We start from the raw sequence: 102,651 nt of genomic DNA, 5'->3' as shown, positions 1-102,651 counted from the left end.
TTTCTAACCCACGCTATCCTTGCCTTGTTCCAGGGCACTCTCTAGGGCAAAATGCCGCCCCTGACTACACTGGGGTGGGTGAGCCAAGATCTTTAAATGAAAATTCCCATCACTACCGCCCACTCTCTAATGTTTGAATTCAGAACACCCCAATACAGGCCAAAATACTCCATTTTTGTTTTTTTTGAGACAGAGTCTCACTCTGTTGCCCGGGCTAGAGTGAGTGCCGTGGCGTCAGCCTAGCTCACAGCAACCTCAAACTCCTGGGCTCGAGCAATCCTACTGCCTCAGCCTCCCGCGTAGCTGGGACTACAGGCATGTGCCACCATGCCCGGCTAATTTTTTCTGTATATATATTTTAGTTGTCCAGATAATTTGTATTTCTATTTTTAGTAGAGACGGGGTCTCGCTCAGGCTGGTCTCGAACTCCTGACCTCGAGCGATCCGCCCGCCTCGGCCTCCCAGAGTGCTAGGATTACAGGCGTGAGCCACCGCGCGGCCTAAAATACTCCATTTTTAATGCCTTGTCTGGCCCTTAAGGTATCAGGGAAGCACACAGCACCGTCTGAACAGCACTAGGTTAGAGGAATGATTTTTAGAACCTGGGAAGTCAGCTGCTCTCCCATTCTTCCCAGCTACCTCAGGGCGGGAGTGGCGGCCCACTCCGACACAGTTCGGCTAAGCCCCGACTACCAGTTGGCTTGTCCCGGGCGGGGAAAGATGGCCAGGCAGATGCCGCGGGCCAGTCAGGACAAGCCGCTGGCCCCAGAGATGGAATTACCGCTCTGGAGCTTAGAAAGCGAACTCTGCCGTGCTAAAGGACCCGGGACGAAAGCGACCCCGGGCAAGAACCCAGCGGAGACATAGGGGAAGACTGTTGGTGTAACGCAGCTCAGAGAGGGCCGGAAGTCGGCACCAAGGCCTCCTCAACTCTTTGAGCCGGAAGTGAGGAAGGTGGGGCTTGTCCTTTGCCCGCTGAAGCTAGGAGGCACGCGGGGAGTCGGCAAGGGGAAGAGTGTTTGTGTGACACTGCCGGCGGCGCGGAGAGGGTGGGATGGGGGCGGGTGTTGGTGTAGGGACACACGGAAGGGACGGATATCGCTGTGACACCTCAGGGACGCTCTGAGGGGACGGATGTGTGGTACGGGTGCACGCTGAAGGAGCCGGCGGAACCGGGTGGCCATGGGGATGTGGGCATCGCTGGACGCGATGTGGGAGATGCCGGCCGAGAAGCGCATCTTCGGGGCCGTGCTGCTTTTCTCCTGGACAGTGTATCTTTGGGAGACCTTCCTAGCGCAGCGGCAGGTGAGCCTAGGCAGGGCCCACCTGACCCCAACACCAGGCCAGCCCTAAGCGAACCTCGGCCTCGACCCTGAGTCCCTTGATGATTGATGCAGTTCCAGCACCAGTAGTCTCTACCCTGTGGTCCCTACTGAGTCTCCTAACTTGGCCCGATGGCGAGCTGTGGCTTTGAGCCGGTCTTGGTGCCTCAGGGAAGTTTCCTGTAACGTTATCATGGGACCCCAGCCGGTTAGGGCCTGAAGAAAGGGAAGGGCTGCTACCTTACCAGGCTTGAATTCTTGTGTCTGCCCTACGGTTTCCTTAGGATCCTTGGGGCCCAGGCTTAGCCTCCTTTATCTTTGGCATAATCCTTTAAGACGAAGTTGTTAAAAAAAAGAGAGACATCGCTAAAATTTTAGAAACAAACTTCCCCATGACATTTGTGTAATCATGCTTAACCACAGGATTTTGCGGTCTTTCCAAGCACCTGCACTCTTTTTTTTCCTCCTTAAAGTGCATATATTGGTTTTGCCCAAAAAATATCTCTTTTTAAAAAAACAATTCAGAATATTATGGGGGTACAAACGTTTTGGTTACATGAATTACCTTTGTACAGTTTGAGTCAAAGTTATAAGTATTTCTATCACCCAGATAGTTATGTACCCATTAGGTGTGAATTTACCCGTCCCCTCCACCCCCCTTTCACGTGCTTGATTTCCGTTGAATTTTACTACCATATGTACACATAAGTATTGATCATTTAGTTCCAGTTTAATAGTGAGTACACGTGGTGTTTGTTTTTCCATCCTTGCTATACTTAGGAGGATGGTCTCCAGTTCTATCCAGGTTGTTACAAAAGGTATTAGTTCACCATTTTTTATGGCTGAGTAATACTCCATGGTATACATATACCACATTTTATTAATCCATTAATGTATTGATGGGCACTTGGGTTGTTTTCGCATCTTTGTGATTGTGAATTGTGGTGCTATAAACATTCGAGTGCAAGTGTCTTTTTTGTAAAATCAAAAAATACTTGTTTTTCATAAAAGCATCTTCATTATTTTTGTTTAAAAACTTAAACAGTAAAGTAGAAAGTGAAAGTTACTTAATGACAATTTCCTAGAGATAACTATAACTAACAGCTTGATGGATTAGAGATCTGAACTTTTAAATGAGATTGACTTCAAGTTCAACTGACAGTTTCATTGCAGTCTCTCACTGCTGATTTGCTTTACCTACCTATACTCTTTTGTGTTGTCACTGAACTATGTTGTTGATGGTTATGAAAACCTTTCTCTTTTTAAGTGCTGCAACTCTTTTTCTTGAGCATTAGTCTTTATCTTCTGCAAATTTCTTCTCTTTTTTACATTCTACATGAATGTTTAAACTGCAAATTTAATTTTTTTCTGTATCTGTCAATGTTTGAATTATATCTCAATCTCTTCCTGTAGTCCAAGATATTTAAAGGTAGGTGTTAAGCTGTATAGCTAGGTACTCTGACATAGCTCTTTGGACAGCTTCATATAGAATCTTGCTGGCCTAGCAAAGACCTTTTTCATAAATTAAACAAGTGTTTGGTGTCTAAATTGGGGAGATGAGGTATTGAATTCCTTTAATAATAAGCCTAGTTATAGTAACTACTTTTTGGTAGTATCTTTACTGTGTTATGCTTTAATGTAATGCTCTCAGCTTTTAGTGGTATCCAAAAATATATACAGAAAGCATTTATTGTAAAACTGTTATAGAAGATGCAGTCCATATATTGTTTGGTTCCCTGCATTATGTTCTGAAATTACCTTTTAGAATTTGGCATAATGAGAAAGTTGGTCTTTCTTGGAGATCTGATGTGTTTCTATTTGGCATTCCCAAAATTTTCCTTAATTTGGCCTCTATGACCAGATTTAATGACCAGCCTCAATATCTATTAATATTTGTGGTTAACATGTTTGCTTCTTTTCTTGAATTTGTTTTCTGTATTATAGAACTTAGGTGATACTGTTACAAAGTTGTGATGTTACAACTTGGTTTTACATATACAAAGTGAAGTGTGATGACAACCTGATTTTAATTTTACTTAGCTTGTTCTCTTGTTCTGCTTTTACCTTCTGTACCAGTTGTTTCATTGGTCAGTATACTTGATCAAGTGCAATATTTGTGCACACATAAAACAAATTCAGCCGGCATAAGTGACAAGTTAATACTATAAATGATTCAATGTTTCATCTTAATTGACTATTGTAATAAATAATTGACCTTTTGTTAAAGTGTTTTCTTCAAAATATTTCAGAGAAGGATATATAAAACAACAACTCATGTACCACCGGAGTTAGGACAGATCATGGATTCCGAAACATTTGAGAAATCTCGACTATATCAACTGGATAAAAGTACTTTCAGCTTCTGGTCAGGACTTTATTCTGAAATTGAAGGCACTGTGAGTAATTTACTTCTTCAAGACAGTCTCAAATTGTTTAATACTTTGTAATGTTTGTTTTCATTTTTGTATTTTTGTGACACAAAAGAGAGTACCACATCTACAAGTCCCAGAATGCTTTGTTAACCTTTGTTAGTGTTAGTAATGGATGTGGAACAAAAGAGGCAGAAACATAACTGCTTAGTCAGTTGAAAATTGTAGAATATGATAACTGTCACCCAGGGAGAAAAAGATCCTGTTCCATTAGGATCCAGCTGAGATGTCATCTCTTCTAAACAACGATTTGAAATTCTCCCTGCCTGTCAAGTGTGGATAAGGAAGCATCCTATCATTATTCCTGTCAAAGTACTTATCACATTGTGTTGAATTTGCCTGTTTAGTTGGCAGACTGGCAGTTCTTAAAGAGTACTTTAAGGTCTTGTTCATCATTTTATACCTAGTTCCTGGCCTATAATAAGCACATAATTCCTTCTTATTGAATGAAACAATGAATACCAGGCCATTTTTACTTAGTAAAACAAAGGGCCAGTCTTACCCTCATGCTAAGAGAGGCTGTATAGTGTAGAGCAATATTTTTTAATCTTTTTTTTTTATAGTCTCCCTTCCCCTGCAGCCATTTTAGACATTTTTTTCCTAATCTCATCCTCCATGAAATTTTAACACTACAGATATATTGTGTATCTATTTCAGTACTATGTGTATTTATATCTGTGCTTTATACATAAAAAAGAGTAAGATTTTTTTCTACCCCCAAGAACAATTGAAAGTGCATGGTACAGAGGTTATGAGCAGATTCTAAGCCCAGGGAGCTTGAGTTTGGATCTCATCTTTACCACACCAGCTGTATGACTTCAAGCTAGTGACTCAACATTTATGTGTCTCAGTTTTCTCATCCATAAAAGTGGTATGGTAATAATAGTTCCTTATTCATAGTGTTGTTGAGAGGATTACATGAGTTAATATGCATAAGATGCTTAGAACAGTGCATGGTCCATTATAAGTGCTCCGTAAGTATTGGCTATTATTATTTTTTCATCCTCCTGCTTATCATCATCATTATTCCTCCAGAACTCTTTCATACCCACCAGTACCACTAAGAGAAAGATTCCCAAGTTGAAAATTAATTGTGATCGGCTACCATAATTGTTTCATGAGTTGTAGAAAAGAAACTGGCTCTATTAGCTTTTTTAAAATGATGACAAAATTGTCTAGCTAGTCACAAAATTTTCCTTGACAAATGTGGAATAGTAAGACTAGTGGGGTTTGATCCAGGTTGTTAGAAACTGCTCCCATTTCCTCAAGGTGATGGAAAATAGCAAAGCTTCTGGAAGAGTTAAAATATTGATATTTAGAAAAATTAATACATGATTTGGAAACTAAAATCACATTGTTTTTTGGGAGACACAGCTATTGCTAGTAGTTCTTCTTTTCAATATTTACTTTTTTGGCCAGGGCAGTGGCTCATGCCTGTAATTCTAGCACTCTGGGAGGCCGAGATGGGAGGATTGCTTGAGCTCAGGAGTTCGAGACCAGCCTGAACAAGAGTGAGATGCCATCTCTACTAAAGATAGAAAGACTTAGCTGGGCAACTAAAAATAGAAAAAATTAGCCAGGCATGGTGGTGTGCACCTGTAGTCCCAGCTACTTGGGAGGCTGAGGCAGGAAGATCGCTTGAGCCCAGGAGTTTGAGGTTGCTGTGAGCCAAGCTGATGCCATGGCACTCTAGCGTGGGTAACACAGAGAGACTCTGTCTCAAAAAAAAAATTTTTTTTATTATATTTTTACTAATCCAAGACTGGTTTAGTTATTGACATATTGAAGATTATTAGTATTAAAACTTGATGCCTTCCAATCAAGCCAGGAAAGGAAGCATTATTGTGAATTAAATTTGGCTTTAGTTAATTTATCTGAATATTTCTTCTGTTACGGACAGGGCTTAAGTAGGAAATCGGCCTTCAGAGAGACATAGAAGTAGAGGTGGTGAATTTAGACACTACCTTTCTGATGTTTGCTCCTTGAAAGCTCTTTGACTTATCCCTACAGGGCCATGATGACATGACAGGAAAAGCATTTTCAGTCTCCTTGGTTGTCACTAGTAAATATTAAATAATTCTAGGAAACGTGGGGGATAGCTTGGTAATTACGGTTGGTGACTATGGGAATGGCTGTTTGTTCTAGAAGGTGATAGGAAGAACACTTATATAAAGTGAGAGCTTTGTAATGCTCTGTGGCTCAAACTAGAAGCAGTACTGATGGGCTAAGACTGGGAACAGTAATAGTTAATAGTCATCATGATTTTCACTTTATACAAAGTTTTTATATTGTTTTGTTTGATGTTTATAACAGTGAAGTAAAAGGATAGGAATTATTATTCCCTTTTTATGGATAAGAAAGCAAAGGCTCAGAGAGATTAAAGGCTTGCCATTTAATGGTCAAGGGATGTGCTGATAAGTGGCAGAACTGGATTTCAAGCTCTGCTCTTCTGAGTCTTTAAAATTACATTGAAGAAACCATTCTTGAAACTCTAAGGACTGCAACATGAATGTGCTAAATTTATCTCTGGGAAATTAGTGGCTACGTTTACTAATGTATAGGAGACACATTTTGTGATACTCTGAAACCCTGTTCTGTTTGGAAACAAGTTCATTAACTTCTATTTTGTGTTGATTAAAATTAATAGGTTTGTATGTTTTGGTCACAAAGAACAAGTGAGAAGATTAACTTAGACTTTTTTGCCTTGATACTTTCTCCCTGAGGGAACCTAAACAGAGGCTTTGTATGATCAATTATGGGTACCACTGTTCACATAAATATGACAGAGCACCCAGCCTCTCTGAGACAGACTTTCCTTGATATGTCACAGATGTCAATAAAGAGTTCACTTAAGAAATGGAATGGTTGGGGAGTGGGGTAGACAGACCAGAAAAATTTAAATTGTTGCTTCTCCAATTTCTGCCTATTTCTATGTGAGCAGTTTTACCTTTTTGAGCCTGTTTTTCTCATCTTAAAAATGAGAAGTGGGTGTGGGGCGTGGTGGCTCACGCCTATAATCCTAGGGCTCTGGGAGGCCAAGGTGGGAAGACTGCTTGAGCTCTGGAGTTCCAGACCAGCCAGAGCAAGAGCAAGAGCAAGACCCCATCTCTACTAAAAATAGAAAAATTAGCCAGGAGTTGTGGCAGGCACCTGTTATCCCAGTTACTCAGGAGGCTGAGGCAGGAGGATCACTTGAGCCCAGGAGTTTGAGGTTGCTGTGAGCTGTGATGACACCATGGCACTCTACCTGGGGCAAAAGAGTGAGACTATGTCTGAAAAAAATAAATAAAAATAAAATGAGAAATGGGTATGGTTTATGGCATGGACTAAGTAGTAAGGTAATGTAAACAAAATAGTATAGTGTTCAACACATAGCAATTACTTAGTCATTGGGTTTCTTTGGGCAAGTTACTTTAACCTCTCTGAGTTACCTCATCTACAAAATAATGATACTATACTCTCTGCCCTGCCTACTTTTCAAAACTGTAGTGAAATAATAGAATATGTCAAAGCACTGGAATTGTTTTTATTGGAATCATTAAATCTTGCCATAGAACAACCCCAGAAGCATGCTCGATGAGATTATCAAGATAGAGAAATATCACAGTTTACTGTGCTTTGTTTTTCAGTTTCCAAAGGAAATTAAACAAGGTTTAGAACATCAGTTTCCAGATGCATTTATAGATCATTCAAAGTTCATATTAAAACTACCCTTGATACTTATTTAAAAGCTGGGTGTTTAATAATAGTTGTTCTAGCCTTTTACCAAAAGCATTACAAATCTTTAATTTTACATTATTTATTAGTATTGGGGGTAGAATGAAGGAAATGCCATCCCAGGTCAGTGAGCTCAACAACTAAGCATATGTCAAACAGTGGTGATAAAGCATGTCTTTCGGAAAAATAAGGTTGATGTCCAAGATTGACCTGGACATAGAGTTAGGGGAGCCTTTAAAAAAGCAATTTATTAAAACAGTGATTTTCTTTTCTTTATTCTTTTTTCTTTCTTTTTTTCTTTTTAACAGCTTTCTGACTAGTCATCTTTTTTTTTTTTTGAGACAGAGTCTCACTCTGTTGCCCAGGCTAGAGTGCCGTGGCTCAGCCTAGCTCACAGCAACCTCAAACTCCTGGGCTCAAGCGATCCTCCTGCCTCAGCCTCCCGAGTAGCTGGGACTACAGGCATGCGCCACTATGCCCAGCTAATTTTTTCTATATAGATTTTTAGTTGGCCAGATAATTTCTTTCTATTTTTAGTAGAGACAGGGGTCTCGCTCTTTCTCAGGCTGGTCTCGAACTCCTGACCTCAAGCAATCCACCCGCCTTGGACTCCCAGAGGGCTAGGATTATAGGCATGAGCCCGCGCCCGGCCAGAATTCACCTATATATTATATAAAGGAAAAAGCATTGTTTTAACAGTGTAAACTTTGTGTTCTTCTGAATGCATAGTTAATCCTGAATGAGATAGGTCTTTTTTTTTTTAAGAGAAAATTATTTTGTCCTTTTTTCTTTGTAACATATTCTCTCATATGATAGTTTGTAGTACTATTCAAATGTGACCAAAGTATGCTTTGTTTTATAGCTTATTCTTCTCTTTGGAGGAATACCTTATCTCTGGAGACTTTCTGGACGGTTCTGTGGTTATGCTGGCTTTGGATCTGAATATGAGGTATGTAATTCATTAGCATACATTTGTTAGAATTTTTCTTTTTGCTTGGCAGGCTTTATACTAAAGTTAATTTTTTGGCTTCTTCCATCATTAAATTTGCTTCTTTCTCCACAGTGCTTTGTTACTCATGCTGTATTAGGATAACTCTGGTTTTTGTAACAAAACCTAGACTTTCAATGGCTATCACAACAGTTTATTTCTCAATCACATAATGGCCTAGTTTGAATATTTTTAGTTAGCAGGTGACTTTCCTCCATGTGATAAGCCAGGGACCCAGTCTCTTTTCATCTTATGGATTTGTCATACAGTGCCTCAGAGACAGTGGAGAATGTATACCCTTTTCTTAACTTCTTTGGCTTCTAAGTGATACCTGTCTTTTGCATTCACATTTCATTGGTGAACCAGTCATTTGGTCTCACCCAGATGCAAGGGAGTTGGGAAATACAATCTCTGGTTAGGTAGCTACTTCTTAGGAACAATTGTATGCAGTGAAAGGGGAAGCATGAATTTTTTTGAACCCATGCTAAGCAGGTACTTCTGTGTCACATGCATTTAGCAGATACTTTAAACAAAAAGAATGTACCTCTTAGAATCTCCATTGAGCTGCTTGAGTTGACTATCCACTCTTGTAAGGAACTGTGCAAATCATTAAACCTGAGCCTACCCACCTATAATGCATGCTATAACACTGCTTCCTGACTTTTCCTTAGAAATTGCCCAGTCTTATTACCTCCTTCCCAATTGTTTGAAATCATGGATCTCTTCCAGGTATATAGTACCTTAGACTTTAACTCAGTTCGTCCTAAGTCCCTTTTCTGTATACCCTTTTGTAAAGCAGCCAAATTCCTTTTTTTTTTTTCTGAGACAGAGTCTCGCTCTGTTGTCTGGGCTAGAGTGAGTGCCGTGGCGTCAGCCTAGCTCACAGCAACCTCAAACTCCTGGGCTCAAGCGATCCTTCTGCCTCAGCCTCCTGAATAGCTGGGACTACAGGCATGAGCCACCATGCCTGGCTAATTTTTTCTATATATATTTTAGTTGTCCATATAATTTCTTTTTATATTTTTTTTAATAGAGATGGGGTCTCGCTCTTGCTCAGGCTGGTCTCGAACTCCTGAGCTCAAACAATCCGCCTGCCTCGGCCTCTCAGAGTGCTAGGATTACAGGCGTGAGCCGCCACACCCGGCCAGCAGCCAAATTCTCTTAAGACATCTTCCTGTGAAATCTCTGTATCTTCACTTTGATTTTGACTCTTGATTTTGACCTGCCATATGTACTATGGCAGTTTACTTACATATTCTCTGCATTGTTCCAGAAGAAATTGAAGGTGGTGTCTTATAAATACCATGGCCTACAATCATTTTGTTTTATTTATTTTTTTACTTTTCATCTATCTCTCTGACAAGAATTTTAAGCTCTAAGGAGACAGAGGCTTTATGCATTTTCTTCACTGCAGTGTCACCAGTGCCTAGAATGAGGCCAATCAGAGTAGGTATTCTATGAATGTTTGTTGAATGAATGAACACAATCCACATACATATGCATATAAAAAGTATTCTTTGTCTTAATGGGATCATATTTTATGTAATGTTCTGAGACATTATTTTTGCATTTAACAATGTTTTAGAGATCTTTTCCTGTCTGTTTATATAGGCCTTTGTTTTCTTTAAGGTGACATGGTACTAGGAGTCTTTGCTTAGTATGATGTACACAAATTTCAGTTACCATAGTTTACTTAAATAACAGCAGTCCAACAACACGGTTCAAATTTTAGTTACCATGGTATATTATGTGAATGGTTGCATAAAGTACAAACTTACCTGCTAGCTCTTCAGTCCACAAATCACTGTGCAAATGCTCATGATCATTAGTGACCAATTATGTCAATTTTTTTCAAAGTCTGTCAGTGATTGGTTATTCCACATCTGTTAATCAGTTGTTCAAAGTGTGTGGTATATAGCTCTCCCATCTATAAAACCCACATGACATTTTATAAAAATGGATGACTGAAAGGGGGAATTGGCCAGCAAAGGTGAAAGTGCAACAAAGAAATGAAAACTTGGCACCGGAAGTGAAATTCAAATCTAACGTAAATGGAATTATGGAAGAAATAGTTGACTCTGGGACTGCTGCCACTGTTACCATTAGACCACAGGTCAGTGTGCAGCCCGAGGAACTTTGTGAAGGTGACTTTATTGATATAAATGAGGAAAGCGGTTGTGATAAAAAGAATGGAGATGTCGCAGAGATAGTAATACTGGCAACAACTCTCACATTAAAGCACCTTTTGAAGATATTGGACCTTTTGAAGATATTTCAAATTGAAAGTTCAAAGGATAAAATGTTGGAAGCTGATCTAACCTTAGAGAAGAGTATGACAGTCCACCAAGGCAGAGACAAGATGCTCTAAGCATTGTTCAAACTATTTTTAAGTCTTTTTACAAAAGGAAAGGTTTTTTTTAGAAAAACCACTAATTCTCAATATTTCTAATGTTTTAAATTACAGTGTACTAAAAAACATTAGTTTTATTTTTCTATTTTCCTGTACATGTAGAGCTGACTGTGAGAGAGTTTTCAGTATTTTTTTTTTTCTTGAGACAGGGTCTTGCTCTGCATGTATCATTTATTTAATTATTTGCCTATTGATAGGTTGGTTTCAAATTTCTCTTGTTACAAATAAAGCTACAGTGCACATCTTTTACCTGAATCTTTATGCATATGTGTAAATATTTATGGAATTAACTAGGTCAAAAACAATCTGCAGTTAAAATTTTGATGCTGCCAAATTCCCTCCTAAAACAGCTTTTTTGGTTTATATTCTTTCATAGTGTATTACGTACTAAAAATGCCCTTTTCTTAGATCTTCACTAATACTTATTATATACATAATCTTCCAGTCTAACAGGGAAAAAATGTGCTGTTTCATAAAACTTATTGAATGGAAAAGGCAGGTTACAAAGTGACATGAGTAAATAAATGTGTGTGAATATTCATGCAGATTTTTAATGTAACTAGTGTTCTAGTGATGAGCATTTAGATTGGTTCAATTTTTCTCAATTATATACAGTGTTGTGCATTCTTGTACATATATTTTTGTGCACATATTCCACAGCTGGAAAAAGTCTGAAATAATGTATACCAAAATGCTAAAAATGGTTTTCTCCAGGGAGAATTTGGCAATTTTTATTTTTGCTTATCTCTTAAGAAAATCCAACAATGAGCATGAACTTCTTGTATATTAAAACTATTTTCTATGCAGTGGCTCATGCCTGTAATCCCAGCACTTTGGGAGGCCAAGGCAGGAGGATTGCTTGAGGCCAGGAGTTCGAGACCAGCCCGGGTAATATAGTGAGACCCCATCTCTATAAAAAATACAAAAAAATTTGCCAGGCATGGTGGCCTATGCCTGTAGTCCCATCTACTCAGAAGCTGAAGCAGAAGGATTGTTGGAGCCCAAGAATTCAAGGCTGCAGCAAGCTGTGATTGGCTACTGCACTCTAGCCTGGGCGACAGAGTGAGACCCTGGCAGGCCCGGCTAATTTTTAAAAATTTTTTGTAGAGATGGGGGCTTGCTGTGTTGCTTAGGCTGGTCTCAAACTCCTGGCCACAAGCAATCCTCCTGCCTTGGTCTCCTAAAGTGCTGGGATTATAGGCATGAGCCACTGCACCCAGCCAAGACTCCACCTCTTTAAAAAAATAAAGAAGAAGAAAAATAGGTGGTCCTCATCTTATTCTAGGCATAAGCAGTGCGTTTGGCAGGACTTTCTGCTTTTCAAAACTACCAACAGGGGTCTCATAATCAGTGTCCTTATTTTTGGGCAGTGAAATACTGCTTGGCCCTTCTCAGTAGGTAATGGACTTAATGACTCAGAATGCTCCAGAGTTCTGTTGCCACATCATGAATATGAGTTGGAATGAGTGGCCTCATTTCCAAAAAGGGATGAATTATTTCATTATTCAAGATATGTTGGTCTGAGTCACTCTGCGTTCATGTCGTAGGGCTTTGTAATGTTCTGTGTCCTGGAGCCTTGAGGTGTTCACCTACATAGACAGAGCCCAGATCTTGTTGCCTTTGAGAAGCAGTGGGTTAAACCCTTTCTTCTCAATGCCCAGTAGACCTTATTCCTAGGGTATTTTCTTCTTTCTAGGTTAGTTTAGAAATCTTCTGAGAAAAGGTCCTGAAGGTTGTATACTCTCATTTCCTCAAGGTGACTTTCCTGTCACACTTCCTTTTTTCAGCCAGAATATTTTCCTTAACTCAATCACCTTTCTAAACTTTAGGTCGTAGTTGTCTTTTAGGAGTAGAAGGGTCTTTTATAGAGGAGTTGTGGCAATTAGCATTTGGGGGTCAGGTTATGAAAATCTTTAAAACTGTACTAAGTTTGAAGTATTATATTAGAGAGCTATTTAAAGATTTTTAAGTAGTTAAGTGAGGTTTCAGAGTAATCTGGTATATATGCAGGATGGATTGGAATGGAAGCAACTGTGGGCAGAAAGACCACTTTAAAAGTCTGTTTTAGGCCAGGCGTGGTGGCTCACACCTGTAATCCTAGCCCTCTGGGAGGCCGAGGCGGGTGGATTCCTCGAGGTCAGGCGTTCGAGACCAGCCTGAGTGAGATCCCGTCTCTACTAAAAAAATAGAAATAAATTATCTGGACAACTAAAAATATATATAGAAAAAATTAGCCGGGCATGGTGGTGCATGCCTGTAGTCCCAGCTACTCGGGAGGCTGAGGCAGTAGGATCGCTTGAGCCCAGGAGTTTGAGGTTGCTGTGAGCTAGGCTGACGCCACGGCACTCACTCTAGCTCAGACAACAGAGCGAGACTCTGTCTCAAAAAAAAAAAAAAAAAAAAAGGGAATATTAGCCCATTGATTAGGGAAATAGGCAGACTTACTTTTCATCTTCTTTAAGCAAGTAAAATTTATTGATATGATTACCATTTTAAAGTGGTATTTATGCATAAGATAAGTGAGATATTAAGAAGGAATCAAGTTGTTCAGAATTAATTTAAGGTTCTAAATGATGATTTTCACAATATTGTGCAGAAGGAACTTGAGCTTGTGGCATATGATGATAAACTTGGGAGACTGGGGCATGTTTCAGAAGACTGCAGATGAGTGAATATCTAGATGTTTAAAAGGAGAAAATGGGCCAGGCATGGTGGCTCACACCATGTAATGGTGTAATCCTAGCACTTTGGGAGGCTGAGGCAGGAGTTGTTCTCACTTGAGGCCAGGAGTTCGAGACCAGCCTGAGCAAGAGTGAGACCTTGTCTCTACAAAAAATAGAAAAATTAGCTGGGTGTGGTGGCCTGCACCTGTAGTCCCAGCTACTTGGGAGGCTGAGGCAGGAGCCTCAGCTTGAGCCTAGGAGTTTGAGGTGCTAGATGATGACGCCATTGCACTGTAGCCCAGGGACAGAGAAAGACCCTGTCTCTAAATAGATAGATAGTAGATTCTTTGGTAGAATGGTAAACTTGATATCAAAATTATATAATGCATTATTAAAGAGATTTATGAACTTTTGAAAAAAGAATAGAACTCAATTATAATCCCAGAGCAATTTGTGATGGGCAACATGATAAAACATTTTATAGTTAATCTGAAAGGAAATAGCCAGAAAAAATTCTGAATAAGTAAAATAATGAGTGGTAACTTTTACTCTCAGATATTAAAATATATCATAATGCTTAACAGTGCATTGGTACAAGAAATAGGCAGTTGTTTACTAACAAGATGTAAGATCTTGGTAATATGATAAAGCTGGCATTTCAGATCAGTGAGAAAAGCATAAATTATAAAATTTCTTAGGACAACTGAGGATAAATTACTATTTTACATCCTCCAAGAAAAAGTTGTAGATGAACTGAATATTTAAATATTAGCAAACCTTGAATGTACTAAAACAAAAAAACTAAATTTTTAATATAACCTGGCTAATCTAGGTTTTTTTTTTAAAGCTCGATGATAAAGGTAGAAACCACGATGATAAAATATGGTAGATTTACATTAAAAATTTCTCTATGGAAAAGCTGGCATTAGCAAATTTAGAAGAAACACACTACAAACCAGGGGGAAATTGCTGCATGTGACTGATTAAGAATTAATAATGTAAGGGTGGAAGACTTAGTAGATGCTCACAGCATGCATGGAGAAAAATTTCTCACATAGAGATTAGGATGTATAAAAGTAAAAAAAGTTTATTTTTTCTTTTTAGAAGGAGGGAGATAGAGAGTGAACGAGTGGGAGAGAGAAAAAGGAAATAAAGGGAAAAAGAGAGAGGGGAATTGTGTGGCAAGGTGCCCAAAAGAGAAGGGAGATGCCTGTGCAGAGGCTGAGAGGATTGTTGGTTTTTATGGGGACAAAGAGAGAGGGAAAAAAATTAGTGATTGTGGTCAATTGATAACAGACAAACAATTGATAAGGGAAGCCCCTGTGGAGTAATTAGCAGGAGGCAGCTGCAAGAAGTCAGGTTGTTTTCTTTCCTGTTTTTTTCCATTCCTGAAGACTCGGTTATATCTGAAATGTAGTCAGTCTTATTGTTGGGGATGTGATCTGCCCCTGAGATATGGTTTTGGCCAGGAAACTCAGGAACTCCTTGAGGCCATAAAATAAATTCTAAAGGGCAGTGAGCTGATGAATGTAAGGAGAAAGATTTACACATCCTTTCTGTCTGTTTCTGTCTGTTCAGCTCTTTTCAGATATTGTAAAAACAGAACCCTGGAACTCTGCAAGGTGCCTGTCTTCCAGGGAGGGGACAGAGGGAGAGAAAGAGAGAGAGTACGTGCAGGAAGCATGCAAAGGAGAGCAAGCAGAGAGAGCTGCAGGGTGCCTGTCAGCTAGGGAGAGAAAGAGCAGAGAGAGCTCATAAGATTGATCTTTAGCTGTTGTTGGGGAAATTGTGGGATTAGATATTTTCCTGTTATTTTTTGCAAGGCCGCCCATTCAAATAATTTAACATAGGAAGAACTCTATAGAAACTACGCTTTAGAAAAGGTGAGTACCTCAGTAGAGAATTGGACAAAGGCAGAAATATACAAAGGCAGAAATTTGTATGGTCGTAAGTATATGAAAAATATAAATCCATACTGATAATGAAAAAAAAGTATTTTAAAACAACAATGAAGGCCAGTCGCGGTGGCTCATGCCTGTAATCCTAGCCCTCTGGGAGGCTGAGGCGGGTGGATCGCTCAATGTCAGGAGTTCCAGACCAGCCTGAGCAAGAGGGAGACCCCATCTCTACTAAAAATACAAAGAAATGATTTGGACAGCTAAAAATACATATATATAGAAAAAATTAGCTGGGCATGGTGGTGCATGCCTAAAGTCCCAGCTACTTGGGAGGCTGAGGCAAGAAGATCGCTTGAGCCCAGGAGTTTGAGGTTGCTGTGAGCTAGGCTGACGCCACAGCAGTCTAGCCTGGGTAACAGAGTGAGACTCTGTCTCAAAAAAAAAAAAAAAAACAACAATGAAGTTCTAGGATTTTTGTGTATATGTTTTTTTCCATCATATCAGATTGGGGAACAAAATTAAAAGAATGATAGGACTAGGACGAAATTGGTAAGGTATAGGGAAATAGTTTCATGCTCCTGGCAGATCAAAAATTAGTACAGTTTTTCTTGAGGACAACTTGGCAGTATGTATCAGAAACCTTTAAAAAGTTCATACCCTTTGACACCATACATTTTATTTCTATGAACTTGTAGGGAATGAATGCATGGGATAATATGTATAAAGAGGTTCATTGTAGCATTGGAATGAATGCTATAATGGAAATAGCCTAAGTGTCCATACAATGGAATACTCTAGAGCTGTGGTCCTCAACCCCTGGGCAGGAGCCCAGTACTGGTCATTGACCTTTTAGGAAAAAGGTTGTGCATCACTGCCTGATCTCCACACCACAACCCACCCCCTACCCCCAGTCCATGGAAAAATTGTCTTCCATGAAACTGGTCCCTGGTGCCAGAAAGGTTGGGGACTGCTGCTCTAGAGCCATTAACAGTAAAGATGTTAGATAGATCTATGTATATTGTTATGGAAAGATGTTTGTGATATATTGTTAAGTGAGAGAAGCAGATGTTCAAATAGTTGATATAACATGATTGCATTTGTAGAAGATGAGATTATGACTCAATAGGTTTGAGGAAGATCCTGGAGTTTGTTTTTAAAAATTATTACCATTTCTTGTTTGGGAACAAGTGCTGGAATAAACCACCCTGCATGTTGTAGCTAGACAAATCTTTCTTCCTTCCTCTTCCCCTCCCCCTTCCTCTTATGTTGAGAAGCTTATATTGGCTGCATCTTTGCTACTTTAGACCCAAAATAAGTGACTGAGGCAAAAATCTCAAGGAATGGAAGTTTATTAAGCCAAAGTTGAGGACATGCCTGGGAAAAGCATGAACCACAGAGAAACCTGTGGTGGTTTTTCCAAAGAGGAATTTTTGAGTTTCAATATTTAAAGGGGAATAGGGCATACAGAAAGAAGAAAAAGGCAGGGGTCGGTGGTTAGTGAGTTAAAATGGTTACATTCTTGTGAGACCCAGGAAAATCTACAATTTACACTACCAAATCAAATATGCTTTGGTGGTGCAAGGTGTACTCACATTTCCTTTAAGGAATTCAGTTTAACACTAGGGGGTGAGAGATAGTGACTGGACTGTGAGGGGGAAGAAAGAAAACTGTTTGCCTCATTGTCCTTTCCCCTCCCCCCACAGCTCTTTTCATATTAATTAAACTGTGCCCTCCACCTTCCCAGGAAAAGGTTTGCAAAGAGAAACTAGACAATTCTTGGGTATTGATCTTCTAAGGGCCCACTGGAAGGCAATTGAAGTAATTTTTGAGGGCAATTTTCTCTATTGGATGTTGGCTTTTCTTGAAAACTTTAGCATACCCACCGCATCTGTTCTGGTCTGGCTTTTTTGAGCCTCTGTAAGAGGCTTTCTTTGCCTAGTCCCAACCAGGCCTGTCATCTTGTCATCTTACACTTATAGGGTGCTCTTTTCTCTCTCCATATGTTCACAAATTGCATGAAATTCCTCCTCCTTTCCTCTTCTTTCTTGTTCCACTAATTACCTCTTTCTTGAGAGTGGCATCCCAAGTCTCCTCAACTTTGTAAGGCTTCCTTGAGTTCACCAGCATGTGTTGCTATCTCTCTTTTCTGAAATCTTTTAACTATTTCTTCTGTATGACTTAAGGTAACTTTCATATAGTACCTGTGGAATAAAAATGAATTGTTTATTCCTCTTTTACCCCTTCCCTCACAACTAAACTTTTGCCGAGGGCAGGGATGATGTTTCAGACCTTGTATTACCCATAGAATCAAGTATGTGGCTTGGGATATAGTAAGTACTTACTCAGCAAATACTTATTGATTTGTTCGGTAGTAGCTCATTTGAAGAATAAATTATATTACATTATAAATCTGCCATTTTTTTTTTCTTGTGCTTAGATCACTCAGTCCTTGGTGTTTCTGCTATTGGCTACACTTTTCAGTGCATTGACTGGTTTGCCGTGGAGTCTTTATAATACTTTTGTGATAGAAGAAAAGCATGGTTTCAATCAACAGGTATAATAGAGAATACAAATGTTGTCTTTTAATTGTGAAGCACTTCTGTGATTTTATCTTGCTCTAGTAATAATTTAAACATAATTTGCTATTTTAGAGTATGAATTAATTGAAAAAGAAAGGAACTGCAGATATGATAAAGATCACAGTTTAAGGTCTTGCTATAAACTCTTATGGTGTTTTTCAGCTAATAACACTTAAATGAACTTATTTTAAAATATAAAATGGAAGACATTTACTTATTGTCTTAGGTTGCCTAGTATCATAACATAGTTTCACTGCATGTTAATATTTAAAATTGCTTTAATAATGTATGCTTTGTATTCACTTATTAATTGTTTAAAAAGCAAAACAAATTTCTCAGTTTCTTATGGTGATGTTTTCTTTTTTCAGACCTTGGGATTCTTCATGAAAGATGCAATCAAGAAATTTATTGTGACTCAGTGTATTTTATTGCCGGTGTCTTCACTTCTACTTTACATTATTAAAATTGGGGGTGACTATTTTTTTATTTATGCCTGGCTGTTCACATTAGTTGTATCTCTGGTGAGTAAAATCTTTTATTTCATTTTATTTTACAAAAGTTCCTTGGTTAGGCCAGGCATGGTGGCTCGCACCTATAATCCTAGTGTACTCGGAGGCAGAGGCGGGAGGATCCCTTGAGGTCAGGATTTTGAGACCAGCCTGAGCGAGAGGGAGACCCCATCTCTACCAAAAATAGAAAAAATTGGCTGGGTATGGTGACATACGCCTGTAATCCCAGCTATTCGGAAGGCTGAGGCGGGAGGATCACTTAAGCCCAGGAGTTTGAGGTTGCAGTGAGCTGATGACACCACTATACTTTACCAGGGGAGACAGAGTGAGACTCTGTCTCAAAAAAAAAAAAAAAAAAAAACTGGCCGGGCGCGGTGGCTCACTCCTGTAATCCTAGCACTCTGGGAGGCCGAGGCGGGTGGATTGCTCGAGGTCAGGAGTTCGAGATCAGCCTCAGCAAGAGCGAGACCCCGTCTCTACTAAAAAATAGAAAGAAATTATCTGGCCAGTTAAAATATATATACAGAAAAAAATTAGCTGGGCATGGTGGCACATGCCTGTAGTCCCAGCTACTCGGGAGGCTGAGGCAGTAGGATCCCTTAAGCCCAGGAGTTTGACGTTGCTGTGAGCTAGGCTGACGCCACGGCACTCACTCTAGCCCAGGCAACACAGCGAGACTCTGTCTCAAAAAAAAAAACAAAAAAAAACCAAAGCAGCTCTTTTGCACCTTTCCTTTTGCTCTCCCTTTGCTGCGACAGTGGATCCAGTTGTCATCTGTGGTGTACATATCATGCTTTATAAACCTATATCTTGCTCTTGCCCTATAATCCTATCTTCCTCTCCTCAGTAAACCTCATTTTTGTGATTGCCTTAAAAAAAAAGTTCTTGGTGAGATTACTGTAATCTCCATTAGCATGTAAACAGTTCTTATGAAGCAGATGAAATATAAATAGATGCTTATATAAATTTCTTTGTTGTTTTCTGCTTTGGATATAGAAATAGGAGATTTGACTGACCATAAATTTTATTCTCTTTATGCTGACCTTTACAGATCATAGAAGCTAGTCATTAGTCACTTTTAATGATCCAATTGTCAGGCAGTTTTGTGCTGTGCATTTGTGATTTGCCACCAGGATGAATGACCAAATGTGATAATTTAATGACTCTCAGCTCACCTCCAGTGCTTAAAAATCGTGGATATTTTGAAGAAAGAATAGATTTAAGAGGGACAAGAGAAAGAAAGCATACAGTTACCTGGCTTTCTCCTACCCTCTTTGCCTTGCCTTTCCCTCCCCCTCCCTTCTTTACCCTTTCTGCTCTGTTCCCTTCGTCTTCCTCCTTTTATCCATTCTCTTTCTTTTCCTTCTCCCTTTTTTCTCTCCTTTTCTCCCTGACTGCCACCTATCCTTCCCTCTCTTCCTTCTCCTCTTCTCCTCTTACTCTTCCCCCACTCTTTCCCTCCCTCACATCTTCTATTCCTCTGCTCTTTCCCATATTCTAAACTGCTTCACAACACACTACATACAACTTAGATTATCTGTTCACAGCCCTGAGAAAATATCATCTATCAGCTCTCAACTCCACTGATGATGAGTTTTATTGTATTTTATTTTTTTAGAGATGGTGTTTCACTATGTTGTCCAGGCTAGAGTACAGTGGCTATTTCACAGGTGTGATCATAGTGCACTACAGCCTCAAACTCCTGGACTCAGGCAGTCTTCTTGCCGCAGCCTCCTGAGTAGCTGGGAGTATAGGCTGGCTGAGGTTTATTTTAATCTTAAATACATGATGCTCATTATTTCACTTCCACTGGTGAGATGAAGATCAGAAAATGGGCACTAACTGGATTTACAAGTATCTATCATATGACAAATTGAAGTAGGGGGAAAAAGAGCAGAGGAAATACTCCAAAAATGCTTAAGGAAGTGCTATTTGAACCAAAGTAGACAGGTATGAACTGCAGGGTAATTAATTTTAGCAGACCAACCAAGTAACAGCACGGAGATAAGCTCTAGTAATTATATTTTAGTAAAGACTTCAGATCTATCACAATTACTCTAAAAGGCAGAATTGCATGTTATGATTGGCTTATGGAGTGTCAGAAATTCCCAAGGTAGTTTTGAAAGGGTTATTTATTACCATCTAGTGATCTTAATCATTGTTAGCAGCATTATCTTCTAAAATAAAATTCACAGGTTTACTGTGTTATCAGATTACTCATTTTGATTTAATTCATCAGATACTATGCTGGTACTATCTGGCACTATTCTGGCCTGGGAATATCAGATCAAATAAGATAAGTTCCCTGTTTTCAAGTTTGGGGTCAACATAGTTGGGTTTTTTTGTTTTTTTCTAGAAACAGGGTCTTGCTTTGCTACCCAGGCTGGTGTGCAGTGGCACAATCATAGCTCACTGTAGTCTCAAACTCCTGGGCTCAGGTAATCCTCTCACCTCAGCTTCCCGAGTAGCTGGGGCTACATATGTGTGCCACTATTCATTCCCAGCTAACTTTTTTATTTTTTGTAGAGATGGGGTTTCACTATGTTGCCCAGGCTGGTCTTGAACTCCTGGCCTCAAGTGATCCTCCTGTCTTGTCCTCCCAAAGTGCTGGGATTACAGGTATGAGCCACCATACTTGGCGGTTGTTTTAATATATTAATAATTGAGTCTGTGTAATAATAAGTAGTTTTTCTTTAAGAGCGTATTTATAAGTTCTGACATTTACTTTTCAGGTTCTTGTCACAATCTATGCTGATTATATTGCCCCTTTATTTGACAAATTCACACCTCTGCCTGAGGGAAAGCTTAAACAAGAAATTGAAGTAATGGCAAAGAGTATTGACTTTCCTTTGACTAAGGTGTATGTTGTTGAAGGTAAGCCTACCTGGGGGTACGAAGGATTTATTCAAGTGGTCTCTTTTATTTGATACTTTATTCTTAAAACTTTAATAAAAGAACAAATAGGTTTTTTAAAAAGTTGTTATTTAAAGGTTAGAATTTACATCTTGGCCTTTTAATATTTATAGAAATTGTTGACATAGTTCTGGGATAGAAATTGGTGGCCTGATGTCAAATCTTGCTCTTGCCTACAGCTTTGTTTAGTTGGCTTTATAGTATTGTTTTTAATTTGTGGCCAAGTCCTCTTTCACTCCCTGTTATATTTGGTTGTATATTAGACTGATTTATTCACTTCTGTTACCTGCCTGGCTCCTCTAGGTAATTGAGTTGGCCTCTTAAATAGTCAGATTACAATTAGCATTAGCATGGCGTGCTCATAAACACAACCAATGTTACTGACTTTGTCTCCTCCAACAAAACACCCAGTATTCTGGAGGACTCACTTGCAAATTACTGAAGACTGAAGTATCACTGGGGTCTCTGATTAGTTATACTCTGCTTTTCTGATGATTGCTTTTGAGAGTTAAGCTGTTTATTAGCTCTCATAAGACTACTATAAAATCTTAGGGAAGCCCACAAAGATGTAGAGAAAAACTGTTGTAAGGTACCATTACTTTCAGAATTTAAAAATTAAAATGCATATAAATGAATATAATTGGTTCTGCCCCTGCCACTTATCAGGTATGGGATCTTGGACAAATCAGTTCATCCCTCTGGGTTTCAACTATGCTTCCTCTAAACTGCAGTTTCACAAATATTTTCTGTAAAAAGCTAGATAGTAAATATTTTAGGCTTTGCAGGCCACATGGTCTCTATTGCAGCTATTCAACTCTGCCATTGTAGTGCAAAAGCAGCCATAGACAATACTAAACAAATGAGCATGCCTGTGTTCCAATGAAACTTTATAAAAATAAATGGCGGGTTGGATTTGGCCTCCAAGCCATGGTTTGCTGATTCCTGCTCTAAACTAAACTATCACCATCGAGAAGCCTCCATGTTAGATGAAAGACATAGAAACTGAGAAGCAATTGCAGGGTTAGAGGACAACAGGTGGTCACAACTGAAAGAATGAATTAATAACGAGAAGAATATAGAAATTTCAGACATTTAGTGGCTTCTGAGGCTATACAGCACAACTAAAGGCAGAATTGGAATAGCTTAAGATTCTGTGGGGAAATGGTTGAATAATAAGCCAGTTTATACTTATTTAGCCTCTGAAATCATTACTTTTTTTTTTTTTTTTGGTAATGTTAAACTAGTAGCTCACTAGTTAGTATAGTAGAACAATCTCTGAGGGGCTTTTACTGAATGGGGCAACCCTAAGTTGCTGATCACTTAAGTTATAATCAGATAACATGAAACACTAGCTAATGCTATGGCAGTAGCGATGACCAATAGAATATATGATATATATCATTGATACAATTTTTATTTTATTTTGTTTTATTTATTTATGTATTTATTTTGAGACAGAGTCTCGCTCTGTTGCCTAGGTTAGAGTACCAGGACACCGGCCTAGCTGACAGCAACCTTAAACTCCTGGGCTTAAGCGATCCTCTTGCCTCAGCCTCCCAAGTAGCTGGGACTGCAGGTGTGCACCACCACACCTGGCTAATTTTTTCTATTTTTAGTAGAGATGGGGGGTCTCACACTTGCTCAGGCTGGTCTCGAACTCCTGACCTCAAGCGATCTTCCCACCTGAGCCTCCCAGAATGCTAGGATTATAGGCATGAGCCACCATGCCCAGCCTTAATTTTCATTTTAGATGGAATAGTCAAGGAAGGCTTTATGGAGGGTTGTGACCTGAGCTGGGTCTTAATGGGAAATCCAAGATTTGAGTAGGTTGCAGGGTAGCATTTCAGAGGTCAGGCTTCGGAATCAGTGGGCTTAGGTTGGATTCCTAGCTCTATCACAAATTACTTGGGCAACTTACCTTTACTAAATAGCAGTTTACTCATCTGTAATGAATGTATGTTTTTATTATTGTTAACAGTAGTAGGAATCCTCAAAACTATTTTGAATGAATGAATATTTTTACGGTAACAAGAAATGTTACAGATTTGCAAATTGGCCGAGATACTGTAGAGAAAAGCTAAGAATCCTGCTCTCAAAAAATTATCAGATAGCAAGTGCTGTGTAGAGAATTAAATTAGTGTGACATGGGTGAAGGATGACTGAGTTGATACTTCAGATTGGGTCATCGGAAAAGACCTCTGAACAAATGACTGTTAAGCCGATGAAGGGAGGAGCCATCCATATTGAGATCAATTGGAAGAACTTCTAGAGTTTTGTATTTTCAAGGAACATGAAGAAGCCCAGTGTGGCTGCATCATAGCAGGAGAGTGTTATGAGATGAAATCTGAAACATAGGCAAGAGTCAGAGCATGTAGGCCTTTGTAAATCAGGTTAAAAAGTTTGGATTTTAAGTTCAGTGGGAAAAGCCATTGAAGGCTTTAGGCAGGAAAGTGGTATGTATTTTGAAAATATCTTGGGCTACTGTATGGAGAATATATTGTGGGGAGAGGTAAGAGTGGAAGCAGGGAGAGCAGTTAGGAGGCTACTGCAGTGGTCCAGGTAAGATGTAATAATAGTGGCTTAGACTAGGACAATAGTCATTGATGGAGAGAACTGGATGCACCTGGGATAGGTTTTAGAGGTGGAGTTGATTGCATTTGCTAATAGATTGCATGTGGGGGAATAAGGGAGCAACATCAAGGATAACAGCCTGGATTTTTGACCTGAGCAATTGGATAAATGGTAGTTTATTGAGAGGGAAAAAACAGAGAAGAGCAGCTTTGTGGGGTATTAAGAGTTCTAATGGGGCCGGGCGCGGTGGCTCACGCCTGTAATCCTAGCACTCTGGGAGGCCAAGGCGGGTGGATCGCTCGAGGTCAGGAGTTTGAGGCCAGCTTGAGCAAGAGCGAGACCCCGTCTCTACTAAAAATAGAAAGAAATAATCTGGACAACTAAAAATATATAGAAAAAATTAGCTGGGCATGGTGGCACATGCCTGTAGTCCCAGCTACTTGGGAGGCTGAGGCAGAAGGATTGCTTGAGCCCAGGAGTTTGAGGTTGCTGTGAGCTAGGCTGACGCCACGGGACTCACTCTAGCCTGGGCAACAGAGTCAGACTCTGTCTCAAAAAAATAAATAAATAAATAAAAGAGTTTTCTAATGGATGTGTTACATGTTGAGGTACCTATTAATAAACATTGTATTCCTCAGAGTTCTGCAAGCAGTAGAAACCAACTGTGACTGATTTAAGCAAAAAAAAAAAAAAAATTGCTTATTGAAACAGTGTTTGATAGCTCACCAACTCTCCAGGAAAGTTAAGTTTGCCAACCTTTGGAAAATGGTCTGTTGCATAGGGAGGCCGGGAACTCAGAACTATACTGTAGAAGCAGTCTGGTGAGGACACTGCTCTTGCTACCTTAGAACACTGGATTCAGCAGTTTGTACCCCTAACATCTGTGCCCCAGCATCCGCAGAATTAATTCCTCACTGCCTTGCTTTTTTGTGTAATTAGCTAACTCTTCAGAGTCTTCAGTGGGTGTATCTGATTGACTAAGCCAGGGCGTGAGCTTAGCCACTAGGAGTGCTGGGGAGGCAAATATCTGGCTTTTTAGATTTCTCAGATGAGAAGCGTTCTCTCACATGGTGTGAAATTCTCTACAAGGAGATTCCAGTACTTGGCAGGAAAAAACCACACATACAAATATGAAGACCAAAATATGTTTATAAACATCCATGTGGCATGTCAAATAGGCAGCTGGATATATGAGTCCGGAGTTCTATGCAGAAGTCAGGGCAAAAATAAAGATTTGGAAGTATCTGGCACATAGATAATGTTTAATGCCATGGATGAGGGCTCTTAGAGAAGAGAAGAGGGCCAGAGTCAGAGTCAGCAGGGCAGGAATAGCCAGGAAGGAGGCTGACGAGGAGATACCATTGAGGAAGGAAGAAAATCAGCAGAAAGCAGTGTCTCAAAAGCCAGGAGAAGAAAGTGATTCAAGGAGAAAGAGGTCACCGGTGTTAAATGCTGCTAAGAGGCTGATTAAGATGAGACATCATAAACGAAGATGCAGATGGCAATGCCTTACATTTGTGTAGAATATTTTGATTTTCAGAGTTCTCAAATACATTACTTCATTCCTCAAGTGGTATCATCAATCTATTCAGTAAACAAGCATTATTGAATATACAGTCATGCATCACTTAACAACAAGGATACATTCTGAGAAATGTGTCATTAGGCAATTTCATCATCATGCAAACACCCTACAGTGTTACTTACACAAACCTAGATGGTATAGCCTACTATACACCTAGGTTATATGGAATAGCCTCTTGCTCCTAGGCTACAAACCTGTACAGCATGTTACTGTACTAAACACTGTAGGCAATTTTAATACAGTAGTAAGTATTAAAGATAATATGTTGTGCTGCAGTGTTACAATGGCTATGACATCACTAGGTGATGGGAATCTTTTAGCTGTATTATAATCTTATAGGACCACTATCATATATGTGGTCCATCATTGACCAAAACGTCATTATGCCGTACATGACTGTATACTACGTGCCAGGCACAGTGATCCAAAAAGGTTACGGTCTAGTACAGGGACTCTTAAACTTTAGTAAGTATAAGAATTCCCTGGAGAGTTTGTTAAAAGACAGATTCCTGGGCTCCATCCCCAGAGACTTGGTAGGTATTTCCAGTATCTACTTCTAACAAGCACCCCTAGGTGATTTTGGTGTAGGTATTCCTTGGGCCACACTTTGAGATACCTGAACCAGTGGGAGATATTAAGACATTAATTTTATTTATCTGCATACAATCTGCCTACTTTCCTAGATAACTTCAGACAGTTTCTAAGAAATGTTTTAAAATTAATTTAAAAATTAGGATCAGCAAAGATAGAGATGAGATGGAGGTGTGAGACCCCAAAAGGGTAACATAGCTTTCTAGGTTCTAAGGTCCTCTATTATGACAAAATTAGACCACATGTTTGGCTCTCCCTGGCAACCGAACCAAAAAGTAACATTAATACAATAAATCAATAATGGCTTCTGTTTATCAAGCTTCACTATTAAACATATTGCCAAGTATTTTACATTGGAAATATGACAGATACAAAATTCATGTTTTCTGTGAGATACCTCAAATTCTCAAGAGAAGCAAATTTTTAAATCATTTCTTCTTTTTGAAAGAAAGTGTAAAATAATAGTAGTAGTTTATATGGATCAGGCAGTATACTAATTGGTTTACTTATCTCATGTAATCCTTAATCCAACCCAGTGGGATAGATATTAGCCTCACTTCATAAACAGGAAACTAAAGCTTAAAGAAATTAAGAAAGTTTCCTAAATTTACACAACTAGTACATGTCAGAGCCAAGATTTGAACCCAGAGTCTATACCCTTAATCACTATATTCAACTCATTGTACATTGTAAAACATTTGGAAATTAAAGAAATATGTAAAGAAGAAAATAAAAATCAACCATAGTTCAGCTATGGGTAGCTAATAGCCACTATTAAAAATTTAGGTATGTCTTCTTCTAGTCTTTATAAAAATAGCTTTAATTTTTTTTCTGATTAGAGAAGTATGCTTATTTTAAAAGCCTTGAGAGAGAAAAGTAAAAAAGGAGGAAACAAAAATCCATAATTCTAGGCTTGTGTTTGTGCTTTTCTGTTTACATGTATATTTTTGCTTGACAATAATGGAACCATATACATGAAGCTTTGTATCCTTCGCAATAATATTGGTGAGCTGCTTCTTGTTAAAATTCTTTGAAAGTATAATTTTTTTCTGGCTGCTTAAAATCCCATTTCATAGGTTTATCATAATTTGATCATTCTCCAACTGTTGGATATTTAGGCTTTACTTATTTACTTACTGCTACAAAGCTGTGATGAACATAAATATTTGTCACCAAGAACACAGGGAAGCATACGCTCCACTGCTGGTGGTGATTTATGTTGATACAGTTTTTTTTCAGGCATTAAACAATTTGAAAATGTTAATGTCCTTTCCAGTAATTTAATTTTTAGGAGTCTCTCCAAAGGACCCCGGATTTTTTAATTATATTCCATGCTTTGAACTGTCTTTTCCTTAGGATCTAAACGCTCTTCCCACAGCAATGCTTATTTTTATGGCTTCTTCAAGAACAAGCGAATAGTTTTGTTTGACACTCTACTAGAAGAGTACTCTGTACTAAACAAAGACATCCAGGAAGATTCTGGCATGGAACCCCGCAGTGGTGAAGAAGGGGACAATGAAGAAATAAAACCTAAAGTTAAAGTGAGTTCTCCTTTTCCTAAGAGACTCTGCCTTAGTTTTTATACACAGTTCCTGTGACGACTCAAAATAACATCAATTTCTATGTAGCAAGTGTTGAATTCAGGGAAACTATCAACTAAAAACACCATGGTCCCTTTATAGTTCTGGTATTTAGGAGAGATCATCACTATTACTACATGCTAACTGCCTTGCAAGCTTTTACAGAAGGTAGATTTTAAAATTGGAAGCTCTCCTAAGGTAGGAAAATTCATATGATTATTAGCTGTCTTTAAAACAGGGACTTTATATATATATTTCTGATATGTTTGTGATCAAAGAATTCCCAGCATAAAGGGCAGGATAAAGAGAAAATTAACTTATAGCTTAAAACAATAATTACAGGCTTTGGCAACAGGGAGACTTGGATTCGAATCCTAGTCCTGTCATTTAGTAGCTGTGTGTCCTTGGGTACATTTTGTAATTTACTTAGTTTTATTTGTTTAACACATTTATGAAATGTATGCTCTGTGGTGAGATACTTTTTGTTTGTTTGTTTGTTTTTTGAGAAAGAGCCTTGCTCTGTCTCCTGGGCTAGAGTGTAGTGGTGTCATAGTTCACTACAACCTCAAACTCCTGGACTCAAGCGATCCTCCTGCCTCAGCCTCCTGAGTAGCTGGGACTACTGGTGCACACCACCACGCCTGGTTAATTTTTCTATTTTTTGTAGAGACAGGGTCTCGCTCTTGCTCAGGCTGGTCTCAAACTCCTGACCTCAAGCAATCTTCCTGCCTCAGCCTCCCAAAGTGCTAGGATACAGGTGTGAGCCACTGCTCCCAGTCTGAGATACTTTGCTTGGCACTAGGAATACAAAAATAAAGAAGCAAACCTTCCTCTTAAGCTTATAGTCTAAGGGGGAGACAGTCATACAATCGTGCTGCAATGTAATTGCTACTGTGAAGCTATAGATACTGGATATAGTGGGAGCACAAGAGAAAACATTTATTAAATCTGACCTGAGATTGAGAAAACTGCTTCTGAATCCTTTTCCTAGATGAGGTCAACTGATGCTGATTAGCAAAATCTAAGGTACCAAGACTTAAGGGGGTTAGGGGGAGGACAATGATAAGAAACAATACAAATTTCATCAGAAACAGTCACCAGTATTTGTGTGATGGAATGTGCCATTGGCTTTGGTGTCATACAGAAATAATTTTAGATCCCTGTTCATTTACCATCTGTGTAACTCCATGCAAGTAAGTTAAGCTCTCTAAATCTTTGATTTCTTAACTGAAAGATGAGGCCAGCAGGGTTTCTCAGCCTCGGCATTACTGACATTTTGGGCCAGATAATTTTTTTGTTGTGGGAGGTATCTTGTGCATCGTAGGATGTTGAGCAGCATCCCTGGCCTCTTCCCACTAGAGGCCAGTGACAACTCCTCCTGCTCCAGAAAATTGTGGCAACAAAAATATCTCCAAAGGTTGCCACATGTCCTGGGGAGGGGCTGGTGGTGGGGCAAGATAACTCCTGGTTGAGAAATACTGGACTAAAAATGCCTACCTTTTAGGGTTGTGAAGATTAAATGAAATAATATATGTGAAATACCTTGTATTTTTTATATTTAAGTACAAAAAAAAATTATCATTTGAGCGTCTGTTTTTACCCTAAAAATATGATCTATTAATAGTAAAGTCCTTGCCTGTATTAAATATGTAGATGAAACAAAATTCTGTGAAGGGATTAAGTAGCATTGGGAGAAGGTTAATCCTTTGATTGTATTTATTTTTGCCAGTAGAGTTATTCTGCCAATTAGGATATTAGAATAAAAGTCACTTTGGTCTGATCTAGAGCCACAGAATTTTAAGCTAGGAAGAGATCTTAAGGTCATCTTATAGATAGGAAAACTGAAGTCCAGAAAGGGTAACCCAGTGATAACACTGGGTAATCCTGCAAGTTCAGCAAGTCAATCTACTTAAGAGGCATCCACATACAGGGAGTGGATTACATTATAGCTAAACCTAGATGTTAGCTAGTGGTCCATTGATTACAAGCAAGTAATAAAATTACAGATCATTAATATCTATCTATGAGAATAGGTTTTTTTTTTTTTTGGCTACAAAAACAATTGAGTGGTCCTTTGAAGTATGTTAAATGGGGTTTGGCTTATTTTGCTGGCCTCTTGAAGAGCCTGCTTTATTTCATTGGTTAACTACAAATACTGTAGCATCTAAATACAAGTTACACAAGATACATTAGACACAGTCCTACCCTAATGAACCTGTAGTAGAGGAGACAGCCCATAGTTTACTAGGATATGGTAAATATCATGAGTGGCTGAAATAGTGTGCAGATTCTAATGGTCAGATGGGTATCTTAGAAGAGAGGCTATTTGAATGAGTTAGTTTTTTTTTTTTTTCCAGGTAGAATTTTGACTTGAGGATGGGGCTTTTCAGGTTGAAGATACGGAATGAATGAACCTGTAGAGACAAAGTACACAACACCTTTGTGTACTAATGATTAAATGGATTCTTATAGATGGGGATAGGAAGGAAGGCCAGGACCAGTTTGTGGAATACTTTTTCCTGAAGACATTGAGTGGTTGTTTCCAGTGGCCTGAAAAGTTTAGATTGATTGATTTGGGTAGAGGCCAAAGCTTGTTTTAGGAAAATTAAAATTTGGTGGCAGAATATAGGATAGAGCAAAGATTGGAGGCAGGGAGACTTCTAGGGGCCTATTGCATCAAGATAACCAAGATAAGGATGAAACAATGAGGGCCTACACTAGAATGAGAACCCAGAATAAGTGCAAAAGTCATAGTAAAGGATGGATTTAAACAACAGTTGTGTGCCACATGACATTTTGGTCAATGATGAATTACATGTGGTCCCATAAAATTATAATACTGTATTTTTACTGTACCTTTCCTATGTTTAGATACACAAATGCTTACCATTGTATTACAGTTGCCTACAGTATTCAGTACAGTAACATGCTGTATAGGTTTGTAGCCTAGGAGTAATAGGCCATACCATATAGCATCGGTGTGTAGTAGGCTAGACCATCTAGGTTTGTGACAGTACACTCTATGATGTTCACACAGTTACTAAATTGTCTAAAGACAAACTTTTCAAAACGCATGCCCATTGTTAAGTGATGAATGACAGTATTAGGTGATTGATATAAGGAGTAGGTCAAAAACTGACTCAACGATATTAATTATATTTATTTCTGGTGTGTGTAGCTGGTTAAATAATTTTAGGTAATATGTCAGTATTTTAAATTTGGATAGTTATATATTTATTAATGTATATTAGGAAAAAGATAGAACAGGCATATCAAACTTGTGATTTCATGTATGTGCATTGTCATTTAGGATAAGGCTAAGTTTTAAAAAGTGAATTGGTTAAAGAAAGATATTAAATAAATAATCATGTGGAAAGTGCACAGATGTGGCAGAAGTTTAGGAAACTGATTTATTCAGCACTTGCTACTGAATGCCTACTATGTACAGTGTAGTGGGGGATGCAAAGATAGTTTTAAGCCTGGATAATGTAGAGAAGATGAAGCATTTCATTTTTAACAAAAATTTAAAGAGAAAAACTAAAGTTATCTGAAATTCCTCCCCTTAAAAATAACTACTATTAACATTTCAATGAATGTCTCTATAATGGCTATTACATTTTTTTTTTAATGGAATGCTTCACAAATTTGCATGTCATCCCTGTGCAGGGGCCATGCTAATCTCTGTGTTGTTCCAATTTTAGTGTTTGTGCTGCTGAAGCAAGCACTGGCTATTACATTTTAAAAGATACCTAGGAAGCATACTGTCTGGAATTTACCCTTCAGAAGACAAATATAATAATTGGAACAACCTGTCTCAAAAGCAATTTAAGTAAAAGGAACAATCAAAAATATATAAAAGCTGTATATAAAAGCTGCCCTTTTATAGAAGACAACAAGTATTTCTCCAGCAAGTGCAAGGATTATGTGAAAGTCTTCCCAGTTGATAAATATAATAGAAAGAACACAGGCTCCAGAGAGGTGGGTTTTACTCTTTTACCTAGTATTTACTAGCAAGACATTTTAATTTCTTTTCTTTCTTTTGTATTTTTTAAGAGGATCTATCTCACTCTGTCACCCAGGCCAGGGTGCAGCTCGCTGTAGCCTCAATCTCCTGGGCTCAAGGTGATCCTCCTGCTTCAGCCTCCTGAATAGCTGGGACTACAGGTGTATGCCACCACACCCAGCTAATTTTTTAATTTTTTTGTAGAGACAGTATCTTACTATGTTGCCAAGGCTGGTCTCAGACTCCTGGCCTCAAGTGATCTTCCTGCCTCAGCCTCCCAAAGTGCTGGGATTACAAGTGTGAGCTACTGCATCTGGCCTCCTGTGCTATTCTAAATAGCTTTTTAAACCCAGACATCAAACCAAGAGACCAGAACCTATGCTGAACGATAGAGAATTGGTTGTTTTATAAAAGAATTTATAATTCATATTGGAAAGCAGGTAACTGGTAAAAACAGGAGGCTAGGGACCACATTAGTTTATATAAAATGAAGCTAATAATACCTGCATTATAGTGATGAAGATTAATGAACTGTATGTAAAATATCTAATATATACAGTGTCTGGTATATAGGCCATTAATAAATGGAAGCTGTTATCACTATTATTGAACAAAAACAGCTATATTGTTGCCTATTACTATAATAATAGAAAAGTTAGAAAACATTAGTAACAAAAATCATCCATGATCCAACAAACCACAAACATCTTACTGGATATATTTCTAGTCTTTCTAAGCTATCATTTTTTTCATCATTTTCTCTTGTTGAATATACAGATTGTTTCCAATTTTTTGCTGTTAAAAATATTCCTGTATGTAATCCTTCAGTTGCACTTCTTAATTTTCCCCTTAGAGTAGATGTCTATAAATTGGTGCAATCATTTTTATTTTTTTGAGACAGAGTCTCACTCTTGTCACCTAGGCTAGAGTCATGCAGGCTGGAGTGCAGTGGCTCAGTCATAGCTCACTGCAATCTCAAACTCCTGTGCTCAAATGATCCTCCTGCCTCAGCCTTCCGAGTAGTTGGGACTACAGGTGCGTGCTACCACACCTGGCTAATTTTTCTATTTTTAGTAGAGATGGGGTCTTGCTTTTACTCAGGCTGGTCTCAAACTCCTGAGCTCAAGCAATCCTCTCACCTCAGCCTCCCAGAGTGCTAGGATTACAGGCATGAGCCACAGTGCAGGCCACCATGCCTGGCTAGTGCAATCCTTTTTAATGACCATTCCTTGAAGGTAGAGGTAAGTGTGAATATCTTAGGTATGAGGTTATCTGATTCTTTTCTTTCTCTACCAAATATACTGTAACCCAAACTCTAAAATTCAAAAAGAAAAGAGATAATAAATATCAATCCTATATTGCAAATTATTGTAATCTATCCCTCATTCTAATGCGTATACCTGGCTTCCCTTTCCATGGTCATTTTCCTTAAAGATGAGGAATTAGTGAAGGAGGGAAAACGTGGTAGAATGTCTAGATTCCAATAAATCGTTCTGCCTGTGTTCCCATTAGGCTACATTTTTCTAAGCTTTATAAAACAAAATCAATTCTGTGTTCATCTTTTTTTTTTTTAATTTGCCTTTTTAAGTAGCTGAAGTTTATTTCAAAACCTTTAGCCTTCACTTTCTAGGAGATATGTTCTCTAATTGTTGCAGGATACTATATGTGCCCAGTAGATCAACCTTATTATTTTATTCAAATATTTATTGATACTTTATTTGTATGTTTCAGTTATTGAGGGGGCTATGTTAACATCCTATTAAGATAGATTTATCAAGTTTTCTTTTCAAATCTGACAATTTTGAATTAATATGTTCTGAGGTTATAGTATTAAGTACATATAAATTTAGAATTAATGTGTCCTGGTAACTTGAACTTTTTACCATTGTGTTGTGGCCTTCTTTAATAATACTTTTTGCATTTATATTGATTTTGTCTGATATTAATACAGCTATCTCAGTCTCAGCTTTCTTTTGGTTAATGTTAGCTAGATATCATCCTTTTACTTTTTAAAAAAAGTTATTCAGATAAAATACACATAATGTAAAATTCACCATCTTAACCTTTTTTTTTTTTTTTTTTTTTTAGACAGTTTTTCTCTGCCATCCAGACTGGAGTGCAGTGACATAATCACACAGCTTACTGCATCCTCCAATACCTTGGCTCAAGAGATCCTCCTGGCTCGGCCTCCCTATTAGTTAGGACTAGAGGCACGTACCAGCCCGCGCAGCTACTTTTTTTAGTTTTTGTAGAGATAGGATCTCGTGATTATGATCAGGCTGATCTTGAACTTCTGGCCTCAAGCGACCCTTCTGCCTTAGGCCCCCAAAGTGTTGGGAATACAGGTGTGAGCCACCACACCTGGCCCCTCTTAACCATTTTAAAGTGTACAATTCAGTGATTTTTAGTATTATACATTCTCAAAGTTGTACAACCATCTCCAAATAACTATCTAATTCATCCTTTTTTTTTTTTTGAGACAGAGTCTCGCTCTGTTGCCCAGGCTAGAGTGAGTGCCGTGGCATCAGCCTAGCTCACAGCAACCTCAAACTCCTGGGGTTAAACAATCCTACTGCCTCAGCCTCCCGAGTAGCTGGGACTACAGGTGTGAGCCACCATGCCCAGCTAATTTTTTCTATATATATTTTTTGCTGTCCATATAATTTCTTTCTATTTTTAGTAGAGACGGGGTCTCGCTCTTGCTGAGGCTGGTCTCGAACCCTGACCTTGAGCAATCCACCCGCCTCGGCCTCCCAGAGTGCTAGGATTACAGGCGTGAGCCACCGCGCCCAGCCCATCCTTTTACTTTTAATGATAGTTACTCTTTTTTAATAGGCTTGGTTCATTTATATGTGTTATGATTACCGACATATTTGGAATTATTTCTACCATATTATTTTATGCCCTTTGTGGTTGTTTTCCTATCTTTTTCATATGCTACCCTCCCCTTCTTCTCACTCTAACACATATACATACACCTTCCTGCTTTTTTTAAAAGAACTGATAGAGGATTTTTAAAAATTTCCATTTGAGTTGTTATTCATGTTTTTGTTGGTCTTATATTATTCTTTTAATGATTGCTGCTAAAAATTAAGCATGCCTACATAACTAAAAATCTTAAAATATACAATATCTTCACTATTTCTAGAACAATCCAGGGACCTTAAACACTATGATCCCTTTCATCTTGTATTATAGTCTTACCATGTTCATTTTTTATCTCTGAAATAATCGTATTGTTGTTTTACACAGTCTATTTTTTTTTTTTTTTTTTTGAGACAGAGTCTGACTCTGTTGCCCAGGCTAGAGTACCATGGCATCAGCCTAGCTGACAGCAACCTCAGACTCCTGGGCTCAAGCAATCCTCCTGCCTCAGCCTCCCGAGTAGTTGGGACTACAGGCATGTGCCACCATGCCCAGCTAATTTTTTCTATATATATTTTTAGCTGTCCAGATCATTTCTTTCTACTTTTAGTAGAGACAGGGTCTTGCTCTTGCTCAGGCTGGTCTCGAACTCCTGACCTTGAGCGATCCTCCCGCCTTGGCCTCCCAGAGTGCTAGGATTACAGGCGTGAGCCACTGCGCCCAACCTATATAGTCATTATTTAGATTCACTCATATGCTTACCTGTTTCTTTGCTTAACATTCCTTATTCAAATTACAACTTCTTCCAGAAGTTTATGCTTTAGAAATTTCTTTGGAAAATTCTGGTTTTGTTTTTATTTTACTTTTATTCTTGGATGTCAATTCAGAATTAATAGCTATTTCTCTTTGTTACTGGCGAAAGTCTGCTGTGAGCTTATTTTTTCTTTTTAGTTTTCTCTGATTGCTTTTAAGATTTCTCTTTGATTTTGGTGTTCTGCAGGTATGGACTTCTTGATCTCAATCTTACTTGGGAATATTGTGGTTCCTAAATCAAAGGATTCATGTCTTTCCTGAAGTTTTGAAAATACTCAGCCATTGTGTCTTTGAGTATAGCTTCTCTCTCATTCTCATCTTTCTGGAATTCCAATTAGATGAATGTTATTCCATCTCATTTGTCTCTCACAGGCGGTAACTACTCTTTTATATTTTCCATCTCTTTATATAGCAAAGCTGCCTTCTATAATTTCTTTAGCTCTCCATTCCAGTTCACTGATTCTTTCTTTAGCTATATTTAATCTGTTCTTTAGCCAGTCCACTATGTGTGGGTTCCTTTTGTTTTTGTTTCTGAGATGGAGTCTCGCTCTGTCATCAGGCTGAAGTGCGGTGACTCAGTCATAGTTGCCTGTAGCCTTGAACTCCTGGGCTCAAATGATCCTCCTGCCTCAGCACCCTGAGTGGCTGCGACTATGGGCATGCCCTGGCTGATTAAAAAACAAATTTTTTTTAGAGACAGGGTCTCACTGTGTTGCCCAGGCTGGTCTCAAACTCCTGGACTCAAGCAATCCTCCTACTTCAGCCTCCCAAGTCACTGGGATTACACCTTGTAGGCCCATTATGGTTTTTTTTTTTTTGAGACAGAGTCTCACTCTGTTGCCCTGGCTAGAGTGCCATGGCGACAGCCTAGCTCACAGCAACCTCAAACTCCTGGGCTCAAGCGACCCTACTGCCTCAGCCTCCCGAGTAGCTGGGAATACAGGAACGCGCCACCATGCCTAGCTAATTTTTTTCTATATATGTTTTTAGTTGTCCATATAATTTCTTTCTATTTTTCAGTAGAGACAGGGGTCTTGCTCTTGCTCAGGCTGGTCTCGAACTCCTGAGCTCAAACAATCCACCCACCTCAGCCTCCCAGAGTGCTAGGATTACAGGTGTGAGCCACTGCGCCCGGCCCCATTATGTTTTAATTTTAAATTTCTCTTTGATTCTTTCTCACATCAATCTAGTGAAGTAGTCTCTTGTTCCTTCCTTATGATTTTAGTTCTCTTGTTTGTATAAAGCATACTTATTTTATATTCTGAATCTGATAATTCCATTATCCAAAGTCTTATGGAGCTAATACTGCTCTTTATTATTTCCACCAACTTTTACTCATTGTGGCTTGTTTTCTGAAGTATTTGGTAATTTTTATTATAAGCTCATAATTTGTCACTGATCTTAATCTTTAGGAATTTTGAGGGGCCTGTGTTTAGGGTACAATCTTCCACAGAAGATTTACATTTACTTCTGTCAATTGTCCCAGGTGCTACCAAACTGGAAGCACTTTAATATTTCAGTTTGGAGTTTTCTGGACCATGCAGATAATGATTTTGAATTTTCATAGATTTTTACCACTTTAGATGAGACTCGATCCAAATGGGTTATTTTGCCAGCATGTTTTTTTTTTCTAGCCCACTCTTTAACTCAGAGTATAGCCCTTCATGGATTTATGCAAGGGATCTGAATTTCAGCTCTTTAACTTTGACTTTTCTTTATTTTAAACTCTTATGTTTAAAAGGATATTTGTTATAAGTTGTTTAGCATTTTTAGTTGTTTGAGAGTTTTCCAGATTATCTAGTGAGTAATATTGCCAGAGGCAGGTGTCCAGGTATATGTGTATGTATGTGTGTGTGCCTGTGTGTGGCTGAGTGAGTGAAAATGTGTGCACAAGATTAAATTGTTCATTGTATCTTGACATTACATTGAAATCTAGAAAGTGTATAAATGAAAACAATTTTACTTAGATTTATAAATGTTATACTTCATCATTTTTATGACTATCATTTATGTTAAATTATTTTGCAGTACAGTAATAATATGCAAATGATAACATGTGCCAACTAAAATTATTTATTTCATATGATTGATTAATGTTGAATAATTTACCTTTACCTTCATAGTTTGTGTAAAAATTGAAAGTGCAGGTCTCTAGCAGACTACTTGGCCTTAAATCCCAAATTTTCCAGTTATTGACTATGTGGCAATAATCAAATTAGTTAACTTCTCTGTGCCTAGATTTTCTCATCTGTGAAGTGAGATAAGAGTTCTTATCTCATATAGTGGTTGTGATGTATAAAGAGACAAGTAGTCACACAGGGAGTGGTACATCATTATTGTTTAATAAATGTTAGCAACTTTTTTGTTATTCTTAAATTTTTTCCTGGCCTAGTCTTCGTATGTGTTGAAAAATATATATATATGAGATTATCATTTTATATAATATTGGTTCGAGAGGTTATGCTAAAATTAAGAGAAGCAAAGCTCCAGTAAATTTTAACAAGCATCTTGTTTAAAATTTCAAATAATTTTCCTTTGCTTTCCTATGCTTTCCTTTCCTCTGCTTCTCACCCCACTAGTCCCATCTCTCCACAGATTTCAACTATGTTAGCTGCTGCTTCAGACATTTACACATTTCCCTATTTCTAAGTAATATATGTACCTACTATCTGTTAACATTATTGGTTTTCAGTCATGGTAGATGAGGATTTAACTCTCTTGTCCTAACGTCTGCTCTGCTTTCTCTTTCCCCAGTTCTTTCAGTGTAATCATGTTATGATTCTTGGTTTAATCAGTATTCAGTGTTTGCATTGTCTTACCTATGCAGTTATTATTCACTGCTGAGCATGCCTTCCTTACCTTTTTTCCCTCTTGCTTAATAATTGCTTTTTTTTTTTTAAAGTGCTTAATTTTCTTTGTATCTTTTGGATAATTCTTCTCATAACTTCCAGAATCTCTCAGTATAGTTTTCTCCAAGGTTAATTATTAATGCGTCATCCACCTTATCAGCTTTAGTCCCCCTCATTGCTCTCGTACCCTAAGGTCTCTATTCTTTTTATCTTTGAAGTGGTTTTCTGAAGTCCTGCTGTACAGTTCTCATATTAAATTTCCTTTTGTGGCCATCTTTGATATTCCATTTGCCTTTCTTCTAAGTGGGAGCCATGTTGATTTCCTTCCTTCTCTTGGTGGCATACATCTTCCACTAATTTCATTAGGTTAAAAAGATGGTACAGTAACAGAGGGAGTGTGATGATGGCAGCCCTCACAGACTGTCTGAGTCTTTTTTGAATTTGAATGGGTTACCCTTTCTATGTGGTATATAGCTATCACCCTAGAAATTTCTTTCCCTTCTCTCTTATATTAGATCTCCTGTGTTAAGTATTCCATGACTTTTTGTTCCTTAATTTACTCCTTCATTTTGGTAGAGAATATCTTTCAGTACCTTCCTGAGAAAGATTGCATAGTAGGTAAAGTTTTTGAGTTCATACACTTAAAGCATCCTCATTTTTGTGTCATTCTGGCTTGCAAGTTAGACTGGGATGCATTGTGAGGGCATTGTTCCATTGCCTGCTTGATTCCAACATTGCTGATGAAGTATCTAAGACATTCAGATTACTGGTCCTTTATATGTTACCTAGGTTTTGCTCTTCTGTGGAAGCTTGTTGGATCCTTTCTCTCTCTCAGTGTTCTGAAATTTCCCATGCTTTGGTGGGGGTTTGTTTTCATTCATTGTGCTGGATATATGCACTAGGCCCTTTTAGTCTGGAAATTGAGGTCCTTTGGTTCTAAGAAACTTTCTGGAATTATTTTGTTGATTATTTTCTCCTCTCTATTTTTTCTATTCTCTCTTTTCAGAGTTCCTATTTCTCAAGTATTGAATTTCTTATACTGAACTTTCCTATCTTTTCTCCCCTGTTTTCCATTTTTTAAAATCTCTTTGTTTTACTTTCTGGAAGATTCCCTGATCATCTTCTAAGCTTTGATTTCTAAGAATCTTTTTTCTTTGTATTTTCCATTTTTACAACATCTCTTGTTTTCCCATGGGGGCAATATTTTATCTTTCTAACCTTTCTCCTTACATAGTTTCTGCTTATTCCATGTTGCTTTTTTTCTAGATCTTATCTTCCATCTTAACAGCTTACCTCATATATCTGATAATCCTTGGTTATCTGTTCCTTAAGAAGAGGTTGGGACTAAAAACCTGATTGGAATCTCTGAACCTGTAAGTAAGGCTTATTAATTTTGAGCTTCACTGTAGGGTGGCCTATGTGGGCTTTTTGTTGGGGAAACACCTGGTGTTAGTACTTTTATGTGTTTCCTGGTGGGGTGGTCAGAGTTCCCAAGGAGTCCTCTTCTAGTCCTCTGCCTGGAGGGTAGTCTTCTGGGAGCCAAGTGTGAGGAGAGGCCTGGGTTGAGAGAGGAAGTCCTCAGTATGCAGCATAACATATACATGATATGTTGCTAGTGTACACTGGCCCTCAGCAATGTCGAATCCCCACTTGAAAGGTCCTCTTCCTTTGCCTTCTCCTGAGAGATTAAACTTTCAGGCTCCTTCTAGGATGGGGAAGAGCAGTTGCCTATTGGAATGGAATTAGAGAAGGAATCTGGAGCTTTAACCATTTCTCAAACAGTCTCATATAATTCTTATTTTAGCTACCTCCTCCCTTTCCCCCCTGTTCCAAAGGTATCTGGTGCTGTTATTTCCAAGCCCTTTGAAGACTTGACAGTATAGATCAGGCTGGTTCTTCATTTTTTCCACTGATGGCTTATGCCTTTGATCTGCTTAGTCCATTATCATTTGTCCATCTGCTTTCCTGCTTCCAAAATGTTGCTGTTTTCACCTCTCCTGTTTTCCTCATCCTGTGTGTTTGTATCTTTTATAAATAAATCTCTTGACTAAATTAGATGCGAATGTTCTTTTTTTTTTTTTTTGGGACAGAGTTTTACTCTGTTGCCCGGGCTAGAGTGAGTGCCGTGGCGTCAGCCTAGCTCACAGCAACCTCAAACTCCTGGGCTTCAGCCATCCTACTGCCTCAGCCTCCTGAGTAGCTGGGACTAACAGGCATGCGCAACCATGCCCGGCTAATTTTTTCTATATATATATTTTAGTTGGCCAGATAATTTCTTTCTATTTTTAGTAGAGATGGGGTCTCGCTCTTGCTCAGGCTGGTCTTGAACTCCTGAGCTCAAGCGATCCACCCCGCCTCGGCCTCCCATTGTGCTAGGATTACAGGCATGAGCCACCACACCCAGCCCGAATGTTCTTTTTGATATCTTAACTTGGAAGTCTCAATTTTTTAAATGTCAGCTCATGATGTATTTTTTGAGTTATGAGTGATATTTGCTCATTTATAGTTTGGAAAACAGGAAAGATATAAAATAGTTAACATCACTGTAGTCCTACCATATAGAGATAACTACTGTTAACATTTTTATATACTTCCAGTCTGTTTTCTATGTTTGTGTATTTTTACATACACATTCACATTTTTTCATAATTAGAATCATACTATATATTTTTAGTTTGTTTCCTGCTTTCTTCACCTAATAAACCATTTTCCCATGTCAGAACATAATCTTTGAAAACATTTCTAATGGGTCTGTAACATAACTGTTGTTTGATTTATCTATCTATGAGCAATTTTTCATGTCAAAACATAATCTTTGAAAACAAAATTTCTAATGGGTTTATAATATGCCTTTCATATGACTTTATCATGATTTAATGATTGTCCTATTGATAAAGCTTTATATTTCTTCCAGTTTTTCTCCCAATCTAAATTAGTCTGTACTGTATGCCTTATATAGTCTGGGAATATCTGTCTCGTTCCCGATTCTATCTTCAGTGCTTAACCCAGTGTCTTACGTGGAGTGGTGGTTCAGGGAATGCTTTGTTAAGAGAATGAATAGTTTTGGACAAAAGTCTGACTGTTTCTTTAAGTTAGAATCTACGAAAGGGTATTACTAAGTTAAAAGGTATAAACTTTTTGAAGGTTCTCCATAATTTATTTTCCATTTGTTCTTTGATTCAGAATAAGAAACAAGGATGTAAAAATGAGGAGGTGCTTGCTGTACTAGGCCATGAACTGGGGCATTGGAAGTTGGGACACACAGTCAAAAATATCGTTATTAGCCAGGTAAGTTTGGAGTGACAATTATTATTATTATTGTTTTAAGAGATGAGGTCTTGCTCTGTTGCCCGGGCTGGAGTGCAGTGGCGTGATTATAGCTCACTGCAGCCTCAAACGCCTGGACTCAAGTGATCCTCCTGCCTCAGCCTCCCAAATAGCTGGGACTATAGGTGCGTGCCACCATACCTGGCTAATTTTTAAATTTTTTGTAGAGATGAGGTCTTGAACTCTTAAGCTCAAGCAATCCTCCCCGCCTTGGCCTCCCAAAGTGCTGGGGTACAGGCATGAAGTTCTTTTTTTATGGCATGGTAGTCAAATTGGAAGTATGGTGGGCATGAGAAGTCATATATTAGAGAGGTTAAGACAGACTCCATAGCCAGGCTACCTGGCTTCGCATCACAGCTCCCTGACCTTGTTCTGTGTGACCTCCGGCAAGTTCCTCACTGAATAATAATATCTCATGGGACTGATGAAGAATTAAATGAGTTAATGCATGCAAAGAGCTTGGAGTAGTACCTGAAATGTGGTAAGTGCTATATAAATGTTTATTGTTACCACCATCATCATCATCACCTCCAGAGTCACTCAGATACAATAGCTATAAAGATCAAAAGGAGCAAGCCTAGATAACTTGGACATTAAAATACTTTTTAAAAAACTTTTTTCTGAATTAAAAGTAATTATATATTCATTGAAAATTATAGAAAATATAAAGAAGAAAACAATTCCAGTAACATTCTTCCTCTGGGTATTAATACCTCTAAACCAACAGATTTTCAGTCTGTGGGTGAAATAACACTATATCTTGTTGATTGGTTGAGCATATGTGGCCTTAACTGAGTCTTAAGTGAGTCTTCACACCTTTCCAAAGGCCAGCTGGTTCTGGGTGATGGATTATGTGGGAAGGCTTGTGAACCCCTGTGGGCACTTTCCTGTCATCTTACATCTTTAGTCATAAAAGTGAGTTTCTTGGCTTGAAGCTATTTTGTATGGATATGTGGCAGTAAGATATTAAATAAGTCAAAATCCAAGTTCAAATTGAATCTTCACTCTATTAAGGAAAATCACTGCCCCTTTCACAAAGGAAGGGTTCCAATGGAATCAGCCTGCCATGATAGGCTGGTCCCTGAGATGTGGGACCTCATCAGGGCTGGTTGCCTCTTCTGACAGATTGGGTGCTCGGCAGGAGCCAGTTGTGGGGATGTCTGTGTTGCTGACTAATGTATTAACTCCATCTCTGTAATCTTGGCCACTCTGTTCATGAGCCCTTGACCAAGTTACAGAGCAGCAGTGGAGAAGGGCTAGCTGACCTCCTGGCTGACCTCCACAGAGCAACTGCCTTCCCACTTCATCATCAAGAGCCTCCTCTATCATGGGACTCTTAAAATCAAACTCTCAGCTAATTTTGGAAGTTTTCCATACACCTCTTCTCCAAATCTCCCTGATTATCCAGCCAAACCATTATTTGCTCACTGCCAACGAATTAGTATTAATATATACATATCCTTGCCTCAGGCCCTCTCCCCTCCCAGGCTGAGTGGACAGTGAGATATACCACTTAAAGTTCCTCTCATTAAGTGTATTCCCCTTCCCCACTGCCTTCCAAGACCATCCCTGAGTGGCACTGCAATGGCGCAGCAATTTGCTTTCAGCTGGTGCCAGTATTAAGTTATTTGTAAAATAGGCTCTAATTTTTTTCCTCCTCAATTAAATGATTATAGGGAACTCCCATGAGTAAGAGTTGATTGTGGGTTGGCAGAGTGTCATACTAGAATATGAGCCACTGGCTTATTTAACTTCTGCCTTCATGACTTGCTTCATTTCCACTCCTGTATGTACCGTGTGTATTTGATGATGGAGTGCTTCTAGGCATACCAGTTTCCTGGCTAGGCAGATCAACATAGCATCCAATTTAGGAGGAATGGCTTGGGTTGCAGGATCATGGTATCCCATGACCAGGAATTCAGTCTCTAGTAGGGCCTAGTAGCAAACCACAAGTTACTTTTCAAAAAGACAACTGTTACATGATAAAAATGGATGCATAGATTATAAGTCTAGAAGTCTTCATTGTGAGTTTTCTGTCGGAGCTTGTCATACTGGATCCACTGAGTTATGAGGGTGAGGGGCAGAGCCGCTTGCACTTTGTCCTGGAGCAGCTGGCAAGCCCGCTTATGCTCTGAGCCCCATTCTAAGCTGGCACCTGGTAAATGGTTTGGAGCAACAGACTTAAATACGGTATATGTGGCCTCCAAGGTCCTAATCTACTAAGGGAAAAGGATGGTATTTGTTCTCCAACTTTCCTCCAAGGGGTTGTATTTTGGTATAGGTTTTTGATTTTTTTTTTCCCTCTCTCATTTGTTGATAAAAATAGATCTGCCTTTTTCTTTGACATATCTAGAAAGGTCAGCTCCAGTGGTCCTAAAGAGAATTCAAGGGAAGGCTGTTGCTTTGGAGCTTTCGTATCAAGGTTAAGTGGGAGGCCTTGTATCTGGTTACAGTCTTATAAAACAAAGCCAGAATCCATTCTAGCACTTTACCTTTTTATCCCATTGCTACTAACTACTTCAAACCCTCAATTATAAGAGGCTCAACTCAAGCCTACCCCTATGGAAGATGATATAGCTTATACATGTGGGGAAATTTTATTTTGCTTTTGAGAATAAAACTGTAAAACTACTTAAATTGCTTTTTTTGTGACCACACTAACACCTTTCTTAAAATCACACGATTTCTTTTACGTTTTTGCGTACTACTGATCCCACAGTAAAATCAGCATAGTAATAACTTAGACATTTCATGTTCTTTTTTTTTTTTTTTGAGGAGAAGAAAAGAGGAGTTTATGAATTTGATGGCAAAGAAGAGGTTGGCAGACTCCTATCTCAGTGTACTAACATCCTCATGTCCTTCTTTCTAGATGAATTCTTTCCTGTGTTTTTTCTTGTTTGCTGTATTAATTGGTCGAAAGGAGCTTTTTGCTGCATTTGGTTTTTATGACAGCCAACCCACTCTCATTGGACTACTGATCATCTTCCAGTTTATTTTCTTACCGTACAATGAGGTAATGTATGATCTTTAAAATTATCTCACATATGCCGTTCCCTGCTTCAAATCTATAACCCTTTGGATAGTCAAAATAAAGAAATAAACAAAACTGTATAGTTTAAACAAGTAGATGAAACAAAGTCTTTTGGTTTAGTGGCCAGTATGAGAAAGTAGCAGAAAAATCTAAGCCCACATAAGTAAATGCTTGCATACTGTTAGGGAAAAATAAGTAGAGAATTAGGCTTTCGTGGTAAAGACCTTAATATAAAATATACTTCACAACTTGTTAGATGGAGATTAACTATTGGAATGCTATGTCCTAGGTACCGTATTCACCAATGCTTGGGTGAAAATCTGCGAGGGGACACAATAAATACTAACTGAGTGTATGTATGGCTTGATAAGGGACGCTGAATGACAATGGTCCTCTGATTGTGTTCCATGACCACCTGCCCCAAAATAGCCTTGGGGCCCCATCCAGGACCCATGAAATCAATATTGGGTATTTTATAGTAAATGACGTTTAAGAACCACTGCTCTGTGATAGCTCAGTAGGAGTATCCCAGAGTGTGACAAGACATAGGTGAATGAGATTATATAATAAACCTCACTATGACAACACTTCATGATGTTCAGTAAGGTTTCCAATTTAAGCTAAGAAATAATATTGGGGATCTTGAGGTATCTCCATTCAGAAGGATTCCTTCTTGGGACAGATTGTAGAGTTAAGATTTTAAGACAAGCTAAATGAATCCTATTTCTCCATTTTAAAAAGTGTGTGTGGTGGGGGCATCATGAAAGAAAAATGGAGGGGAATAGGTCATATTTGTATGGCACTGTCATTATAAACTAAATAAATTTCGCAGAGTACTGACATATATTATCTTGCAATTCAGGAATTCCTTAAGGATACTGAGCTATGTATACTAAATGATACCAAGCTGCTCTGCTTTTTAAGCAGTTGCGCTATTTATTTTTTTATCCAACTAATTTTTTGTTTCTTCCCTCACTGTCAGGCTGATAATCCTTACTATTAGTATGAATCCTGTTCTGTTCATTATCCCTGTCTAATTTTCTTCTTTAACCTGCCATAGACTGGGAAATCAGATAATCAACTCATTGTGTAAGAATTACTGGATTCTGACTGAGTAGAAAGGTCCTCGTATGAGTAAAAGCGAGAGTAGTCCTAGTGGTTCTCCTTTGTGGCATCTATTTTGGCTGCTCAGAGGGTTTTTTTCTTCTGTTTGTTTCTTTATATTCAGTGTTTAAATTCACTTCAAAAAATACCTAAATATATGTGGGATACTAGAGTAATTTGAAATGTGATTAATTCACAGAAATATTAGCAACTGTTTTAAAAACCTTGGAGCACCCAGGAGATTTGTTTTAAAAAGACTACATATTTAAAAAGAAAATCTTAAGTTTAATGTCAGGGTTTTGGCTGGGCATGGTGCCTCACACCTGTAATCCTAGCACTCTGGGAGGCCAAGGCGGGAGGATCGCTTGAGCTCAGGAGTTCGAGACCAGCCTGAGCAAGAGTGAGACCCCATCTCTACTAAAAATAGAAAATATTAGCTGGGCCCAGTGGTGACGCCTGTAGTCCCAGCTACTTGGAAGGCTGAGGCAGGAGGATCGCTTGAGCCCTGGAGTTTGAGGTTGCTGTGAGCTAGACTCATACTGTGGCACTCTAGCCTGGGCAACAAAACGCAACTCTGTCTCAAAAAAAAAAAAAAATTCAGGGTTTAAGAGGTCCTAAAAGGAAAGAGACATTAACCTTAGGAAAATGGGAAAATTGCCTTATTAAACAGAGTTTGGAAATCTACGGCAAAGCAGATAGGTGCAAATTAGTATCTGCTTATGTTTTTATGTGTTACAGTGAGAATCAAAGAATAGTTTGCCTGGGAGACTTAAAATCAGGAGAGAGATTGATTGATTGGGACCAGTTAATGATTCTATCCCAAAAAGTATATTCAAGATTTAAAAAGAATTTCAAGCAGAATTTATTTATTAGCTTTGAACATATCTGAGAAGCTACCAGGGACTCCTAGATTTTATTTTGAAACTGTGTATTTGCTCTGGCAAATAAACAAGAGATTTTTATTTTTACCTTAAAAAAATTTTTTTATGCCAATTATAATACTTTTTAACCAGCAATACTTCAGTAGACAAAGAAGTTCTTTTTCTCTCAAAATTTATATTTTCAAGTGAAATTTGTCCCCTTCTTAATGGTAACCTTCAGAAATCATATACTTATTCTGGTGATGCTGCCATAGCTCACAACACTTTAGAAAGCTCAATTTTGAGATTGTTGTCTGCGGCCATACCACCCTGAACGTGCCCAATCTCATCTTATCTCAGAAGCTAAGCAGGGTTAGGCCTGGTTAGTTCTTGGATGGGAGATTGCTGTTGGAGGCTGTGGTATATTTTTTAGAATAATCCCAGTGAAGACTCATTATCCTTTAAAGGTGAATAAGTGATCAAGAATATTTTTTAAAAAGAAAAGGAGTCTGAATATAAATTACCATGACTTAACTCTGACTCTGAGAAAGGTGGTATGCATTGGTTGTGGAGTCACCAAGAATTTCAGCACTACCTACCACCACTTTCCAGCTGTGTGACCTCCGGCAAGTTATCTAACCTCTCTGAGCTTCACCTTTCTCATCTGTAAAGCAGGAGTGAGAGATTGTTGGAGAATATGTTAAGTGCCTAGCTCAGTTCATGGCACATGGCAAATTCTCAAAAATTGGTATTTTTTAGTAAGGATAACATTCATTTGGATATACAGGTTGAGTATTCTTTATCTGAAATGCTTGAGACCAGAAATGTTTTGGATTTCAGATTTTTTTAGGTTGTGGAATATTTGCATTATATTTACAGGTTGAGCATCCCTCCAAAAAGCTGAAATCACAAATGCTCCAGTGAGCATTCCCTTTCAGCATGACCTTTGAGCATCATGTCAGTGCTCAAAAAGTTTCAGATTTTGGAGCATTTTAGATTTCAGCTTTTTGAATTAGGAATGCTCAACTTGTATATCTGTTTCTGGTCTGTTTGCTTGGGAAAAAAAGGCCCAATTTATAATGATTCCGTCATCCTAGGTCCCCTAAATACTAGTGATCTTTCTTTTGGCCTGCCATTTCTCTTATCCTAAGCTAAACATCCTCTGCTCTCTCAGCTTATGAAACCTTCAGTGACAACAAAGAGGTGGATGGTGATTAAAACCCTTTCATTTACTTTTTCAGGTTCTTTCTTTTTGCCTAACAGTTCTAAGCCGCAGATTTGAGTTTCAAGCTGATGCATTTGCCAAGAAACTTGGGAAGGCTAAAGACTTATATTCTGCTTTAATCAAACTTAACAAAGATAACTTGGGATTCCCTGTTTCTGACTGGTTGTTTTCAATGTGGCATTATTCTCATCCTCCGCTACTAGAGAGACTTCAAGCTTTGAAAAGTACAAAACAAGACTGAGACGCGCAGGGTCTGTGACTGAAGACATTTCTAATTATTTCTGTCCTGGCAGCATGTTCCAGCTCTTGATGTTTTTAAACTTTTTTTTTAAAGAAAAATTACTAAGTATATAAAAGCTCAGATTTAAATACATTTAATATCTCATTTCAAAAATGATTTTAATAATCCATTTCTTAAACACTGGATGAAATTTTGAGGCTTAATGTTTTTAAAGGCATAGTTTTATCTTATCTTTGACATCTAATTTAGCATCAACTTGTAAAATTATTTGAGAAAATGCAGAATTTGTTTTATTTATACACTTATATGAAATCTGCATATAAGGTGTTTGAGGGTATATGTTTAAAAGAGGGAATGTCACCTCTTAGTCCTTTCTGTGAGGCAGAAACAGTGGTCCAAAATCATTTTACTCATACCTAAGTTGAAATTTGTTTTTTACTTTCATGCTGTTGTGATGAACCTGGCCAATCAGTGTTTTAAGAAGAAAGGTAATAGTTGGTAAGGCTAATGTTATTTAAATTAGTTAGAAATATGCTCTACTGTTCTATCAAAATTTTAATTTCTCTGTTCCCTCTCTTACTACACATTGATCAGGAGTTTCTAATAGTACTTTGAAATTAGAAATTATGTATAGGATGTTTTAAATCATTGAGTTTTATTTTTGTTTTTAAGAAAAATCTCAGTCTTTATCTTTCTTTCCACCTGGTAGGTGTGTTCCTATTGTGGGGGTAAACTGTAGCTTTTTCTCATTCATTCAATAAATAACACATCCTTTCATTTAGCAGAGATTGCCATATTGAACAGATTTTTCTGTGTTAAAAGTGGCAGAACAGGAAAGAAGAAGAAATGACATTTTAAGAAACATAAGGGTGAAATACTGATGATTCTCCTATGATAATTCAGGAAAAAATATAGTTTTCTATCTCTTTCAAGGACAGAAGAGTTTCAGTTCTTATTTTTGTAATTTTTATCGGTAAGTCATAAGTACTATTTAATCAGGCCTGATTCTACTTATGAAAATTATAGTTCTTGATATGCAGATATTTACTTTTAAAACAAACGATTTCCAATTTTAAAACACGTATGTTTGACTGATCCATGTCTCTGTTCACTTTCTGAATGAGAACTTATTTTGTGCCTAGAGTCCCACTCACTGATAATGTTTACCTTCTGGGCATTTATTCCAAAGTGGGATCAACTGTGCACCTTTGGCCATAAAGACTTTTTGCTCAGCTGACATTTGGGTGATGCCTTCACATGGAAATATAATAAATATAAAACTCTAGTTTAGTACTGCATTATTTATTTTCCTAAGGCGAAAGAGGAACGGTCCTGTGACTTTTTTATCCAGCATTCTTTATCTGTGACTTCATGCTCTGATAACTGCCTTTCCTTCCTTCTGTGCCTTTAAATACAAATTTCAGTTCTGCACAAGTGAAACATTAAAAATTGCCAATGCAGATTTATGTACTTTGTCTTTAATTTAATATAACATGTGTTATTTGTTACCTAGATGTGTGTTTATTACCCTAGAGGAACTGGGTGCTAGCACATGAAGAATAGTATGAAGAAATAGCCCTAATGCTGAGTAGTGTCAACAGCATCACTGGGCCTCACGCAGAGTCCTCTCCAGTGACTTCCTCCTATTCACTCCAGAGCATCACTAGTTCTTGCCAGTGTTTCCTTAGAAGCTTCTTTTGGAATCATTCCTTCTCCATTTTTATAACCTCAGATTGTCTTGGGCTTGCCTGGTCTGCTCCAGCTGCCTCTTTGGTCTTCTTTACATAAAAGTAATTAGCTTTTTAATATGTGACTGACCTAGTTACCCAGTTTATGGATGGCAGAGGCATAGGGATGGCCAAAGAGAGACTGATGGGTTCCTGAGATATTGACCAATCAGAGCACCAGTAGGTGGGCCAACCAAGGAAGGAAAAAGGTGGTACTCTGCACTCCTAATACTTGACAGATGTATAGGGGCTAGAATCAAGTAGGTCAAAGCCTTGGGTAAAATGGCACAATTTCAGTGTGGTTGATGTCTGAATCCAAGGCAGAATCTCTGTTGTGTGTATATACTGCCTTTATCCGAGTTGGCCCTTTGCCGAGGTCTGAGACAGCTGCTGGTAAATTCTGCCTCCGTTTAGGGTATGAACAGAGTTCCTGGGATCAATTCAGTAGTTTTAGTACCACTAATGGTCCCAGGTTGCCCCTTTGTGTGCTCACTGTTACCCCTAATCCTTTTTGTGGTATTCCCTCCCTGAGGAAGCATTCTTCTACTTAGTCTTATTCATCAATCGTTTGGATATTTTTGTACATATATACTTTATGTAACTTTGACAGTTTTGGGTATTTTATCATCATTAGCAGAAAGCTTACTAAATACCACTTGACCTTACAGTCCATCCTAGGGGTTATACAAAGAAAACTACAGAAAATTTGTAATCCAAAACTTGTATCCAAAAACTTTTGATTTAAGACTACAGTAATGTGAGCAAGTAACTTAAAAGCACTTGTGTGTCAGGCTAAGTACAGTTTGGTGGGAAGGCAAAAATAATCCATTGTGGAACAGGATAGCCCTATTCAGACAATATGGATAGGGGAAAACTTGGGCTCCTCTCTTATCCAGGATGGTTTCCAGGGAAGAGGCTTTCCTAAACAGATTGGCTAGAGACAGATAGGAAGATACCCTCATGTGTTCTGAAAACCTGTGAAACCAGGACTGCCCACACCTAGTAAGGAGGGAACAGCCTCTGCCCTTAGGTCAGGGCTCCCCTCTGGCTCTCTGGGTGATGGTTGTTAATAGGTAATGTGTCATTTAGGACTAAGATCCAGGGTTCCATGATCCAACATACCACTTACTAGTGAGGATCTGAGTAAGAAACTTGTCTGAGCTTACGTTTTTCCTTCTGTCTCTGCTCTGTACCAAGCTCTGCTCTAGGTGCTGGGGAATATTTTAGTAAACAGGGAACAAAAATCCTCTACCTCATGGAGTTTACATTCTAGTATGGGGAAGACAGACAACCAAATTATCGTAAATAGATATTAAATGGTGATACATGTTTTAGAGGAAAAGGGGGCTGAGGTGTTTGTGGGGGGCCAGAGAGTGGTTGCCGTTTTAAATAGGATGATCACAAAAAGGCATCACTAAAGGAAACGTTTGAACCAAGACCTGAAGGAAGTAAGGGGATGGTCTAGGCAGGAGTCTGGGAGAAAAGCATCCCAGAAAGAGGGAAGAGCAAGTGTAAAAGCCTCCAAGAGGGAGCCAGCCTGGAGTGTTTGAGAAATACCAGGGGGCCTGGTGGCTGCGGTGGCATGTGCTAGGGGGCAGTAGTGGACATAAAGGCAGGGAGGCAAATTTCACAGGGCCTTGTAGGCAGTTGTAAGAACTAAGACTTTTACTTGACTGTGGAAGGAAGCCATTGGAGGGTTTGGAGCCAAGGAGTGACATGATCTGACTGAAGTTTTAACAGGACCACTCCGGCTTGTATGTTGAGGAGCCAGGGTCAAATCAGGGGACTGGTTGCGAGGTGCTTGCCCTCCTTCCGGCAAGAAATAATGAATGGTGCTAGACTGGGGTGGTAGTCGGGAGGTGGTGAGAAGTGGTTGGGTTCTGGATATATTTTGAAGGATGTGCTGATGGATCAGATGTGCATGCAAGAGAAAAAGTAGGAGTGGAGGATGACGCCAGTGTACTTGGCTTAAGTAACTGCAAGGATGGAGTTGCCATTAACTGGGATGGCAAAGGCTGCAGGGGGCAGGGGTTTGGAGGGGAAGATCAGCAATTCACTTGGGGACATGTTAAATTTGAGATGCCTACTAGACATCTGAGGGGAGCTGTTGAGTAGGCAGTTGGATAAATGAATGAAGTTAAGCAGGGAGGTCTGGACTGGGGATGTATAGATGGAGTTTAAAGGCATGAATCCAAATGAAATCACCATAGGAACGAGAGAAAAAGATGTGGTCTGAGGACTGAGTTGGGCTTTCACACACTGGGGAGATGAGAAATCAGCAAAGGAATCTGAGGAGTGTAGTGAACTGGAAGCCAAATTAGACAACCCTTTTTTCCCATAAAAGGGAGCAAAAATTTGGGAATAGTAGCCAGAGGCAGAAGTGGGACTGGGAGAGGTGTTTTATTTTTTAACATGACAAATGGGGATAATACCTGCTTTTTTTTTTTTTTTTGAGACAGAGTCTCACTTTGTTGCCCGGGCTAGAATGAGTGCCGTGGTGTCAGCCTAGCTCACAGCAACCTCAAACTCCTGGGCTCAAGCAATCCTACTGCCTCAGCCTCCCGAGTAGCTGGGACTACAGGCATGCGCCACCATGCCCGGCTAATTTTTTCTATATATACTTTTAGTTGTCCAGATAATTTATTTCTATTTTTAGTAGAGACGGGGTCTCGCTCAGGCTAGTCTCGAACTCCTGACCTCGAGCAATCCACCCGCCTCGGCCTCCCAGAGGGCTAGGATTACAGGCGTGAGCCACCGCGCCCGGCCTGATAATACCTGCTTTACAAGGCTGTTGTAGGGCTAGAATGAGATGATGTTTGCAGTGCTCAGCACAGTGCCTGATAATAATAAGAGCTCAATAACTGGTACTTGATATTAATAAGTCACCATCATAGCTCTGATGTAAATAAGCACAAAATTAACTAAAGTTCGTAACCCAGCTGGCCAATGAGGTGAAGAGAGGATTGCTAGAGAGATCAGGTTTTGAAGGGGAGTCAGCAAGGGCAGGTTTGGGACTCTCCCTTGCTGCTTTCTGGGGGAGCGGTGTGGGTGTCGAACCTCTGTGAAGGGGCCAGGCAGTCTTGCTGCAGTGCCCTTTCTGTTAAGCTTCCTAAATTCCCCTTTTCCTAATTGCAAACAGGGGAGGTGAGTTCCTGCTTCATTTTTGTTGCACTAGACTTTGGCCTCCCAAGAGTCAGTTGTCGAAGGGCAGGTCCCTATTCTTGGCAGTAGAGAGAATAATGTGGACATGCTGGGGCATCATGCAACACACCTCAGTCACACACATCCTTTCCTCCCCGGTTTGATGATTGGTGGGGTCCTGAACAGATTATTGAACACCTACTGTGTTCCAGGCACTGTTTATGTGCCAAAGAATAGAATAGCAAATGAGAGACCAAAGTTTCTGCCTTCGTGGAGCTTATATTCTAGTGTTTTACGTTGAATAGTGCTAAAGGCTAGAGAGAAATAATGAAGTGCAGGATGGTTATCTGGAACGTCAGAGTAGGGACAAAGTTACTTTTGAGTAGAGACCTTGTCACGCATGGTTCAGTTCACGGCTGAACTTTGAAGTGTTGCCCCAGTTCTTGGGCTCCAGGCTTGGGAGAATCACAAGCCTTGGCCTGCGTGACAGAGAGAGATAACAGACATGCAGCAAATATGTGTGAAGAATTTATTGTAAGGGCAGTTTAAGGGTGCAAAGCAAAGTATGTTTCATAAGGGGAAACGGGTCTGTCTCTGGGAGTGGAGGAGACCCTGGCTACTTCTGTGTTTTTCTTTTTATATGCTTTATGTTTAGGTAAAGGTTAGTTATAATTATTCATACCTATACGTCACTGTTTGGGGACTGCATTCTTTCCAGGTATGGACATGACTTAAAGGTTATGTTCCGGTTATTTTTTCTAGTATATGTATGATAGGGAAAGTTCCATAACCGTTCTCTGACTGGTGGTCAGTGTTCTGTGGTCTAATTACCCCATTCTTTAAGACTGAAATAACCATTCCCCCTTTTTATTTTTCTGCAAAATTTCCTCCTAATTGTTTTTCTATAACTGCTTTCTCCTTTCTGTTTTTCTGATTTCCATTACCACTCATTTATTTTTCTGTCCCTAACAACCTGAAGCTCGGTTGCTGACAGTGGCAATATTTTGGGGCCCCACACCACGCCCCCCCAGAGCCCTGACCATCCTGCCCAAGCCATGCAGGCCGAGCAGCCGGTTCCCACGCCCAATCCACAAGAAATGAAGCCCGACGACTCACATCCTGGTTTGTACCCAAGTTGGGGGCTTTTATTTACAGAAAGGCCTGGGTGGATCTGGGGAGAAAGTGGGGGACGGGGGTGGCAGGGAGAGTTATGCCAGAAAGGGAAGGGAGATGGATGTTTAAATACTCAGATGGGAGGCAGGAAGGAAGTAGTGGGGCTGGCTTAAGGATGGCTACCTCAGGGTTGTCACCCATCAGCAGTCACCCAGTAAGTCCGGAGAGTGAAAATGGGATCAGGAACCAGCAGAGACCTCAGTCCACCTGCCCCACGGACAAGATGGCCAGTGGAGAAGGTGCAGGGTAAGGAGACATTGTTTGGTAACAGCTGAGTGGTGCTCTGGGAAGGAAAGCCACCCCCTTCCCTTTGGAGCTTCGACTCTCCAGCGACCCTTGCTGTGTCAGCCTCACCTCTTCACTCTAGTGCCCTACCTCCCCTTCCCCCATGTTTTAGAATTCCTTTTCCTCAGGGCTCCTGGGTCCCAGACAGAAGGTCCTGGGAAAGTTGGTTTCCTGGGCTGAGGGGTGAGGTGCATGTCCACCCAGAGGGGACCTGGTCCTACCCCGCCCGGGATGCCACTGCGCTCTGTCCGGGCCTGATGCTTATGGCCCTTTGATGGATCCGGGTTCCGTAAGGCGGGCAGAGGCGTAGGCTGAGGCTCCAAGGCAGGCTGCAGGCTCACAGAAGCCTGGCAGCCCCACGGGGCCTGGCAGGCCAGGTCGGCCTGCCTCTCCTGGAGCCCCTGGGGACCCTCGGTCTCCATCCTTGCCATTGATTGCCTGGCCAGGCCGGCCAGGGAGACCTGTGAAAGAGAGGAAGTCAAGGCATCAGGGGCTCCTCCTGTGTCGGCCCTAGAATTGTTAAGGTGGGGAAAATGAGGCCAAGGACACCGTAGGAAGGAGGGACTCTGTCCCAGACACAGAGATTGTCAATTACTCCAACTCCCATTAGTGAGTCTTGGGAGCAAATGTCCTTTCCTTCCCCTCCATGAAGTGATGGTGGTGCCTTCCAGGAAGTCCGCAGAGTGCAGCTCCCAGTTCCCAGCCAGGACCCACCCAGGGACCCCTGGGTCCTCCAAAGGGATGCAGAAGCTGAGTATCTAGGGCTGAGCTGGCTGAGTATGAGGCCACCACGGGAGAGACCAAGGTGTCCGTGGGTCATTAATCCCTGAGCTGAGGGACAAAACTAAAGCTGGGCATGGCCAAGGTCTTACCTGGGATTCCTGGGGGCCCAGGCATCCCGGGGTGCCCACGTCCCACTTCACCTCGATCACCCTTCTCTCCACGTTTTCCTGTAGACAAAAAAGGAAATCTTGTTCAGAATTGGAAAACGTTTTTCCTACTTTGCTATTTAATTTCTGTTTCACACATAGTTATTCCTGTTTTGTGCTAGTTTATAAAAAGGGAAAGTTGGAAATGGCCATGCAGGGCTGATTAAAGAAAGGTCCAGACAAAGGATGGAAGATTATGTAACCAATAGAGTTTATTACAGGGAAGAGTTTAAGTATAACAGTATCTAGCATTTACTACATACTAAGCAGTGAACTAAGAAGAACTGTATGTAAATTACCTCTAAATATAATCCTTATTACAACACTATGAGGTTGGTACTATTAATATTAATGTCCCCATTTTACAGATGATAAATTTGAGGCCCAGGGAAATTAATAGGTAACTTATCCAAGGGTCAATGAGAAAGTGGCAGAATCTGGATTCACACTCAAGTGTGGTGGCTCTAGAGCCTGGTTGCTTTACTACGCTGCTCATCTACCTCCCCACCTCTAGAGACATGAAAAGATATTTATGCGGTACCACTAAGCAAATTAAAAAAAAGACAAAACAAGAAACCCAAGTTGTAAAATAGTGCATAGTCTCCAGCAATTTGCTACTGGGAAAGAAAGCCTGGGAGTGTTTCCTGGACAGCTTGGTGGAGGGAATGGAGGAAGTGTCTGTATCTCATCCTGGAAAGGGGATTGTGAAAGGGAAAACAGGAGGCTGAGCAGTCAGCAGGCCTAACTGAGGCCCCTGGGGTGGCCCAGGCCTAATCGCTGTTGCCCAGCCCCCACTCCCACTGCAGAACAGCAGAACAGCACTCACCCTTGGGCCCCGTGTTGCCAATCTGACCCACAGCTCCTATGATGCCAGGAATGCCCCGAGGGCCAGGGTGCCCATGGGGTCCCTGCTTGCCTGGGTACCCGGGGGGCCCAGGAGGTCCTGGGGGGCCCACCATCCCTGCAGCACCCAGGGCTTCTCGCTTGGCACTCACAGCTACCTCTGCCAGTTGCTCTGGAGGGACGGAGGAAGAGAGAGGTCTGTGAGGTGGGTGTCGGTAACACAAGGGAAGGCAGAGCATCCTGATGGCTACTGACCCCTAGGTTTGTAGACAGAAAAGCACTTTCCGTTCCCCCTGCCCTCAGGCCCTATTTGCTGAAGTCAAAGGTCCAGAGTGACTCATCCGGCTCCGAAGCCCCTTGGAGGCAGAGCTGGAATGAGCATCCAGGACTCCAGACTCAGAGCAGTCGGTGTGGGCGTGGAGAGGCTCCCGAAGGGCGGCGACGCCCAGCAGTGGACTGAGGAGGGGTTGGTGCCCCTCGCCTCACCTTGCATCATTTTCAGCACCACATCCACGATGTGCTGGTCGCTGGCATCTCGGCCCTGAAAGCAGACGCCTTTCAGGAAGAAGCCCCTGCACCCTCCGACCCCTTCCTGCTCCCATCTTCTCCCAGAAAGGACGTTTCCTAATCCCTCCTGCTGCACTCACACCCCTCCTCTCTGATCTGGGGCTTGGACCACTCTCAGGGAAGCCAGTGGGCTTCCGGGAACTCCCAGTCTTTGAGGGATGAGCCACCCGCTAGGAGAATCTCCTGCCCTGGAGCCCAACTCACCGCCAGGCCCTGTCTCCCAGGCTGTCCCGGCAAGCCTCGGTCTCCGGCCAGTCCTCGAGGGCCAGGAAGCCCAGGGTACCCCTGCACCCCTGGGGCGCCTGCATCCCCGCCGGGGCCAGGGTAGCCGGGTTCTCCGCGGACTCCTTGCTGCCAGGGAGACGGTGGGCGCAGCGCAGAGGTGAGAAGGCGCCTGCCCGGCCAGGTGGGTGGGGAGAGGGCGGGGAAGGGCTGGGGCCGGGGACAGGCGGGGCCGGAGGCGAGGTGGCGGTCCCAGGGACGACCGAAGGGAGGATAGCGGCTTTGGGAGCGCGGGACTCACCTGTCCCTTCGGCCCGGGCTCGCCAGACTCGCCCTGCAGGTATAAGGAGCCGCGGTCACTAAGTGGTGGGGACCCCGGGCCCTGCCGCTGCTCCCTACCTGCCCCCACGCCGCGCGCTCACCTTCTCTCCTTTCTCTCCGGGAAGGCCGGCCACGCCCGGGTCACCCTGCAGAGAGAGAACCACGGGTCAGACACGCGGTGGCGGCGGGGACGTGGAGAAGGGACAGGGCTGGCCGGGAAAGGGAGGCGCTGGAACTTACCACTCCGCCACGGGGCCCGGTCTTCCCTGGGGAGCCCTGGAGAAAGCGGGGCATGAGGGGCTTGGCGACTTCCCCTCTCCAGCGAAGGAGGGGTCCGCCAGGTCCTCCCGCCCAGCTCCCGGCCACACCCCTCTCTCCAGCTCCGCCTCGCCCACCAGACCAGAGCCCTAGGACCCGTCAGTTTGGAGCGCTCTAGAAGGATCTGAGCTCCGCTGACCCCACTCCCCCTTAGGGCCTCCTTCCCAGGTATTTCCCAGCCCCCTTTGGCACCTTGTCTCCCTTGATGCCTGGTAAGCCTTGGGGCCCTGGAATTCCGGGGGGGCCCTGCTCCCCCTTGGGGCCCTGAGGAGAAAGGGAACCAGAGGAGTAAATCAAATGAGGCGCCCATATGCTCCCCACCGCCCATCTCAGCTGGCCCGCACTCACCTGCTGTCCTTGAGGGCCTGGCTGCCCCACTGGCCCCCTCTCTCCCTGGTCACCCTGAAATGGAAAGAGAAGGTCATATCCAGCTCTCAGCAGGGGCGGCCTCCCTGAGCCAGGCCCCAGAGCCTGCACTGGCGGGGTGCCCTCCATTCCTGCTGTCACCAGCACGGGGTCCTTTGCTTCACTTCGCACACCGGCAAACTGAGACCCTGCCTGGAGAGGCCTCTCACAGGCTGGGCAGGACTGGGCAGGTGCTGCATCCGGCAGTGCCAGCTGCTGCAGGGCCCCAGGGAGGAGCCCCTGTGCAGGCACTTACCTTCTGCCCCATGATGCCTGGGGGACCAGTTTCTCCTGGAGGCCCTGGCTCTCCCTGGAGGAAGGAGAAATCGGGGGTAAGCAGGTCTGGTGGGACCCGCCCTTCCACACCTGGCTAGCCCCTCCCCACCCTTGGCTCTCAGCTAATTCGCTCCATCAGGGGAGCAGCCCCCGACCCACTGTACTTTTCCTTCACAGGACCCAACACAATTTTAGTTACCATGTGATGATTTATTTCATGTCTGTCTCTTCCACTAAACTGTACCCTCCATGTGAGGAGGAGACTGTACCTATCTCAGCGTCCAGCACAGTTGCAGGTATTTGCTGAATGTTTATGGAATGAATGAATGAATGAATGAATGGATGGATGTCAGTCTGGCCATTTGCAAAGGTCACACTCCTGGAAGCAGTACCCACCCTCACAGCATTGTACATTAGGAAACAGGCGCCCAAGAGGCGAAAGAGCTTCTCTGGCTCTGTGGGTCAGGGCAGAGCCCCGACCAACGTGGACACTCCCTAGGTTAGGGCTCCACCCCATGGCCTCACCCCGGCCTTGCACCCAGGGGGGCCCTCTGGCCTGGGAGGGCCAACGCAAGAACCCTTGTGTCAGTGGAGGAGGCACTCACCTCCTTCCCGGGGGGACCAGAGATTCCGGGGAGGCCCTGCCGGCCTGGGTCACCCTGCGGGAAAACACAGTTCTCAGGTCAGTCTGGGTGGCCCAGTCAGGCCTTTGGCCTCAGGGAAGCCCACTGAGCCCTACACAGAGTCTGGAACCAAACAAGCTGGAGAAGAGAGAGGGTGTTCTTGCTTAAGTCCTCTGGGCTCCACTGATTTCCTGTTGGTTTCTCCTCTGGATTTAAAGCTATCCTGTCTCCACGGAGCCAGGCAGCCTCTGAGCCTTGAGTGAGGCCTGGGCCTTGCAGTCTTTAAGCTGTGACCCAGTCCCTGACCCCAGGCTCCCTTGCTCAATTTAGCCTTCAGTTTGGGGTCACCTCACCTGATCTCCAGGGCTTCCTTTTGTCCCAGGCTGGCCTGGCACACCCTGCAGAAAGAAGTTGACATCAGTTTCTGCCCTGGCATGGGGGAGCCCCATGCACCTGCTGCTTTGCTTCCCATCCCCAATCCAGACTCCTCCACCCACGGGAGAGGAACAACAGAAGGCCCAGCCCCGGCGCTATGAGCTTGAGTGTGCTTTCCCACCTTGGCGGGAGCGGAGTGGCAGAGAATGGCCTGCCTACCGGGGCCACTGGTCCATGGGGAAAAGATGAGCACATTTATGTGCCTCCTGGGCACACAGGCCCATGTGAGTGCATGCAGGACACAGTCTGCCCATGTGCATGTAAGTAGGCTTGGCCACTCAGCACTCCCGCAGGGAGACAGGGCGGGCTCCCATGGACTGGGCTCCAGAAGGTACGGGATGGAGATGGGCCTGCGGGGCGGGAAGGCCCAGAGTGACCAGGGAAGGGCATTCCAAGCAGAGGGCCCAGCGAAGGCCTGAAGGTGTGGAGGCAGAAAAGCCAAGGCGGTGTTGAGAAGAGAGAGGCAGGCAGGGGCAGGGCTGATGGGGCAGGAGGGGTAGGCTGGGGTCAGATTAGGGTGTCACTGAATGCTGAGATGAACTGTGAGGACAAGGATCGCATACGTCCTGCTCCTGTTTCCCTGCCACTTAGTGTACCACAGGTGCCCAATAAGTATTTATTGAATGACTTTTTCCTGAGGCCATGAGGAGCCACGGAAGGTACTTTAGCGAAGAAACGGTCAGATTCCATTTAGCCAATATGGAGGATCAGAATGGCCAAAGAGAGGGCTGGAGCAGTTGCCTAAATGATGAGGCCTAAGCCAGGCCAGGGGCCACAGAGGTGGCAATGAGGCAAGAGGTGGTGACTGAGCAAGAGCCCTGGTGTGCAGATCTACCCTTGTCAGCCGCACATGCCATCGTGGGGAGTTGGGCAGCAGAGTGCCTGGCCTCTCTGAGGCCGGGGAGGAGAAGCCACGTGCCCATGGGGCAGCCCCTGTGGCTCCACCTGGGACTTACCGCTAGGCCCTGGTGGCCTGGGCTTCCTGGCCGCCCTGCCTGTCCTGTGCTGCCCTGGGAGAGATGGAAAACCAGAGGCACGTGTTAGAGCTCCAGCCAGAGGGTCCATGGCTTCCACCCAGGTGCAAGTAGGGAAACTGAGGTCCAGAGGCAAGGAAGGACATGTCCGTGGCAGCCCTGAGGATCCCAGGCTCCCAGGCCTCTGGGATCAGCGTGATGAAAGCCAGCAGGGAGGAGCCCTGCCCTGCCACAATCCCCCCAGCAGTCCCCACTCCTACCTTCATGCCAGGTGTGCCTGGGGTCCCGTCCTTGCCGTCGATGCCTGGGGGGCCCTGCTCAGGAGGAAAGGTCAAAGGAGACTCACAATGGGGACATGTGTGGGATCAGGCCACCCTCCCATGTTCCTCTGTGACAGCTGCGGAGGGCAGGGATGGAGTGGGTCTGGTCATCTCAGGAAGCCCCACCAGCCAACCGGGGGAGGAAAGCTGACATGGGAAGGAGATTAGAGGATGGACCCTGGTCCTTCCCTGTGTGGATGACAGTGGAGGTCAGTGGCAGACTGCTGCAAGCTTCCTGTGATCTCTCCTACATCATCAGCCCCATTTACAGGTGAAGAAACTAAAGCACAGAAAGGGAGGCATTCCCCGGGGTTACAGAGCCAGCCCGCCTGCAGCCAGTTCAGACTAGAATCCCAGGCTCCTCTTCCTCTGGGAGTTTGGGTGAATTAACTGGAACCTGGCCTCTGTCTGGGTGAGCCTGGGCCTCTGGCACGTACCGTTGCTCCCTTCGGGCCTGGGATCCCCTGGAGTCCTCGGACACCTTGGCTGCCCTGCAAAGGGAAGAGAGATCAGGTCCACCTTTGGGATGTTGAACTCCGTGTAGAGAGGGGAACAGCTGAGCGCAGTGGCCCCTGGGCGGGAGCTGGGGGAGAGGGGCTCAGGTGCCCTTTCTGCCTGGGACCAGTGGGAGGGAGTGGGGGTCAGCGCCCAGCAGCCAGGCCGGGCTGGGCAGCAGCAGGGGCGGGAGCCAGTGCCCACGAGCCCCTGGCCAGGGCCCCGAGCTCCATGCAGCTAACGAAACAGAACGACTGAATGCAATGGGTGGACTTTTGGGGAGTCTTGATTTCAACAAGAACTATGATAAGACATTTTTGAGATAATTAGGAAAAGTGGAATAGAGGCTGGGTATTAGATGATGTTAAGGAGTAGTTTATTTTGTTAGTTGTGATAAAGATGTGATTATGTGAGGAAAAGTCCTTATTTTTTAGAGATACGTACAGAAGTATTTGAGATGAGATGACATGATATTAAAGATTTGTTTGAAAACAGAGCAAAGCAATAACAGAGGAAGGGAAGTTAGACCAAATGAGTGTGGCGAAATGTTTAGTAACCATAGGACCCTTGAGACAGGCATACGGGGATTCCTTATATCATTCTCTCTGCTTTTCTATATATTTTAAAACTGGCATTAAAAAACTAAATGATAATAATAAAAACAGTTCATTGTCCTTTCTGCTCAGTTTTCCTATGAACTTAAAACTGCTCAGTCTCAAGTGTTCTTAGCACAATATAAATAAATAAATAAATAAATAAATAAAACTACTTCCCCAAGTCTATTAATTAAAAAAAAAAAAAGTTAAGAGAACTGGGATCCCAACCAAATCTCATTAGCCACATGGCTGATTTGCTGGAATTTCATTGTCTGGCCCCAGTGACCCTGGGACTGGATCCCAGGGCTTCTAAAGTCCGAATTTGGGCTGACTGGGCCCAAATTCCTAGCAGTCCTCCCCCCAGCAGTCCACACATGCAGAGAAGCGTGTGCACGCACACTGCCCCCACCACACACACACACACACACACACACACCCACACACACACACACACGGGCCTTGGGTGGGGCTGAGTCCAGCCCAGTACTCCCCAGGGTCCCTGACTGGACAAGGGATGCTGAGGACTCACCACGTCACCCTTCTCCCCGGCTCGGCCTGGCGGCCCCCTCGGGCCTTCCTCACCCTGCCAAGAAGGACAAACAGGAACCCAGGTCACGTGGGCTGAGGGGGAGCCCGGGCTGGGGGGCAGCGGGGCAGGGGTGAGGAGCAGCCTTACCGGTGGCCCAGCAGCTCCGATGGAGCCCACCATGCCTTTATATCCACGAGGACCCTGGGGAGAGGAAGGGTTGCGGGTCAGTCCTGGCTGGACCCCAGAGGCCAGAGGGCTGGTCCTGGCAGCTCTTTCAGGACACCCCTCGACTCACCATTTCTCCCTTGGGTCCTGCCATGCCTGGGTAGCCCCTGATGCCCTGGGGACCCTGTGAAGACAGAAAAATGACAACAATAGCAACTGCAAGTCCCACTCATGATACCTCCCTCCTCTGACCCCACCCTCAGTCTTCACAATGCCCTTTGAGGTTGGCAGCACAGGGCACTGTGCTCATAGATGGGACATCGAGACTCAGAGATGGGGGGACTCCCCAGGGTCACTCAAAGGGAAGGGAAGAGCCTGGAGCCTCAGCCGGGCCTTCTAGCTGACAGTCACCCTCAGCTTCCCTCTTCCCACCCAGAGAGGCTCCCAGCTGGACACAGGTGTCTCTTTTACAAGCTAGGCCTGAGCACGGGAATGACTCCATTAAGGGATCCTAGGATGGGGGAGAGGCCACAGAGGGGAGGTGTTCCTTACCGGTGGTCCAGGGATGCCTTGCTCTCCAGAGGCACCCACATCTCCCTTGGGACCCTAAGGGGCAGGAATGAGCTATCAGACAGGCAGGCGGATGGAAATTCAAATATGCAGACAAGCAAAGATATCTCCCCCTTCCCCAGCAAAAGCACACAGGAAGGACTCTGGAAACCATATGGTCCCAGGTTATAGATGGGGAAACTGAGGCCAAGCAAGGACACTTGTCCAGAGACACATTGACCTGGAACATAGGCCTCCAGCCCCCCAGCTCATGGCTCTGTCCCCAGAACCCACAGGGGAAGGAGCAGGGATGAAGAAGGGGACAGGCCCCTGTAGGACCCTCTCCACATATGCCCACGGCCTCCAGCCCTCACACTCACCGGCTTCCCCTGGCGGCCAGGATCACCCAGAGCCCCGCGTTTGCCCGGATGTCCCTGCAGGGAAGGAGAGCTCAGTGTGAGGTTCCCTTCTGACCACCAGCTCCACCCTCCCAAGACCAGGGGCTCTCACCTTCACGCCCTGCAGCCCTGGGGGGCCTTTCGCACCCGCTGGACAGTTGGTTGGACACTGAAAAGAAAATCCCGCAGGGCCTTGTGGTCACTGGTCTGGTGCAGGCCAGCTGGGCAGCGCGTCCCCATCTCGCAGTGACCCTGTCTGCAGGGCTGCCCCTCCCCACATCAGCCCCGGCCCCCTCTCACCAGAAAGTCCGCGCTGCCTTCCAGGCCCTGGATGGTTCCCGGGCGACCCTGAGAGGAGATGTGTGAAGGTAGAGCCTGACCCCACCCTTCCCACCCCAGGCTTGCTCAAAGACCCTTCTCCTTCCCCTGCACATTGCCACGTGTGAGGGCTGAAGACACTTACCGGTTTCCCAGGGGGGCCCGGGGACCCCGCTGGTCCCTCTGGTCCAGGATCCCCCTAGAAGCAAGAGGGGCCCAAATCATACCCCTGTTCAGCCCCTCCCAGGTTACCCTGTCCCCTCTGGTTCCTGCCACTGCCTTATCCACCCTGCCCTCCCGGTTACCTTCTGAGATCCGCATTCTTAGAGAGACCCAGGCCTGCTCGGCAAGGGATGGGGCCAGCCCTTGGCCTCCCAGAAAGACCTACTGCAGGGTGGGCTCAGCAGGAGGGGTTTCCGCCCCAGACCTGGAGGAGCTCCCTGGTGGCCAGAAGCAGACCCAGGAACTCCATGGGACACCACCCCCACTTGCCAGCGTAGAGACAGAGGGCAGGAGGCCAACTGAGTGGAGGGTGTCTGGGGCTCACCTTGGGGCCTGTGATTCCAATCTCTCCAGGAAGGCCAACAGGTCCAGGTGGTCCCTGGGGAGCAAACAGTTGATGGCCAGGGCGCCTCCAAGGGTCAGCCCGCCCTGGGCATGAAGGTAGAGACAGGCACCCGAAGCCTCTTTCTGTGCTTTTGCTTTCTGACCAACCCCAGAGAGACTGACAGATTGGGGCTTTAAGGACCAGAGAACCCCGGAGTCAGTGGATAGGCCAGAGTGGGCTGCCCATGGCCTCTGGCAGTCCTGACACTATCCTGACACTATCAGAGCATGCTGGCACCTCCCCATGACGGCTGTTCTCTGGAAGCCCTTCTGTTGTCCCATCCTTCCCTGGGTGTTCTGTGCACCCTGTCCCATCCCCAAGGACTTACAGGAGGTCCAGCAAAACCAGGACCCTGGAACAGAAGGAAAGAAAATTGGGTTCATGGCTCCCTCTACAGGTCCCCTCCCCACCACGGGTCCCTGGAAGCCCTTGCAGGCTGTACTCACCGGCAGGCCAGGAGGACCAGGGAGCCCAGGCTGGCCCTGCAACAGCGATGGGAGAGGTTCAGAGACTGGGGTCTCCTGGGTCCCTGCTCCTCCCTACTGCAGCCCCTCCCAAACTCTGGCCCTAGGTTGCCTGTGTTGAGTCCCCAGCAGGCCACCTACCTTGGTTCCAGGGGTCCCGATGGCACCAGGCTCCCCCTTCGCTCCAGTTAAACCCTGGGGAAGGATGAGAAGGTAGGATCAGTGAGGAGCAACCTGCTCCCTGACCCAGGGGGCAGGGCAGGTCTAGGGGTCTCTCCTGGGTGGGCCCAGGTAGGGACTTGCACACCTTCTTTTCCCTTTCCCCAGTTCCCATAGTAACCCTAGGAGGCAGGTAGGACAATTGTCCTCTTTGAAAGATGAGTGGGCTTCATGCCTCCCAGCTTAGGAGACTACAATAGGTCTAGATTGGTCATTTGATTGCTGTCTGGCAATTTTTTCTGAGCCTTAGTTTTCTTACCTGCAAAATGGGTTAATCATGCTTACTTCTCTGATTGGGTGTGAGAACTGATGTGCTAGCAGCGGGCAATGTGCTTGGTAATCTTTGCAGGGTGTGGATGAGTTTGGAGGGAACCCATTGGCTGGTTCCAGCCCTGGTCATACCTCTTGAGCCAGCAGGGCAGAGGCACCTCGTGGGGGGCTCTCCTTCCTCCCATCTTTCAGAGATTGACCCAAGGATGTCCCTCACCAGATGACTGTCCTCATGGCCCTGGGGCTGGCTGTGTCTAGGAGCCTGTGACCTTGGGGGCCCCTGGGAGCTGGGTGGTATCAGCCAAATGACCTTCCTCTCCTGAGTTGTGCCTGGGGCAGTGGGCAAGGGGTTGGTGGGGAAGAGGGCAGGAGAAAGACAGGGCACACAGGGACAGCCCCACTCAGCATATTCAGTGAGACTAAGTCATGTGAGATTAAGTCATGGCTGCTATGGATGAGCAGGGGGATGCTGCACCCCACAGAAAGCAGAGCCCCTCTCTGGACCCCAGTCGCCTCTGATTCAGTGCTCCCAGGGTGGGTGTGAGGTTCCAGTGAGGTCACAAGTCACACGAAGGTGAGGCAGAGCCGGTCAATGGGTGGCAGCCCTAAGCTGCCCCACCCAGCACCCAGGTACTCACATCAATCCCGGGCTTCCCGTCCGGCCCATCGGGCCCGGCTTTGCCAGGCTCTCCCTTGACTCCCTTGAAAACAGGTGGAGCAAATATTAGCCAGAGCTGGGCAGGAACTGGAAGGGTCAAAGGTCAAAGAGGAAACAAGCACTCACCGGAGGGCCAGCTTTTCCTGGGGGCCCCTTGTCACCCTGAAAGATACAAGTTGGTGAGACAGCACCCCGTGGCTCATGCTACCCCACATGGGCACACACAGGCCCTGGCTGGCCAGCTCCAGGTGCTCCTGTCTTCATTCCCCTCTCTTCTGTCCTGGGACCCTTCAGCCATGCACTCCTTAAGAAAATAGCCCCATTCCCTCAAAAAAAAAAAAAAAAAAAAATTCACAAGGTGCATTGAAACCAACCCCAGCCAGGCTGGAGACGGCAATGTCAACATGCAAGCGGGTTTTCTACGTGCTCATGTTGCTGAGGTGCCAGTTGGGAGACTGCACATAGGGCGTGGGCTCCAGGTCACCTCAGGGGCTGATGCCTCTCGTGTCGGGCACGTGTGGGAAGAAGGCTGGGGTTTTAGAGACACACGAAGGGGAGGTGAGCCAGTGGAGCGGCAGCTCCATTCTGGATTATGGGTCAGAGGTAGGGGTAGGGGCAAGGACCAAGGGGGCCTGGGGAGGGGGGATGTAAACTGTCCTCAAGGAGGGAAGGACCTCTTTCCCCAGTGACAAAGGACCCTTGGTGGAGGACAGGCAGGGCTGGTGGAGTGAAATTCAGCCCCACAGAGGCCTCCAGGCATTTCAGAGCCTGCAGCAGCCAGAGCCTGGCGGGGCCCCAGCATCCTGTGTTGGGGGTGGGGACGCCAGGTTGAATAGAAGTCTGTCCAGATGGGTAAACATCAAGCTGACCTCCTGGGGGAGCCTCCAGAACGAGGCGTTTAACCCTCACCATGCGGGGGGGGGGGGGGCAGGGAACAAGCCCAACTGATTCTAAATCGGGGTGAAAAAAAGCAAAGGGAAGAGACAGGAGTCTGGCCCCAGCTGGTCAGCGGTCTGGCCCAGGCTCCCCAGCTACCCTGAAGAAGCGCGCAGACATGCCAGGGGCAGGGCGAGGGGCTAGGGTCTCCTCTACCTCAAAAGGAGGGGACAGGAGAGGAGGGGGATAAGGACTCGCTGTGAGCTGCGGCCGGCAGACTACACAGCAGCTCCTTGTTGGCGGGCGGCTATAACGGGCTCTGCATTTCGGGGCTGCTTCGAGGTTTTTGCAGAACAAACGAGCTCCTTGTTGGGCCGGCCGGCGCCGCCTACTGGCGGCAGGGGGCACTACACCTCCAGGCACCGCCCCCCAACCCGCCCCCACGGCCGCAGCTCACAAAGTTCCCCTTTGTCCGCCGCCTCCCTCCCGCCGCCCGCCCAGGTTAGAGACTCACGTCGATGCCGTCGGATCCAGGCACTCCCGGCGGCCCCGGGGGTCCTGGGGGGCCCCGCTCTCCCGGGGGACCTCTCTGAAAACACACACAGGGGCGCAACCCTCAGACAGTGTAGGGGGCTGGGCGTCCCAGAGTCTGTGGGCGACGCGGGGAGCGGGTCCTGGAGGTGCACCTCCGCCGGGAAAGGAAGCTCCGCGGGGAGCCGCGGACGCCGGAGCTGGGTATTACATACATTATCTGAGTGAATATTGAACCGGGGGGCGGGTGCCATTTCGGGCCCACGCTGGCAGTTGAAGAAACAGGCTCAGAAAGATTAAGGGTCGGGGTCGCTGACAGTGAGTGGCGCAGCCAGGATGCCATCCTGGGTCTGCGCCGCGTTGCCCCTGCGCTGTCTTGGTGGGGAGAAGGTGAAGACGGGGACCGACGGCTCAGACAAATCACAGACGGTGCGCAAGGAGCCCGGCAGGCGGTTGGCCCTCCATTAATGGTAGCTCCTTTTATTATTTTTGATGACCGTCACGTATAGACGGTGAGTAGGAACCTCCTCCTCTGCCCAGGGTGAAGGTAAAACCCGAGGGGACAGTGGGGGCGGCGCAGAGAGGTGTAGGGAGGGGAAGTAGCGCCCCTCCGCCAGCACCGCTGCGCCGTCGTCCCCGGGGTGGCCCTTTTACCGGCCAGTCCGGGCCCAGGCAGGGGTCCCGGGCACGCCGATGCCCGCGCCCTCCCCGGCGGGGAGGCTGACGCCCGGCAGGCGAGCTGCGAGCCGCACCCGGCACCCGCCGGCGCCCGGACCCCTGGCCCGACCCCCTCCCGGGGCGCGTTAGGTGCCCGCAGCCGCCAGCGGCCCTCGGAGTGAGACGTGGGTTGGCGCGCCCGGCCGGGAGGCCGCTGCGGGGCGACAGCGGCGTCTGGCTGGAGCCGGCGCCCCCCGGCAGGCGGTGGGGGCGGAGGCTCCGCAGCGGTGAATGGGCTCCATTGTCTTCCCCGCCACCTGGGCTGCCCCGGCTGCCAGGACCCAGCGCCTGCCCCGCTGCCTGTCCCGCGCAGGGCCGAGCATCTGGGGACAGGGTCCCTCTGGCTCCCCGGCCCATCCACCTCCCTTTGCGGTGCTGCGACGTGCACCCCGTATGCACCCACCCAGGGACCCGCGCTGCGGGACAGTCCTCAGCCGCCCCCTCGGTCGAGGGGGCGTCAGGAGAGGCGGGGGAACAGGCAGAGCCCTGCGCTAGACTCCGAAACCCGGACCCAGCCCCCGCACCCTGTCCTTGGCGCCAGAGTGGCCGCGGGACTTACGATCTGCGCCAGGGCGAGCCCGAGCACCTGGAGGAGAACGAGGAGGCTGCGGGGCGCGGCCGCAGCGGCCATCGCGGGCGGCGAGTTCGCGAGGACGGCGCCGGGGCCACCACGCACCGACGGCGGAGGCTCCTGGCGCGGGCTGCTCTGGGCCGACAGGCTCAGCCTCCCGAATATGCGGCGGGGCGGGGCGCGGGCGGCGGGGCCTGTCACCTGAGAGGGCAGCCGGGTGGGGACGCGGCAGGCGGGCGCCCTCCGTCCAGCTCCGCCCCGCTCGGTCAGGCCGTCGGCGCCCACCCTCTGTCCTCGCCCGGCTTCCCGGAGGCCCCAGCTGGGTAATCGGAGGGGCGACAGGGGTGCGGGACGGAGACGGCTGTCCCGTTTCCCTGTGAGGAGGCGGAGGGCCGTCCTAAGTCCCCCTCCGGCCTGACCGCCAGGCCCTGGCGCCTCCCCCCTGACCCGCAGCCCGCGCCCCGTCGCTTACCCCGCGTCCTCAGCCACCTCTGCTGGGGTCAGTCCTCCCTCCCCCAGGGCCCGGGCCTCGGGCTCCGCAGACCTTGCTGCAGGCTGTACCCAGGCCGCACCCACCTTCTCCTCTCCCCTCTGCCTCCTTCCTCTCCGCGTACAATCAGGTCTCTTCCATATTTACAAAATACCAAAATCCTTCCTGGATAAGACACCTCCAGAACGCCCCATCTGCCTCTCGCTCTTGCTTCGCTGTCAACTCTTTGGCGGAGTCGTCTGCATCTCCCCTCCCCCAACTTCCTCACCTCCGGCTTCTGTTTTATGTCATTCACCTCTTCAAATCAGGTTCCAAAGCCTCACAACACTCCCTGCTTCTGTCCCCACCAGGAGCTCAGTCTCCTGGAGGTCGCCAGTGAAGCCCAACCCTTCTTCTGTCCTCCAGGCAGGAGGTTGTTGGCACCTCCACCTGCCCCTGGCCATTCTGTCCTTGAAGTTCTTTCCTGTCCAAGCTGCCATTGCCCAGCTCCCTGTCTTCCTCTATTGCCTTTTCTTCTCTCCCCAGTGCAGTTCCCTTAAGCCCTGATGCCTCTAGGATTGGGCCTTCTCATTCAGTTTCTCCAGTGATCTCCTCCATCTTCATGGGAACAACCACCACCTTATTTACCCATTTCCAAAACCCACTGTCCAGAAGAGCCTGTCTTGCCGGGCGTGGTGGCTCAGGCCTGTAATCCTAGCACTCTGGGAGGCTGAGGTGGGCGGATTGTTTGAGCTCAGGAGTTCCAGACCAGCCTGAGCAAGAGCGAGACCCCATCTCTACTAAAAATAGAAAGAAATTATATGGACAGCTAAAAAATATATATATATAGAAAAAATTAGCCAGGCATGGTGGCACATGCCTGTAGTCCCAGCTACTTGGGAGGCTGAGGCAGGAGGATTGCTTGAGCCCAGGAGTTTGAGGTTGCTGTGAGCTAGGCTGATGCCACGGCACTCTAGCCTGGGCAACAGAGCGAGACTCTGCCTCAAAACACACACACACACACACACACACACACACACACACACACACAGCTTTAAAAAAAAGGAAAACAAACAAACAAACAAACAAACAGAAGAGCCTGTCTCCAGAGTTCCTTCCCTTTCCTTTAATTCGCTTAAGCAATATTGGCAAAGTGCTTTGGAATCGGACTCTCACAGCTGCAAGTATACCACAGGCACCTAAAACTATACAAAGTCTCAGCTTCCTCATCTGTAAAATAGAGATAATAATGGTCCCTATTTTAAAGGGTTTTTGTGAAGACCGAATGAGATGATGCTTAACCTGGCACCAGTACTGGGTAGGTGCTTGATACGTTCTAGCTTTTGTTATGACTTATAGAGGACCACCTATTTACCAGATCTGCACCCAATGTGAGGAAGCTGTCCATAAGCAGACCAATAAAATGATCAAAGAGAACATTTGCTGTTACCTAGTGAGGTACAACTCCCCTGGGCAGGTTATCAAAGGGCCCTGGACTTTGAAAGTTGTCCTGGAGCTGAATTTGGGAGAAGGAGCTTGAGAGAATTTAATTGCTCTGTCTAACAGGATGAAGAATTTAGAATTTGTTGGAAGTAAGATGAGAGAAGAAGGAGGTAAGAGAGGAATGGTGGGCATTGCTTGGAGTTGGGGGGGGGCGGTAAATGTGTAAAGAATATTTAAGAATTGAGGTGTTCAAATTCAATTTTAAGTTGTTGGTTTTGTGCCATTCACCTCTTCATCTCTTGTTGGCTAAACGCACAAAGGCCTTGTGTAAGTTTTCTTTTTTGGGGAGTGGAAATTGTGGAAAGAGGATGAGCTTCACATTTGGACAGCACACGTTGGTGTATTGATTGTTTATTGCAGCATAACAAATGTCCCCAAAATTTAGTGGCTTAAAGCAATGATTTCTTGGATCAGGAATCCAGGAGTGGCTCTGCTGGTTGGTTTTGGCCTGGGGTCTGTTACAAGGTTGCAGTCTAATGATGGCTAGGGCTGGAGTTATCTAGGAGGTTTCTTTGCCCACGACTGACGTCTGTACTGGGAAGCCTTCAACAGCTGGGGCTGGAACAGCTAGAGTTTATTGGACAGCTCTCTATTTTGTCCCTTTGTGGGCTTTCAAGGGGATCTCTCCAGCATGGTGGCTTCACGGTAGCTGAACATCCTCCATAGCTCAGAGGGAGGAGAACGCCAGCCTGAAGAGAGTTGCCTCTTAGGACCTTCTCTTGGAAGTCATTCAGTGCCACTTTCAGCACATTCTTTTGGTTTAGGCCATTACAAAGGTCTGCCCAGGTTCAAGGGGAGGGAACAGAGACCCCACCTCTTGATGGATGTGTCAATGTCACATTTCAAGAAGAGCATGGGGCTGGGCGCGGTGGCTCACGCCTGTAATCCCAGCACTCTGGGAGGCCAAGGCGGGTGGATCATTGAGCTCAGGAGTTTGAGACCAGCCTGAGCAAGAGCGAGACCCCATCTCTACTAAAACAATAGAAAGAAATTATATGGACATCTAAAAATATATATAGAAAAAATTAGCCAGGCATGGTGGCACATGCCTGTAGTCCCAGCTACTCAGGAGACTGAGGCAGAAGGATTGCTTGAGCCCAGGAGTTTGAGGTTGCTGTGAGCTAGGCTGATGCCACGGTACTCTAGCCCAGGCAACAAAGTGAGACTGTCTCAGAAAAAAAAAAGAAGAAGAGCATGGGGGATGGAATAGATGTTGATGCAACCATCTTTGGAAAATACATTCTACCACACTTGGGGTTATCAACTGAACCAATTCAGTGATAGCTGAAGCTCAAAGCTGGAGCCAACCAAGAGAAATCTTAGGGCAGGCTTTGGACTGCAAGACATGGGCTAGAGGTTCCAGCCAATCACATATGGCTCCTAAGGAGCAGAGAGATCCTGAGTAAGTGGAGAGTCATACATCTACATTCCTGGATAAGAAAATTTAATGTTGCAAAGACATCAAATTAATCTATAAACTTCATGCAATCCCCAACAAAATCAGTGAGTAGCTAGGACTATGTAGCTAGGGCAACACCACGCCTGCCTAATTTAAAAAACTTCATAGAGATGGAGATGGAGTTCTCACTATGTTGCTCAGTCTCTCAGTCTGATCTTGAACTCCTGGCCTTAAGCAATTGATCCTCCTGCCTAGGCCTCCTAAAGTACTGAGATTACAGGTGTGAACCACCACCCTGGCCAAAGAATTTCCCTGAAGAAGAAATTCTGCCTGTGCATGGCAGCTTTCTTTTTCTTTTTCTTGCTCTACCCTCCTCCCCATAGCAGCTTTCTATCCATTCCTTCTTCTCCTCTCTTTCTTGGACTCCAATTCCATGTGTTAGACCAGTGTTCCCCAAATTTTTTGGCACCAGGAACCGGTTTCATGGAAGACAATTTTTCCACAGATGGTGGGGGGGGGTGCGGCAGAGCTCAGGTGGTGATGCCAGCGATGGGGAGCAGCTGTAAGTACCCACCCACCACTCACCTCCTGCTGTGCAGCCTAATAGGCCCCCAACTGATACTGGTCTGTTGGAGGACAGGGTACTGCAGTGTTAGACTACTTGTTAGTGTCGCACAAGTCATTAAGGCTCTCTATTTTTATTAAACATTTTATTCAGGATAATTGTGGATTCACATGCCTTTGTAAGAAATAATACAAAGAGATTCTGTGCATTCTTTACCCAGTTTCCCCTAATGGTAACGTCTTGCAAAACTGTATTACAACATTACAACCAAGACTTGATATTGATACTGTCAAGGTAGAGAACATTTCCATCACCACAAGGACCCCTCGTGTTGCCCTTTTATAGCTAAACCACTTCCCTCCACCCCCAAGTCTTCCTTAACCTCTTACAACCACTAATCTGTTCTCTATTTCTATAATTTTGTCATTTAAAAAATGTGATATATATGGAATATTACAGTATGTAACATTTTGGGGTTTTAGCTTTTTTCACCCAGCATCGTGCTCTGGATTTTCACCCATGTTGTTGTATGTGTATGTAGCTCATTCCTTTTATTGCCAAGTAGAATGCCATGGCATGCAGTGGCTCACGCCTGTAATCCTAGCACTCTGGGAGGCCGAGGTGGGTGGATCGTTTGAGCTCAGGAGTTCAAGACCAGCCTGAGCAAGAGTGAGACCCCATCTCTGCTAAAAATAGAAAGAAATTAGCTGGACAACTAAAAATATATATATAGAAAAAATTAGCCGGGCATGGTGGTGCATGTCTGTAGTCCCAGCTACTTTGGAGGCTGAGGCAGAAGGATTGCTTGAGCCCAGGAGTTTGAGGTTGCTGTGAGCTAGGCTGACACCACGGCACTCTAGCCTGGGCAACAGAGTGAGACTCTGTCTCAAAAAAAAAACAAAACAGAATGCCATGGCATGGATGCACCACGGTTTGTTTAATCAGTCACCACTGAAGCACATCTGGATTGTTTCCTGTTTTTGATTATTTTTGAATAAAGCTGCTATGAACATTTATGTATAAGGTTTTGGGTGAACATAAGCTTTCACTTCTCTGGATAAATGCCCTGGAGTACAATTGCTGGCTTCTTCTTTTTTTTTTTTTTTTAAAGAAACTTCCAAAAAATTTTCCAAGTGGCTATACCATACCATTTTACACTCCCAGTAGCAATGTATGCATGATCCAGTCAAGTAGACGGATTCCTCCCTCTTTATTCTTCTTTTTAAAAATTGTTTTAGTTATTCTATTTCCTCTGCCTTTGCAGGTAAATTTTAGAATAATCTTGTCTATATTGTTAAAAATTCTTGCTAGTATTTTGATAGGAATTGTGTTAAACCTGCATATCAACATCTTTACTATGTTGTCATCTTCCAATCTACGATATGTCTCCCCATTTATTTAGTTCTTCTTTGAATTCTTTCATAAGCACATTATAATTCTCAGCAAACAAGTCCTATATAGGTTTTGTTAGGTTTATCCCTAAATATATAATTTCCAAGTGATTGTAAATGATACTGTATTTGTAATTTCTCTGTTTATGTGTTCACTGTTAGTATATAAATATAATTGATTTTTGTATATTTATCTTTGTATCCTAATACTCTGTTGAATCACTTATTAATTATAGAGGGTCTTTTTTTAGGTAGTTTTTTTGAATGTTCTATGTAGACAATCATCTGCACAAAGGGACAGTTTTAGTTTTTCCTTTCCTATCCACGTACCTTTCATTTCCATTTCTTTCTTTTTTTTTTTTTTTTGAGACAGAGTCTCGCTCTGTTGCCCAGCTAGAGTGAGTGCCGTGGCGTCAGCCTAGCTCACAGCAACCTCAAACTCCTGGGCTTAAGCGATCCTCCTGCCTCAGCCTCCCAAGTAGCTGGGACTACAGGCATGCACCACCATGCCCGGCTAGTTTTTTCTATATATATTTTTAGTTGGCCAGATAATTTCTTTCTATTTTTTTTTTTTTTTAGTAGAGACAGGGTCTCGCTCTTGCTCAGGCTGGTCTCGAACTCCTGACCTCAAGCGATCCACCCGCCTTGGCCTCCCAGAGTGCTAGGATTACAGGCGTGAGCTACCACGCCTGGCCTCATTTCCAATTCTTGTCTTATTGCACTGGCTAGCACTTCCAGCCCTCTGTTGAAGAATAGTGGTGAGAGGAGGCATACTTACCTCCTTCCTGATCTTAGGGGCTGTGATGGTCAATTTTATGTATCCACCTGGCTAGGCTAGAGTCCTCAGTTATTTGATTAAACACCAATCTAGGTGTTGCTGTGGAAGTATTTTGTAAATGTGATTAAAGTCTTTAACCAGTTGTTTATAAGTAAGAGAAATTACCCTAGATAATCTGGATGGACCTGATTCAATCAATTGAAAGGCAGAACTGAGAATTCCCTGAAGAAAAAGAAACTCTGCCCGTTCATAGCAGCTTCAGCTCATCCTGAAAGCTCCAGTGCATGTTTCCTGATGGTCTGCCCTGCAGGTTTTGGATTTGCCTTACCAGCCCCCACAATTTCATAAGCCAATTTCTTGCACTAAGTCACTTAGTATATATCTCCTACTGATTCTGTTTCTTTGGTTGAACCCTGACTAATAAGTGGGGGTGGGCATTATTTGCTTTTTCATAATTAAGTATAAGTTAGCTGTACTTCTTTTGCAAATACTTTTTATCAAGTTGAGGAACTTCTGTATTCCTAGTTTGCTGGGAGTTTTTTTTTTAATCATGAATGTAGAATTTTGTCAAATGCTTTGTCATCTATTGATATAATAATGTAATTTTTCTTCCTTAGTCTGCTAATGTAGTGGGTTACTTTGATCAATTTTTTTTTGCTTTTTTTGAGACAGAGTCTCACTCTGTCGCCCAGGCTAGAGTGCAGTAGTGTCATCATAGCTCACTGCCACCTCAAACTCCTGGGCTCAAGCAGTACTCCTGCCTCAGCCTCCTAAGTAGCTGGGACTACAGGCACGTGCCACCATGCCTGGCTAATTTTTGTAATTTTTTTTTTGGTCTTGTTTTTGTTTTTGTGATTTTTGAATATTGAACCAGCCGTGTGTTATATAATTCTGTATGTTGCTGAATTTTTTGTTAAGAATTTTGCATCCATAGTCATAAGGGAATTGGTCTATAGCTTTCTTTATTGTTGTACTGTCTGTGGTTTTGCTATAATATCAGGGTAATACTAGCTTCATAAAATGAATTGGAAAGTATTCTCTCTTCTTCTATTTTCTGGAACAGATTGTGTTTATTCTTAAAACATTTGGTAGAATTATCCAGTGAAATCATGTGAGCCTGAAGATATTTTGGGGTAGGGAGTGTTAAATTATAAATTCAATTTTCTCTGTAATTCAGGGCTATTCAAATTTTCTATCTCATGTTGGATAAATAATAGTAGTTTGTGTTATTTGAGGAATTGTTTCAGTTCATCTGAGTTGTCAAATTTATGTGTCTAGAGTCATTTGTAGAATTCCCTTATCTTTTTGATGTTTGCAAGGTCAGTGGTAATATTCTTTGTTTTATTCTTATTGGTAATTTTTGTCTTCTCTCTTTTTTCTTTGTCCGTCTTGTCAGAGATTTGTCAATTTCACTGGCCTTTGTTTCATTGATTTTTCTCTATTGTTTTCTGTTTTAAATTTTATTTCTGTTGTTATTTTTGTTAATTACCTTCTTCTGTTTGCTTTTGATTTATTTTGCTCTTCTTTTTCTAGGTTCTATGATAGGAGCTTACATAGACTTTTCTTGTTTTCTATTGCATGTATTTAGTGCTGTGTGTGTCCCTACCAGCACTGATTTAACTATTTTCCATCAATTTTGATGTTTTATTTTACATTCACTTCAATATATATTTTTCCCATGAGATTTCTTCTTCAAACCATGGATTATTTAGAAATGTGTTGTTTAGTTTCCAAACTCTCCAAACTCTCTGCGGAGTTTCTTGTTATCTTTCAGTTATTGATTCCTACTCTGATTCTATCATGGTCAGAGAACCCATTCTGTATAGTTTAATACTTTTACATTTGTTGAGATTTGCTTTATGGCCTAGGATATGGTCCGTCTTGGTATGTCTTATGTGAACTTGAAAAGAATGTGTATTCTGCAATTGTTGAGTAAAATACTCTATAAATGTCAATTAGATCTTATTAGTTGATGGTTTGTCTAGTTCGTCTATATCCTGGCTTATTTTCTATCTAGTTGTTACATCTATGTTGGGAAGGGAATGTTGACTTTCCAACTATAATTATGCATTTTTCTGTTTCTTTTTTCAGTTCTATTAGTTTTTATAACTGGTATATTGAGATATATATTGAGATATAATTCACATACCATACAATTCATTTATTTAAAGCATAAAATTTAGTGGTTTTGAGCATCTTCACAGAGTTGTACAACTGCCACCACAATTAATTTTAGAACATTTTCATCACTCCAAAAAGAATTCCTGTACCTACTAGCAGTCACTCCCCATGTGTTCCTAACTGCCCCCTCCCCCTAGCTCTAGATAGCCATCAATCTACTTGCTGCCTTTATAGATTTGCCTATTAGGAATATTTCATATAAATGAAATAGTAGAATATGTGATCCTTTGTTACTTACTTCTTTCACTTAGAATAATGTTGTCAAGGTTTGTCCATGTTGTAACATATATCAGTGCTGCATCTCTTTTCATCACCAAATAATATTCCATTATGTGGATATAATGCATTTTATTTATCTAGTTATCTGTCAGTAAACATTTGGGTTGTTTCCACTTTGTGGCTATTTTGAAAAATGCAGCTTTGAATGTTTGTGTGCAAGTTTTTGTCTGGAGATATATATATTGTTTGTACCAATTTATGGTGTACATGTGAGATTTTATTACATGTACATAATGCATAGTGATCAAGTCAGGGTATTTAGGGTGTCCCTCACCCTAGTACAATACATTTTTATTAAGTATAGTCACCCTACTCTGGCGCCAAACATTGAATTTATTCCTTCTATTATTATCTAATATTTTACTGCATGTTTGTACCTTTAACCCACTTCTCTCCTCCCCTCTGCCTCCCACTCACTCATCTCAGTCTCTGTTATCTATCCTTTTACTTTCTACCTCCATATGATCAAATATGTTAGCTCCCACATATAAGTAAGAACATGTGATATGTTCTTTTTATGCCTGGCTTATTATTAAAGATAATGACCTCCAGTTCTATCCATGTTGCTGCAAATGTCATGATTTCTTTTTTCTTTTTTCTGAGACAGAGTCTCTTTGTGTTGCCTGGGCTAGAGTGCCCTGGCGTCAGCCTAGCTCACTGCAACCTCAAACTCCTGGGCTCAGGCGATCCTTCTGCCTCAGCCTCTTGAGGAGCTGGGACTACAGGCGTGCACCACCATGCCTGGCTAATTTTTCTATTTTTAGCAGAGATGGAGTCTCGCTCTTGCTCAGGTTGGTCTCAAGCTCCTGACCTCAAGCAATCTTCCCACCTTGGCCTCCCAGAGTGCTAGGATTACAGGTGTGAGCCACCACACCCAGCCACCTTGCAATATATTTTGAAGTCAGGTAATGCAATGCCTTCACCTTTATTCTTTTTCCTCAGGATCGCTTTGGCTATTCAGGCTCCTTTTGGGTACCATTTAAATTTTAGGGTTCTTTTTTCTAATTCTATGAAGAATAACATTGGTATTTTAATAGGAATTGCATTGAGTCTGTATATTGCTTTGTCCTCATCTGGTTTTGGACAATATTAATGATATGATAATTTAATAAAATTAAAATATCATTTAAAAATATTAATTCTTTCAATCCATGAGCATGAGATGTTTGTACATTTGTTTGTTTCATCTTTAATTTCTTTCATCAGTGTTTTGTAGTTTTCCTTGTAGAAATCTTTTACGTCCTTGGTTAAATTTATTTCTAGGTATTTCCTTTTGTAGGTATTGTAAGTGGGCTGGCCTTCTTGATTTCTTTCTCAGCTGAATCATTATTGGTGTATAGAAATGCTACTGATTTTTGCATGTTGATTTTGTATCCTGCAACTTTACTGAATTCATTTATCAAATATAAGAGTTTTTTGGTGGTGTCTTTAGGTTTTTCTAGACATAAGATCATATCAATAAATGGGAATAATTTGACTTTTTTCTAATTTGGTTGCCTTTTCTTTCTTTCTCTTGCCTGATTGCTCTGGCAAGGACGTCCAGTACTATGTTGAATAGGAGTGGTGAAAGTGGGCATCCTTACCTTGTTGCAGTTCTTGGAGAAAAGGCTTTCCACTTTTTCCCATTCAGTAGGATGTTAGCTGTGCATTTGTCCTATACAGCCTTTATTATTTTGAAGTATGTTCCTTATATTCCCAGTTTCTTGAGAGTTTTTATCATGAAGGGATGCTGGATTTATCAAATGCTTTTTCTGCAGCTATTGAGATGATCATATCATTTTCATCCTTAATTTGTTGATGTGATTTATCATATTTATTGATCTGTGTATGTTGAACCATCCTTGCATCCCTGGTATGAGTCCCACTTGATCATGATATATTATCTTTTGGAAGTGATATTGGATTCAGTTTGCTAGTATTTTGTTGAGGATTTTTGCATCTATGTTCATCTGGGATATTGGGCTGTAGTTTTCTTTTTTTGTTGTGTCCTTGTCTGGTTTTGGTATCAAAGTGATGCTGGCCTCATAGAATGAGTTAGAGAGAATTATCTTCTCTTTGTTTTTTTGCTTTGTTTTGTTTTTTTGGAATAGTTTCAGGAGGATTAGTATTAGTTCTTCTTTTATATTTCATAAAATTTGGCCGTGAATCCATCAGTCCCAGGATTTTCTTTATTGGGTGATTTTTTTTTTTTTTTAATTACTGACTAAACTTCACTACTCGTTATTGGTCTATTCAGGTTTTCTATTTCTTCCTGGTTTGATCTTGGTAGGTTGTATGCTTCCAGGATTTTATCTATTTACTTTAGGTCAGTGTATAGTTGTTTATAATTGTCTCTAATGATCTTTTGTATTTTTGTAGTATCAGTTGTAAAGTCTCCTTTTCCATTTCTGATTTTGTTTATTTTAGTTTTTTCTCTTCTTTTCTTGGTTAGTCTAACTAATGGTTTATCAATTTTGTTTATCTTTTTGAAGAACCAACTTCTGCTTTCTGACCCTTTGTGTTTTTTTCCAGTGTCCATTTCTTTAGTTCTGCTCTGATCTTTTTTTTTTTTGAGACAGAGTCTCACTCTGTTGCTCAGGCTAGAGTGCCATGGCATCAGCCTGGCTCACAGTAACCTCAAATTCCTGGGCTCAAGCAATCCTCCTGCCTCAGCCTCCCAAGTAGCTGGGACTGCAGGCATGCACCATCATGACCAGCTAATTTTTTCTATATATTTTTAGTTGTCCAGATAATTTCTTTCTATTTTTAGTAGAGATGGGGTCTCACTCTTGCTCAGGCTGGTCTTGAACTCCTGAGCTCAAATGATCCACCCGCCTCGGCCTCCCAGAGTGCTAGGATTACAGGCGTGAGCCACCGTGCCCGGCCTTGCTCTGATCTTTATTATATCTTTTCTTCTACTAATTTTGAGTTTGAGTTGCTCTTGCTTTTATGGTTCCTTAAGGTGCATCATTAGATTGTTAATTTGTAATCTTTCTGCTTTTTTGATGTATACATTTAATGCTATAAACGTCTCACTTAGCACTGTTTTCACTGTATCCCACAGGTATATGGTGGCCATTTTCATTTGTTTCGAAAATTTGCTTGATTTCTTTCTTAGTTTCTTTGTTGACCCAGTGGTCCCTCAGGAGCATGTTGCTTAATTCCATGTATTTGCACAGTTTCCAAAGTTCTTCTTAGTATTGATTTCTCGTTTTATTACATTGTGGTCTGAGAAGATACTTGATAAAATTTTGATTTTTAAAAATTTGTGGAGACTTGTTTTGTAGCCTAACATATGGTCTATCCTGGTGAATGTTCCATGTGCTGATGAAAAGAATATATATTCTGCAGCTGTTGGATAGAATGTTCTGTAAGTGTCTGTTAGGCCCATTTGGTCTAAGTTCAGTTTAAATCCAATGTTTCTTTGCTGATTTTCTGTCTAGATGATCTGTCTCATGCTGACAGTGGGATGTTGAAATCTCCTGCTATTACGTACTGCAGTCTCTCTCTCTCTCTTTAGATCTAGTAATATTTGCTTTTTGAATCTAGGTGCTCCAGTGTTGGGTACACATATATTTAGAATTGTGATATCCTCTTGCTGGATTGATTACTTTTTTCATTATATAATGACCTTCTTTATCTTTTTTTTTCTTTTTTTTTACTATTCTTGACTTCCAGTCTATTTTATCTGATATAAATATAGCTACTCTTGCTTGCTTTTGGCTTTGGTTTGTGTAGAATATTTTTTCTATCCGTTTACTCTCAGTCTATATGTGTCTTTACAGGTCAGATGTTCAGGGCTGTTCCAGGGCTCTAAGTTTACTTTTGGTTTTGCAGCTAGTTGTACGGTGTATCTCTTAATCTCAGAATATAGGGTTTTCTCCTAAGGTTTAGCCCTTTTGGGATTTTAGTGGAATGTCTTTTACCAGCTCTAATAACTTGGTAGAATTTGAACTTCACACTGTCTTCCTTGCAGTCAGTGGGTAGCAGCTAAAATCTTGGCTCAGTACTTTCCTCCTTCCAGCTATCGGTTTCCCCCCAAGTTATTTGGAGTCTTGTTTGTGCACATGCAGTTCAAGGCTTAGCCAAGGATTTGAGGGGAGTTTATGTGCAGATTTTTGGTTATTCCTCTTTGTGGATCTTTTCTTTCTGGGGTTTGTCCCTCAATTTTCAGTCACTGTAACAGCCCTGAACTCTGTCCTCTGATTCATCAGACCAACAAGATTCTGAATTTCTGCTTGAATTTTAGCTTTGCTGTGCTATGGAGACTAAGAACTTTTCCTTGGTGGACAATCCATATAAATGTGGATCATATACCCAGTGTGGTTCTCTTATTTTAAATGCTGAATCCCCTTCCAGTTTATGTCTGTTTTGGGTCACTTTCCTGTGCCTTAATTCAGGTTTTTTGTTGTTGTTAAATATTTTGACCAGCATTTATTAATATAATTGTCATCCGTGGAAGGGTTAGTCAGATGCAATCTACTCCACCATTACCAGAGCTAGAACTCAGCCCAGTGTAGGAACTTAAAGTTTAGTGAGCTCCTTCTTTGTAGTAGGTATGTCTAACACTGGACAAAATAGATATAGTCCCTCCTTTCACAGAGCTCATGTTTGGGATTACGGGTTCAGAGACGTGTGCTGAGAGCTACATTGGAGGACATTTGGGGGACTACGGGGACCTAGAGTATATTGGTATCAACTCTCCAGGAAACGTTTTGCTGGGATCCCATTTGCAGCCTCTGTCTCAGAGATCCTAAGCTCAAATAAAAAATAAATAAAGCTCCTTGAGCTTTTCTTTCATTCCTCTCTTCTTCCTTTTCCTTCATTTCTCTCTTTCTCCCTCCTTTCCTCCTCTTTCCCTTTCTTTTTTCTGAAATATTTACTGAGTATTTTCTCTGTAGCCAGGTTCTGTTGTGTTTACTATAGAGGGTATGGTGATCCTTCATCTCCAGAAAGTCTCTCCAGGGCCAACAAGCAGGATTAGCCCAGAAAACATGGCTGAAATCCATTGTTAATTTTTTATTCCACAAATATTTCTTGAAGACCTACCATTTGTCAGGCCTGCTGGTGAGAGGAAATAATTAAATGACATAATCATGAAAAGCGTAGCTAGGAACCACCATTTATTAATCACTGTGATGGATAATTTTATGTGTCAACTCAACTAGGCTAAGGGATATTAGCTGGTAAGACATTACTTATAGGTGTGTCTGTGAGAGTGTTTCCGGAAGAGATTAGCATTTTGAATCAGACTGAGCAAAGAACGAACGTCTACCCTCATCTAGGTAGGTGGATATAATCCAATCCATCAAAGGCCCGACTAGAACATAAGACAGGGGAAAGGTGAATTCTCTGTCTCCTTGAGCTGGGACATCTCTCTCCTCTTGTCCTTAGACATCAGAGTTCCTGGTTCTTGGACCTTTAGTCATTGAACCTTCAACCAGCCCCACCCCTTCTTAGACATTTGACCTAGGACTGAATTGCACCACTGGCTCCCCTGGGTCTCCAGCCTGCGCATGGCAGATCACTGCACTCCTTGGCCTTCGTAATCACGTGAGCCAACTCCCGTAATAAACCTCCTCTTACATGTCTATATGTATCCTATCGCTTTTGTTTCTCTGGAGAACCCTGACAAATACAATAATAATGTTTATAATTTACATATTTATTTTGTTATAAATATTGTGTATTTATAACAATATTTATCAAGCACTTGCTATATGACAGATAATGCACTATGTGTTGCATGCATTTTGTCATTAACTCCTCACAGCCACTCGATGAGGTAGATCCCTTGATTATCCCCATTTTACACACAGGAAGCCTAAGGCTTAGAGGAAGGAAATGATCTCCCCAGCGACACACACCTGTTTTCCCAGTTTCTGGTCCAGGGTAGGTCCCTGTCACATGCATTTCCTCCCTCTTGCCCGAAGGCTGCAGCATAGGGTTGTGAATTTTAGGCTCCACACAAAATGGAGAGGGGAGTGGCGCTGAGACCAGCCTGGCGACTAGCTTGCCACAAGCTTTTATTTTGCTGTTTCTAGCCTTTTTCAGAGAAGAATTCTTAGACTCTTCTGTTTGACTTGAGGCCTGAGCAGGTTATAGTCCCCAGACTCTAATCGCTAACCTTCCGATCTCCGGATCTTTTCTTACCAACTCTGACAGGAAGGAGGGGCGGGTGCGCAGGGCGGGAAGAAAAGGCCAGGCTCCCTTTCCCACCAGTTCCTCAGTCCAGCTCCATCCAGGTGGGCAGTAATCAGGCTGGCTGGTCCTCTGGCGCCACCTAGTGGTCCTTTTTCACAGCACGCCATGCTGAAAGCCCCTTTCTCAGGCGAGAAACGGAGAGGTAGGTTTAGCCCCGTGGGAGCTCAACGAGGGGAGAGACTATGGCTTCCGGGGAATTAGAAGCTGGAATTTGGATTCAGCTAGACTTGGACCCTGGTTCCACCACATACTGATTGTGTGGTTTTGGGCAAGTCACTTCACCTCTTTAAGACTCAGTTTCCTCATTTGTAAAATGGGGAGAATTCCAATGCCTCTTGATGCCCATGAAGCGCTTACCATTGTGCCCAGAGCGCCTTGGCTATTTACTTCAGGTAGATACCAGGCCTGTGTAGATTTCTTTTCTCAGCACACCCTTACTTAGCACTCCACAAAGTCCTGTCCTTCCCTTCTTACTCTCCATACTCTTCCTGGGCCATTTTGTCCACCCCATTGACTTTAACTGTCACCTATGTGTTTCCCCCAGAGCCTCTGACCTGCTTCTCCAACTGCTTGTTGGATGTTCCCCAGGCACCACCAACTTGACTTGTCCAAAATGAAATTATTTTCTTGCCCACAAACCTGTCCCTCTTCCTGTGTGGCCTATGAAGCCAGAGGTTCCACCCTCTGCCCTTTTGCTTAAGCCAAAAATATGGGTGTCAGCCTTGACTGTCCTCTCTCTTCCCTTAGGAGTACTGTCACCATGTCCCAGTGGCTGCACCTCACAGGTGTTTAATCCATCCCCTCTCTCCATCCCACTGCAACTGCCTTACTCAGCACACCATTTTCTTTTACTTGGATTATTGCAACTGCCTCTTAATTTTGACTCCTCGCTTCCACTTTCACCCCCATGTTTACCCTCAGTGTTCCTTTCTGGAGGCTCTAAGAGAATTCATTTTCCAGCCTTTTCCACCTTTTAGAGGCTTCCCACTTTCCTTGGTTCCTCCTTCCTCCATCTTCAAAACCAGCTGAGTTGTGTTTTACTGACCACTCTTCCAGAATAAAATCTCCCTCTGCTTCTCCCTTCTGTCTTCCTCTCTCACTTTTAAGGACCCTTGTGATTACATTGGGCCCACCTAGTTAATCTGGGACAGTCACCTCATCTCATGATCTTTAACTTAATTACATCTGCAAGTTCCATTTTTGCCATGTAATGTAACAGATTCACAGGTTCTGGGGATTAGGACATAGACATATTTAACAGTTCTTTACTTTGTGTACCACAGTCTGTTCTCTGGCCCCCAAATATTCATGTCTATCTCACATGCAAAATACATTCACATCATTCTAAGGTCCCCAAAAGTCTCAGCCACTTAGAGCATCAACTCAAACTCCAAAGTCTCATCTAAATCTCTTCAGTTCAAGAATTTCAAATCTCATCATTGAAATAGTCTAAATTAGGTATTGGATGAGACTCAAATAATCTATCCCGGGGCAGAGTTCCTTTCCATCTGTGGACATATGACATTAGAAAACAAGCTGTCTGCTCCCAAAATACAATGGCATAGGATAGCAGTTATAGACATTTCCATGCAAAAACCAATTTCAAAATTAAGTTAGACAAACTCCATCAGGGTTCAAGTCCTAGGGATAACACTCTATGGTTCAAGGCTTTGCCCTTTGAGCTCACATCTCCACCCTTTGAATCATTCTTTTTTCATGAAAGGTTCAGCACATGTTTGCAGCTGGATAGGTTTATTGATTTGTTTCCTGCCTGTGTAATTTTGAGGACCTCACAGCCTTCTTTCATTTCATACTCTCCCTATCCCTTTCAGTCCAAGCTGCAGTGTTTCTGCTCGTATAAATTCCCAAAAACCTTGTAGGTCTCTCATGTATGTCCTGGGAACACACTCTGTTAGACAAAAGGCTCCTTCACAGGTCTTCTCTAGATGCTCTCATTTGTATTTTTGGCTCCTGTTGAGGTAGCAGTGGGGATATATGAGTCACATTCTAAATCTCTTCAAAAAGCCATTTATGTGATTGAATACTCTGACCTTTTGGTCTTTCCGAGGTATTAGCAAAAGGTCATCTGGCCGTATTCTCAGCTTGTTCTCTAAAGCACACATCCTCTTATTTATTTTTTTTTTTTTAATATGGAATGCTTCATGATCCTTGCACAGGGGCCATGCTAATCTCCTCTGTATCGTTCCAATTTTACTATTAATATATGTGTTGCCAAAGCACGCACAAAAAAGCCCACGTTCCTGACACTGAACTTCATTATTCTAACATTTTTTACAATCTGAATAGGCTGAGAATCCCCTAAATCATCAAGTCCTGGTTCATTTTTTGTTTAACAGTTCTCTCGTATTATATATTTCCCCTCACATTTTATTATACGCAGCAAGAAGAAACCAGGCCACACCCTTCAACACTTTGCTTAAAAATCTCCTCAGCTAAATTTCCAAGTTTATTGTTTCTAAGTTCTGCTTAGAACTTCAACACAACTTCCAGGCACAATGTTAAGTGGTTTCTCACTGTGTGACAAAGATCCCCTTTTCTCCAGTTTCCAATAACGTATTCCTTGTTTCTTCCTGATCCTTAACCCATTGCTCCTTTAACATTCATATTTCTACCAAATCTGTTCAGGATGATTTAGGTAGTCTCTAAATTGATTTTTATATATTTTTTTACCATGCTCCTCATTTATTTCCGAGTCCTCCCTGTCGGAGTTGTTAACATTCATATTTCTGCTAACAGTCTGCTCAAGGAAATCCCTATAAGTCTTCTCTGTCATGCTCCTCAAAGTTTTTCCTGCTCCTTCCCATTGTTCATTCTAAAGCTACTTTTGCATGTTTAGATTTTTGTTGCTGTTGTTTTTTGAGACAGAGTCTCACTCTGTTGCCCAGGCTAGAGTGCCGTGACGTCAGCCTAGCTTATAGCAACCTCAAACTCCTGGGCTCAAGCAATCCTCCTGCCTCAGCCTCCTGAGTAGCTGGGACTACAGGTGCACACCACCATCCCTGGCTAATGATTTTCTATGTTTAGTAGAGACGGGGTCTTGCTCTTGCTCAGGCTGGTCACGAACTCCTGACCTCGAGCGATCCACCCAACTCGGCCTCCCAGATGTTTTCTTATTTTTAGTAGAGATGGGTTCTCACTCTTGCTGAGGTTGGTCTTGAACTCCTGACCTCAAGTTTTCCGCCCGCCTTGGCCTCCCAGAGTGCTAGGATTACAGGTGTGAGCCACCACGCCCGGCCTAGGTATTTGTTATAACAGTATTAGTTTTCTGTTGCTCCTGTAAGAAATTACCACAAACTTAGTGGCTGAAAACAACACAAAGGCGGGTTTCTGCAGCCCAGTCTGACTGCACTCCCAGGCCGCACACTAGGGCCCCTGCTGCCTCCCTCGCCACCACCGCGGCCGTAGCTGACTGGAAGCATTTCAAGTGTGGCTCATCCACTTAGAAGAACCAGAGTGGTGTGTAGACAATCACATTTTCAGTACATTATCCCAGAGGGAACAGAGGAATTCAACAGAAAAGTGGCAGGAAACACTGGAATCTAGGAAAGAGAAAGACAACAGGCAACCTGCTTGGCAGGGCTAAGCCAGGAACTGGGAGTGACTCCCCAATACAGCTAGACTGTGACTGAGAGTCTTTCTGTGGTCCACTTTCCCACTGAAGAATCGTGCAGTCCAGGATATAGGAGAGCACCTTGACCTTCCCAGGGCCTGAGTCTAATGTGAGAAGCTGTCTGGAGACTGTGAGAAGGAACAGCTCCAGGGCGGGAGCTCACCCCGGGTCCCACATTCTTTCTGAAACCTAAGCGGCTACAGCAAGATGCCACTTTAGAACTTAGCTTTTAACAGACTGTATGCTGTCCTGGGATCCAAATGTGCTGGTCCTAGGCATTGGGGAAATTCAGGCTGTTGCATGAGTCGGGGGTGAGTTCCCACAGTTAGGCCTGAGAAAAGAGTGTGGTGTTGGCTGCGGGTGCTAGTACAGGCAAGCAGGTGCTGCCCTTGGGACTTGAGTGAGACACGAGTTGCCATAGAGGCTTGGTATTGAGCTGAGTAGGGGCTCCTAAAGCTTGGGCTGAGTTATAGGCTAGGCACAGACCGCTGGGTCTGATGAGTGAACCAGGTCTGCTGTGATGGTCAGGACTAGGGAGCGAGCTCTGCTGGGACTGAAGCATGAGAGGGACATATGTTCCCCACCCACCAGCTAAGGCTGTGGCTGCTGGGGCTGGCCCCACCCTCTCCTTGCCAGGACCACAGTGTGGTGGCTGCTGCCCCTCACCTGAGCATTCTACCAGGGGTCTGATGATTGCCTTGCCCCCACCCATCATGGTTGGTACATGCACTTGCCATTGGGGGCCTGAATGAGGAAACACGAAAAAGCAAGGAAATACGACACCCCTAAAGGAACACAATAATTCTTCAGCAATAGACCTTAATCAAAAAGAAATTCTTGAAATCCCAGATAAAGCATTCAAAATATTGATTTTAAAGAGGCTCAATGAAATGCAAGAGAAATCTGAAAACCAATAGAAAGACCTCAGAAAAACAATTCAGGATATGCATGAGAAATTTACCAAGGAGATAGTTGTTAAAAACAAACAAACAAACAAATTCTGGAAGAATTCATTGAAGGAAATACAAAATACATTTGAAAGCTTCAACAATAGACTATATCAAGCAGAAGAAAGAATTTCAGAACTTGAAGACAGGTCTTTGAAATAATCTGGTCAGACAAAAATAAAAAAGAACAAAAAATAATGAACAAAGCTTTGGAGATGTTTGGGACAATATAAAGCAACCAAATTTATGAATTATCAGTATCCCTGAGGGTGAAGAGAGATCAAAATATTTAGAAAACGTATTTAATGAAATAATAGATGATAAATTCCCAAGTCTAGCAAGAGATTTAGACATCCAGATATAGGAGGCTCAGCAATCCCCAAATATAATGCAAATAGGACTTCACCACAGCACATTCTATCAGATTGTCTAGAGTCAAACTGAGAGAGGAAATACTAAAAACAGAAGAAAAAAAAAGTCTAGTTACCTATAAAGAAATCCTCCTCAGACTAACGTGGACTTCTCAGCAGAAACTTTGTAGGCCAGAAGAGAATGGGATGATATATTCAAAGTGCTGAAAGAAAAAAAAAACTGTCAGCAAAGAATGCTATACCAGCAAAATTATCCCTCATAAATGAAGGAGAAATAAAGTCATTCCCAGACAAGCAAATGCTAAGGGAATTCATCACCACTAGACCAGCCGTACAAGAAATGCTCAAGGGAGTCCTAAACTTGGAAGTGAAAGGATGACATTTATCATGATGAAATGTATCCTTCCAATTTTAGTATATGTGCTGCCAAAGCAAGCACAGAAACATTGGACTTAAATTGGACTTTAGACCAAATGGACCTACAAGACATTTACAGAACATTCTATCTGGCAATTGCAGAATATACATTCTTTTCATCAGCTCATGGAACATTCACCAGGATAGACCATATTTTGGGCTACAAAACTAGTCTCAACAAATTTTTAATTAAAAGTCAAAATCTTATCAAGTATCTTCTCAGACCACAATGGAATAAAACTAGAAATCAATACTAAGAGGAACTTTGGAAAGTATACAAATATAGGGAATTAAACAACATGCTCCTGAATAACCATTGGATCTATAACAAAACTGAGATGGAAATTAAAAAAAAATTGAGGCTGTGCATAGTGGCTCATGCCTGTAATCCTAGCACTTTGGGAGGCCAAGACAGGAGGATTGCTTGAGGCCAGGAGTTTGAGATGAGCCTGAGCAACATAGTGAGACGCTGTCTCTACAAAAATCATAAAAAATTAGGGTTCATGGCTATAGTCCTAGCTATTTGGGAGTCTGAAGTGGAAGGATTACTTGAGCCCAGAAGTTCTAGGTTATAGTGAGCTATGATCATGCCACTGCACTGTAGCCTGGGCAAAGGGGTGAGATCTTGTCTCAAAAAAAATTTTTTTTGAAACAAATAAAAATGGAAACACAATATACCAAAACCTTGGGGATACAGTAAAAGCAGTGCTAAGAGGGAAGTTTATAGCATTAAATGCCTACATCAAAAAAGTAGAAAGAGGCTAGGCATAGTGGCATATGCCTGTAATCTTAGCATTTTGGGAGGCCAAGGTGGGAGGATCCCTTGAGGCCAGGAGTTCAAGACCAGCCTAAGCAACATAGTTAGACTCAACCTCTACAAAAGATAGAAAAATTAACCAGGCATAGTGGTGCATGCCTATAGTCCCAATTGCTTGGGAGGCTGAGGCAGGAGGATCACTTGAGCCCAGGAGTTTGAGGTTGCAGTGAGCTATGATGATGTCACTGTACTCTGGCCCAGGCAACAGGATGAGACCTTTTCTCAAAAATAAAAAAAAGTAGACAGATTACAAATTAGCAATCTAATGATGCACCTCCAGGAACAAGAAAAGCAAGAACAACCCAAACCCAAAATTAGCAGAAGAAAGGAAATAACAAATATCAGAGGAGAACTAAATAAAATAGAGATTTAAAAAATACAAAGGATCAATGAAACAAAACTTGGTTCTTTGAAAAGATAAACAAAATTGATAAACTATTAGCTAGACTAACCAAGAATAGAAGAGAGAAAACCCAAATAAACAAAATCAGAAATGAAAAAGGAGACATTACAACTGATGCCACAGAAATCAAAAGATCATGAGGGACTATCATGAAAAACTACACACTGACAAATTGGAAAACCCAGAGGAAATGAATAAATTTATGGAAACATACAACCTACTAAGACTGAACCAGGAAGAAATAGAAAACATGAACAGACCAATAATAAGTAGGAAGATTGAATTAGTAACAACAACAAAAAAAAATCTCAACAAAGGAAAGCCCAGGACAAGATGAGTTCACGGACAAATTCTACTAAACATACAAAGAAGAAATAATACTAATCCTCCTGAAACTATTTCAAGAACTTGAGGAGGAGGGCGTTCTCTCTAACTTATTCTAAGAGGCCAGTCTCACCCTGATACCAAAACCAGACAAGAATACAACAAAAAAGGGACACTATAGACCAATATCCCTGATGAACATAGATGCAAAAATTCTCAAGAAAATACTAGCAAACTGAATCCAACAGCACATCAAAAAGATAATTCATCATGATCAAGTGGGATTTATACCAGGGATGCAAGGATGGTTCAACATATACAAACCAGTAAATGTGATACATCACATCAACAGAATCAAGAACAAAAGCCATATGATATCAATAGATGTAGAAAAAGCATTTCATAAAATTCAACATCCCTTCATGATAAAAGCCCTCAACAAACTAGGCATAGAAGGAATATACCTCAAAATAATAAAGGCCACATACAACAAATGCGCAGCTAGCATCATATTGGATGGGGAAAAGTTGAAAGGCTTTCCTCTAACAACTGCAACAAGATAGGCTGCCCACTTTCACCACTCCTATTCAGCATAGTACTGGACATCCTAGCCAGAGCAGTCAGGCAAGAGAAGGAAAGAGAAGGCATCCAAATTGGAAAAGAGAAAGTCAAATTATCCCTGTTTGTTGATGATGTGATCTTATCTAGAAAAACCTCAAGACTCTACCAAAAACACTTAAATTGGATAAATGAATTCAATAAAGGTGAAGGATGCAAAGTCAGCATACAGTATTAATAATTAGCAGCATGTGTATACACCAATAATGATCTAGCTGAGAAAGAAATCAAGAAGGTCATCCCACTTGGAATAGCTACCAAAAAAATACCTAGAAATAAATTTAACCAAGGAGGCAAAAGATTTCTACAAGGAAAACTACAAAACACTGATGTAAGAAATAGGAAGAAGCAACTGTTACAGCAGATGTGCACATATCAATGTAAAGACACAGGAAGTGTGAAAAAGCAAGGACATATGACACCCGCAAAGGAACACCATAATTCTCCAGCAATAGATCTTAACCAAAAAGAAATTCTCTATATCCCAGATAAAGCATCCAAAATATTGACTTTAAAGAAGCTCAGTGAAATGCAAGAGAAATCTGAAAACCAATATAAAGATCTCAGAAATTTATCAAGGAGGTAGATATTTAAAACACACACACACACATACACACACACACACACACACACACGCAGAATTCTGAAACTGAAGACAGCATATTTTATTCTGTTGTTCAGTGTGATTTCTATAAAGTAATTTCTCTTTACAAACAGCACCAACCCTGACAGTGTGGGGCCCTTCTCAGGCAGGCTGCACTGGCAGGAAACTGTGGGGAGTGCATTTGCTCGAGACTTGGTCTCACAGCAGCCAGTTGCAGGATGGTGGGCACTGTCCCAGGTGCGTGCTGGAAAGCCTGGGATTTCCCTGCCCCTCCCCAGCCAGGGCTGCAGCTATGTCAGCCCAAACTCAGCCCAAGGGCAGGGTGCATCCCAGTGTCAAACTCTCAAAAATGGTACCTTGGACCTGCAACCGGAAAGTCTGAGTCCTTACCCAGGTAAGCAGCATGGACAAGGAACTGGAAAATGCTGTTTGTTTGCATCTCAGTCTCAATGGCAGCCTGCAGCATGGTGGTGGGGACCTTCCCAGGGTGTGTGGAAGCACCTGGGCTCCTCTATCCCTCCTCATAGCCGCTCATTGGCTGCAGGTGTGCCCGTGGTTTCCCCGGTATTTAGGCTCTGAGAATGGCACCTGGCTTGAGCTGCTCTAGGCTCAGAGGCTTATGGGATTCCACGTGGGTTCCCTTTCTGGAGCAATGTCTCTGCAGTCTCCAAGCAGCTCCTCACAGCAGGCCCAAGATCTGTATGAGCCAGAGGATTCCCTTGTAGCCTAGATTGTAAAAGCTCATCTCAGAGAGTAGAGCCCTGGAGGCTTTTCTCTTACTGTTTCCCCACGTCCGGGCCCTTCTCCCAGGTGTTAGCCAGTCCCTGGCCAGGAAAGTTGCCCTGAATCCTCTCCTTACCCTTTTTGGGGGCTTCTCATCATTTCCCTAATGAATCCTAGCATTCTGTCCAAAACAATCTGTTCAAATGTGAGAATCTGCTTACTGTTCTGGTTCCTCTTTGTGGAAGAGGCACATACTACTTGTGTCTAGTTAGCCATCTTGATCCTTTCTCTATTATGTTATTTAATGCATAAAGTTCTGTAACAGTGGTAAAACTGGGGTCAAAAATAGGACTGCCGCTCATAGTAATAATGATAGATATCACTTTTAAGCATGTACAATATCCCAGATATCTCTTTTTTTGCTTTGTCACTGGGGCTAGACTGCAGTGCCATCATCATAGCTCACTGCAACCTCCAACTCCTGGGCTGAAGTGATTCTCCTGCCTCAGCCTCCTGAGTAGCTGGGGCTACAGGTGCATGCCACCACACCTGGCTAATTTTTCTACTTTTTTTTTGTAGAGACAGGGTCTCGTTCGTGCTCAGGCTGGTCTCAAACTCCTGGCCTCAAGCAATCCTTCCTCCTTGGCCTCCCAAAATTCTAGGATTATAGACATGAGCCACTGTGCCTGGCCCAGATGTCTTTCAGATACTTCTCATATATATTATTTCTAATTTTCACAACCACCTTTTATCACCATGTTACGGATGAGGAAACTGAGGCATATAGAAGTTAAGTATCTTGCCCGAGGTCACACAGCTAGTAAGTGGCGGAACTTGTTATTATTTTGAATCCTCATGACAATTTGTATGAAATTATTTTCTCTGAAATCCAAGTACCAGTCTTCTATCCCTTCTAAGTGCACTTGCAGGAGCACCTTGTCCAGTGTGGTATCTCCATGTTGGCAGCTGGCTGGAAATGACAGAGGGCTGGAGAGTCAGATAGAAGGCAAGGATAGTCTCCTTCCTTTCCACTGAGTCAAGGTCAGTGAGTGGACATTACTCCCCAGAAGGCTGTGACAGTACTCCCCCGAGAGGCTGTGGGGGTGAATCTCCCACCAGTGAGTAGGAGTGGGTGTGTGGCCATGAGCTCCCTGTGTCAAGAAGCTATGGAATAGTTAATGCAGCTGGTTCACTGATTTCACTGAATAGGTCACATGGTGCAGCCAACAGCTAGACTTCCTTAGTGCCAGAGACCAGGCCAGATGAGCCAACAGAGAGGAAGCCACTGGTTTCCTGAGTCATAGCCTTCAGTAGGGGCCAGCAGGGTACCCAAACGGAACCACTTGTGCCTCAGGGTATACCAGCACCAGATGCACAGGAATCAGATCAGACCCACCACACCTTGTTGATCAGCACAGGGTACACAGGGCAGTGTGCAAACCTGAAGTCCCTGCCCCATGACACCATAAGAGCATGATCAGAAGAGGTCTGGGAACCAGTTAGGACTTCAAGAACAATTATGAATGACACATCTGTTTCCTGGTAAGAGATAAAACCAGGAAGAAGACTGCGATATTGGTGCAAAACTGAATTTGTGTGGCGATTTGCAAATCTGGGCCACTTCCTGTTCAGGAACCAGTTGTGTAATATATTTGGATAAGTAGGGCCCCAACTAGTGAATCAAGGGAAGTTCCCACCTTAATCGAGGGCCCTAACAAAGTTGCTTTGAGGCCTATTGCATCTGCTTGGATGGCTGTTTCAGGTACGTGGCAGCTAAAGGGCTTCTTAAACTCAGGAACTCATTGGAAAGATCCAAAACAGCACCATTATGGAACAGGTTTAGTCATGTGAAGAACATTTCTGTATCTTCTTCTAAAACATATTTTTAATTCTGTTGTTCAGTGTGATTTTTATAAAGTAATTTATCTTTGGACTAAGAAAAATGTGATAGTATTCTGCCCTGCTCTGCTTGCTAACTCATTACAAACAATGATTACAAGCCTCCAGAGCAGAGATTTTTCTGAAGACTCAAAGTTGGGAGCAGACCCAAATTATCCTACTTCTTACCAGGAATCACAGGGACACACTGTAGGCAAGATGTTCCCTTGCATTTGTCCCACTGTCCTTGGAAAAAAATCCACTCCTGTTCCATTTTCTGGTGCCTTTCTGGAGGTGCCATTCTGGAGTGCCCCAGCTTTGATGGAGAGCTAGTGGGTCTCTCTTCACTAATGTCCCACCTCTTCCTCTCTCATTATTTAGGGGTGGGGAGAGAGCAGGACTGAGAGGTTATTGGAGAGAGGAGGGACTCTGCAACCTGGCACTTCTCACACAGTGAGGGGAGGGGATACCTGTCTCTCTCAGCACACGTTGGAGATTGTCCAGTGCAGAGATTGCACAGGAAAGGCTCTGGACAAGATGGAATCCTGACTCCAGTTTGAACTCTGTCCTTTCCTAGTTAACCTGGATATAGAGTCTGGTCTGGGTCTGAATTTATTCTGGTGATGAATACAAAATGCAATGACTAGCTTCTTAACTCCTTAATGAAGTGATTCTTAACCTTGTTTGGGTTACACACTCCTCTGCAAATCTGAGGCCCTCTCCCCAGAAGACTGCACATACCCAAACACACGTGAAATTTGTCATGCAATTTCAGGGGGTTGATGAGGCACTAAAGTCCATCTGTGGAGCCAGGATAAGATGCCCTCCACACTTTAATGACGTTAGGAACAGTGTAGAGTTCAACCTCCTCAGCACAGCACACAAGGGCCCTGCGTGATCGGGCCTCGCTCTGTCTCCGGCATCTCCTACTGCTTGCCACACATAACCTCTCTAACCACTCTCAGTTCTCCTTTCTCACTTCTCCGCTTTAGGCATATTAATATCTCTGCCTGGAATGTTCTCCTCCTTGATTGCCTGGAGGCGCTCAACTCTATTAAAGCAGAGTTAAGCAGTTCTTTCTGTGTGTGATGTGCACCAAAGCAGGGCCTTTAAAAAAACTATGTAGACGGGGTCTCTCTATGTTGCCCAGGCTGGACTGTAACTCCTGGGCTCCAGCAGTCCTCCCACCTCAGCCTCCTGCACAACTGGGACTACAGGTGGGTGCCACAGCTCCTGGCCTCAAACAGGGATTTTGATGGGCTGCTTGGTCGATAGTATCAAAGCAGCCACATGTCAAATCTCCATGTCAAAATGTAAAAACAGTTTTTCTTTAAGCCAATGTGAAAGAGCAAGATGTTTTTTGTCCTTTTGTCTCTCCTTGTTCCTTACCCTGCTCATTAAAAAAAATTTTTTTTTTATCTTAAAAACTTTTGTAGTGATGGGGTCTTATTATGTGGCCCAGGTTGGTCTCAAACTCCTGGCCACAAGTGATCTCCCACCTCAGCCTCCCAAAGTGCTGGGATTATAGGCGTGAGCCACCACACCCGACCTCCTGCTTTCTTTTTCTTTTCTTTTCTTTTTTTCTTTCCTCTTTTCTTTTCTTTTCTTTCTTTCATGAACCACACAGGAGACTTAACTTGCTCACTTTTATGAAAAGGGGTTCCTTTAGAATAATGAGTTATGATCAGGACCATTTCACGAGAGGCCAATAATATTAATAAGAATGAAATTTCTATGTCTAGTAGATTCTCCTGTCTGAAGAATATGAAAGTTCTAACACTGCTTTTGCTGATGAGTGGCAACATCCTCAGTTGCTTTCCCAGGATGGAGTCAGGAATGATATCTGTGGTCCTGACCATCACGGACCCCTGGGCAGACATTGCCTCTGGCTTCCCACAGCCATCCCCAGCCGCCTCTCTCTTTTCTGTGCCTCCTGCTATGGGGTCTTCCTGGCCTCCATTATAGTTACGGGTTGAGCTCTGTCACTTGCTTCTGGCCAGTGTCTTAAAGGAAAGTTTGCTGGGAGCTTCTGGGAAAACTTTTGCTTTCCTAATACAAGGAACAGCCAGGATTGGTGATGCTCCTTTTCCCTTCCTCCTTCTTTGGAAATTTATGTGATGTTTACAGCTATGGTGACCACTGTGTGACCATGAGGTGATTTGCATGAGCAGCGGTTCTCACACTTGAGTGAGCATCCAGAGGTCATCTTCTTTTTTTTTTATTTTTTATTTTATTATTTTTTTAGAGACAAGTTCTTACTCTGTTGCCTAGGCTGCAGTGCAGCAGTGCAGTGACAGCTCACTGTAACCTCAAACTCCTGGGCTTAAGCGATCCTCCTGCTTCAGCCTCCCAAGAACCTGGGACTACAGGCTAAAAAATTTTTATTTTATTTTTTTTTTAGAGACAAGGTCTTGCTATGTTGGCCAGGCTGTTCTCAAACACTTGGCCTCAAGCAATCCTTTCACCTCAGACTCCCAAAGTGCTGGGAGGACAGGCATGAACGACCATGCCTGGCCCCAAAGTTCTTCTTAAAACACAGATTGCTGGTCCCTGTCCCCAGAGCTTCATATTTATAGATATGGAGAAGGCCTGAGAATTTGCATTTCTAACAAATTTCCAGGTGATACTGATGCTGCTTGTCTGGGGACCACACTTTGAGAACCACAGAACATGAGGATGAAAATGCAGTAGGTTGAGGATAGCAAAGTCGAATGATAGAGTCTGGGTGCCGAGGGCCTTGTCAGGTAGCTGAATCAATGTAAACCACTGCCCTGCCTCTGGGTTTCTTAGTCTGTGATAAAATAAACCACTGTTTGTTTAAGCCACTGTTAGTTGGGTTTCTGAAGACTCCCATTCAAAGGCACTGTGAACTTACATAGAGCTGGGCTTTGTGGGGAGGGCACAAGGAGAGAAAAGTCCAGAGAGATGCTCATCTGAGACTGACTTCAAATGGAGGAAACACAGCCTCAACAGGAAATGCTGTGACCTATCTCCCAGGGTCCACAGGTGACAGGTGTTGATAATAGTAAGATCATGGGTTTTAAAAAAATATTAGGTTAATTTAAAAAATAATTTATCAAAGTAAAACATGTATATAGTTTTAAAAGTCAAGTAGTTACACAAGGCTTATAATGACAAATAGTAAGGCCCTTCCCCACCCTTCCCCACACTGGTCCCTTCCCCTCTGAGGGAACCATTTCCAACTCTTGTAGCTGTTTCTTCCGGAATTTATGAATTTACCTAAATGGCATGCATATACCACCATTACATACCTTTCCAGCTTTGTTTACTCACTTCCTGCTGTGGAAGATGAGGATTTAGATTTCTTTATATATACCACCTCCTCGACTTCCTCTCCCTCATTTCCCTAAAATACTTAAATAACAAGATTTTGTTAAATTAGTGCTGGATGTTTATAATGTTATAACTAGATATTATTGACAGCTGAGCCTTGTATTCATCGATTATATTTTTTCCTGGTTAAACTTTTTGTTTTCCCTGGAGTCAGTAATTGCTTCATTTTAGGATGCTTAATTCTCTATGAATCTATGATTAATTTCTCTCCTAAGTTTCTGGCAGAAGAGAATTTGCTCTGAGTAAGTTCCAACACATTAGCTAATCCATAAATTTCAGTTTTCTTGGCACTGTCCACTGTAAGGCTTCTGCCCCACTGCTCCTCTCTGGAGGAGGCATTCTGCTGCGTTGTAACCGTCATGCTAGGAATAGCCTCTCCCTTTTCCTGTGTTGAATGCTGTTTTCTGGATTTGCTGCTTTCCTCTTTCTTGATTACGCTGTCATTTTTGACAAAGTGTGCATGGAAGGTGAACCACTTAGGGTTCCAACAGGAAGCACATGGCCAGTGCAAAAGAGGCAGTTAAGGAGAATTCAAAGAAGGGACCATTTTATTATGGTCATTAAATATGAAATGTCTGATTTCGAATTAAAAGGATAGTTTATTATATCTGAAACAAGAAGCAGTACAGTTAATCACAGTATGCGCCTAACTGTCGACACTGTTTTGCCATCTTAACGGTAGGTAGCTTGCTTATGACAGCAGTGAAGAATCCTGGAGAATGAGTGGTGATAAAATTGCGAAAGGCATTTTTCCACTGCTTGTTGAGAATTGAATTATTTTTCCTTGCAAGAAGTGGTCCAAAGGCTGGAAGAAGTGTTAGTCAGTTGGTGCAAGGTCTGGTGAACACAGTGGATGACAGAGTTTCCAAGTCCAGCTTCTGTATGTAGTTTGAGCAGTGTGGTTTGTGCGACATGTGGTCGAGTGTTGTCTTGCAGGAGGATTGGCCCGTCTCTGTTGACCAATCTCGGCTGTTTCATCACAAGCATCCTCATCATTTCATACAATTGGTTGCAGTAGATATCCACTGTAATTGACTGACCAGTTTTCATGAAGCTATAGTGGGTAATACCAGTGCTGGACCACCAAACAGACAGTGTTAGCTTTTTTTGATGACTATTCAGTTTGGGACTGTGTTTTGGCACTTCATCTTTATCCAACCATTATGCCAAATGCTTGAGATTGTCAAACAGAATGCATTTTTCATCACCTGTAACAATACGGTGTAGAAATGGTTTGCCTTATGTCATGACAGCAAAGACAGGCAAGTTTCTTTCTTCTTTCTTAAAAAATTTTTTTGCGCTGGGAGGCATCAGGGATCAGATGGTATCCAGGCCAGACCAGGAACATGAGTGGATGTCAATGTGTGTGAGCAAAAGGCAAGTTTCGAGACAATTTCTCTTCTAATGCTCATTTAATTGATGCAGAACCCATCTAACCAGCTTGTGTACCTTGCCCATTTGTTTCACATGGTCCAATATGGTTAAAATAGTAATGTCAGACCTTGCTGCTAATTCATGCATAGGTTCAGATCGATTCACTTCCACTACAGCTTTCAGCTCATCATTATCCACCTTGGTCTTGCTCATGTGGCTCATTTTCAAGATTAAAATCACCAGAACGGAACTTCTCAAACCATCAACATACTGTGCGTTCATTAGCCACATCCTTCCCAAACGCTGTGTTGATATTTAGAGCAATCTGCATTGCATTTGTTCCATGATGGAACTTGTATTTGAAAATAACATGAATTTTTGACTTATCCATGGTTTCACAAAAATTGCTCTAAAAAAATTCAAAAGATAATCACAAGCCAAAACATGCATTTGAAAGACTGAGGATGTACCTTCACAATAAAAATAAAAAACAAGAAGTGTCAAAGTGAAATGTCAACTGTCAAACTTAGTACGTAAGGAAATCAGACATTTCATACTTAATAACCTTAAGTGCAGGCAGGGTTAGAGAAAACCAACAAAGGGCATGATGTCCTTTGAGGCCAGCACCTGCAGAAAGTGTTGCCCCCAAAGCCTGAAGGGGCAATGGGAGAGGGTGAGAGGCCTACCTGTAGGAGAGGGCCACCCTCATTGGCACTCTGGCTGTCACTGGAGAGAGACAGTGGCTCTGCTGGCAAGGAGAGAGCAGAGAAGATAAATAATTCAACTTCCCCCTCCTCCTGGTCTCTGATTTCCTCTTGTTCCTCCCACTGGCTGAAAACAACCAGGGTTGATGCCTCTCAGGGCACAGAGCTGGGTGAAGGGCAGAGAGAGGATGTGGAGGGCAAGGGAGCATAGCTGGCATGGGAGGTAAAATTTTGAAATCTAGTATATTGGGCCCCAACCTTTTTGGCACCAGGGACTGGTTTCATGGAAGACAATTTTTCCACGGTGGGGAGGTGGGAGTGTGGGGGGGATGGGAGGTGAGTGGAGCTCTGTGGGCCTGGTAGTGGTCCATGGCCCAGGGGTTGACCACAGCTCTAGAATAATAGTTCCACTGGTATGGAATTCTGGGTTGGCAGCTCTTTTTTCTCAGAATTTTGGAGGCAATGTTCCATGGTCTCCCTGGCTTCCAGAGTTGCTGTTGAGAACTCTGTGTCATTCTGATTCCTGATCCTTTTTCATGTGATTTGTTTCTCCTCTCTGGAAACTTCAGATGTTGCCTTTCCCCCACAGTGTTCTGCTATTTCAAATTGATGTGCTTTGGTGTGGGGCGATTTTCTATCATTATGCTACAGAGTCCCGAGAGGAGGCCTTCACCAGGTATACTTACTCCGTCCTTCTTAGGCCCTGACAATGCAGGAACTGTTTATATAGATGCCCACTCTCCTATGTCCTCACATGGTTGCAAAACAACTGCTCCTGTGTGATAGTTGGTCATTATTATTGCATCTGTGCATAATGTCGTAAGATTGCAATGATGGCGAGTTGAGCTAGGATTCAGAGACTGCTCGCACAGACAGCTCTGCCTCCTCTCCTAGAATCTGTATCAGTTAATAGTCATGGAAGGTTTTATTGTGAAACTAAGGGGGAGATGGAGATGGGGAGAAGTTTGGTAGAGGTAGGGGGCACAAGTTGTCTTGAGAAAAATGGTGGATTGGGATGGAATGAAATCTCTTCCCTTCAGGCTCCTTAAGCCCCTATGGTTAGAGGGAAAGTTTGAAAAGGCAGCCAAGCTGTCTTTAAGAACAACTTTGTAAAACTGCACACAAGCAGGGCTAATTGGGGGACGAAATGACAATGTGTGACAGAGTTGAAGAGAGGTCATTCTCTCCATCTTTCCCTTTTTTTTTTAAACACCACCCACTCCACTCTTCATCTTTCTAAGGGACCAATGACCACGGGTCACTCCGAATTCCCATTGATGAAGGCAGTTGTAGGCCAGGTGTGGTGGCTCATGCCTGTAACCCCAGCATGTTCGGAGGCCGAGGTGGGAGGATCACTTGAGGCGAGGAGTTCAAGACCAGCCTGGGCAACATAGCGAAACCTCGTCTCTACAAAAATAAAAAATTTTAAAAATTAAAAAATAAAAAGGATGGTGCCTTTCCTGCAGCAGGCCCCATCAGCAATGGCACATGGAGGCTCTTCCAAGGGTGTCAGGCTGTGGAAATGGACATATGGGAACTGGTGTAGGAGAGAGGAGAACCATGTAGCTCAACCCCAGGGCTCACAGAGTTGGCTTACATAGCAGATACATGTTTTCAAGGCTGCATAGGCAATACACTGCAAGGCAGTGAAGGTTTTTAAATAATCATGACAAGTTCTCTACACTGAAAAAAAAAGTTTTAGAATTGGTTGAAGAGAGTTGATTGAATGGACTATGAGTTCATTTGCCACCCTTAGTTCATTTACATGTGACAAATAATACAGAGCTGACAGTAAAATGGAGAGCATAATTATCCAGTTTTCTTAATGAAAAAGTTATTTTATGAGTATTACCCTGAATAGGTAAAATGACTGACCAGTGGATCAGAAACTGTTTTAGATAAACACATGAATCAAGAGATTTGATCTCTTTGCCAAAAAATACACTAGTGAAAATTTCCTGCGGCAGTAGACCAAAAATATTCACCATACCACCTTTTCAGTAGTATTCTGGACATTTTACTATAGTGGTTACTCTAATATAACAGTTTTCGAAAACCAGTTTCTATTTTGTCCTCTTATTTATGTGAGCTAGGGTTTCAAAATACTCTTATTTAAGGACCAAGAAGAGTAATCATCTGGAAGTTGAGCTTGAAATGTGGTGTCAGGACTCTTTAATTCATTCCAATGTTCTGAAATCCAAAGATACAATGCAACCATACTGTGCCCACGGAGACAGATAGAAAACTCTATAACTGACATGAAACGATTTTATGATAACACTGTACATTGTGGAATAGAGTGAACAGTTTTTGCAAGAATTTTCAAGAAAAATTGTAAAAAAAAAAAGTATTTGTACTTGGCATGAGGAAAGGTTTGCTTTATCCATATCCTTGGACCCTGGGATATGCATCCAGTTCCTCTGCTATTAGTAATGATAATAAAAAGAGCTAATATTCAATGTATCAGTTAGGATAGTCTAGGTTATGCTCTGGTAAACAAATAAAAAACAAAACTCAGTGACGTACAAAAGAATGCTTATTCCTTGCTCTCAGGCTCCTGGCCTCAAGCAATCCTCCCACCTCAGTCTCCCAAAATGCTAGGATCTTCCCACCTCAGTCTCCCAAAATGCTAGGATCACAGGCACGAGCCACCGCAGGCCCAGCTGCTTATTCTGTGCTCATGTTATGCATTCTCTACGGCCTGGCTGAGGGCTCTTGCTTATCAGCTACTCAGGCATCCAGGCTAATAGAAAAAATAATGTCTTGAAAGTTGCTGGTTGCCATGCAGGAGGGAAAGAGAAGAATCACACAGCAGCAAATAAAATGCTTCAGGCACAAAGTGACACATCCTTTCTGCTCAAACTCATTGGCGATTCCCAACCATATGAGACTAGGAAATAAAATCTTAGCATGTGCTCAGAAGGCAAAAAGCCATAAATATTTAATGAAGAACATTAATTGTCTCTTATTCACTATGTGCCAAGAGATGTTCTAAATATATTACAGGCATTATCTCAACTAAGCCTCAAAACAATCCTATGAAATAGATACTATTAATATCATCATCATTTCCATTTTATAGGTGAAATAACTGAGGCACAGAGAGGTTAAGTAACCTGTTCAAAGTCACACAGATAGTAAGT

At 42.9% G+C, this 102,651-nt stretch overlaps 2 protein-coding genes and 2 non-coding genes across 4 annotated transcripts; 1 reads left to right on the top strand and 3 right to left on the bottom strand.

Moving 5' to 3' along the window:
* The first annotated feature begins 966 nt into the window (after window positions 1–966).
* On the top strand, window positions 967–49,539 carry ZMPSTE24 (zinc metallopeptidase STE24). The gene is made up of 10 exons (XM_045548143.1): window positions 967–1,305; window positions 3,572–3,718; window positions 8,331–8,417; window positions 17,865–17,981; window positions 18,375–18,527; window positions 21,248–21,389; window positions 27,532–27,716; window positions 41,469–41,573; window positions 44,482–44,625; window positions 47,849–49,539. Exons 1-10 carry the CDS (start codon window positions 1,183–1,185, stop codon window positions 48,071–48,073), a joined length of 1,428 nt encoding a protein of 475 aa, XP_045404099.1. The 5' UTR covers window positions 967–1,182; the 3' UTR covers window positions 48,074–49,539.
* LOC123636188 lies at window positions 31,377–31,480 on the bottom strand. Its single transcript, XR_006734393.1, has one exon. It is a non-coding gene; the product is annotated as a U6 spliceosomal RNA (small nuclear RNA).
* Window positions 49,540–54,186: 4,647 nt separating the features above from the next.
* On the bottom strand, window positions 54,187–68,710 carry COL9A2 (collagen type IX alpha 2 chain). Its single transcript, XM_045548142.1, has 32 exons — window positions 68,584–68,710; window positions 67,291–67,365; window positions 66,027–66,062; window positions 65,881–65,943; window positions 64,895–64,948; window positions 64,736–64,771; window positions 64,618–64,641; window positions 64,230–64,283; window positions 63,828–63,881; window positions 63,665–63,712; window positions 63,477–63,533; window positions 63,347–63,400; window positions 62,970–63,023; window positions 62,548–62,601; window positions 62,400–62,453; window positions 62,253–62,306; window positions 61,070–61,123; window positions 60,573–60,626; window positions 60,295–60,348; window positions 59,257–59,301; window positions 58,886–58,939; window positions 58,261–58,314; window positions 57,948–58,001; window positions 57,792–57,863; window positions 57,522–57,557; window positions 57,383–57,427; window positions 57,262–57,294; window positions 56,943–57,089; window positions 56,658–56,712; window positions 56,155–56,343; window positions 55,272–55,349; window positions 54,187–54,860 (listed from the first exon to the last, which is right to left on the bottom strand). Exons 1-32 carry the CDS (start codon window positions 68,653–68,655, stop codon window positions 54,661–54,663), a joined length of 2,067 nt encoding a protein of 688 aa, XP_045404098.1. The 5' UTR covers window positions 68,656–68,710; the 3' UTR covers window positions 54,187–54,660.
* Window positions 68,711–85,472: 16,762 nt separating this feature from the next.
* Window positions 85,473–85,584, bottom strand: LOC123636204. Its single transcript, XR_006734407.1, has one exon. It is a non-coding gene; the product is annotated as a U6 spliceosomal RNA (small nuclear RNA).
* Between the last annotated feature and the right edge of the window lie 17,067 nt (window positions 85,585–102,651).

The sequence above is a fragment of the Lemur catta genome, chromosome 3 (genome assembly GCF_020740605.2).
Source record: "Lemur catta isolate mLemCat1 chromosome 3, mLemCat1.pri, whole genome shotgun sequence".
Classification (NCBI taxonomy): Eukaryota; Metazoa; Chordata; class Mammalia; order Primates; family Lemuridae; genus Lemur; species Lemur catta.
This window is presented reverse-complemented; position numbering and strand designations above follow the sequence as displayed.

Bases quoted from the DNA above. Each gene is read 5' to 3' on its own strand.
- ZMPSTE24 (XM_045548143.1), top strand. From the start codon at position 1,183: ATGGGGATGTGGGCATCGCTGGACGCGATGTGGGAGATGCCGGCCGAG. The intron at 18,528-21,247 runs GTGAGTAAAATC...TTTACTTTTCAG, and splicing joins TCACATTAGTTGTATCTCTG to GTTCTTGTCACAATCTATGC. The intron at 27,717-41,468 runs GTGAGTTCTCCT...TCTTTGATTCAG, and splicing joins AAATAAAACCTAAAGTTAAA to AATAAGAAACAAGGATGTAA.
- COL9A2 (XM_045548142.1), bottom strand. From the start codon at position 68,655: ATGGCCGCTGCGGCCGCGCCCCGCAGCCTCCTCGTTCTCCTCCAGGTG. The intron at 60,349-60,572 runs GTAGGAGTGGGG...CATCTCTCCCAG, and splicing joins CAGGCACACCTGGCATGAAG to GGCAGCACAGGACAGGCAGG. The intron at 54,861-55,271 runs GTAAGACCTTGG...TCTCTTTCACAG, and splicing joins TGGGCCCCCAGGAATCCCAG to GTCTCCCTGGCCGGCCTGGC.